The following is a 120,907-nucleotide window of genomic DNA, read 5'->3' as shown; positions in this document are numbered from 1 at the left end:
GTGCTCGGCGGCCCCGTGGCCGGAAGTGCCTGCTAGGGGCCCGCGGCGGCGGCGGCGGCGGTGGTGCCGGGGCTCAGTGCCGGGGCAGCCGCGGCGGGGGGGCGAGGGCGGCGGCGACGTGCTCGCCCCGGGCGCGGCCTGTGGCCCGAGGGGGAGCTGACGTCGCGGGGGCGGGGGGTGCAGGGTGATTGGGTGAGGCGGCGGCGGCCTCTCCGCTGCCCCCTGTCCCGGTAGGTGGGCGGGAGTGGGAAGGGGCGAGAGGCCTTTCCGAGCCGCCCGAGGGAAAATCCCCGTGCAGGCTCCCCGGTTCTGCTTCCCGGTGAGCTGGGGGCGGGGGCTCTGTCGTGATAAGTTCTTGCTGTTTTAAACCTGGCAGTTCTCCGGAGGCAGAAGGTGGCTGCGGCTGGGCTGCTGCGGCGTGTGCGGAAGGCCCGAGGCCGCCCTGTTAATCCCACTCGTGTATAAAAGTAAATGGGATTCATAAAATCTAACGCACCAGTCCTGTGACCATAGCCTTTGAATGCACTGTGATCGTCATGCAGGCGTGCGCTTGTAAGGGATGCTGTTATGTGTTTGTTACTAATGAGCGCCTGTCTCCTGATGGAGACTGAGGGCCAGGAAAGATGGTGGTACAGTTTGAGAAAAATACTCCATATAAACAGTAATGAAAATTAAGATGATTGATGAGAAGACACAAACAGCTTCACGTGGGAACCAATATCACTCTAGAAAGATGCTCGGATTTGTATGCGTCTCTTTCTACTTTGAGACATACTACTTAACCCTTCTTTTTTTTTTTTTCTCAAACATCAGTGATTGGAATGATTTCATATAGGGAGAAAAAACTGTATTTCCATTAGAGGCTTAAGGTTCAGCCAGAGCCATTAGTCTGCTGTTCAGATACTTTCCGAAAGCTGTCAGAAAAGGAGCTCATTACTGGGGTTGCATTTCTTATTGTGCTGTTGTTCCCTTTGCATTGTCACGTCTTCATTTTAGGTACGGCCTAAGGTGTCAGCCTGCTTTCCAGGCAAGTCCAGTTCTGCTTCCTGGTTGACCTGTTTCATGTTTCTGAACCTAACTGGGAATTTTTGAGTGGCAGATGTGTTTCTGGCTTTTTGAAGCTTGTTTGTCCTCTGTTTGAGTCTTTTGCTTAAATGCTTGCCCCATGCAGTGCTTTAAGCTTTCTAGTGTTTTGCTTGGGCCTTCTGCTGTTATAGATTGGCTTTTGCTCTGTGTGTTGTTTGAGGGTTTTTTTTGAACTGCAAAGCTTCAAAACAAACTTACCTTAGTAGGATGCCCATAGCTTTGGTCTGTCTAGAAGGAAGAAGATTATTTGCTGGTTTCTCACAATGGCCATGTAGTCAAAAATGACCAAATCCAAACCAAAACGCCACATGTCAATACCAAAGAGGTACACGGATTTTTTTATAGGACTGTCAGAATCCATTTGTAAATGTTGCAGAGCCTGGTCAGTCTAGTCAGAAATGAGTAATAATTTCAATGAATATTCTTATTTCTGTTGGTGACTTGAGACCTTCAAGCAATAGAAATGAGCCTACAATAGCATGTAATAGCACAAAATGCAAGATACTGCATGTATGGATTAATAAGTATTTGTTGTATAAATCCAGGAACCCTCCAGAAGACTAAAGCGAAAAATACTTGGGTTTATTAGTCAACGATGAAAGGAAGCTGCCAATTTTATGCGGTTGTGTAAAAACAAATGTGACTGTGGTGTGCACACAGTCAAGTTTCTGGGTGACTAGTGAGACATGACTGTGTTCAGTTCTGATAAAACATGTCCAGGGAAGAGGAACTTGTACAGAAATACACCCAGGAAGGTTACTGGAAAAGAGCAGAGCTTATCTACAAGAGTACACTAGGAATATTTGTCTGATTAACCTAGGAGAAGCAAATGTGGAGGAGGGTTATAAGTAACCAGTAAGCCAGGGTAGAGTCAAGCGAGTAGGCGTTTAAGGTAATGAACAGTATTGATAGAAGAGCATGGATCTAAACTGAATATAGTCTAGATAGAAAACTAAGAGCTGTCTCGGAGGACTGAGGGTTTCACCTTCTGTTAAGAACAGTGAAAGATGAAAATGTCTAACAGGCTTTAAAATGTATTGCGCTTCAGAACAGGAAGATGATGTGCGATCATACAAAATAGATTTAAGTGATGTGTGTTGAAGGGAGGAGATGTGGGCCTCTCTTCTTACTCATCCCGAGACTGGAACAATCTCATGATGTTCAGTACTTCTCAGAAAGAAGCTGCTGGTTCATGATGAGGATGATGATCAGAGCGATGGTTCAGAAAGCGGTAACAGGAATGTTCCCACTGAAAAGATTTACACCAGCTGTTCAGTCTCATAGATTGCTGAGTTTGAGGGGCAGCAAAGCGTTTTGTCACTTAATAATGACAGTGAGATGATGTGTGCAGGGACTAAAGAAACACGTACAAAACTGAAATATCGAGGGACAGTATATATAGCATGGAGGATGGAAAAGAAAAGGCAGGATGGTCAACTGAAGGAGATGCTGGGTACCTAGAATGGATGACTTCGCAAGGATCTCAGCCACTTCACTTGGAGGCTGAACACCTTACCATTGCCCTGTTTTTCTAGCCTTCACCTTTGATTTTGATTCATCTGGGGAGAACAACAGCATTGAAAATTCAGCTAATAAGCACTGGAGGCTCAGCCCTAAAAACAAATACAGTATCAGTTATGTGGAGTTATTTATAGTGAGGTGGAGAACATGGGGCCATTTAGGTGCTGCCAGTCCTTTTATGCACGTTGCTTATACTTTTGCTGTTCCCTACCAAAGGGGGGGTGGGGGGGATGAAGTAAATTTTGGGAAGAGAAACTTCCTGCCACAAAAGATTGAACTAGGCAAGGCTTGCCAGGCAAATATCTTAGCCCACAGCATACTTTCCCAGCATGACTTCCTTTGCAGCTTCTCACAGGAGACTCGGGAGTCTTCTGGTACTTCTGTGCTCTACAGCTGGGTTTTCACTGGCTTCCTAGGATTTAGAAACTTCAGTTTTATTGCTCACTTCTCAAGTCTTTTTATGTCTTATATTGAACTACCTTATTTCAAACTTCAGCAGCCTGTGGCTAACCGTAATGTCTTATGATAGTCTGGAGCTTCTCAATAAATACTGAATTTATATTTTATGCAGAAACTAATGTACTCTTTCATAATTTTCTGCTAGCTGTTGTAGCCTCTGACTACACATTAGGGTATGTATATGAAAAAGGCACAAGGCTTCTAACGTCTATTTTCATTCCAAAGCCAGCGTTTGCTAATTCTTCAATAGTAATGGTGTCAGTGGCAGGATATAAACTGAAACAATATGAAAAATGGGGAAATCCATAGCCCCCTCCTTCTGAGAGCTGATGATGGTCTCCTGACACCGAAGCGCAAGAGAATGTATGAAATAGAGCCTGTCTACCCTTCCGCTGTATATTTGTTTTCCGTGGCCAAGCGCTCTTTTGAGTGCATATTAGTAGAACAACCGTGATTTCCTGTCCTTGTTTACTGTTATATTTTTAAATTCAAGCTGGCAATGCAGTTCTGTCATCACATGGATTGCTCCTAACCATGTGTCATTACAGTATTTTCGGAAGTGTAGCCAGTGTTAAGTGTTATGGATTGAGACTATGTTTAGTCTTTAATATTTCTTGCTAAATTAATTGTCTTATTAGAATTGTCCATAAAGTTGTTACCAAATGCAGGATGCAACTAATTGGAGCAAAAGGTGGCTGACTTCTCTTACCCTGTCCTTAGCATTTTCAGGTGATCACGCTGTTAATTTCCCTTTCACTCAGCAGTAATATTGTCCCTTTTTTTCACTGACTGCAAAATTGTAGGTGATTGACATTTTGTTCATGAAAACAGCAGCTTCCTAGAGGAGAGCAGGAACCACCTGAGTGTACTTGTAAAGCAAAAGGAGGTTGGACCTCCTCTGTCCCCTTTGGCAGCAGTTGAGTGGCAGCTCTGATCGCCCAAGAGCCCAACCGGTGACAGCAAGCACTGTCTCCAGCCTGGTGGAGGGCGTGGAGTGGGATTTAACTTACTGCAGTGGAAGAGCGTGTTATAGAAGGTAGGTTTCATTAACTTCACTGCTTGTAGGCCAGTTTGGGTTTGTTGGGGTTTTTTGTTTTGTTCTTAAGGAAATGTAAGCACTTGGTTTTGAAGGTATAGTAGGTGTGCTTTTGTAGTGGTGAAGCCTAGTGTGAGCTCTGAGTGAGATGACTTTTGTGTCTGTGTTAAGCCTTACTGAAGTCAGGGGTGCTCTGTGCAAAGATGAGATAGCCTCTCTCCGTAGACCTCATTGTAAGATCAGAGTCAAAATTTGCAGTGATGAATTGCAGTCATCAGTGTCTGCACTGGTTGGGGTTAACAGTTCTCTAAGTGCAGGGAGTTGCCCTTGTACCATCCCAGGCTTAGCACCCTAAGCTGGTAAACTAGGGTGCCCAGGGGCTGAAGCTCAGCTGATCCACCGAGTGAGGTAAGCGTGACAGTGATCAGCATTGCCATGCTTTAATTCTGGTACCTGGTTTTGGGAAGACAATTCACAAAGCTGAGGTAAGCACTAGGAGATTCTTGGCAAAACTGAGACTTTAGCACTTGGATTCCCAGCAGTCAAGCATGCTGAGCAGGGAGATCTAAAACCAGCTGATCAGAAATGTTGTGTGGGCAGCTCTTTTCTCCTCAGTTTAAATTGCTTATAGCCTTCATTTAAGCATATTTAGAGTTACGGAGCCAAAATCTGAAATGGTCTCTAGCACTGTCTGTGACTCCATAGGGGTGTAAGCAGACCCTGCCTGCTTGCTCTGTTAGCTCCCCCACTCTGCCCAGACCCACATCACCTTTCTCCCTCTTACACCCGTGCTGGTGCTGACTGTCCCTGTGCTGGGCCAGTTCAGCTCGCTAAATTTGTAGAAAGCGAATTCAGACTAGAAATGCAAATTGTTTTATAATTGCTAGCTGCCGGTGACTCAGCCATGAAAGAGGAACAGAGTTAACACGGTCCTCAGTCTGAAACAGTTTAAACCCCCACCTATTGCTTCCCAAGAGACTGTTTTGTGTTGTGAAGGAAAACAAACTAGATTCCATTCCAGCAGAATGAGATTCAATTAATTAATTTTACCTTACAACTAGAGAGGACAACAAGTGTGAACACAATTACTGTGGCTCCACCAATAGATACTCATTAAGTTGGCGTACCTGCCACTTTCAATTGTGTGCTCCAGTGCCCAAGGTTTGGGGTTTTTTTTGTTGTTTTGTTTTGTTGGTTTTTTGTTTGTTTTTGGGTTTTTTTTACAGATTGAAAGAGATTAAGACAACAGCAGTAGGCATACCAATGTCTCCTCTCAGTTATAATTTAATTTTCTAACCAGAAAAGAGCATTAAGGCTTCGGTCCTGTGGGTTTATTTCAGAGGATGGCCAGTTTGGTAGCTCTGCAAATCGGGATAGCTTTCTGTTGTTATAATCTCATTAATGTTCTTTTCTGACATTGCAGATTAACCGTACAAAGGAAGGGGATCACTTGTCGAGGGGTAGGGCTGATGTTTTTTTAACTACTGTATGCAGTCAGATAGCCGTCCCTGTCATGTAATAAGGTCGTTGTGTTTAATTGAAGATGGTAGTTAAATTTAAAAAGAGTAATTGCTCCTGGCCCCTCTTTTTATTAAGAGTGAAAATTTGATCAAACCATTCCCCAAAGCATCAAGAAATCTAAGTGAAAATATTACAATTTAGCTTGTGACCTGATTTTTATTGTTTTTAGTGGAGTTTTGGTGGACTTCTGCTGATGTATTATGGCATTTCACAACCAAGTTTTCTTGGTTCCCAGAAAAGCAAACAGGAAACCTTGGTGGTGTTATTAATTTTAATGAAAAGCTTCCATTGCATATCTTAAGTTTTGTAAGAAATATTCATCTGCCGATAAAGTTAAGTTAAATAGCTGTCATTCAGATGTAGGTTCAAAACAGGGGAAGTCAGTTTCAGGATATAAAAAACCACAGTAAAATAAACTAAAAACAGCTAATTTATTATTCCATTTGACTCTTTCTTTCTCCTTATGATGTTCAAAAATAAACCAATTCAATTGCAAGACTTAAGAGAAAGTGAAGATAATGATAGTCTGTTCTTATTAAGGTACAGAAGTCTTGCAATATCTGTCAGAAGTCACATAGCCATTTTTTTCCCTGAGTCAGACTTGAAAGGAGATAAGTTTAACTCCTCCTTTTTAATAACCAGAGTGTAAGCATCAGGGACTTGTTTTTCACAAGCATTAGATTTCATAGGCGTCAATAAAAATTTAATATTACAGTTCCAATAGTATTTTCTTTTTATATGGTTATTTTGAACAAAATATTCAGAACTGAATTAAATCGTAAAATACCTTAATTGCTGTGAGTTACACTGTAAATTTCCAATACACATTTCACATATATGCATTTTCTTAAAAGGGGCATTATATAATCTTCATCTCGTGTAATCATGTCATAACTTAGATCAGTTCAATTCAGTACATGTCCTAAAACTGAGTAGGTCATTTTGGTGCATGTCTGAATAGGTGTTTGTTCTGGATGTTTGGATTTACATCATCTGTTCTAGGCAGTGAACCTGGTTGCTCCACAGGGTATTCAGACTAAACAGCGAAAGACCCCTGAAAGGTCCCTGAAGAGAGGCAGGTTTTAAGGGCAGACCATAGCTTTTTAAGGGGACTGGCCACTGCCTGGGGGACATGAGTTTCCCCCGAAAAAGACTCAGCAGTCAGTTTGTCAGCAAATGCTGACCCCGTCTCCATACGCAAATAGCTGGACAAGTGTGCCCAGCTCAAGCATGGGCCTGCTCTCCCTCCCTCAGTGTATGTGCAGATGTAGATAGGAGGTAATTTGGGGATATGGGTGTGGAGAGGCAGGTCTCACCTGTAGAGTAACTTGTCTCTTTCTACCTGAAGGTCTTCTTCTGGAGTTCCCACTTCTGGGAGCTTGTTGACCCCAACCTCTAATTAGCAGAACATGAAGTTTTAACCAAATGCTTCAGAATTCTGAGTTTTATATGTGATCTTTGTCAACATAGGAGTGCTAACCGCTGGCCTTCAAAGATAAACATTAAAGGCCTGAAAATCATGAGGGTTTGTGTCCCAACACTGACTACTGGATTTGCCTTTTAGCCTTTAGATATTGTTGCTTCTTTTTGCTGCTTCCTCATACATTAAACGTTTGGGGTTTTTTAACAGAAGATAGGAGTCTCATGTTCTTGATTCCAGTAGCTGGTGCTTTAAGAAGACCCAATATCATAAATTTGTGATAAAATTGGAAGTTTTGGCAACAGTGACTATGGATGGAGTAAAAATAGCTCAGTAATCATTCTGAGCCTGGAGAAAAGATTCATGCAAGGGAAAACCAAAATGGAGCTGAGTTTGTGAGGTGTATGAAGCTCTCATACTCTTCTTAAGACCTAAAGTGCTGTACATAAATGCAACCCTGTGACTACTGCTTTCGAGCAAACTTTCAGAGCTGTGTTATAGTGGGAGGCCTATCCTACACGCGCAAGAGATGCATATGCTACTTTAAAGAAGAACCACAGTTGAGGAAAATCATACGAAGAATTAGCTCCAGCCTCTCTTTGCATTTCCTCTTGGGACTTCAGTGAGGGCTAATATACTTGCAGGTAGATTGTTGCAAAATAATTTGGGAGCAACTCTGAACACACCAAACAAATCCATAAATTACATTTTCCAGAATTATTCAGGAGCTTTCATATAGATCTGGTCCCACTGCACAGAGCTGAACTTTATCAGGATAGCTTTTCTGGGGCAGATTCTAAAAAGATTTCCCTATGGGTTTGGAGTGATTGTAGTGGGCATATTAGATGACTGATGAATCTGCCAGAACTGCTCCGTGACAGTCTTCTCCAGGTGGTCAGTGTCTGCTAGTTTCTCTCTTCTTTCTGGTTCTCCCGTCATCTTCCAAGTCAATGTTTTTCTCACTCTTGGATCTCTTTTCCAGTTACTCAGCAATGGGGGAAAAATACATAACATTTTGTATTTACTTAAGGAAAGGTTTGGATGCAGCAGTGCAGCAAGGGTGTTATCTCTTGGTTGGTTTTTTTTCATGGTGTCATAATTCTTGGTTCCACACTTGCTGCAAACTTCTCTTCCTCATGTGGCTTCTTCTTGGCTTCCTTCTCTTTTTAATGTAGTGTCCTCACACCTCCTTTTCCCCAAGGCCATGCTTTCATGGTATGTTAGCTCTGACAGGGAAACTAGATGACCAAATTCCTACTCTCCCCTCTAGCTACTCACCCATACTATCCCCCAGTGGTCTCTCATCCAGTTAGCACAGAGCCTTTGGGCTCCAACACACCATTGTTCCTCCTTTTTCAGTCACTGCCTGCAGGGCTGTTGCTGCAGTTTGAGGAGTTGTAGGAAGGAAATAAGCGCTATTCTGGCTTTTAATTGCAATTGTACATATGTGATTGGTACTTTCTACCTCCTGGTACAAAACCCCCACCAACGCTTTGATTAGAAGTTCAGCATTTGCAAATTCTTTGGCTGTATCACATCCTGATATCCCAGCCCTATAAACATTCACTGATTGGTGTAGCTCCTGGTTTCTGAAATTGCCCATGAAGGGGGTTACTTCCACCCCTACAGAGGGACAGCACTGAAGCATCTTACTCAGAAATGTCAAGATCACTGCCATGAGCAGCTACAACTGAAACATACTCTTTAAAGCCACAGACAAAATAGGCTGATGAGTGGATTTCAAGAGATCACGTGGGTCACGCTTTCCTGTGAGGCAGTTTGAGTGCATCAGGGTCAATCCTGATGGACATCTGCACAGCCGCTTCCTAAAGACCTCGTGCAGTGGAGGTGCCACGACAGCCCTAAGCAACCTATTCCCGTGTGATGCTATGTGCACTGTATTAGTCTGAGGTTCAACTTGAATCTCCCTTTCTGTAGTTTAACCCTGTTACAACTTGTCCAGTTCACTCAGGTCGGGAAGCTGCGTGTCCCCTTTTCAGCAGACTTCTAGGAACCTCAATAAAATCAGGTTTTCCCTTGGTCTTCTCCAGGATAAAAGTGCCACGGGCAATACTGTCTAGACCTCTGATCGAATTTGCATCTTCACTGGAGGTTTTTCTGACTAGAGCATCCTTTTCCTGAAGCAGAGCATCCCAGACTGGACACAGTACATCAGCTGAGGCCTTCCCAGAGCTGAGCAGGTAGGACTCACTTACTGCCTTGGCAGGGTAGGTTTCTGTTTGTACCTACTGGTATAACTTGGAAGTTCTCTTTACAGCAAAACCATGATAGAGTTGATTCGTGTTAAGCTTGTGATCTGTAATTAACCTCTTCCACCCAGCTCCTTCATGAAGAACTTTTGCTCAGCTAGTTGCATCTCATCTTGGTTTTGTGAAGCTGATTATTCTTATCTAAGTGCAGTACCTTGCACTTGTCTTCACTGATTTACATCATGGTTTTCATACTATTTTTTCCCAGTTTGTCAAGACAATTTTAATTCTAATTTTGTCCTCCAGTGTACTTGCAGGTCCTTCTCGGCTTTGTATTGTCCTCAGATCTAATAAGCATCATCTGTTCCAACAGATGTAATACACCAATAAGTGACTGTTTGCTGGATTGTTCCCTAATCCAGTAAGTATTTATTATCTTTACTGTTATTACATAAGAAACTAGATTTTAGCACGTTCAGCAGTGGTTTGTATTGGATACAGCTTAGAGATATCTGCTCTGGGACCACAAAAGTGATGGCAGTGCAGAGTACAGAGACCTGAGCCAGGTAGCATAGCTAGCACATAAATACTCGCTAAACTTGAAATAGTAATTAGTAGTATAATTTGCACTGCTCCATGTAATTCTGTAGGTAGTGGTTGGTTTGTTTTTTTCCCTGAGAAGCTCATACCTGCAAAAACTTCCTGCCTGTTTAGGTATGGCTGCACCATTGATCATGCCCCCACTGAAAAAAATTTGTCATTTAGGTAAAAATTGTGATGGCTCAGCATTTTCATGGAGTGGAACATAATTCACCTCAACAGCCGTATCCCATCCAGGCAGCTGTTAGTAAAATATAATTGTTTAATAAAAACCCCTAATTAATAATACATGTCACCATATAACTTTCTTTTATTTTCTTTTGCTTCCTAAAATTTGCATCGCTGTGTCATCAAATGTGCTCTTGCATCAAAGCTACCAATTGCTTACAACTCAAATTCTTGATTTGCATCCACTCGAAGGAAAGAAGATCCTCAAAGAGTCCAGAATTGTGTTTACTGCTGCCTTTGGATAAAGATGCAAGATTCCGGTGTAAATACACAGAGGCCACAGAGGCCTATGGGAGCCCTGTGGGAGACCCGCCCAGAGTCTGAAGACGTGGGACTATGATACTCAGACCCCTGCACTCGCTCCAAATCTGCTGGTTTGGGGCCTGGAGCCAGGCAGTGGTGCTTGTGCCGTGCTCAGGGAGTAAGCGGGTTTGCGAAGGTCTGGTGCCACACGGGCATGGTGTTCTTCGGTCGGCTTCCCACTGGTCCAGGTGCCCATCAGCGCTCCTCACCCTGGTGGAACGCAAGGACACCTGAAGGCAGGGGCAAGTCTGCAGGCAGTATCTGCTGAAGGCTGCTCAGCGTATCTGTTGCTGTCATTCCTTTTAAGTTAAAAACATTTTAATGGGCCATTCTCAGTAGTTTCAGCTGGGAAGGCATCAGATAATATGCAGGCAGCAGATAACCTGGAGGGCACGTAAGTATCCAGGGAGGAATCATGGAAAGTGGTGGTCCAGAGAGACATCGTCACGCGTGTAGTGTGCAGCAAATGAGATCTGCTTGTTGGACGAGAGCTGGCAGTAAATTAGTGCAAATTTGAGCTGGGAGAGCCCATTGTAGGCGACATTTCTTTCCACACAGCCCTGGTGTAGAGGGGTCTCCTCCAGCACCACCCTGTGGCTTTTGGCCTTCAGTGCCTAAGTCACCTGTGAAGGTGGTTCAGGAGCCCCTAAGTCATTCAGGTGTTTGAAAAACGTTATCTTATATAGCTTTTCAGCTACAGTCTCTAATGGGGTAGAGCAGGGAATTTGTGTCCCTGAAGTAATTTAAAAGTTGTTTGGAACAAACCCCAGAAAATAACCATTTAGGTTTTCCAAAAGAAGAAATAGCTGCAGTTGAACGTGAGAGGAAGAGAAACCAAGCCAGCAGTAGCTCCAGATCAGCCACGAACAAATGTGCTACGTGTCAGATGGTGATGTATCCAGAAGAGCACTACACCTATATGTCTCCACTGCGGTGTAGGTATGGCTGCAGTTCATATTAGGGCTAACTGTACCTGTGGGGACCGTGGCGATGCAGCCTAGTGTGTGTGTATCGGGGTGGGGGGGGAATAAATGTGTGTCTCCCTGCTCCCCACAGGGCTGTTCTCAGTGGGTACTGGAGCTCTATCTTGTCTGAAGGTGAGGTGGGTGTGTATGTATGTTAGCTGTGGTTATATCTGTAACCAGTGTGCTGGCATGTTTTAGAGAAAACACATCTCTCTCAGGTAACCTTGTATTTTTTCTTTACGCAGAGGGAGGTACAAGCAGCAAAAGTTACTGGTCACTGTGGCCCTGAAATGTTCTCTTAACCATTCAAATCAGCCACCACATGTCTAGTTAAGGAGTAGCTTTCCATAAAATACTCTTACAAGCAAAGTTTTGAAATTATTAAAAGCATGCTGGAAAAAAATTGGTGCTGTATTTTTAAAAGTGATAATTCAATTTGCATATATTATCTAAGTATCTGGGTGTGTATACATGTAAGTATAGTGTGTGTGTGCACGCTCTTGTGTGTGTGCAGACTGGCTCAGACCCCAACGAGTTTTATTTAAACCCCATCATAATCAAGAATTTTATAAAGAGTGGTTAATTCTTGCCTGTTTGAGCAGAAAACAATATTTTAATAGTAATAGAATACATTTTAATAAAATTAATAGTAATTAAATTCATTAAGAATACTATTTTAATAATAATAAATTAGATAGCTGTCCAGATAAAAATTATGATAATATAGTTAACACACACACAAAAAGCCCTATTTGCAAAGAAAAGACAAAGCAGTGTCTTTTCGTTAAACAGACTCTTCACAACTCTCTTTGAACTTTTTTATTTCGTTTATTTTGGTATTTTAGCTAGTGCCTAAGAAATGGATTGTTTCTGATGCTGATATATTGTTACACAGAGCCATTTGATTAGAGGAAGAAACATCTATTTAACAACATGTAAAGGAAATTACAGAGCAAGAACAGTCTTAGCTGCAGCATTTTCCATGGCCTTGAAAACCTTCAGCCAGACTCTCCGCTGCTATAAATTGGCATAAACTGCAATATCTTAAAGCTGCATTGGTTTATGTGACCTGAGGAGATGACCTCTGGGATTTGCAGGACCACTGTATAAATACCAGAGCTTTCAACCTGCCAGTGTCGGAATAAATAATGCTTTTGGTCCAGTCCTGGCTCCGTGCTTACATGTCGCTCCTTGATTTAAGTAGCATCGTGTGAAGCAGCAAAGGGGAGAAGGGAGCCTTCAGCAGCTCTGCATTTCTCCCCAGCAAAATCCCCGCCGGGGTGTTGCCATTTTTGTCTTGCAGATGAGGAAACTGATGAAGAGAGAGGTTGTCTCCTCACTGCTGTGCTAAAAAATGCACTTTTTTGTAACCAAAAGAGGCAGTGGCAGAGCTTTCCAGTACTATGTGAGGGGCAAACCCTTCTGGGGAACCTCTGGCAGGATGAGAAAACTTTGTTCCTCCAGGCGCCTCACTTGCCACTGGAGTGATACAGAAGTAGGCGGAGGAAAGAGGAACGACAGCAGCAATGTTCATGTCCTCCAGAGGCTAAAACTGAAGGGGTGAGGTGCTGCTCTTGCAGTGCAGCAGCACTCACCTTGCACCCACACAGATGCTTCATACGTGTGACAGCAAAAGAAACTAAATGGTAGGTCCCCACCAGCTCTACCTGTGCAGTCACGCCCATCTGCAGTGGGTGGGTAGATGGGCACACAGGGACAAAAGTGGGCAAGCCAAATGGTTAGGAATGTAAATGCCTGAGGAATGGGATTTTTTAATAATTTTATTTTTCCCCTGAGATAAAAGAGGCAGTGATGAACCCGAACCTTGGGAGCTGAGGACTGGCAAAACTAATCCAAGCTTTATCCAGAGGAAAAAGGCAGCAGTCTGTGAGGTGCCAGGGTGCTAGTGGCAGCGGTGCACGGAGTAATTGCTCCCCGTGGCAGGTGCAGCAAGTTTGCTGTACCAGCAGGCAAAGCTAGCGGCTACTACCATCGTAGACCTCCAGCTATTTTCATTTCATGAGAAGAAACGCAAAGTTTGCCCCTAAATGGGTACAAAATGCTCTAAAAGGGTCTTGGGCTTTTCCTGTCATGGGAAAGATGCGGTGATCCAAGCCCTGTGTCTTGTGCCCATGCAGGGAAGGCGTGTGAAGGGATGCCGGGAAGGGCTGAAGAGCTTTTGCAGCGGGGCTTGGTTGGAGCTGGGTGAACAGCTGAAGACGTGAGCTTGTGTCACTAGCATTAAGTTAGCGGGACAGTTGGAGGGTTGAGGGCCTAAGGCACACAAATCCAGCCAGGTCTCTCTTCTGAAGGGGCAGGAGCTTTGGCAGCGCCTTGGCTGCCAGTGTCAGTAGCGGAGCAGATGCCATCAATAGCCAAGGCAAGTTCAGGGCAGAAACAGGCAGGTGCACTGCCGGCAAGCCTTGTCTCGCTTCAGCTGCCTCCAAGGTCTGTAGGTCCCCCATGGGAGCTAATCAACCTCCCAGGCCCCCAGCCTTCTTAATTTTAATGATTTAAAAATAGCCTCAGGCTCCATAAGGGGCTGCAGCTGAGGAGACTCCCTCATAACCGGGCTGGCTGAACAGGCCCTGTAAAACCCACTCGCCCCCCACCAGGTCCCCTGCAAGGGTGTTTTCCAAGGATGGTAGAAATAGACATTTCTACATTTCTGTCTTTGCATGTACTCCGATTCCCCTGTGTTTTGCAAGAAGGAAACGTGGCAGAAAGGGATGGCTCCAGGGCAGCCAGCACTGGCATCCACCAGAGATTTGGCAGAAGAAATCCCAACAAGGAGAAGCCAATAGGACTTACTGCAGAGGCCACAGACTTTCCTTCTTCATACTTACTAGCTTCTCAGAGGGGTCCTGCTACTCCTGACGCCAAAGTTTAGGGGACTTTGGGTTTTATTTTGAACGGTGATACCATTTCACATGTGCAGGAACAGGATAGCTGGTGAGGCCATTGGGATTCTGCCACGGGGATGTGCTGGACTGCTCAGGATGAAGACACGTCCCCCAGGCTATGCCTCTGAGTCCTCTCCTCTGGGCCCCCCTGTTGCCTCCAGCTCTGCCAGGAGGCTGTAGGATGTTCCTATAGTAACTCTAGTAATCTGGCTGGTGGACAAAGCTGTTCTCTTTTACTCAGGCACTTGAGGAGACCTTCTATGGCTTGTTCACAGCCGACCTGGTTATCCATGTGCTGATTGCCACAAACAGGCACCTTGGGATCCTGAAAAAAATCATTATGCTAAAAAAGATGAGATGCTTGCTTCCATTTCCAACAGCCAGGGCACTTTTCACTGCAGAGCAGCTACCCACAGCTCTGCAGAGCTTATCCTAATACCCTGGTCAAGTTACCTAGCCCAAGTTTACTCCTTTCAGCTGTGCCTCCAGCTCCAGTAATAAGTTTCTAATCCCAGCAAAGCCCAGCTGCTGCAGGTCTTGCTGCTGAGGAGCCCCACCACAAACTCTGGCTGGTTCAATGGTCATCAGCCCCAGTAATGGGAGCTCCTGACAGCACGACGCTGCAGCACGCATTTCTAGATAAAATTCACGTTGGGACATATTTCCATCACTGAGCAAACTAAATCCAAGTTCTACGAATACTACATCTTATCAGGGCTGTTTTCTTTATCTGTTTTATTGCAAATTGGCTCAAGTGTATGGACTCCTGGAGCACGAAGCCACATCCAGCTACGTCTTAGAAATAAGCTAAAAAATAAAGGAGAGGCAGCTGTTTCTCTCTGCAGTATTCATGAGGTAATAATAGTAACAATAAAGGGAAGTAAAATAGAGCAGTTTCATTGTGATATTTTTGAAAAAGTAGGGATTCAATTGAATATAAAATCATCATTGATTTTAGGCACTTTGATGGACTAACGTTTGATTCTAATGGAGTCATTTTCTGAGCAGAGCAGAAAGAAAGCTGTGTCAAGAGGAAACAACTCTCATTTTGTATGGAGAGGTACTGCTGAGTAACACTGCCGGAGTCCTTTATTTAAATAGGAATTACATGGCACAGGAAACTTGGATTTGAAAGCGGTTCCTCTGATAATTACTCCTGAAGAGGAATGTATCTGCTGCATTCACGAAAGCCTGAAGGCTGGTCTCGTATCACAGAGGATCATATGCTTTATGGCTAAAACTAAAGCAAAGGGAGAGGAAACAAACAAGAAAGGACATAAAACTCCCAAATGCCAGGTACAAAAGAAAGTCCTTTCCACCAAGAAGTGGTGAAACGTCTTTTAGAGTGAACATCTGTTGTGGACAGAGGTGAGAGGCAAATAAGAGAAGAATTATGCCGTGCTTGGTTTCCAATTGAAAAGGAATTCCTACTGGCTCTTCACCGTACGATGTCCCGTCACTACTCTCTCTACACCTTTTGCTTTCTGTTGGGTTTCCAGCATACCTGTGAGCCCTCATCAAAAGCTTTCCTGTGGACAGCATTCACTGTGAAAGACCAGAAAATTTCTCTGGCCAAATAATTGTAAGCAGAGAGCTGCTTCTGCTGCTGAAGCGGGGTTTGTTTGCAGTCAGCGTGGATTGCAGCCTGCCCTCTCCATCCTCTCCCTGACTTTAAACGTTGGACAGAGCAGGGGAGGCACTGCCTGCATGAAAGCTGGATCCTCTCCAGGAAGGTTTAGACCACTCTACCTTCCATGCAAAGCAAATCCGTAATTAAATGATGCTTTAAATGCTCAGGCTGTTGTGGTTTCCCGCTTTAGTTATGAAAATGAAGACCATCTGGTCAGTCCCACTGGAAGCGACTCACACAGGCTTTCCTAAGCTTGCAAGGAACTTCTCTGCATGGTCAAGAGCAGTGCGGCTCCGAAGTTGGATCCAAGGGTCTCCTAAGAAAGGCCAGCAGAATCAAGTGGGTGAAGATAAAAGCCTCTGCGCACAGATTAAAACAGGATTGGCTAATACTTCTCGTAAGTAGCAAAAGGACATTTTCTCCCTGAAGTTTCTCTAAGCACTAAAGGATTTGTATTAATGTGCATGTGTAACGGTGGGGAAAGGTATTTGATTACTGCAGAACAGGCCACTTTTACTTACAAATCATCTCCTCATCTTTCAGGCAGCATGCTCAATCTGTGCTGGCAAGTGAAATCCATTCATTGCAACTAATGGGCCTAAATGACCCGTTAAAGTGCTGCGATGGTGCAATGACCAAAACGTGCTCCTCAACCACATGACGGTAAAAAAGCCTACGTCATTTCTAGAATGAAAGGAAGAAAAGAGAAACAAGATGCTTTTAAAAAACAACCACCCTTGGACAAAAATAAAGGCACAGAAGCTGGCAGGTGGCATGGGGTTCCCGTGGTGCACATATGCTCAGAAGAGAAGCTGAGGTGAAAGCTGGAGCAAGAAGGATCTCACTCTCTGGGGGCAGGAACAGCGATGCACAGCACCTCGATGTGTGCCCCAGCTGACAGAGGAGGGGGGGTCTCTCTAGGCATCTTTGTAGGCAGCTGGCCTGGGAAGGCTCCAGAAGAGGCAATCCTGCCTAGAAGTTGAATGTTGTTGCCCTCTGGCAAAGTCTCGGTTGTTTTCTCTCCATTTGCTTATACAGGAAGCCTGGGGCTGAATGCAAAAGGCCTGAATTTTGTGTGATAAAAGCATACTTCTGTTCTGCCTGCACACAGAAAAGGACGCTCAGAAGAAAACTATTATCGCCACTGTTTAGGCAATCCATATAAATACTGTGCTACATCTGGCAAATAGAGTGGCTGCAAGTAAGAAAGTGTGGAGTTGGCTGACTGTGTAATTTGGTTTCATTTGCCTTACAGGCTGTCTATATGGAATCAGAGAATGGTTTGGGTTGGAAGTGACCTTTAAAGGTCATCTAGTCCAACCCCCCTGCAATGAGCAGGGACATCTTCAACTAGATCAGGTTGCTCAGAGCCCCGTCCAACCTGACCTTGAATGTTTCCAGGGATGGGGCATCTACCACCTCTCTGGGCAATCTGTTCCAGCCTTTCACCACCCTCATTGTAAAAAATTCCTTCCTTGTATCTAGTCTGAATCTGTCCTCTTTTAGTTTAAAACCATTACCCCTTGTCCTATCGTAAGGCCCTATTAAAAATTCTGTCCCCATCTTTCTTATAAGCCCCCTTTAAGTATTGAAAGGCTGCAATAAGGTCTCCCCAGAGCCTTCTCTTCTCCAGGCTGAACAGCCCCAACTCTCTCAGTCTTTCCTCATAGGAGAGGTGTTCCATCCCTCCGATCATTTTTGTAGCCCTCCTCTGGACCCACTCCAACAGGTCCATGTCCTTCTTATGTTGGGGGATCCAGAGCTGGACACAGTACTCCAGGCGGGGTCTCACCAGAGAAGAGTAGAGGGGCAGAATCACCTCCCTTGACCTGCTGATCACACTTCTTTTGATGCAGCCCAGGATATGGTTGGCTTTCTGGGCTGCGAGTGCACATTGCCGGCTCACATCCAGCTTTTCAACCAGCAGTATCCCCAAGTCCTTCTCTGCAGGGCTGCTCTCAATCTCTTCATCCCCCAGCCTGTATTGATACCAGGGGTTGCCCCGACCCAGGTGCAGGACCTTGCACTTGGCCTTGTTGAACCTCATGAGGTTCACATGGGCCCACTTCTCAAGCTTGTCCAGGTCCCTCTGAATGGCATCCCTTCTCTCAGACATGTCAACTGCACCACTCAGCTTGGTGTCATCTGCAAATATGCTGAAGGGTGCACTTGATTCCACTGTCTATGTTGTTGATGAAGATACTAAACAATACTGGTCCCAATACAGATCCCTAAGGGACATGACTTGTCACTGATCTCCCTCCGGACATTGAGATGTTAACCACTATTCTCTGGATGCGACCATCCAACCAATCCCTTATCCACTGAACAGTCCATCTCGCTCTAATTTAGAGAGAAGGATGTGGGGGATCGTGTCAAAGGCCTTACAGAAGTCCAGGTAGATGACATCAGTAGCTCTTCCCTTGTTCACTGATGTAGTTACTCCATCATAGAAGACCAGTAGGTTGGTCAGGCAAGACTTGCGCTTGGTGAAGTCATGCTGACTGTCTCCAGTCACCTCCCTGTCTTCCATGTGCCTTAGCATAGCTTCTAGGAGGATCTGTATGTTGTTATAAATTCTTTTTTAGATTGTACTTCATAAAGCAGATTTGAAATACTGAGTAAGTTCTGTGAAGAATAAGAGGAACTGATCTAGATGACAATCAAGCACATCTGAAATGTGTGTTTAAAGATGACTGAAGCAAACTTGAAAGATAAGTAGCCTGGCCCTTAAAAGCTACAAAGGATGCGTGATCAATCTAACAAGTGAGTTGGGGAAAAAGAACACCAAACAAAAATCCCCATACATACCTGTAACTCCAAATAAAATTGGACTTCAAGTTCAGCCTCTCCGATCATCCAATTAAAAGGAATAAAATGAAAAGTCCACAGGCCACAGAGGAGTTGCCAGTGTGCTTCTACTGCAGCCCATAAGCACTTACCATGGACTCTGAGACGACAGCAGAGGAATGGGCAGTGCTCAGGGACTTCTCCAGCGATTGGTCTTGGAAAGTTCACACTCATGGAGGAAGGCACTGATTCTCTATTAGAAGAGTTCAACCTCATTTATTTCCTCTGGCATGGGTATAAAGTAATCACTTTTAAGGTCAATAGAAAGGGAAAATGCTTTCTATCACATCCTGTAGTTACAAAGCCTACTGAAATCTGCTCAAGGCTGACCACTTTTTTTCTATGTGAGTCCTCATTTACTTGTCCTTGCTTATGTAGCTTTCCTTTTGAGCATGTTTGGCTTGAGGAAGGACACAGAACAGGACTCTTGCCTTTCACCATTTATCTTAAACCTGGAAATGAAAGTGTAGGCTCTACCTAATGCCTGTCCAAGGACAGCTTGTTACCAAGCCTTACATACAGAGAAATTAAAGCAACGTAACAACATTGGCTAGAGTAGGGTACAACTGTTTCACATGAAACATTTAAACAGAATGATTTATTTCTATACAGGGACAGTCCATCCCATTGTAATTGCATTCAGACTAAGTTGTACTGATAACATCACACCTTCATTGGCATAATAATCATTGAATAAAGCCCATGTGAAGATTAAGCCTGAAGAAATTATATTACATGCCTAAGGGTTACCATATTTCTTTATTCCTCCCTATAATGTGGTAAGAGATAAGAACATCTTGAGATCACCAAATCTGTAAAATTTCGTGTTGTCAATTTTCATTACTTTCTCAGGCATTTTGTGAGCTGCTCTTTAACTTTACCTCCATGAGCACATGAGCATGTTAGGTGACATGAAAAACACTTCTAGGCATCATGGTAGAAGAGAAAAAGCTTAAATATGCAAGCTGAATGTACTCCAAATACCTACAGAGAACAACAGGGTTTTTAACTATCAAACCATTTAAGCCAGTCTCATGATTTTGTGCTTTCTTGTGCATGATGGTATTTTAAAATCCATCAAAACCATTGTTAGGATTGACAGTCCCTTCTGAAAACAGGTGGGATTCATTGACTGAACTCATCTGAGGTGTTGCAGAGTATCTGAAACACCTGCTGACTGGGTGGCAGACTTGAGTTAAGATACCCATCCAGACCTGTGCTCTTCCATAGCAGCAGGTAGGCCAAGTGGGTACCCTGCAGTGCCCCGAATGATACTTGACAGCTACAGAGAGAAAGCTGGATCCCACCCTAACAGCTTTCCAAGTGTGAAAAACTTGCTTGCTTGCAGTCCTGAGCTGTGGTGTCAGCTACCAACTTCAGCGTCTCTGAATGTGCTCTGTTGGCATTCAGAGTGGTGACTACAACCATAAAACAAGGAAATAAAAGCATTTCCTCCCTCTACCCCTCCGTGAAAAGGAGAGGCATTCATGGCAAATGTAAACACAGCTCAGGTTTAGCGTAGGCACGCACCTGCGTGACCATCCCTGGAGGCTGTTCCTACAAGGTGAACCTTCCACCACTGTGGTCACCCTCGTCACCGCCACATCCCGGCATCTATTTGGTCCAGTGACCGTCTGAGGAACCACCCACCATGCAGGCTACACCCTGACTGTTTTGTGACAATTAGACTAAGGAGGACACTTACCAGAATTTGTTTTCCTTAAAAGTAGTATCCAAATTCAGCTCTTTGAAGATGAGAGGAGCAGGGCGTCTTTCCTGTAGTGATTTTCCTAAATCATAAAGCTAAGTGTATTTTCCTCACTCTGTAAGAAGCTTTGGTGGAAATAATGCAACTGCAGCACAACATTGCATAAGCAGCTCACACCAGTATCTTCCTTTCACATTTCTTAGTGTTTTTTTTCCCCTGCTACAGAAGAAGGCATTTTCATATAATAAAACATGTAATTTTCTACAATTTCTATGGTTTCTATAATTATAGAATTAGAAGAATAAGAATTTAGAAGACATTTCCGTAATTTATTAATTCACAGATAATCTAACTAGGTATTCTATACCCATCACTATTTGCTCGAATATATTACATACCAGCAATAGTAACTCCTTTAATGCAACAGCTGAGATGGTATTGCCCTCACACCCACCCCCACTCCAGCAATAAAAATCATCTTGACCCATGCAAAAAGCCTCCAGAACTGTCAATTATATGACATTAAAAGGCAGGTTACTCGACAAAAGGCTTGGCAAGAGAAACGATTGCAGGCATAAAGAGCATGGTATACATATGATCAGATGCCAAGAAAGGTTTTTGGCAATTCCAGGCAAGGCATTTTTTTGGGTCCCATGAATTCATGCAATAAATGACACTAGCAGAATGCTCAATGCCCAGACTGTCAAGCAGCCTTGCCCACAAGTCCTTTTTTCCATCATAACCCACAGTATAGAAATCTTCAGTTGTTCCTAGGCTCTTTTCTGGGGTGAAACAAGTCCTCCTGAAACAAAACCCAGCTGGTGTTTCGGTAACTTGCTCAACAGACACTCCCAAAATGCAGCGTGGACAAGGCTGAACCAGTTTTGGCTTCCTTTGCTGTATACCAACATGCAAAGCTATCCCAGCAGGCTCTGATCCCTCAAATGTCACATCCCCTTTTGTTTCATGCTATTAATTCCAGTGGGCTGCAAAAAACCCCAGCCCTCAGATGACTTCAGACTTTTCAATTGAAGACCAAGCAAAACTTACTGAAAATAATAATTATGCCTTATGGTCACAGCTACACCATGTGGGGCCAGAGGAGATACATCACCAAACGCTGCCAGTGTGGACCTGGCCGGTCCGCTCTAGAGAAGGCTGATGTTGAGCAATGCGATGCTGCCGCTGCTCCTGGCCCGGGACGAAGGACTGCTCCCTGCCAGGGAGCAGACTTCGGCACCACCGCTATGGCCACTGTGTGTCCGTGAGGACGTGTGTGGTGGGGGAAACACCAGAGGTTCCTAAAGCCTCTTCTCCAGAAGCATCTTGCTTCATTTTGGAAACACTGACATTTTCTGAAGGAGGTACGCTCCGCACACAGAGTCATACAAAGATCGCTGGTTTGGTGCGGATCCTGAAAGCTCGTGGCTCCCATGAGTGCTTCTCCACTGCCAAAAAAAGTGCCAAACTGGACAAGAAACAAAGCAGTTTTTAGACAGGACAATCAGTATGTCATGACCCTTCTTGGCAGCTGACAACTGTCCAAGAAGTCACTACAGGGTAGGGTTTGACATAAGAAAGTGTGAACAGACAGGGTTTCCGCTCGTGAATCACTAGGAGTTGTATTTGAATCATTTACTGCTTCTGCTCTACAATGCCCTTGCAGCCCTCTAACGCTGCAGTCCTTCCCTGTCCCTGCAAGTCATCCCCGTATCTCCTCTCCATCCCACATGCTTGCTCTCAGCAGGCTTCTGGCTCAGTACGTTTGTGATGCATCCAAATTGACTGGTTGACCTGGTGGTTTTCCACATCACTTGTGACCTTGGGCTCCTTTCAAACCAGCCCCGTGCTGATGCAATGTATACAACTTTATGACACAAACTCTTCTCGATTCTGCAGGAATTTTATTTCCTTTCTTTAAAGCATTTAAAAAAATAGGCCAGAGAAGATCGTGTGAAGAAACCATGGAGCTGCAAGCCAGAGGTTTTAATCCCTCCTCTGTCACTAGCTTGCTGTGTGATCTCTGCCCTTGCACAGGCAACTCCTCTCTGACGCTGCTCTCTCCAGAGGAACTAGTAGATAACGGGGATTACTTGTTGGTGTAATACTCTCTGAGATGTCGGTAAGAAAAGAGGATGCAGAGGATGCTCTGGCGAAAAAAATCCCCCAATGGTGAAGCATCTGCGAGCCACGCTGCTGAGATAACCACTGCCTGCCTGCACCCCGGCAGCACGGGCAGGCAGGAAGGGCACGAAATGACCATTTGGGGCGAAAGCCGTGCAGCGCGGCCTCTTCAGCACGCCGTCTACAGCAGAAGAGTACGTGCTTCCTGATACAGCATCTGCGTGCGTCCCGAGCCAGGGGATCGCACTTAAGGATTTGTTACTTCAACATGCAATAAAGGGGAAAAAAATAGAATAGAATGAAATAAAATAATACACTTTTTAAGGACTCCTCCAATTTCTTTTGACTGTTTTTGTTACCCCAGGTCCCTCTTCCCAGAGCCGCGCCACAAGAAAGGATGGCCCTGACTCCGCTCTCATTTTAAAATGCTTCTTTTTATTTCAGTGGTTGTACATTGGGTGAATGAATTTAACGTCACAACAGAAATAGAATGGCTATTTAACAGACCACTAGTAGTTATATGCTGAAAAAGAGTGAATGGAGGGGTTTCTTTTAACTGTTACCGAAATATTCATTGTACGCGTTGTCAGTTATGCTGGATGAGAGAGGCAAACAAAAAGGTATTTTGGTGAGGTGCTGTATCCTTTGAAGAAAATAAACACTGAGACTTCTCAAGTAACTTGAAACCGTGTCCCAGCTACAGTATTCACTGTCTCGGTGTTGGCCCATCTCATGGTTCTTTTAGGGGGGTTTATTCGTTGTGGTTTTTTTTTTTTTTAATTAAACAAAGCATTTAAAATTTAATCATTTTCATTAGACTTTTTTTTAAAATATAAACAAAGTTTTGGCAAATAATATTTATACAGAAAAATAGTTTTAGATCTTCCCAAATTTTGAAATAGTCTATAAAATTACTTTATAAATAAATAAAATGCAGAATCTGTTGTACACATATTTGCACATCTCTGTAATTGCCTCCTTATTGTTAGCATAGGTTTGTACTTGTACAGTTTTCAGGAATATTACAAAGTCATAAAGTCGGAAAGTGGATCTCTTATTAAAAATACATTTTCTCTTTTTGTCTGTCAGTTTATCTGGATGAAAGACCTGATGTATCTGAAGCTTCATCATCCATGGGCAAAAAATAGTAGTATTGGATTAATTGTAAAAAACATAGAATAACAGTTATTTTGAAACATAAAAAGTTCACACAAAACAATGTCTTGAAGAGTTATCTACATAAAATATTTAAACAACATGGATAATTTACCATTTAGTATTATACAATAAGCTACCCAAATGCCTAAATTAACTATTATAAAAAAATAAAAACAACTTTGACAGATATAGGCAAGTTGCAGTGTCAACTACCTAGTTATAATGACTGAGAAAGTCTACAAATATTAGTGTTTTAATAGTATATAATGGTGATACCTTAACTGCTAAAATAACAAGTTAAGATACATTATTTTCCCACAAATTAAAACTAACGCAACGTTACAAGCACTATGTTAATTTTACAATCGAATCGTGATTATTTTTTTCTTGCGGATGATCAAATCTCCAGCTTTATATATAAATAGATAGTAATTAGACATCGGACAAACAAGATTTAGCCTGGAAAGTAATTTCCTAGACAAATAATTATATGGTTAGTGCCTTCAGTCGTTCAGAACAGGCAGTGCTGCCAAAGTTTAAAATAGTTTACAATCAATCTGAAGAGGTTAAGTTAAAATACTGCAATCACTAATAATGTCCACATAGAAAACTTATGCTGCAAACAATTATACATAATATCCACTTATAACAGCTGTCTTGTTTTTTTAAACAATAATTTAAAAACTATGTCATTTATGTGATACATGTGCAACATATAAAATGTGAAATATGAAATATTTGGTACAATAGTGCTTGAAACAAATCTCAAATCAAACATGAAATTTTAATTATACATATATAATTACCTTGTAAATCAACAAAGTATTTAAAAAAGTAAACAACATTAAAATCTGCTTCATCCATATATATGTATGTATGTATATATAATATGTATATAATTGTATTAAAGATATCTTCATACTTTTGTGACATAAAATATGTTTTTAAAGAAAAACAATTAAAAGAACTATTTTTTTCCTCCACTCTAATCTGGTTACAATCTTATAATCCAATTAAAAAAATGCAAATACATTAATGATTTATTAAACTGAATCTCACTCTACATTCTTAGTGTTCAGTTAATAGCCTAGATTAAAGTCACCTATGAAGTTTCAGTGACTCAACTGAATTTTAATTAAATTAGAGTATCATACAAATCTCTTCATCTACAGCCTTCTTTTTTTGCCCTTTCTTTTGTTAGTTTGGTCTTTTTTTGTTTGTTTGTTTGTTTGATTTTACACTTCTAGAAGTTACTTCTTAACAGCTTGGATCTTTTTGGTAACCTGACTATGAGTTTGAAAGATTTTTCGCTTCCGGTGAGATTTGACTGTTGGCATCAGGCTCACTTTCATCAAGTCTGATGTGACAAAATTTAGGCACTTTTGCAAAGTCTCTTTTAAAAACATTATAAATATACTTGCAAAATAATATTCTCAAGACTTTGTTCTTTTGGGGATTGAAAGGGGTATGAAGTTCATACTGTGCAAAATTTTTAAATTTTCTTCTGCTATTCTGCTATGGTTCAAATGCAACTTCTCCATACAAGTCAAACACCAACCATGTGCATCTAAAGAATTTGTGCTTTACTTTGGACTTCTGGCTGAAAATATTCAGATTGGCAGGGTGATGTGCAGGACACAGGGCTGCGTTTCACTTCCTCTGTCTTGGAATCAACTCGCTAGGGGAGCAAAACCAAGATTTTTTTTTTTTAACTGAGAAGAATAACCCCAATCGTAGTTCGGGTGAAAATTAAACCTGCAACCGGGATAAGTTTTAGCCGATACAACTTAAATTATTGCTGAGCTCGAAAGATTCATAAACACTGAATCTCACGAGACTAACTGAACTGGACCATTTCCGTTAGGTATAGTTATGGAGAAAAGACAATATTTGCAAGAATTAAACTATGCTTAGAAAATCTTTAAAACTAAATGTTACCCTTTATGTCTTGAAACATCACAGCTGGTATCAGGTAGTTAACTATTTTAGGTTGGAGTATAGTAAGCATACCATATTTAATATTCATATATGACATAGCAGCACTAGCTTTTTCGAGTTTGTGATTTGTCCGTAAGAACAAATTCTTGACTTAGCATGCAGTTTGTGGCAACTCTAGAGAGGAGGAGACGGGGTAGTATGTACAGTAGCCGTGCTTGGCCGTCCGCAGGGAGGCTTCGTGACACTCCGTTCCGCTCCTGCCGGCTATTTCAGGATTATCTGTTAAAAGAAAGGAAAGCGTGATCACGCTTTTAGGTGATGCGGGGAGAGCAGTTTGCCCAGACGGCTGGCGCTGGACTAACTAAGCTTGGGCATAGCTCATACGGGACAGGATCCCGTACTGGACAGCATCCCGTATCTTCATGCTGCCTGGGAGGCGTTTGCATTTCACAAACCTGGTCGTCCTCCTCCCACACACATGTCCTCACGTGTGTGAGGACACGCAGAGGGGGTATTTTATGTGTCAAAATACTGGAGATGGCACTGAAGCCACAAAGGAAGGGCCCGGCTGGAGGTGGGGTGCACACCCTCAGCACCCCGGCTGTCAGTGGAGGGGAAAGCAGCCCTGCGCCTCCCGAGTAAACTCGGAAGCGCATCGGTGCCTGGTGCGATTCTCCAGGTCCCACCCTGCTCCCACAAAGTCAGGAACGACCACGGGAAACGGTGGAGGCAGGGCCCCTTGCCACTAACAAGAAAAAAAATGTACTGGGCTGGGTGTTTTCAAGAAGCTAAAGTGTCTTTTCAGTGCACTTTCAGCAGCTGCTTATTACCTAAAAAAAAAAAAAAATCTGCAGGTCAGCAAACTTGAGAGGTTTTTCACGCTGCCTTACGTCAGGAGATCCAGGGGGGATGATCATAACGGTATCTCTGTGCGCCTAGCTAGCCACTAACCTTGCTGCTTTACCTCCACAATGTCTCCAACTGAGGGCGAAGCAACCATTTTTAGACGCAAACTCTTGCGCTTCCAATACTGCAAGGGTTAAATGCACAATGTGCCCAGCAACTGACTCAACCTGCTCACAGTATTGGAAAACAGTCCAGATTTCCATCACCTGCCTGAAATGGCTGTCAGTGAAAGTGATGTCAAAAGCCAGGGGTGCGATGTTTTATCACGTCATTGCTGATCTGTGCTCTAGATGTAAGCACAAGTCAAGGAATCAGAGTGCATCGCCCGCTCTTCCTGTTTAATTTGGCACTCGACGTATTTTTAAGCTGTATCTGTAGGTGGTATGCAAGACAGTCAGGACAGCACTTTGACCTACTTGTGTATTACGAAGCTAGACCACTGTTTAATGCAATATTTATTTTAAAAGGGAAAAAAAGGTGTTTTGAAAATAACTTCGGCAACATACTACCTCTGACATACAGATTACCAAAAAGAAACACGCTCGCCTCTGCATGGAAGACACTTGTTCTAGTTCCCTGCCCAGTCACATTTTAACACACCTGCAGCCACTGCATGAAGCCTGCTATGAAACTAGGGAGGATTGCTTTGTTCTAGGTACAGCATGGTGTGGCATGCCATCAAGACTCCTAACTACTACAGACAACTGCCTAGAGACCTCAGCTCAACAAAAATATTGCCAATGAGATGAAGCATTTGCAGGAGCGATGTAAATGTTGTCACACCTGAGAGTCGCCCTCCTCTCTCGTGGAAGAGGAGGGGAAGAGCCCGGTTCTAGAGAGAGGCAGGATATGCAAAACCTCTGAACCCCAGTTCCTACAGCACTGACAACTTGTCCCTTCTGCTTGAGCTTGAAGGGACCTGCTCTGCCTGACCGACACACCAGGAGTGACAACTCCCATTCCTCTGGGAAGCAAGCGACTGTCTCCATTGCTATTTGCTCTCTGTACACAACTACCACCTCCCTGACCCCACCTAACTTGCCAGCATGCCAAAAAGTCATCTTTGATTACCATCAGCACTGAAAATCTGGTGACACGCGAGGCCCCATTGTAATGACACTGTACAAACACCTGCTGCTCCAAAGGGCTTAACATCTAAATCCATCATACATACAACAAGGACATATATTTTTAATGAACTTCCACCCATTGTGAGTTTGTTAGCTTATCGCCTATCTTCTGTTTCCTATTGAAATAACAAAAGAAATACCTTTGCTGGAATAATAAAGCCCTGCCTGTGATAGCCCTGGTCCATCTACAGCACAGTGATTTGACAGTACGTACAAAGAACGCAGCCATGCTGAAAATAAGAAGTGACCGAGATTATTAGCACTGATATTTTTAGCATGTTACAACCCAACATGTCAATGTAATTAATAAAGCAGCTTTAGCTATACTGGGTTAGCCATAATCACACAAGTGTATTTAAAAGATCCTAAGGTCTGATTTAATGGGACACAACCTGAAATCTACTCAGTGTAAAAAAACTGCAGCTGCCTACATCGTCTGCCAACTTTTGAGGGGATAAACTCGCATTTTCCTATAGCTTTTTTCTCCCTGTACAGGGAGACAGATCACTGCCCCTTACGCCAAGATGTCCTAAAAGGTCAAACAGCCCCACAATACTAATGCTCCTAATTCCTCCAAAATGTGCGACAGAGGAGGCAGAAGGCCTAATCTCAGGCTGTGTGTCTCAGGAAAAGGGTAGGACTATCCCTGGCGCTTTGATTAACCCAAGTGCAACTCACCCTGCTGCGTGGCAGGCAGGACGGAGGAGCCCTGGGCAGTGTGAAAGAGCAGGGACCCCATCTCTGCTCTGCTCTGGTGAGTGGCAGAGGCCAGGTAAGGACTTCCACCCCCCCATCCCTATTCCTGCCGTTTCTCCCCTCCTCTCAAAACTCAGGAAGCAGCAAAGACAATGTAAACACTTTCCTTTTGTGTGTGAGCACATCCTGTTTACGTGGCTGTGGGTGCAGGAGGAGCAGCTGGAGCTCTCCCCACCATGCTTCTCCTGCCACCAGCAGCTACGGAGCCGGCTTGCTCCCACCGCATCGTCCTCGCCACGCTGCTGCTTGTGCAGGGGATGTAACTAGGGCATGTTGCACCCCGGCTATTTCTAGTACACGTAGGAGTCCTCCTAGGAAAAAAACCCTCAAGTTTCTCCTTCAGAACAAGCTTCTCCAGCGCAGAGATGCAGAGATACATTTTTTTTTTAACCTTAGCCACAAAGTGTAAAATGTATCCTGTAGTCTCTAATTATATGTTCACACCCTATTTCTCAAAAGATATCACAACTCTGCCATAGCTACATACACATGTAGCAGCTTCTGCAACTGTTTTTTTTTCACTGTGTCTGACAGAGAAACACAAAATGCGAAACTACTTTACATGGAAAACACACTGTGAACCTCTTCTGTTTAATCTACAAACAAAGTAATAAACTGTAATGGAAGACAGAGGCTATCTTAAGTCTGCATCGCTGCTAATTGCTCCATCGCTTGCATGCTGAAAAAGGAAAAGCTGTACAGAACATTCTGACCATGGAACATCCCTGCAAACAACTACTGCAGAGTCTCCGCTCCCTCGTTACTTGTAAATAGGTCCAACAACCTTCATGTTTGCTACTGTTTGAAGAATTACATCTCAAATGTACATATATATGACTCGTCATATTCGCAGTGATACTATTATATCATTATACTTCACAGCAACTTGATATAATGTATTGACACTTTTACCATAGTATATATAAGCATAAAAAACCTGAAATATAAAGACTACACAATGAGTGTGTGTGCATATACGTATGTGCAAGGGTCTACAGGTCAAGAATGGGAAAGCATTTTCTCATGGTCTGTATGGATAAGATCCACAGGTGTGGATACAGACGCGCCAGAAAACATACTTTTGCTTCTGCAGTAAGAGATCTAGTAAGAACACTATTTCTAACACAAGCAGAATGGCCTGGCACTTACAGTCTGGGGTAGTAATGCACAGAAGATTTAAGAACAGCAAAGGGCATTTTTTGGAGGCAGTCACAGACATAGGGTGCTCTCTCCCTCGTCTTCTAACTTGGTACCTGTTTGAACTGCCAGAAAGCTGGCTGCCCTTTAGACTAAAATCACTAAAATTGTGCCAATGTTAGTTACTAGACCTCACTGAAACTGCAAATACATAGAGTGAACCTAAATTTCTGCAAACTACTTTCTAACCACCAAGGAACATTTGCTCTTCCAAATTTTCCAGCTCTTTAGAGGTGGCATTTTCAGCTCCCAAATGCCAAGACTTTCTCTTTTCTATCAGAGCACGGCTCTTTCAGACCTTTACCTTCAGGACCTCTAAATGACCACAGTGATTATTTAAGCCCCCTGTGAAACACAGAACATCCCTAAATTCATCCAGGGTTGCGATACAGTTCTGCAGTGTCATCCATGGGAATGACCACCAAGAGAGATGTTACTGCCAGTGGGTTTCAGCCTCTCTCCGAACTACCAACGCATGGTAGGCAGCAGACAAATCGACATCACCTTGGGTTTTCCTCAGACCCAGCAAAGATGGCTGCGACTGGTTATTGTCTCAAGACTTAAAAAGTACAATTAAGAATCTCTTTTAAATTAAGGTGGAAATTCCACCTTTGTGAACTCTTTTCTGACACCCAGGTTACTATATGCACTGCTTTACTTGACACCGTTCACAGAATTAACCAAATTACCTAGAGTCATGACTGGGTACTACGAATTTCAAGAATACCACTTGGCTTGAGATCTTCTGTTTTGAAGCTACAACTCATGAAGCTTCTTTATTCCCTGTGTCTTAAATTCTGGTTCTAGTTGCAGATTTATTATTCTACATTGTGAAGCACTTAACCCTTCAAAAATGAACTCATACATAGTAAACATTTTAGACTGCTCAGCTTTTCATTTTAAGAGCAATGTAGTAATAGGAATTTCTTGTAGACAAGAGTCATCTCAGATGATTTCAGACACATACGCCTCAGCTGGTCACCCTATTTTACATCTTCCTAGCCTACCTCAGGCAACTTATTTTAGCATGAGACAGATTAGCACCTCATGATGCTTTTTTCCCCACCACCAAATATAAAAGTTTGTGGCAAACAGTTCACACTGAGGTATTTTACTTTTAGACACCTGTGTCAGGGCAGATGAATCCTACCACAGTGACATTTTCATGTTTTTCACACAAGCAGCAGACTGGTCAGATATGTCTAGGGTATACATTAAAAACAACAGATATTTTCAGCCAGCCGACTCATATCAGACTGTCTCATAACTTCTCCCGCTTTCTAAAAATAAAACTAACACTAAGTATTTTTTCCCTTTGACATGGAACCCAAGACTATTTGTATTTCTCCATGCCTTTGGGAAATGCCTCCATCTCTTTATTTTTCATTTTCTCTTAGAATGCTCTTTTGTGGCATGCGCCTTGTTCTTTTTCTTCAAAATAAATCAGTCTCTTTTTTTAATCAAAAGTGGAAAAGGATGAGTAAATATTCAGACATTTATTGAGAGTAATCACTATTTTATCAGTTATGCTTGGTCTTACTTAATTTTTACACAGCCTTACAGATGGACTTTTTCACCTCCTATTTCTCCATGGCTTCAGCAGCAGCACCTCCATGGAGCACCAACCTGAGCTTTCCAATCCCCCACCCCAGGACTCCCACCGACACTCCCATAAGGGATGGGATTTGCCCCTGTCCTCAACTGGCCAGCAACTGAGCTGGCTCCAACTCTCTCTTGCATTAAAAGCAGCCTGCCTGCTGCCAGCGCTCAGGGTGGAAAGGTGCTGGGGTATACACGCCTCATCTGTCCCACCCTAGCTGTTGTCCTGCCCCCTTTTCCTGGTCCTGGCACTAGCTGCAATCCCCTGCTGGAAGCCCCTTCCTGACCTACTGTCTGCACTACATTGCAGGTCTGTCACTGCCAAGAGCCTCCATTCCTTGTCTCTACCGAACACATTTGCACATTCGTGCACCCATCAAACCTCAGGCCTGCCTCCACTCATTTACCCCTTTCCACTTTCAAAATTCATGGTCACCAGTTTGCACTCCTGTAAAACAAGTGTCAAACTAGCATCCTTCTATAGGGTCATCTGCAAACACTGAAAAGAAAAAAACCCAAATAAACATATCCCCAAACAAAACCTAAAGGAACTACTAATAGGGTCGGAGGCACCTGCTGAAAGCAATTTGTTACCCCTGCAATCACTGCTGAACACTTCATCACTTTTCGCAAACACACTGAGCTTCACCCTGCGTCGCTGGCTTCCTTCCTTTGCTACTCCTCCTCTCTTGATGACCAGAAACCTCATTCTCATTTCCAGCATATTATGATTTAATGTATATGTGCTTCAGTTTTCTCACTAACCATGCACCTCTCCTCAATTCAGGGGTGAAGGAGGATTTTTATCTTACTGCCTCTCCATTAACCCAATGCATCCCCATACATGCTCATCAATAAGGTGACCTCTGGTTTGTATATGAAGGGTGAGATGTCTAGGCCTCTAGGCCACAGATGATCTCCTTGGTTGTCTGCCCATACAGTGACTAATATAGGGGGCATCAAGTGTATCCTGAGGGGTGGATGTCCTATTTCACAGAATCACTAAGGTTGGAAAAGACCTGTAAGATCATCAAGTCCAACCATCAACCCAACACCACCATGCCCCCTAAATCATGTCCCACAATGCCACGTCCACACGTTCCTTGAACACCTCCAGGGAGGGTGACTCCGCCACCTCCCTGGGCAGCCTGTTCCAATGCTTCACCACTCTCTCAGTAAAGACATTTTTCCTAATATCCAGCCTGAACCTCTCCTGGCACAACTTGAGGCCATTTCCTCTTGTCCTTTCACTCGTCACTTGGGAGAAGAGGCCAACACCCACCTCTCTGCAACCCCCTTTCAGGTAGTTGTAGAGAGCCATGAGGTCTCCCCTCAGCCTCCTCTTCTCCACACTGAACAACCCCAGCTCCCTCAGCCGCTCCTCATAAGACTTGTGCTCCAGACCCCTCACCAGCTTCGTCGCCCTTCTCTGGACACCCTCCAGCACCTCAGTGTCCTTCTTGTAGTGAGGGGCCCAAAACTGAACACAGGATTCGAGGTGCGGCCTCACCAGCACCGAGTACAGGGGCACGATCACCTCCCTGCTCCTGCTGGCCACACTGTTTCTGATAGAGGCCAGGATGCCGTTGGCCTTCTTGGCCACCTGGGCACACTGCTGGCTCATATTCAGCCGGCTGTCGATCAACACCCCCAGGTCCTTTTCTGTGGGGTAGCTTTCCAGCCACTCTTCCCCAAGCCTGTAGCATTGCATGGGGTTGTTGTGACCCAAGGGCAGGACCCGGCACTTGGCCTTGTTGAAACTCATACAACTGGCCTGGGCCCATCCATCCAGCCTGTCCAGATCCCTCTGCAGAGCCTTCCTACCCTCCAGCAGATCAACACTCCCACCCAACTTGGTGTCATCTGCAAACTTGCTGAGGGTGCACTCGATCCCCTCATCCAGATCATGACAAATATATTAAACAAGACCGGCCCCAAAACTGAGCCCTGGGGGACTCCGCTTGTGACCGGCCGCCAGCTGGATTTAACTCCATTCACCACAACTCTCTGGGCTCGGCCGTCCAGCCAGTTTTTTACCCAGCAAAGAGCTGCCAGCTTCTCCAGGAGAATACTGTGGGGAACAGTGTCAAAGGCTTTGCTGAAGTCCAGGTAGACAACATCAACAGCCTTTCCCTCACCCACTAGGCAGGTCACCTGGTCATAGAAGGAGGACAGGTTGGCCAAGCAGGACCTGCCTTTCATGAACCTGTGCTGGCTGGGCCTGATCCCTTGGTTGTCCTGCATATGCCCTGTGAGCGCCCTCAAGATGAACCTCTCCATAATCTTCCCCGGCACCGAGGTCAGGCTGACAGGCCTGTAGTTCCCCAGATCCTCCTTCCAGCCCTTCTTGTAGATGGGCATCACATTGGCAATCCTCCAGTCGTCTGGGACCTCCCCCGTTAACCAGGACTGTTGATAAATGATGGAGAGTGGCTTGGCAAGCTCCTCCACCAGCTCCCTCAGCACCCTTGGGTGGATGCCATCAGGCCCCATAGACTTGTGAGTGTCCAGGTGGCATAGCAGGTCATTAACTGCTTCCTCCTGGATCATGGGGAGTTTATTTTGCTCTCCATTTGCTTGGCTTTCTCACAGCCCATCCCCTGACGTGGTAATTCTGGTGCCCTGCTCCATCCTCTCTTTTCTTCCCTAAGTCTGAGTGCCCCCCGTTCTGCCTGTCCTGTATGTTGATAACACATCTCTGGATATGGCTGAGGGTCAGATGTCCATGCTGAAGTGGACACATCTGCTATCACATTTTCATTCCATCAGGCACAAGCTGTTGGCCATCAGGGTGTCATAAAGCTGACGAAGACCTTGTCTGAATCCATCTCTTCACAATGACCTGAAGAAAAGATTAAGGCAGCTATGGGATCCCAAAGGGCTCAAGGGCTCAACACCATCATTCTTCTTAATATTCACAAGGTCCTGAAAGACAGTCAAAAGCCACTTGTGCTGACAACTCCTTAGCATGCTTCTGAGCTTCAATAGGTATTTACTCAAGTAATAATGTATAATATTTAAGTTCAACTTAATACGTATTTACTCACTCTGAAAAAACAGGACTAGTTGTTTTAAAAAATGAAAGCAATCTGGCTTTATTTATTCTTCTTTAAAGTAATAAATAATGCAGTAGTAAAAATTGATCATAACATACTCTAATGTATTCTACCAAAATCTATTTTTAACTAATCACATAGGCAGCAGAGGGACTACGTAGAAATGAGAAAACCACTGCTGTAATATTTTCGGAGCACCGGTACAGTGACTGTTTTGAACGGCCCCTCAATTTTACCTTTCAGCAGGTCTGAGCTACTGCAATCATCTGTGTTTTTCACTTCCTACTTTCAGGTAATTTTCTTTCTCTTCTTGAATTTTAGAAACTGCCAGAATAGGCTTATGCAGAGGAACTGAGAGCACAAAGGAGTGAAAGGCCAAGCACAAGGTGTGCATTACCTATGAAAACACCCGTATTCCTCTTAGAGGGGTGCTACTTCTCCAAACCAACATTTTCTTAGGTGTCTTCACCTAGCTTTTTTTTTTTCCTTCTAACAAAACCTGCTTTATATTTTCCTCTTACACATCATACATGCCCAAATCATGCAAGATGAGGCTGCCATTACACATACGGCATTCCTTTTAGGCGAACCCTGCTACTGCACGCAGAGCACGGCTAGCACTTCGCAGGTTCCCCAGCAGTAACCACCACTCTGAAACCCCTCCTCTACCAAAACCTGGCGCTCCAGTTCAGCCTCCTTTCCAAACAAGAGACAGTCCACTGCAACATCCAGAACTTAACTCAGACACAGAAAGGTAACAAATCTGTGTTCATCAAGGTTGCTCATCAGACACCACACTTATAACACTTGTGTCAGTTTTATAAAACTCACTATACTTAACAACTTCTCTGGGGAAATCTTAATGTTCCTGACTTTTGACTGCTTACCGCTTCCTTAATTTTCTTCTTATCTCAATATTCTCTTGTAACAGACATACATACTATTGTGTGTCACTGCAGATAATATTGCGCCAAAAATGAAGTCAGTCAAAGTTAACAAATCTCTGCCTCAACCTGAAAGTCCCGACAGATACAACAAACAAATAAATAAATAGATGTTTCCACTGCAGTTATGTGGGCAGCCTCCTGCATGCTCAAAGCCAAAGACTGGCATTTCTGGTGGGCAATAAATCATACGCTGAGATAAAAACATGATATTCGTTTAATTCAAGGGAAAATAGCTGGAGCAGCTAGAGATGTCCAGATGCAATTATTTCAAAGAGCAGAATCCCAAACAAGTACATCTGGAGCTCTGCACTGCACTGTGTTGTTAAAATTTTATGATGGAAAAAACCAGACTCACATGAGCTGTGTGTACGTGCTAAGCACAATGAAACAAACTCGTATTTCCCCAAATGCCTACAAAATGAGTTGACCTCAGAAAAATTTTCCTATGTTTAAATAATAAATATATGCCCCAAAAGACTTTTACTCAACTTGTCGAAGTATCATTTGTTGAATAATTGAAAGCAAGAACACAAAAGGAAGTTATCATCTCAAACATAAATACATTTTTTTTAATTGCAATGATATGAAAGCTAAAACAGCCTATAACAGGAAACTATGTCTTGATTTTTGTTATATACAAGAAATTAAGTGTTTGCCTTTGCTTACTGCTCGTGTTATGTGATACTGCCATCTAGCAGGCTATCAGAGGAAGGCAGGTTTCAGTCTTTCTCTACAAGGGTGGGGGTGTGTGAGGGGGGAATTTCTAAAAATCCAAAACAGAGATTTTTCATTTCTTCTTACTGGCTTCTCACATATGAGCATATGATCTAAAAGTCTGTATGCAAGCCTGCCAGAAGTCTTCATCATCTGCACAGAAACAGCACTCTGTCTTAAGAGACCAAAAAATGTTATTTAAGCAAGTCTTTGTTTTACTTTTAAGTTTTCATGAGTCTTAAAATTCCTTTAAATTTTCCAGGGTAATGTTTTGGCTTTGCTTCTTTGCTTCCTTACAGTTTAAGAAAACAAAGTTTTGCCACATATTTTGTAACGTCAGGTGTTTCAAGGCAATTCAAAGGGCTTGACACTGCTTGAGATTTGTTGTGGGCTTTAAGATTGGAAACTCTCACTTCTTGAGCCTGCAAACTGTTAATTCGGAAAGTTACAGACAGCTACTTACATGTAACTCAGTGTCTTCAGACAAGATAACTTGATTGAATTGAGGCTTGTGATTCTTGGGTGTCTAGCATGAAAAGAGGCAGCAAGTGGTTTACGTTTGTTTGCCCTTCCTACCGTGACAAGCTATTGCTATTAAAATACCTTCTCCAGAAAAATAACTCCGTGATCAAGGATCATTTAGGTTCACTTTTCCAGCCTGGTGCAGGTACAAGGCGAGATGTCCAGTCCTGTATCCCAGATGTCAAGGTTTGCCGGTACCTCTAATGGAGCAGCATGGCACCATACATGGGCTCGCTAGATGCCCAACACTGTTCTGCCCAAGGCTCGCTCCCTGCAAGCATCCCCTCTGATAATGTGTCTGAGAAAGGAACCTATTCTTCTATCTCCTTTGTTGGAATTTTTCATTCAAATCACCTTTTCTGTTGTTAGAACAGAATTTTCTATAGGAGTATTTAACGTGGGACTTTATGGAATTTCTAGACCAAAACTTTCAGTCAAAAAAAAGACAAAAATTGTTCAGATACTTACTATTCACAACAGAAGTGCTTTCCTACTTGTTCCCCCATTCCTTTACAAACTGCAATTAAAGTTTTTCAAATCACTAACAAGAATTTTGCATAGGCTCTTATTTGTAATGTTGTTGTATACTGGCACTAAAGATGTAAATAACATTTGTTTCCCCTTCCCACCTTCCTTCTCAAAAGCTTGCTTTCGAACAACAAAAAGGGCTGTTTCCTAGTACCTTCCAGATTTTTCACAGAATCACAGAATAACAGAAACACCAGGGTTGGAAAAGACCTGTAAGATCATCAAGTCCAACCATCAACCCAACACCACCATGCCCATTAAACCATGTCCCACAATGCCTTGTCCACACATTCCTTAATGCCTCCAGTGATGGTGACTCCACTACTTCCCTGGGCAGCTTATTCCAGTGTTTCACTACTCTCTCCATAAAGAAATTTTTCCTAATATCCAGCCTGAACCTCCCCTGGCGCAACTTGAGGCCATTTCCTCTCGTTCTATCACTCGTCACTTGGGAGAAGAGGCCAACACCCACCTCTCTGCAACCCCCTTTCAGGTAATTGTAGAGAGCGATGAAGTCTCCCCTCAGCCTCCTCTTCTGCAGACTAAAAATTTCAATTCATCTTCTCAGTATATTTGCTACTCTTCTCCCCATTTACAAGTTCTGCAGGTTTCCACAAGGAGGAAAGGGAACACGAGACAGAAAAAGCCTTGTCACTCCTCAGCAGTGCTGATGGCAGCCCTCCGCCCTGCCAGAAGGCTTCCCAGGTTAGATGGGTAGACTGGAGAGGAAGGCCTTTTTGGGGACACCAGGGAGTATTTGCAAGAGGGAGAAACTGGCGCTTCTGCTTTACGCAGAAGGAGAAATTAGCTTGAGTAGGTGCCACATGACATTTCGGTCTAAGGGGAATCTGCCTCCTCTGGGAGTGGCGGCTGCCTTTGCGGGCACCTTGGCAAGGAGAGGTGCTCTGTTGCTGCATGTCCCGGCTCCCCTCCCTCCCAAGGGAGCTGCCATGCGCGGTGTCGCAAATCCCCACTGAACATTTGGCATGTTTGTATTTTATGCTATCTTAACTACTCTCTTAATTCTGGGGCAAATATTCTAATTTTTCTTTTGTTTGTGGCACTCGAATGTAACATAACTATTTCTATTTTCACTTCATTGTATTTTTACAGATTTTGACAAAACTGAAGGCTACTGAATGATTTCATAATTAATATCTGCATAATTGCCACCTAATTTAGTGCGAACGCTGATGCATAATTTAAAACAGCTGTGCTTGACAATCACAAGCCTTAGCACGAGCCAGCCTGTTGATCTTGTATTTCTTTTCAGAGATGGCCTACAAGTATTTCATTTTTCTACTGGATCTGCCTTTTAATTTTTCCTTCTTGGTTAAAGGTCATATAACCGGTAGAATAATGTTGTCACTAAATAACATCTTTAAGCAGCATTCTCTGTAATGCTATTTTTATACTGTCAGACTCCGGCACATTTTCATTGCTGCAGAAAATAAAGCCATGTACTGTTCTGTACTGATGTGAGCGAGACTATTTTCTTCAAAATAATCTGGAATTTGGTAATTGCCCTGCAATAACCAAGAACTAAGGAAGCACCCACTGCGCCTGAGGACACAGATTAAGACACAGAAATGCTGGTGTCTAACCTCCCATCGCAGTCAATGGGGTGATACAACTGAGCCAGTGCACCAACAGAGCCTGGAGATCACTTCATATGATCACCCACTGCAGGCTCAGGTCACTTCTCACCAGACTTTTAGTACCATTTGGACTAAGGTCTCCTGCCTGTCGTCCAGCTGCCAGTTCACAAGCGTGCAGATTTGTCTGTAGATCCTGAATTGCATCTGTCAAGCTTGTCAAAATGCCTTGGATAACCTAGACAAGCAAGGTCATCTTAGGACAATCTTAAACACCAGCAGACACAAGTTTAGGCAACTGAACCAAGCCCTGCGTGACTTTTGAAGGGTGAGCCAGACTATTCTCCAGACTTCACCTGACTGTGCTGATAACCTTACAGTCTACAGTGGGCCCTTAAATTTCTAGCTTGCACGTATACACCCATACTCAGACACCAACACTTAGGTGTCTTAATTTCAGACTAAGTTCTAACCTTTTAATCCATGTAGGACTCACAGGACTCACCAATGCATATAGGTAAATGAAGTAAGGCTTTCTACTTAGAAATTTAAAGCCCCCCAAAACAGGTGTTGGCATTATTCAAAACTGAAATTCAGTCCCAAAATTCAGAATACCACCTCTCCCAAATAATGTTAGGATAGATCATCCTCTGTGAAATCTTACAGCTACCTGTGAGCGAAGCTGAGCAGGTAACAGTTTCCTTGCTTGCTCGAATACTGCTAGTCCACTAGCTACAGGAGTAATAATTAAAAGCTTTGTTAAAGATCTCTGAAGTATATATTTACACACAATTACCGTATTAATATTTTAAATAAGATGTTTTACATACCTCTGCCTGCACGTATGCACTAGAGGGAGCTAGGACCAAACCCTCCGTATACGTGCCTTAATGTTGCTTCTCACCATCATTTCACACTTTTTGGAACTTTACTGGTTTCATCCTCCAGGAAAACATTGTCAGCATCCCCAAAGAACAAATGAACGCGAGTTCGTTAAGGATCTAACCCTGAAGCAAGGTTAAGCAGCTGCGGCTTCCAGCCTCACTCTGGTGGGAATGGCTAGAGCAGTTGTGAAGGAGGTAAGAGGAAAAGGGGAAAGACCTCTCACCTCTGACCGGTCATGCTCCCAACCTCCTCACATACCTTTGGAAGTCCACCTGCCTTTCACTGGAAATCCCAAGCTAAGTCCCCCCTCCATCCCCTCTCATCACAGCCTGGCAGCTAGAGTAAGTGGAGATACCCCCTCACAAGATGTCTACACTCAGTGAATGGCAACACCATCAGCTCTTCTATCAACTGAGTCAGTTTTTAATCAGGATTTGTAAAACAGGGTTTGCTAAAGCACTTTTGCTCCATCCCATTTTCATTGCACTAAGCCAAAGTGATTCTCCTCCCCTCCGAAGTACACTGCAAGAAAATTATTTTGGTTTTAAAACCTAACTTTCATAAGTCAGGAAAAGCAAGAGACTTCCATTTTTTCATATATTCTTAACCGGTGTCACCCTGCACGGATGTACTACAGTATAGCGTTTAACCCTACACAATCTTCTCACGTGCCTCGTGCCGTACATTGAACACAGAGCGCGTAGAGTTGCTAGCCAAGCATGATTGACTGTGTGTGTGCCAACGCAGGCACATTTTGAGCTGTTACTCATGTTATTTTCAGAAAGAAAGGGCATACAGAAGACATAAGACATAGTTCATCTTTTTTCAAAAAGCAAGCTGACAGCACATACTGAATAATTTACTGGACCCAAACGAGTTGTTAGGTTTTTTTAGCCACCAGCTGAGACTCTGTAACTTTTGGGATGTTGATTTTTCCATCCACTGGTGCTTCGAGGACACCGAGATCATCACACTCAACCCAAGGAAGTCCAGTAATCTTTTCCCAGGCCAGAATAGGAGCCAGATGATACTGAGCTAAATGATTAAGCCCTGCTACAACTTTCTTTTCATGCCTGGCATTGTGAGGAGAAGCTGTGGGAGCTGAAATGGGATGGGCTGAAGGCTGCAGGTTGATTAAAAAAGTGTGATAGAGACACTTGAAAGAGGAAACAGTATCCCACAGATATGTAAAGCAGTGTGGCACAGACCAGGAAAGGAAATTTTATCTAGATGGGAATAAAAAGTCCCTTTCTGAAACATGCAGGAGAGTTTAAATCCATACAAGAGGACATGAACAAAGTACGTTATGACCATGAAAAAAGTCTTAACCCAAGTTAATTACCTGTTCCTTCTGTGTTTCTTGGTCTAAAGAAATACTGAGAGTTAGGACCACAGAGTTACTATGGGGCCTTTCCCTGTGTTGTAGCTTTGTCTCCAACTCTTAAGAGGCTGTAACTAAACAGCAAACTTGGGGATCTGCCTCTTATAAAGAAGAAGTAACTACTACTACTACTTTCCGTACTTTCAAATGCACAGTTTTTTACAGCAGCTTTTAAAGATTTGCAATGACTAAAACAAAGACAGGAGTGAGGAGAAAAAGACAGTGATGGCACATGCTACAGAAGCCAACGAGAAAAGCTGCTGGGGTGGGACTCATCTCCACATGCAGTGGTGCAGAGCTTTGGTTATGCACCTACGCTCCTTCCACAGGCCAGAGAAAGAGGCAGGACCCTCCAGGGCAATTTATCTTGCCCTAGCATGGACTTCTAGAAAAGCAGATGAACTGGATGCCAAACTTCCAAATGGCTGAAGTTAAACAAGTAGAAACTCATCCCCGTGTTAAACCATCCTTTAATTTCAGCATGGAGTTATATGTATACACACACACACAAATATATGCAACTAAATAAATACCAACAGACACTTTTTACAACTCCTGTTAAATTTAAAATGCTCTAATTCTCCAATGCAAACAAAATCTGTACTGGGAAAGGAGGGGCTCTGCCTGCTATCCTGCTAGATGAGAAAGTGCATTAAGGCACACCTATGTCTCCCCACTGGCACTAGCTACTCATGTGAAAGTATTCCCATGATCTCAAAAAAAAAAAAAAAAAAAAAAAAAAAGAAAGACTGCTTACTGGTCCCTTTGTAGGTGTACATGTATTTATTCTACTTCAGCCACAGTCAACCCCTCTGGTGCTCAGCAGCATGGGTGGCGGAACTGCCCCACCTGATCCCCTCCCCAAACCGCCCCGTTTTCTCATAGTCCCTTGACATCTTCAAGTTCCTCTGTCATTACTTTGGGATCACAAAACTACACTGGATACCACCAATTTTCTGCTGCAGACACTGTTCCGGGAAGGACAGTGAAATGCACCATTTGCCTGCTGCACTTTCCTCCTCATCCCAAGCCTTTTTTCATTAAAACAAGCTAGCTCTCAGAAAAGAATACACAAAATGACAACCCTCTTCTGATGAAAATGCTAGAAGCACAAACACCACGATGTTGGCAAACAAGCCTTTCAAAAAACAGAAGACAGACTGGTTTGTGTTTCTTTAAGAAAGTAGGGTGTATTTCAGAGGTAGTATATTTCTCCTAAATTATTATAAATAAACTCTTGCAGCAAATTCTATTTTCCCATGGGATACTTAAATAGTTTTGGGACCAACAGTAAAAAAAAAAAAAAATAGTATCTGCTGGTATAACATTATTAAGCAAAACATTTTCACTGATTTCTTTGTAATTCCTTGGCAGGTGGAGGGCAATGAATCAATGGGTAAGCGTTTCTGCTAGGTCTGCAACAGCTTGTCGGTCTGGCCAGGAGCAACACAAGGACAGGTGACGGGGACATAGCCCTTTGCTTTGCTTGGTGAGCAAATCTGCTTGCTTCCTCCTCAGTCTGACCTCTCAAAACCTGAGGGTAAAACAGCTCTCAGGTGGAAGTGCCTGAGCGTGGCCCCGAAGCAACAGAAAAGCCAGAGCGACCCAACTGCTGTGCAAACCCCTCTCCTGGCAGATGGCGGGCGCATTGGGGTGGGAATCTCTACAGCCCCAACGGAGGAGTCAAAGCTACACACTCTGAGCTGCAACAGATACGTCTTCCCTGGGAATCAGGACGAGGGGGAAACCCTACCAAAATGAAAACTGCCATTAACGTAATAAACTGCAGGAAAAAAGGAGAAAGTATCATCTTTCCTAGCCTGCCTCTGCCAATAACCTCCGGGGCTCTTTGTAACAAGGTCCTTCCTCAGAGAAATATAAATCCCAGGTTAAAGATACACCTCCAAACAAAGCAGGCATAGTCATAAACACCTTGAGTGCTGTTTTGATCGCTAGCATTTACAGAAAACATTCAATTTTGTTTCTCTCTTTTTTTTTTCAGCTACCTTGTCCCACTTGTGATTTTAGACAACTTCCATGCTTACAAATTAGTCACTTCCACACACCGCATGGAGAAGGCTACATTAACACACCTGAATGTTTGAAACCTGTGATGATCTTCCTTTTGAACTTAGGAGTTAATAATAGACTTTTGTAAGTAGTCCAGTACTACGGTGATTCTAACTCCAGCTGGGTTAATTACACAGTAATTAGGTACAAACATTGCAACACAAAACACAGCTACATCATTATTTGCAACAAATGTTAACTCTAAATAAGTGCAACCTGTCCCACAAACACTTGCTATAAACGACTTAAAAAGAAAAGTAAAATTTGATGGGGTAAACACAGAAAAAAAAAAAAATTCTCTGGGAGAATTTTTTTTGTTAAAAAAAAATTAAAATAAAAATCTCAGCACTCATTTAGAGTTCGGGATCTTGTGAAAGAAAGCTTTAAAAGGAGCAAACCTGATTTGCTGTGGCTGTTGCGGCGAAGGGAACACTTGTTGCAGGAGTTGTTGCTGCAGAGACAGTGGCGGCCGTAGCGTTGTGCATCATGGGTACTTTCAGGAGGGGAACCATGGAAGCAATGAACAGGAGGGTGCAGCATTATGGTAAGAGAAGTGGTATTTTTGGCATGGTGAATATCAAGAGCGGCAAGCCATCGTCATGGGTTAAACCGGCAGATGGCATGCAATCACAGTGCAAAGCGAGAAAGCGTGGCGGAGAAATAAAAAAAAGGGAAAATAGCTTATTACAAGTACAATTAAAGGAAGGTTGTCAACACAATCGGCGATTCCCAGAAAAAAGAGCAAGGACCACTGAAAATGCGGGCGTTATCTCTAAGAGGAGGAATACTTGTGCAAACGAGGTGTCTACCAAATAGCCCGTTACCTGAGAATTGTTACATGGGCAATTTGTTTTCCCCCAGTATCAATATAAAGCACTCCAAAGTAAAATTCTAGTAAAAAAAAAAAATACAGTGGTTTGTACTGGGAAGGAAACTGATAAATGTTTATCTTAATTTTTAAATACAATTAAAAAGTGAATTATTTTCATGTATCTTCATTTTGAAGTAAGCCAGATACTCGCTGTCTTTCCTTTATAATCCAATTTATGCATTTTTTTCCTACTAGCACTGCATAACTGTTAGACTTTATCAGAGTTAAATTACCATCTGCTTTGAGGCAAAAAGCAGGAGAAGGATGATAGTAATTTTCCCGATTTAAATACTACTTTGTTTGATCTAAAAAAGCAAGGTCAATTTTGTGAAACTTGCTGCTTTTGCTCATTTTAAGAATGAATTTTAATCAGCATCTCCATGGGAGAATTATTATCTTGATGTTTTAAAGGCTTGATATTTTAACTGCTTATTTGAGTAGTCTTACAAAAAAAAAAGTCACTGTGATAGGCCTATAGAATGGAAGAAAAATTACTTTTCTGTCTTAGAGGCTGTTGCACTGGACTTCCATTTTGCATGCCCAAAATATTAATTCCAAGCTGCAAATATATTTAAAGGAGGAGTGAGATTCAAATCATGGGTTTCAACAGAACTTCTGTGGATCAAAGCAGGCATTTCTGGGAAACGCTGATAAAACTTTCTAACACACAGCAAAAAGGAGAAATAGGCACACCACTATGAAACTTTAAAACACTGATGAAATTTGCTGGCTTTTTCCAGTATTTTATGATTTTATAGTACTAGACAATATAAAATATAAAGAGAAATAAAACTTTGAAAACTGAAAAGCAGACTGGAATTCATGGTATTATGCTTTTGCAGTGTAGTTGTTATAGCAGGTGATATCACATCTAAACTGCGGCTTTCATCTACAAATCTAAACACTCTGTAAAGTCAACCATAAGGACAAGCGAACCTTTAATTCTAGTCATTGTCTACATCTTGCCTAGGATTTTTGAAACAAGTGAATATGCATCATATACATTATAAAAAGAGATCAATAAAGAAATTTGGAACCTACCAATACTGGTAGCGGGTGTCATGCACAAAACTGACCCTGCGTGTCATGCAATGATAGGTGAAAAAAGTGGATAAAGGGAAGAAACAGGTTAGCCATTTAGAGTTAACATTCAAAGTGAGATTCAAGCATAACCACAGAGAAGTTAGTTAAATGAAACTATAAGGTCATTCATAGTTTTGCTTTACCACAAAAAAGGTGATTATGTTCTTACTAAACTCCTACCTGAGTATACTGCGTGACTTTTGGCATGTTTCTGTGTATATACAAGATAATTCATAAATTTTTTTATTTAGTACTTTCATCCTTTCACTTAGTACTTTTGCAGCAACAGTTATTTTGTTTATAGAAACATCTTTGGTTAAATATCACATTATTTGGGAATTTTAGAACTCATTGCATAATTCAGACAGCTCAATGTTGCGCAGATCAGCATTCACCAACTTTTTGATGTGCAGCAGAGAAAGAAGTCAAAGTGGAATTAGCAGATACTGTTCTGCGGGGGCTTTGCCAAATTTAATGTACTTGTTCTTAACACAACACCTGAGGTGGAGAAGTGCTTCTGACCAAAGAAAATGCTACTGTGACAGTTCCCCAAGCTAAACACCGCCAAGCGTGTTATGTTCCAGCAAAAGGCTCCCAGCGCACCTCAAAGATGCTCTGGAAGGACTGCTCACCTGCCATGCAGTTTAGGTTTGGTGCCTAGTCCACCTTTAACCGAGGTTGGAAGACCAAATAAAAAAAAAGAATAGCATATTTGCAGTACAGGGCATATAGCAAGCTGGTGAAGGTGAGCAGGTAAGGAGACTAGTCCCAGGTACATGCATATTTGATATAAAGTCAAATATGCTTCCTGTATTCCTGCTTAATTACTACAGCAGCCCCTTATCAGAACACCGCAGTAGCAGTGTAACTATGAATGACCTTACCCAAGAACAGTCCCCGGAGAATACACAAAGTTCCTCCTCTAGAGGCTACAGAAACACTAACAAACAGCAATGGGAAGAGAGAAAAGATCTGTTGTTTTTAAGATCATTCACCAAACAATAAGGAGAAGGTGACAAAGCAATCAAACTGATGTAAAACAAACAAAGTGCAGAACTTTGGAGGTAAGCCATGCTAAGTCAAGCCCCACACCTTTTATTAGGGGAGCAAGTGGTTAAGAAAGCAGAGAAGTTATATAAAACAATAAAGTTTTATATATATTCCAGCAGCAAAACTTGTCTTAAAATTTAACTTAACACACACACACACACAAGGAACACATTTGAAAATTATACCAGTTCAGAAAATATCACATAATCACTTAAAATCCAACAGATAATGTCATGCATTGCTCCTTAGACCTGGGTGGTGTGACAGTCCTTACACCCACCAAATCCAACCTTCCCAGGAAATGTGGCAGTATCAGACATAGCATCTTTAATGAAAAGCTCATGACACTCACTCATATAGAGGGGGTTCCCCTTTCCTAACCTCCTCCCATACCCCACTCCTCTCTCTAACATCCTTTCTAGGTGCTGATGGTGTGCACAAAGAGCAGGAGGTTCAGCTCCGTGAGAAAGGTTTTACACTCTGGACCTGGGCTCCATCTGCTATGGCATCCCTCTGTTTCTTCTTTTTTCGTGCACTTGTTTTGGGGCTTGCCAACAACCTGGCCCTTAAGGTTTGGTTCCAAGATCCACCCTTCCTACCATCAGAAATTTGTAAGATAAAACTATAATTACAACCATTACTTGGAAAGAGGGATGGACAATAAAAAGCACAAAGAACGAGCTACTTAAGGAAGCATGAGCACTCCAAAAGTCTGGAAAATCTCCAAATGCTATTTCACTGAAAAAGGTTTAAACTACTGCATTTTCCATAGTTAATTTTAAATCCTTGGCAATTGCAAATAATAGTGATAAGCCCCGAAAGAGAGTGCTTAAGAGAAGGAATAATGCATATCATACTGCAAATTCTCAGGGTTACAACGTAAAATAAATTTGTGGAAATTTCTGTATGTTTGTAAACACAGGGCAGTCTTCCATTCATGTCCAAATAGGCAGTCTCACAATTTATTTTTTTCAAACACTCCTATAAGTGTCAGTATGTTTTCTGCCACAGATACTCTGGTGCACCAACGTGCTAAAAATACGGCATGCTATAACTTACTATCATAAATACAGGGGCAGGCTCCAAGGTTGTTACTCAGGCCTTATAGCAAAATTCCATGAAGTCAAAGCCATCTGTGTTTGTTTTTATCTTTAAAAACATATGGGAATGCTGATAGATTGGGAAATTATCGCGTGTTGCGTTTTGTTCCCTGTTTGACCGACATTATTTCTAGAAACTAAAATAAGATCACTGAGATATCAAGCGCACGTGGTTTTAAACGATTCTGGAAGTTCACACTTGATAGCGTTCTGATACTAAAGTATGCAATTTGTTAATTACAAATGATATCACAGAATTCACTGGGCAGGATAGCTACCTTTGGGAAGCTTGGAGTGGGGGTGACTGACATAATTTAGAGGGTTATGTTGTTATTGTTCACACGACTACCTAGCACACTCCTTCTTTCGCAGTGTTAAAGAGAAGCCCTGCCACCAGCCACGGTGCAGTTCAAGACATCTCTGAATGCTCTGATTTTTACAGAGTTCCGAGCACTGAAATGCAAATTACATTCACTCGTCTTCAGATCACCCCTATGAAGAATTATAACCCTAGCTATTAGCTGCAAATGCTAGGAAAAGCTCTGGTGGTGTTCCAAAATGAAAACCACGAAAATGCATCTGATGCCTCAAAGCCCTTTAGTGCAGCCGTGGGGAGGAGTGTGTTTTGCCAGTGCTTCCACGCAGATATCAACTGGAAGGTTATGGCCCATGCTCCCCTTCTCGCTCCGCTCGTGTGCGGCTGGGGTAATCCTCCCGGCTGCAAAACAGCACCCGAGGGAGCAGGAGAACATGCCTCGGCCACGGCACACTTCCCGTGGCATCTCTGAAGCGTGATGCTTTTCCCAGCATTTTTGCTAGCGGAACTTTGCCCTCTCATCTCCTAGGAGAGCGCTGGCAGATGAAAGTCAAAATACAGCCAATTTAAGGTAGGAAAAATGGGGCAAACTCTGGACAATGATGAACGAGGCTATGAATGTGAAAAGCAGCCTAACGGCTTGTTGGATTTTCTGCTTGAATTCTCGTACCTTGCAGGTGGAATTAAAATAACACATAGGTATCTGTGCAGTCTTCACCTCAAGTAGGGCAGGGAGCATAATAAAACCTTCTGTTAAGTGCAACTGCCTGACACGAAGGCTACCTAGGAACACAAAATGGGTTCAACGTGGGTGCCACATACCTGTTGGGATAAATGCTGCGTGTTGCTGCAACTGAGCATTGGCAAGAGCCTGTTGATAGTGCAAGACGCTGGGATTGAAAACGGCACTGGCACCATTGCTTTTTTCAAGTGCTTGTCTCTTTGGTAAAGGGTGAAGAACACCGGGAGGAAAGGCCTGTAAATAAGAAAGCTAGTTAAAATGGCGTCATTTTTAAGACGTTGTCTGTAACATATACATAAATACAAAAACTTGTTATTTTTTTAAGCGGCTAAAGATGCCTCGCCATGCATATTAACTCAAAGCACAGCAATGTAAAATGAGTGAAATTTTGTTATTGACAGCAAAAGCATGGTACTATTAACCTAAAACTGTAGCAGCACAACTACTGAAAAGAAAGGCCTTTAAAGCAACGAAAATGGCATTGCCTTTACATAGGTTTTCAAATATTATAGGGAGAAAAAACCACTTGTGTTTCATTGCCAAGTATTTTCTTTTTTTAATTTAAATATCGTTTCCTATTATTATACAGATTAATGGATTACGTTAAGCGTTTTCAATTACAGAAGCAGTTTTATCTCAATTCGACTTTTCATGAGAGGATATTTAAAAAAATGAAACCATGTTAGGAACCAAACTAAATCGTCTGCGTTTATTACGTATGAGAATGAGATGGATAAATAGAGTTTCCAGTAAATTAACGAGTATGTGAAATCATTTCCGGTTGATGTTCAAAAGTAAAGCGATACAAATTTCATTAGTTGCTTCTCTGAAAAACAAAAAAGCTACATGCAAAGCAAAAGGTGAAAGGTCAAAGTACCAGGTCTACAGTTGCTTCGAGAGGTCGCTTCATTGCTTTGGCAGTCGACTGAGTCTTTTAATAACAGGCAGCGAGCACATGATGGCAGTGGGCCAATGGGATTCAAGCGAATTAACATACAGGTAAACAGCAAGCAGAGGTGCATCATGGGAACGGCATTGCATTTGTGGATAGGTGAGAAGGAAAAAAATATTCTGAATGCAATATACAACATACAAAACACTAGGCATGCACAACAACAAAAATGTCTTCTAAAGAAATGAATATTACATTTCGAATTAGTACCGAAGCAAAAATGCATCTACTATACCTTAGTTAAAAGCATATAAGAGAGTAAAATATAGATGTTTGAAATTCAGGAAAGTTGAGTAAAACAGCAGCTTGCAGACACTATTAAGCATCGTATAAACACTTCACAGAGATGCAGAGAGTTTTAAGGATACGCCTATAAGAATTCCTGATAAGTTAGTTAAGTCACATTTTAAAGCGGAAAAGTCCATTGGGAAGGCTACGTTTTCAAATACAAAGCACGAGTGAAAGTTGTAATGCATCACAAATGCTACTAATATCAGTGCTTGCAAGGTGAGGGTCTTTTAATTAGGAGAAGCGTGTCAGTCAATAGAGTTGGGTACAAAATGAGAGGGGTTCTCATGTTCCAATGCAAAGCAGAATAAGTAAGACGGCTAGTTACACTAACTTATCATTAATTCCTTTTTTTTCCCCTACAGCTGGGTCATTTTTGCAGATTTTTTTTTTTTCCTTGTAACTTACCACATTACATTGAAAGGGAAAAAAGTCTTTCAGAATTTAAAACACATTTTCTAAATTTTTCTACAACCCTCAGTACTAGCTTCAGGAGCAGGGAGTAAAAATACTGCTCTCGGTTCATAAGCAAACATTAACGTATGAGTTATGATACTAGTCGACCGTTATTAATTTTTTTAAAAATAAAATATTTAGGCATAGTACATAGCATATACATTTATGTATACTTCCATAATAAGATCAAACTTATGGCTGACGTGATGGCATTCTGTAAAAAGTCTTCTCGTATAAAATATTACTTCCACGTTTTACAGTGTAAATTATTCTTACAAACCTTTAGAAAGGAAAGGAAGATTTACTTAGAAATCAGGATCTTTATTTTTGTTTTTTAAACACAGGCTGATATTTAGCTCTTTTCAGGATATGCAGATTATGCCTATCTTGACATCAGTATGTGGAAATAGGGAACAAAAGTGGGGGGGGAAAAAAGAGGACGAGGCACAAAATGTCTACAAACAGCTTATGGTTGCAAGATTAGCTAGTGCCAACAGGGTATTTTGCAGGATAGCCCTCGCTTTGCCTATTCCTCATTCCTGGCTTTGTTGCACCTAAGTTGCATGAGGCTTCCCAACTCCCTCCCCATCTGTCCTTCAGCGCTTTTCTGGATTACATACCCTGATCTACAGGATCTGCTCATCTGTCTGGGTCCGAGACTCAGACATAAAAAGAAACACCTGGTGCAAAGTGAGGCTCTGGAGAGCCTTCTTACATCTAAGCAGGGTGCTGTGCAGCTCATGTGTGGTATCCCCCATGAGCACCCCCACGGGGGACATCACTCCGTCTGCATGCGGCACGGTCTCAGACTCACTCTGCATCCAAGACGGTTGGAAGTCTACACAGAGGCAAAGCATTACGACTGAATTCAGCATTATGTGATGATGAAGTCCACGAATTCAAATCAACATCATTAAGAGTAAAGCATTTCAGTTAATTACATTTATTATCCAAATGCAGATCTTATCTGATCTCGTTCGTTAACTTACTATCTCTGTGTTCATGATTGCCTTTTTCCACTTCTCCACGCTCTTCTTAACCTCACCTCCCTGTTTTGAAGCTTTTTGCTGGCCTTCCCCTCATCTTCCACAGCAAGTTCAGTCTCACAGTTTTCCCAACCTGAAGGCTTTGACTTGATCTGTTTCTAGATCTACTCATCAACCCTGTTTCCACAGTCTCCCCCTCTTTTCAGGCTTTCAGTCTGATTGTCCATTTTTCTCTCCCACATTCATCTTTTCTTTCATTTTGTCCCGATAGTAAAACCTCCTTTGCCCCCTTTCTGTTCCATCAGGTAATCTCCTGCTCAACATTTGATCTCCTACATAACTAACAACAACAAAAAAGCAATAGCTACAGACTCGAGAGGAAGAGGCTATGTAAAAGAAATAAAGATAGTAATAAAAATGATCAAACGTACCGAGGCATAGTATCTGTCTGCCATATGTCACACTGGTATGCTGTATGATCTCCTGGAACACGAGCAAGGTCCACACAGCGGAGGCCTGCACAGATGTGCAAGGAGCTCCTGACTAAACTCAAACGCAAGAAGGGAAGCACGCAAGAGGTGGAAGCAGGGACGGATGCCCCAGGAGGAACAGGGACACAGTCTGAGCATGCAGGGATAGGTTAGGAGAGCCAATGACCACCTGGAGTTCAAACTGGCAAGGAATGTGAAGGACAAGAAGAAGGGCTTCTCCAAGTATGTCAGCAGCAAAAGGAAGCCTAGCGAAAACGTGGGCCCGCTACTGAATGGGGCAGGTGACCTGGTGACACAGGACATGGAAAAGGCTGAGGTACTGAACGTCTTCTCCACCTCAGTCTTTGTTGGTAAGACTGGCCTTCAGGGCAGTGGGAGACCAGTGGGAAAGTCTGAAGTGAGGAATATTTACCCTCAGAGGAGGAGGATCAGGCTAGGGAACATTTAAACAAACTGGATGTACACAAACCCATAGGAGCTGACAGGATGAGTGATGGGTGCTGAGGGAGCTGGCCAATGTCACTGCAAGGCCACTCAATTATCTTTGAAAAGTCACTGCGATTGGGCGAAGTTCCCGAAGACTGCAAGAAAGTCAATGACACTCACATCTTCAAAAGGGCAGGAAGAAGGCTGAGGAATGACAGGTTGGTCAACCTTACCTCGGTCCCTGGGAAAGCGATCAAGCAAATCCTCCAGAATACCATCTCCAAACACATGAAAGCCAAGAAGGTGATGGGGAGTAGTCAGCATAGATTTATGAAAGGCAAATTGTGCTTAACCAACCTGACAGCCTTCTATGATGAGACTGGCTTGGTGGGTGAAGGGAGTGCAACAGATGTTGTTTCTCTTGACTTCAAAAAGGTTTTCAACACTGTCTCCCATTTCATCCTCATAGACAAGCTTACTTAGTTATGGGCTAAATAGGAAACAGTGAGGTGGACTGAAAATTGGCACAACTGCCAGGTCCAAAGTGTTGTGATCAGCAACACAATGTCCAGCTGGAGGCCAGTCACTAGCGGTGTAAAAGTCAGAGGAGTGATTGATACACAAGATAGATGTGCTGCAACTCAGAGGGACCTGGAAAGGGTGGAAAAATGGGCACAGAGGAACATCACTAAGTTCAACAAAGGGAAATACCAAGCCCCACACCTGCGGATGAACACCACCAGGCACCAGTAGATGCTGGGGGCCACCCAGCTGGAAAGCAGCTTGGCAGGAAAGGACCTAGAGGTCCTGGTGGACACCAAGTTGAACATGAGCCAGCAATGCACCCTCATAGCAAAGGCAGCCGACAGCATCCTGGGCTGCATTAGGAAGAGCATCACCAGCAGGTCGAAGGAGAGGATCCCTCCCCTCTGCTCAGCACTGGTGAGGCTGAATATGGAGCACTATGCCCACGTCCCCAGTACAAAACATGGACATACCAGAAAACAGTCCCATAAAGGGCCTCAAAGATGATGAAGGGACTGGAGCACCTCTCATAGGAGGAAAGGTTGAGAGAGCTAGGACTGTTCAGCCTAGAGAAGAGAAGATGCAGGGGGATCACATCAATGTATATAAATACCTGATGGGGGAGTAAAAATGGAACCAGACTCTTCTCAGCGGTGGCCTGGGATAGGACAAGACGCAATAGGAACAAATTTAAATATAAGAAATTCCATTTAAATGTAAGTTTTTGGTTTTGTTTTTACTGCAAGCATTATTTAACCATAGATTGTCAAGAAAAGCTGTGGAGTCTCCATCCTTGGAAACTTTCAAAAGCCACCTAGGCATGTCCTGGGCAATCTGCTCTAGCTCACCCTGCTTGAGCAGGGGGGTTGGACTGGACGATCCCCAGAGGTCCTTTCCAACACCAACTATGAATTCACATTTTAATTTAGGCTGTACATTCTTCAGTGACTTTTTATACTCTCTGATGCACCACATGAATATTTGGAGCTCCCCAAGTACAATGATAGATGACACTGCCTTCTAATGCACTTCACATTTAAGCTGTCTACAGCCTCTTTTACAGTGTCTTTCCCCTTCCTTTTTACTTCAAATGATGGGGTCACCTAAGATACCTGAGTAAAAATTCCTAAACTTCAACGTACAGAAATACAGACAGGGCATTTTCTGCAAGATCCCAAGCTGCAGAATTCATTGACCTTCAATGGTCTTACAATCTTTGCCTATAGTGCTCTAACCCTATCCACAATGTTCACCTATACAAGCACCCTCTGGACCAGAGCAATGCAGCCAGCTCCCCAGCCAGGAAGAAAAAACTGTTGGACACAATTCCAACCTGGGAACAACCTGCAAGTGAACCCTACAGGTAAGCATTTGTATTTCTGCCTTACTTTTGCTCTCTAGATCCAACTGAGTATTCTTGGTCATTGTTGGGTGGCTTTGCAGGCATGTGCCTTTTCTACCACATTTTTGTTGCTATTGCCATTCCGGTGATTTTTCATTCACTCTATCCGATTGTTTCAAATCTATATTAAACAAAAAAATATTTGGACTGTAAAGAATCTTTTCTGTTTGGTAGTCTAAATATGCCATTAAAATATTTTGTACATATTTGTCTGCAAAAAGTTACCCTGAATTACAGGTCCCTGCCGTCTTCTCCCGTGACATTAGAACACTAACATTTCAATTCTGTGTTTCCAAAGATGCTTCATCTTGCTCTGAGGCTAATGCAATTCCAATCACGCCTTATTTAAAAAAATCACAGGATACATATCCAACCATTACTGAAGCACAAAACTTTAATCCCCTCATCTCTCTCCTTTCTTCTTTAGTGTGTTGCCTAGAAATATTACGTTCTCTAAATGGACAATAAATATTGCACAACAGAAGATAGTTAGAATAGAAAAAAAACAATCTCCTTTGCTTTCATTTCCAGATGGTATTCAATTTCTGCAAGCACAGGGAAGTTTAACTAAAAATCACCCCGTCTGAAACAGAGACTGGGGATACTACAAAAGAAAGGATATTAAAGCTTAGGAAATGTTCTTCTGTTTGGAGGTTTACTTTCTTGCATAACTTAACCTTTGTCTCTCAAAAAGTCTGGTCTTTGCTAATTTGCTAAATACAATAGCTTGGGGTAGTTATATACTGTACTGTATTGTGTTTCTGGTAGGCTTTTTACCCAGAGAATAACTGTATTGTCTATAACTATTGTATGCACTGCCCACAAGTCCACAAACCACATCTGCTTAATTATTCGTCCACTGCCAGCAATGAGGACAATCATTCTCTGATTTGCTGCCAGCAATTTTGTCTCCCAAGTCAGATCCTGCATGCTTGATTTATTTAACTTCATCAATACCACTCTATTTAAATTTATCAACTTTCCTGGTAGCAACCCTAAGAGATACCCAATACTGGTAAATAGATGGGCTCACTTGTCTGAACAGTTTTCAGTAAGAGCTTAAAATACATGAAAATAGAAAGCCCTCAATCTCTTGTCTGCTGACTATAGTTACTACACTTTCTCTGAATGATTCCCATTTTAGTTTACTACTTTTAAACCCTGTTTTTCCAATAGAAAAAACTGTACCACAGAGAGATTCAAGTAACTTGTCCATGACAGTGGAAGAGGCACGAGAAAAGTCTAGGTGTAAGATTCAGGTAACCAAAATTCAAAAAGATACAGTCAACACTTTTTAGTCAGCAGGGATAGACGTGTATCTACAAAGGGCAGTTCTTTCTCATCCTCAGACAGGCACTAGTGGTAGATCAGGTGAATGTGCTGTTTTTTCTCCACTACCTACAAAGCAAGACCAAGGCGGCTGGGCTAGGCTCAGTTATCTAACTGTCTGACATCTAAGGTGGGGCAAGTTGAATCCTAATACAGATTGCTTTTCTACTACCTATCTCTGAGACAAAAGTTCTCTCTTTGCTTTTCTTCCCAATTTCCACATGTATATCTGCCATCAAAGAGCTAAAACAGCATATGTGCTCCTATTTTCCCAGAGGACATTGAAGCTTGTTGGCTTTATTTCTGCTCGGAAATACTAGGGGCAAATTTAACATGTAATCAAGGCAGAGAACAGAAGTGGTATAGAGTGTCATTTGCTTCACTGTCTTGGATAGAAATACAGCATTAAAATAAAGGCATAAAGAAAAAAGTGCTTCCTCCCATCAAGCAATAGTAATAATTTTACAAATTCTTATCTTTTACAAAAAAAAAAAAAAAAAAAGAAAAGAAAAAAAAGAGGCAAAAGAGAAAAGAAAGTATAAGCAAACAGCATTAAATTGAAGCAAAATAGGCATCAAAGAGCTTCTGTCAAAAAAAGGCAGCCATATATGCCAGCACTTACCATCACAGTCGCAGCTGCCGCAGCTGCCTGGGCTGCCACCGCAGCCTGGTTGGCTTGGTGTTGCGCCGCTTTGATTTTGGCCTGCAAATGTGCAGGAGGGTGAAAATACTTGCATTTCTCCCTCATGCAACGACCTTTTATGTAATCCATACACACGGTTACGGTGTTGTCGTTTGTGTCAATCATTGTGCTGTCTGCTGGATGCGCAAAGCGGCAATCAGTCTCTCCACGCGCACAGTTTCCCCGCTGGAACTCCCTGCACACCTACGTGCAAAACAACACGCGTTGCAGGGGAAGAGCTCGGTGCAACGCGAAAGGGCAGGGAGAGCCCCGTGCCCCCAAAAGACAGACCTACCCTCTTCCCTGGTTAGTTCAAGTTTTTCAGCAAATTCAATTTAATAAACCCTTCACCTTCTTCTGGGAGAGGGAAATGCATCTATTTTCCCCTTACGTGCTTGGCTCCTCAGGTAGCTCTGTGGTACGGCAGCTAAATGAACCTGACATGCAACAGAAGCATTCCCAAATGCCCTTCCTTTTTCCTGTCCAGAAAACATCTGGGAAGGACACTTACAGAAGTAACTGTCCCTGCAAAACTAGCTGGGAATCACAAAACATTCAGTCCCTTTCTGACTACACTTTATATTCTTGCAGCTTCACTGGTAGGGAAGGAGTTCCTCTTGCTGAGACCCGAGGAAGATATGCATCAGATGCACTGTATCTTTTATAGAGTCCGCAAACAAAAGGGAGCACACACACCCCCCCGCCAAAAAATAATTTTCAAAAACGGGCAGAACGAACACGCTGATTTTCCTAAGAAGAAACGTGCTTTAGATACTACTGCTCAGGCTTTTGGGAAAGGACATTCATTTCTGCAAGAGCCATTTGGCCTTCTCGTGTACTTGGATTAGAGATTCCCCTGAGCCCAGCCATGCAGAGATCCATCAATACCAGGGAGGCTCTGCACGTAGCTGGGGACTTGCCCCTTCAGCCTGCTGCAGGGTTGGTAACATTCGACATCTCCATTTGTAGCTCAAGGCTGAAGGGCTATACAATTCCCCTAATGTCGATCTGTAAGGCTATAAAATTCCCCTAATATCAATGCATAAAAACCGGGACAGAATTAATACTGCAATAAAAATGTGCTTGTTAGATATTTCATCAAGGCATACCTTTACAGGCATGTATACTTGAGGTATTTTGGAGGAGATGAACTTTACGAAAGATGAAAATTCATGTTGATGTCTGTGTGTTAAATTTGAGCGAAGGCACTACCTTAAATATAACAGAGTTTAATTACCACTGGCTGTAAGTGTAGAAATCCTGCCTGGTTACAAGGTCTTTATTTGTAGCAACTAAATTTAAGCATCATTTCTCAAACAATAGAGTTTTTCCCTCCAAGATCTTTCACACAGCCTACCAGAGGATTGTATTTCTAGTCACGGCGGTGTCTACAGTACCTCCAGTTTATCAGTCCTGAGGAGTTTCTGGGTAGCAGTTGAACCGGGGACTGAAACCGGTGGACTTCCAGGAACAATGACAGGCGGTGTGGGTAGGATCTCAGTCGGGACTAAGCCAACTCCCGGTGTTACTGGCGTTAGGTAAGGAGCAAAGCTAATAGCCGTGTTCGTTCCTATTGTGGGACCCACTGGAAATGTGGGCTGCAAAATGAAAACACAGACCAAGATGAAGAAAAACAACCCCTTAATCAAGAGCTTATTAGTTGTCTTCTCCACATTCTTTCTGGCGCCGATTCATTTTCTTAATCAAAAAATGTCAAACAGCTGGCAAAACATACAGCATACTCTCTTCTTTTAATCACGTAACACATTCCATCAGCATACTAAGAACCACACTTTGTAGCTCTATTATTGGAAAAGAGGCTGCCGATGCAGAGGAAGTCACGTGAATCTCTATGGAGGTCCAGCTTACATTGCAGGCTTATTTACACATCTAAAACTAGAAATAACAGAGACTTTATTGCTTTTTTTCTCAATACCTGTTTTCCTTGGGAAAACAGGCTATTTTTCAAAGTACCAGATTTCATAGGTGAAGCGTTGTTAACTGTATTAAAGCCATATTTCTAATAAGAATATATATAATAAGCTCTTTGGCATGTAACTTCCATCTGTGTGCATGCTGCATTTTGCCACCTCCTGCAATTATATGTTACTATGGCTCACACATCGAAAAACCTCACCTTTGCGAATGTTTGTGTGCTCAGCTGTCACCAGTGGCAAGCAGAATAAATATTATAATCTCAGCTGGACACAATATTTAGAAAGGGATTATTCAGGCTTAGCTAGAGTTCATCTTACAAAAAAAATTTGATTGGAAGGAACGATACGGGTCTAAAAATCTGTTTCATGCCTTCCTACAGTGAGTCAGTGAAGTCATGACCAGAAGAAAGAGCACTTGTGTGATGCTAAAACGCAGCCCTACCAAGGCAGAATGGTGGGTTTGTTACCACCAGCTCCGTGGGGGGTGGAGGCAGAAAACCACCACGGTCAGACCACGGTCAGACCTGGAAAGTGCTTTAGTTCTGCACAGCTGACATTTACCCCAGAGAGTGAAGCTATAATTATAAATGAGCAAAATGTATGCAGAAAAACAGGACAGGCCTCAGATTAGCTTTGTCAGAAATTAAGTTCCCAAATAAGCCGGCAGCTAGAAATGAACCACGCAACAGCAGAACTCTAGGGAAAGACTTAAAAACACTTAACGAAGGAGAAGGGTCTTTCTCATCAAGGTGGCCTGCATAGCCTGTGTTGGAGAAGGGAAGCCAGCCACACACAGTATGTAGAAAATACGCAAGAGAAAGCATAGGAGCTAGAAGGTTTTTTCTTTTTTTTTTTTTTGTCTTCAGAACCAATTACTAAATTATAAATGAATGTGAGTTAGTACCAAGAAGATACTCTGAGGAGCAGATTAGCCACGATACCCAGCTGTACAGAAATAGCATCTACCTACCCTAGAGTTAAAAGCGAATAATATGCTCTGTTTTTATCAGAGATCAAAACTGCTTGATATCAAACAGCACAGTTTATAAGTCAAGTGCGAGCTAAATTCTTTAGAGAATAATAATGAACATTTATATGGAACAACAGTTCAACTATGTTGGGGACAACATGTGTTATGTAAAATATAAAGTAACAGCTTTGTATCACATAATTTTAAGAATAAATCCACATGTCAAATGACTTCTATGGAATTTTCTTTCACTTTTTATCCATTATTCAAGGCTGAGTCATCTTAATCTGGCAATTTATGTGAGACAGAGAAATAAAACCCGGCACTTTTATCACAGCAATCGGTACAGAAGGCATTACGTCAATGAAATTGTAAAGTTCAAATGATGAAATGGGTAAGTAGAAAAAAGTATAATTCTGCCACTTCAATTTTTCTCATAACACTACGAGGTGGAATCTATTACTTCATGAAAACTTTTTCTGGTGAAAACTCAAGCAGTAGAAAACCAGGAAATATCAAAACACATTATGCCAATATACCAAGATACATTTTGATGAACGTGTACCAGAAATTCAGGGACTCCTGACACCCAATTCTTGCTCATGCCTTCCCACCTTACAACAGATGTTTCAAGTGTGAAAACGCATCTGAAAAAAGGCATCTGGGGTGAGCATCCTGTGACCAAATACAGGTATCTTCCTCTGAGAGGCTTACACTTGGCTCCTGTGATAGCCCGTGGAAAGACAAAGACACTTAGAATCCAAATCATTTAATCCGAATGCAGACGTCTGAAACAAGCCAAGCGAATGGTAATTAGAAGTGCCTATTTCTTTGGATAAACTATAAATGGACTTAGGAAGCCCAGCGCAGAAGTTGATGCCAACACTCCAGATGCCTCAAGTTAGAGAAAGAAATCCCACTCCAGTGGGATGCCTTACACTAGGCATTCAAATTGAGAAAACATCATTAGCAGCCGTGTGTGAAAAGTTTAATTCAGGTTACTTGCCTAACCATGCTTTGGAGGTCTGGTACCATGAGGAGCTCAACCGCAAAGGCAGCCCAGAGCAACTGATCATTTTAATGTCTAGCCAAAGATGCTGCTCATGCGTGCAAGACCCTACGTTTATGTCACCTTCTGGATTTGAAGTGTCCCACGTACCACAGACATTACCTTAAGACAAAACGCTGAGATTGTAAAGTGCATGCACCACCAATTCTCTGTCTTATTCTGGGACACTTCAGATTTCAAGAGAGTAAGAAAATGCTACCCGGAATTACATTAACCTTTGTTCCTGGTACTGGGATTAAATACTATTGAAAGCCACTGAAACCCAGAGGCTCCTGAGAGGGGAATTTTGCATTCTTACTTGAATAGCTTACTAGCAAATTATTATTACACAAATTTTCACCTCCAGAAGGATTACAGGTAAAAAACCTTGCAAATCTAGACAAAACCTGGCATGAACTGAATGAAAAAAAAACAAGAGAGAAAGAAAAAAAGCAAATGAGTCTGGGATAAGAAAAAATAAATATCAAATCTAGAGCAACACTCCATTATATCTTCATATGCAAATACAAATGATCATATCTCTAGCACCTCGGCAATTCCTTAAGTCAACAGATGGGGACTATTTTCATTGATACCAATTTAGAGAACTTTTGCAGGTCAATATAGTCTTCAACTTTACTTACCAATAACACCATCAGAGAAATATACTTACCACTGGCTGTAGCGGTGTCCCTGGAAACATGAACTGCATTTGCTGGGCAAGCATTGCTGCTGCAGTTTTTTGTTGGATTAAGTTGTTCCTACCATTGATTTCCAGTTGAGTTTTTAAATGTGTTGGTGGATGAAGGTATTTGCAGTTCTCCCTTGTACAACGACCCTGGAAAAAGAAGTCACGCTAATTGGTCTGCTGCTTTTGATGATAGTTTAATACCTTTGAGCAAATATTACATCATAAACTTAGCAAGAACTAAATGAAAATACAGGGTGTTTCCTGGGAACTATGTAGCAAGCAGGGAGGAGCTGATGGCCTTGAGCTCTGCCTCAGTCCACTACCTCTGATTGATCATTAAGGCTATTAGCCACAAAAAAGGGAGAGAAAGACTTTGAAACAGCATTTTCATTGTTAAGTACAGATCACTGCTATACAATTAATACTCTGAGTATTATCCAGACTGCCTGAACTGCCTCTCATGGTACCTTGGCTAGAGTATCTGCTGTTACCATAACACAAATGTTTTTATAAATGACATTACATTATGAATAACAAATTTAAAACTTCTTTCGAGAAATGCAGCTTTTAAGCACATTATATTAAAAAATAATTGTGTGTTCATGGCAGCGAGGATCTAGAGTGGCCACCCTCTGCTTGTGTTCGCTCATACGCTCACCCTTATCCCAGCTCACTGTCTTCTAGCTTCCTGTTTTTATTGCATCAGTGCAACTTTGAACTATTTCTATTCAAGTATAAAAGAACAGAAGTCAAGCTGGCACTTTCACAGCCTAAACTCAGAAGCAGTGCTTGGAGCTAAATCTGAAGGTACACAGCAAAAGGAGAGCTCCCGATCAACCTGAAAGCAGGAATTTTTGGACAGTTATGAGACAATAGGAGACAATAAAAACATGGGTGGGCAGCCACCTCTGAGGTGTCCTGTGTTGGAGGAGATGGACATGGAGCACACCTCTACAAGCAGTGCATGCTGACCAAAATGTCTGAAGAGCAGCATAAGACGCACTGATACGTTTTTCCCCAGAAAGGGAAATCGTAGGGTGCACCAGCAGGTTGTGCAGCTGCAGGGCAGGACCTGCTGAGATCAGAAGCTCCTCGATGACACAGCTCACAAACAGCCATAAAGTTTTAAAAGCTGTGACCAGAGGACCTAGAGCATTAGTCAAACTGCATTTGACACACTCAACTTGTAGAAGATAAGTTTCCAAATTGAGATGTTTTTAAAAAGTGCTTTTTAAACTTTCCATTCACTGGTATAAGGACTTTACAATTCATAACCAAGCAGGAATATCCTCCTACAGCCAAGAAAACGTTAAGATCCCTATGCAAGAACATCACACAGTACACACGTATGCTGACTCTGTGTATGCATACGTGTGCACACACACTGCTACAAAACTTTCAATACGCTTTGAATGTCCCAGAACAACAGTGTTAATGTTATACTTTTTACCCAGACACCAAAACACTGCTGATTCTGCCTCTAATCTGCTGTAAGGATGTAATAACTACCTACACAGGAGTAAGTTAAACATGTCCAGGAAGGTTCTCCTGCACCGAGGCCAATCGGAATGCAAACAGCTATTTCCACACTATTAAACTATTGTGAACAGCCCTTTCCTGACCTGCACCTGGCCACTGCTCGGGAGTATGCTAAACGGCAGAGGCCAGAAGAGTTCAAGAAAGCTAAAAATTTAAGAAAAATAATGGTCTCGGCACTCAGGAATACTTCTTGGTGCTGTTTTAACCTGATAGTACAGATGCAGGCATTTTCAGGACATTGTGCCTTCTTTCTGACTTCTGTTGTGCAAGTCACTAATTCTGTCTGGCTTAATGAAGCACACAAAAGGAACATTACTTCGTCAGCTGGCATGAGCAGAAACAGAGTAGTCATGATTTGATGGACGGAGAAGGCGGCTGGCTCTTCCATTCGGGGGGAATAAAGCCTTCATAATGTTAAAACGGAGCATGCTCAACACAGGCAATGAGTATACATACACTTTTGTGTTGGCTGATGATACATTTTTAACTGAGACCTATTTAACCTTAATCTATTTTGTATATGAATGGCTCATACAGCAAATCTGAAAATGAAAACAGCAAAATCAAATCAAACAACTCTACCCGATGGAAATATCTACCTATGGAAACAAAAGTGCTTCTCAAATAAGGATTGAGAGTAACTCCCAACTACAGCGGCTTTTGAAGTGCCTTAAGCCTGAAGAGTGCCTTCAGCCAGCCCTCCACTCTTACCTCTGAAAGCACACGGCTACTGTATACCATCACTTCAAGCTCTGCAAAGCAACCCACAATGCACAAGAGATTGGTTATTTCAGAAAACTTTCCAAAATAATCCAACTATACAAAAATGCACTGTCCTCTCTAAACTAATTCATGTCTGTGCCTCATTTACTAGCTTTTTGAGCTCCTGGTTAGCAATGAACGTACTATAAAAGAATTGTGTGGCCCCGTCACGCTACTATAGTAAAGTGCTGTAAACAGATCAAGCCTTGTTGAAATGAAATGACCCAAAATAAACCGCAGTGGAATGAGCACTGAAAATAGTGAGCAGATTAATCCAGCCCTAGCTACCAAAATTAAATAAATTCTGAGGCCAGCTTTCACTTCTTGAACCTACAATGGTTGGGGAAAAATGCCTACAAGCAACTTTTCGTTCTTTTTTAACAAATGCTCCATGTCCCTGTGAAGTCCTGATGAGAATAGCTTCAGAGAGGAAACCAGGTGGATTCCCAACTACCGATCAATGCAGGAACAAAAAATCAAACTTGTGGTACCATCTCAGCCAAATGGGATCCTGGATTTTTTTGTTTACTAAAAAGTCAAATATGAAGTCCAGCTGAGACAATAGCACATATCAACCAAACAGAACAGACAATTGTACCGAACATGCAAAAGCATTCAACATGCTGGGTCAACATCTACAATAACAGCTCACTTTGGATTCTTACAAAAAGTTACTATCCTAGCAGGCCACCTCGTAACAAATACAGAGACAAAACTGAATTCTTTAACTTTAGGATGCATCAGCATCAAGCCTCTGGAGCAAGGCTTGGTTCATCACAGCTCTTAAAACCACAGCAGTTAAGGAGCTGCTCCATAGACATTCAGTCCTCCCAGCACATGGCAGCACAAACTCTGTCAGCAGGATGAGGCAGGCAGCAAGGAAAATAATTGCTTCATACAACTTTTAACCTGCTCCCACATATGAGTCAGAGTCCTGAAAATGAGGGCACAGACAGATTGGTTTGAAACTTGGTCCTTAGAAACTCCTGTCACCCGTGAAGAGGTTATCAACAAGCACATCATAAGCTGTTGTCCACTTCCCATGCAAGTTCACCCCCCAAAAAATAATAATTTTCAATGAGCTGTCTCCTTATCTGCAATGGATAGTATCAACAAACAGACGTCAGATTAAATTCCCACCACTTTGTTACTCCCCTCATTCTGCAATGATGGTACCTACCTCTGACCTTTCATTTCTCTGCCTTCGGCCTCTACAGCTAGCCTAGCCTGATGTGTAGGGCCACATTTCAGGAGGGTAACAGAAAGTTTTAGCAGAAAAACTACTTCTCTACTCGTACTTATCCAGACTGGGAACATGCTGTGGCTTACATTGGGGGTGCGCCACAGGCTTCGTTCCAGTAAAGAAGTGGGAGAGGGAAAGGGTGGACCAAGGAGCTGGGAACTCCAGTGCCCACCACCCAGACGCAACAATGAGAGGCTCCACTTCTGCAGGGGCAGTGGTCTTGGGAGCTGCTACCTGACTGGTTTATTAGCAACAACACATCCCTTAACGAGCCATGTCACAGCACTGACTTTTTTAAAAAAAAAATCAATAGATTTCCCTATTAAGAACAATAGGTAGCTTGCCTAAAATCAACGGCACACCCTGTAGCTGTGCATATTAACATACTAAGAACCCATTTCCTGCCTACAAGTTGTATGGCCACGTCTGTGTCTTGAATATTTTATAAATCCACAGCTTTCTTCCGTATTTTACTATTGCTCTAATAGTAACAACAACAATAATAATTCATCCAGGCCCAGGCTGGGAATTGCTTATGCATAATAATGAGTTATGTTTTACTTACTAAAATTACCTTTATCTTTCACAAAAATAAGATCTTTGAATTAAAAAAAAAAAGGCAAAAAAAATGTTTCTTTTATCTCTTAAGCCAGGAATCAACTAATACATCCACAATCATTTCACTCAGGTACTGAATTCTGCTTTTAAGACGGGGGTCAATACATATTCTTAGCATGCTTATCATAAAAGTTCCACTAATAAATGTAACAGCTCCAATCTATACAGTCAATCCAAAACTGCTCTAAGACACTTTTCTGTAGCACAACATGGTGGGGTTTTTTTGGCAAAAGGAGAGGCTAATTGAGGTTCGAGGGGACCTCGAGAGGTCCCCAGTCCAACCTGCTCAGAGCAGGCTGCTCTTACAGGAGGAGCATCACCATGCAACATTGTCATGTTGTCTTCTGTTAGTGTGCCTGTCTCAAGTTTGAACCCTGAGGGTTACATGTTAGGTATACCATGTATATGTAAACCATACCAGCTAAATTAAGATTCCCTCTGCACTTCACCTCATACTTGGGGAAGGCAGCAGCCACGGTTACCTGCCATCCTATCAAAGCAGCAGTGTTATCCATCATCGAACCAATCAAATTATTTGTATTTTCCTTAAATAGTTGACAGGGGGAAAGTCCAGCTTGAAGCTGAGCATACAAATCCAAAGTTAATCGAGGCGATTTATTGATACTGTTAGTGGGAAATACCAGAGCATGCCTCACCCACCTCACAGCATAGCCTAACATCTGACATGGGACACCCCGTCACCTTTAAAAGACAGGTTATCTGATGAAGAGCAGAAACAGGGAGGCTTGCTTCCTCACAGACGTCCATCCCTTGTTCCTAACCTCTCTTCCCAGGGTATTTCCAGCTCCCCCCCACCCCCCCCCCATTCTCCCTAAACTCCCAGTTTCCTCCTGTACCCCACCTCCCTCCTTCCTCCTCCCCCAGAATACATACCCTCCCACCTCTCCTAACTATAGATCAGGAAACAACTCACACGATAAATATAACCTGCTCAAGCCGTGCATGTCCTGATGGGCCAGCCAAAATGGGCACGTGGCTGGCGGACCACACTCGGGAGCGGCTCAGCGCACTCGCTAGCCTTTTCCTTAACGGGGTAGTAATTTGGATCTCTCTTCTACCCAGACACTAATTTTTGCATAACCAGTAAGAACTTTGTGACATGTCTTTGAGAGGTCTGCTTCTAGCTACTTCGCTTGAAATTGGTGACGGTGTTCGAAAGTTATTAGGGTGCAAGGATGATGCTGGCAAAAATAGGGATCATGCAATTATGCAAAACCTGTTTCCTTAAGAAAACAAGCTAAAACTAACAAGTGCAGATGAAATTGTATGATCTCTCAGGATTAAATATGCAGTCTTATGGAAGAAAAAAAAAGTACGACTTCCAAGACATGAATGGTTTTAGAAGGCATCTGAGCAACTGGCTCTACAAGGGCAAAAAATTTTCTGGTTTCCAGCTAAACACTGTGATCCAAACATTTGCTGGAGTTAGAAAAGACACACACACACAAAATTTTTTTTAAAAGAGTAATAATCACCTGATGCCACAATCACCTCTCCTACTGGAAAAAAAATTTGCTATTTTCTGTATCATGCAGCTTCAGCAAACTTGCACGTGCTTATAAAGATCAGATTACATACATTTTAATAAACTAATGCACTTGCAACTGTGGGCATGCTGGTTAGCTAGATATCACCTGCTTGATATTGATATTAGATACCTGAAGATATTACATACTGTTCAAGCCTTGGCAGAGCAAGATCTAACAGCACAGGCCACTGTCCGGGGCGGTGGCAGCACACAGCAAGAATAGCCACAGAGACAGCAGCGTCAGCAGCTGGGGAGGGACCTAAGCCGTAAATACTCCTCTGGAAGAGTTTCTGACAAGAGCAGAAACTGCTTCTACTCCTTTGGGATTTCTCCTCGGCAGCCCCTCCGCAAATTCTGGTTGGGAACATGTGTGGCCTCACCCAATCAATTTAACAATTTCACCGTTGCATAAATCAGGAACTTTTCAGTTCCAATAATCCTGGGCTCCCTGGGGCTAAAAATAGACCCAGTCAACAGGAGGGCAGGATATTTTGAGATACTTAAGCTTCTGCTCCTGTCCATAGACAGCCACACTAACTCCACCACCCCAAAACATCCAGTTCAAATGTTATTTTTCAAACGCAGAAATACCAAAAAGGAAAAAAAAAATCTAAAGAAAACACTGACTGTGTATTCATATGCAGAGAGGGATGATTCCTTTTGTTCTACAGGACTTGCATTTACGCATTTCCCTATATATTCTAGTACATGAGAGCTCAATCACCAACAGCACTTTCAACACTCAAGGAAAACCACTAGACTTCAGTTTGGACTGGGTTAAAAAGTATTTTCCATCTAGCATCATGTGGGAACTCAATTTTCCTATGCAGGTCTATCTGCTTCCTAACGTCTCTCAAAGTAAAAAACCAGATACCACACCTCCATTAAAGTATTCCCTTTGCACTTGCTGTAAATATGTACCACCTCATACACTCTGTAGGACTACACATGCCTGTAGAGTTAAGCATATGTGCAAGGATTTCGGGGATTTAGTTAAGCCTTAAGAATGACTAGTCATAGATTTTTAAAAATGTAACAGCATTTTATTTCTTCCTTAAGGTATACAAAAAAGCTTCAAACATTTTTTGAATTTTGCATAATTTCACTTCTAGAGTATGTTGACTTGCAAATATACATGCTTATGAAAACAAGATTCCTTTAGCCTAAGTAGAATCATATCTAATTTTATAGAAAGAAATGGAGATCAGAATAAGATCCCTTATCTTGAAAATGAGACATACTTAAACTGTTTGAGAAGAAGAAAAATAATTTTAAAAAGGACCAAACTGTACTAGTAACAGAAATACTAAGCTTTTGATGGAGGGTTCAAATGCCTCAAAGTTCACTTGTTGCCATACACCTTACCAGCACAAAGACCTAAAGGAAAAAATGTATTTCAAAAAGCCACAAGCATCTTTTATATTACGCTTGAAATATTTCAGCTGTTGGATCTGTTTTCCTGGAAAAAACCCAAAAAACCAAACCAAAACCACCAACAAAAACAACTTAGAAACTTTGCTGAGAAACTAATTCTGTATTTCTAAAGCCATCTTGCAAGTCCGCCCACCAAAGTTAGTGAGTGTGCATACATATTTATATGCACCTACAGACTTCCGTTTCAAGAAAAAGTAGGAGGCAAATTCACTTTCTTACTTTAAAGTAGGAAAGGAAAAGAAGGCAAAAAATTCTCAGGTGACTTCAGCTTGATTCAGTTTCCAGCAAGCTAAGAAAACCCATTAGCTGCTCTTCTAATGATTTCAATTATTTGTAAGAAACTAAAAGCTGGTAAAATAAAAATGATCATTTTATGAATAAAGTTAGAGAACAAGAACTGCCTGTAACCAACAGAAAAAATAGAAAAAATATTGAAGAAAAAATGGAAGTCTTACAAAAAGATGGAATGTCTAAACGATATAAGAGTCTTAACACTAAAGACTAAATAGGAGATATTTATTTAAATGGAAAAAGACAAAATGTTCAACTGAAGAGCACATTTGCAATGCACAAAGAGCTCCGAGTCTCTCAAGATGCTCTTTCAAACAAATGTTGAGAAGGATGGCTATAGAGAATGGTTTAATAATTTGCCTTGCAATATCAAGGGAAGTGTACTCAATATTAAATTGCTCAGAAGAGAAAGAACTCAAGCAGATATTGCAGACGCCAAAAAAAAAAAAAGACACTTATGAAATTGTAAGTCGTTTGACAAACATCCTCGAGATTACTCTAACAAATAAGACAAAGAAAATTCAGACAAACAAACAACAGTTTAAACTAATATCAATTTATTTTATTTCTGTTTACTGCCTTGAAAATAATTTGAGAATAATAGGCAAATAAAGATTATTTCTTCCCCAATTACATAGCTCCTTTTCTTTTTCTTTTCCCATTTCACCCCCTCACTGGCACTCAAAATCTAAACCAGTTATTTTTATCTTAGCTTCATGTTTGGCTACCAGCATCAGTCAGTACACCACAAGCAACTGTGGACAACCCTTGAAATAAATCTTCACTCTAATGCACCCAAGCAAGTTTCATGGAACAAGAGGCAGCCAACTCATAGTACAGGGGAAGACCCCTATGGAATGAACATAAAGAAAGCAGAGGGAAGTGTGACCTCATTTAGTTAAAATTCCTCAAATGTGTAATTTCTATTACATGGGTGGTGAGACTCTTCACAGCATGTGAAGTCGCCTTGTGCAGGGCTCTAACAAACATACAGCTCCTCCCGTGGAATGACTAGATGCAGCCTGCCATGCGACTCAAGATGGGATGCAGTAGCAGAGCGGCTATTTAAGCCCTCCAAGTCTGTCCATTTGGAGAATTCAACGTATTCACAGATCCCTGCATTAAAGAAAAAAATGTCTAAAACCTTTATGGAGTCTCACAATACAGCATTACACACAGTTAACTGATGGCTGGGCAGCTTTAAAGCACCCGCTCATCACAAGGGTGGAGTGTTTTCATGGAAGACAGAAAAGAGCTGTGTAAATTGCAGGTGGGACCACACGGTAACCTAAGGCAAAATGGATTTTTTGCTGGTAAACAACATACTCCACCATTAAGTTTAACTTGACTGAACTGTGAAAGAAGAAGAAAAGAGCTTGGAAAGAGGCAATTTTCTTCAACAAAAATAGCCATTCCAGAAGTAATGGAAGTAAAGGAAGGTAAGTTGTTTGACTGCAGGTCAGCTGGCAAGAGAAAAGGCAACAACGGTGTAGCAGAAGAACAGCAGAAGACAAAGCAAGAAGATGGGCATGGCATGGTGCCGCTTCCTGACATGCCTCTTTCCTCACCTCCTTTACAATTCCCATAAAAGCCTTCAAGCAAACATATGCTGACTTTAATGCAAGCTTGCTCACACGAACAGGACTAAGATTAAACTCCCTTGGTTTGGGAACACCACTTTGCAGTGAAAAGGTAGGCAAACATAACTGCTGAAGTGACAGTCACGGCCTGAGACACCTTATTTCTCTTTCCGTGGCCTATGAAGGAAAGCCACCACATCTCAGCACACGGACTACACCCTCCAACGTGCACACCACACCTCCTTCACGGTAACCAGGCTAGAAAAGAGCGAGCGAGTAGTGAGGACAGGTCTTTGCTGTTGCAATGCCCGTGAGCCCAAAGGGTGAGCAGCCCAGCAAGGACCAGGCAATGGGCTGGTATGCTGACAACAGTTCCCTCAACAATGCAGCCGGAATCTTAACGTGCCTCAGAAAAAGCTATAAAACCAGCTATACGGCATCAAAAAGGAGCAGGAGACATGCCTTGGCAGTGAGGAGCCTGGCTGACTGGATCAGAAGGAAATGGGAGGAGAGTGCTGTAAAACCGACATTAGCCTCCCACAGCAAGTCACCTGCCCAAGGGGGCCTTGAGAAGATGCTTCATTTGAGAGTTGCAGTGAATCAAAAGAGATTTGGAAAAGGCCCGTTATTTGGAAGAGTCCCCCATATGGAAAAGGTCATCAGCACCATGTAGTAAGTCCCTTACGTACCAAGGGACCCCACTGGTATGCTATGGAGAAGGGCAGACCTAACATACCGGGAGCCAAGCGACGACCTTGGCCACCAGTGTGTCACAGCCCCCAGCTCCCAAGCTGGATGTCCAGCAGCCATGAACTGCTACAGGGGTGACCTGATCTGCCATCGGCAAGTCCCTCTGCCGCTCCTTGCGGGGATGCTTTCACCCTGGCCAGGCCACCCCGCACCCATGTGTGTGCCGAACAACGTGCCGGCGCTCCCAGTGCAGCTGGGGTTTGCTGGGCCTCTTCCCTCTCGGGGATTTCACACTTTCTTGGCCAATCACTTTACAAATAAAAGGAAAAAACAAGGGCCGAGTTAAATACACAGATTGCTGAGGACACCTTACATAATTGCAGAGGTGAAAAGTACACCGTCTTGTCCCTCTGCAGAGGAGCAGTGTTTACCCACCGTCAATGGCAGCACTGGAACTGCATCTGCGTTATTAATAAATCATCGGCTTTGCTCCCAGGATGAGCCAGCGAGGGCTGGAGTCTGACACCAGCTCTCAACTCACTGGAAAGTTGCTGAAAATACCCAGAAACTTCTCAGTGTTTTAGAAACTCCATGTATTTGGAACTGCATTAAAAACTACAAATTAAAGAAAAAACTCCTAAAAATGAAAATATATTTGCATTTCCAAAGAAGAATCACACGTAAAATCCCCCATACTATCTATAAGCACACGAGAAGCGGCAAACAAATTATCGAGATGAAAAGACACCATATCACTATGGGACCACCTACAGAGAGCAACCAAGTGTGCCCGTCCTGAAAAGTAAAAGATAAGCAGGCACCTTTCCTAGCCTTTTCTATACCCAGTCCATGCTCCTCCTCTTCTGGGAACTGGTTCCTTAACATCAGTGATACATTTCAGTTTCTATCTTTTCTTGCAGTCCAACACACCTTGGATTTCCCTCTTCAGGGAACAGGGAAACCAACATTACTAGGAGGGGCAGTGAGACCCCTGTCCTGAAGCAGCAGGACACGAGAGTTATCAGTGAGAAACACCCAGAGAATGAACAAACTAGATCAGCTTAAAAAAAAAAAACCAAACAAAAAACCCAAAAAAAACGGGGGGAGGAGGGCAGCAAGAGGTCCAGAAATTCAAGCAAGAGGAAAGAACGAAGCCCTGGCATCCCAATAACCCAAAACCCCCCGTTTTCTTTTTGCTGAAGGGCTATTTGTCCCCCTCCACATGGTATTAGGAAGCTTCCAGAAGATCTAGCAAAAATAGCAAGAAGTATAATGCAGTTACATTTATCTTAAATGGTAGCTTACAGAATTAGGCAGCTAAATCACAGTTATGAGAAAAGATAAGACACATTAGGATATCTTATTACCTTCCTTGAATGCTATATTCATCTAAGTACTAGAATATGTGATTGTGGTCTTGAGAGTGCTTATACCTTCTCAATACTGTGTTGAAGGAGCAGATAATTATTCTCTTCCTTAAGACAGATTCAGCGCCGACCAAATAAAATTCTAGGTTAATCTCAAATTAAAATACTGCCTCTAGGTTTTCCAAGGCATATATCCATGACTTTCAGGGGAATGCACACACTAGACTCCCTACCATTTATTATACTGCAATGACATTGTCTGTGGTCCGATGTTCACGGCACCCGTCTTCATCAGTGTCGTCAGCAGATGTGGTGATACCAACCTCAATTACATGACCGTATCTGGTATTTTACACAGCCTTCATTCCCAGGCAGCAAACAGGCAGTCAAATAGTATTTTTTTTAACCCTGACAGTCAGTGGGTAGTAGTACTCTAACGCACATTCATTTATCTCCTGGCCTGAATGCAAGATACTCACTTCCTTTTGGGTCTATCCATAGGGCTGGCTCTACAGAATCACATTAGGAACGGCTCCATTAAAATTATTAATGGATTTCTCAGTCTTCTTGTGAGACTAGACAGCATTACTCCCACTCTACATGGAATAAACTGAGACCAAATATGGTTAAAGTGCTGAGAAGTGCCTGCAGTTTTTGGCTGCAGATCTCTGCCTTCCTTCCACTTCGCTGTTGCATCTGCATGGCGCATGCAGGTGCTCCACTAGACTCCTAGTGCTCTTGGGTTTTGGGAGTCCAACCACCTAAGCGCTAGCAGTGAAGATGCCAGTTTTGGAGACTTGCTCGCCGGTCTCCGGAGGAGCAATGAATGCCTGATCAGGAGGCCACCTCCTGCCAACTCTGCCACAGCCTGCCTCACTTGCTGCACCAGCACCCTTTGGATGGAGACCTGACACCCTCCACATGCCATCCCCTCTCCAGAAAGCTGTCTGTGACATGCACCCACTGAGGCAGAGGAAAATACAAGGCTGGAAGAGAGCACGTACTAACGTTACCTGGACAGCACATCTCCAACACGTTTTCCTCAACTCTTGGCTCCCACCCAGTTCACCTGGGTGAACTCCCACCTTGTCCCAGCTCTCCTCTTCCTCTCCTCACCTTTGGCATTGCCTCTTCGCTGCTCCTGGCACCAGCACCTGACACCAGACGGAGCAAGCACAGAGACAGCTGCGCTTGGTCCTTGGTCTGAAGCAAGCTCAGCGCACACGGAGCCTGTCTGATCTGCACGCCAGCCTGCGCACGGCCTCTGCTAGGCATGCATAGATGGCAAGTTTTCACACTTACAAAATGACCAAATTTGGGTGAAATTTCACAAAAATAGCATAAGGCAAATTACTGATATCAGAGACCCTTCTGCTGCTAGATCTCGAGGTTCAGTTGTAAACAATGAGAAATCAGATTTATCATTGAACCTGTTTTAAGAAACACTTAAGAAGGAAAAACAAGGTATTTGCATCTCAGCTGTTTCTCAAAAATAGTTGAAGTGTTTCACGAAACTTTAAATAAACACTCTGAGTCAGTCACTCATATGTTTCAGCCCAGATAATTGCATTTTGAGAGACTTGCAAACCACAGAAAAGGAGGATATTATTTGGAAAGTGGTGGGCAAGATTAAATCCAGGTGATGATGATGGCACACTGTTGAGAATAGAACACTCATGTGTGCCTCATCAACACAACTGACCAAAGGCTAATGACTGCAGGAACTCCAAGCACTTCTGGAGAAATAAAAGCATTGAAACACAATGACAGTAAACAAAACATTCAGTAACATGTTAAAAATGAAATCTGCTGGACCGTTTGTCCAGAAATACTTTAATACAAGTAGTCATTACACATCCCAGCTGATGCACTCCACAGACAGACTAAAGAGTTACCAAACAGCATTTTGGAGAATATAATGGCTATAAGCATGTAAACGTCATTTCAAAGCAAACTCTTTGTTATATTTCAAATTGCATCGAAAGGGATCACGTACTAGCGTACCACATCTTTCCAGTGTCACACCAAAGCCCAAATGATCTATGCAGAAAGAAAAAAGTCATGACCATTTGACTTGAACAAGGACTTCTCCGATTTGTTTTCTTCAACATTTTGAAGATGATACCTTCCCACTCTACCTCTTAGCAGGTAAAAGAAGTTCATCAAGTATTGACAGGCTATTACGAGATATGCTATAGAACATGCAAAGCCACTTGGATAAAGGAACCACCTTTGTGACTTGTTCTTCCTTCCCCTTAAAGTTTCTACAAGAGACAAGCAGGTTCCCCTGCAACAGTGACAAACTGACTGCTTTCAGTGTCTATCTCCTGGAAGCCTTCACAGCTTTGGCACCACTCTCATTTGTTTTTCAGGAGAAATACTGTTCTCCAAAGAGGAACCAAAGGACCATATAATTTATTACTTTCCTTTGTGGGTAAAGTGTTTTCACTGCCTGCACCTTATCTGTGCAGCAGTCACAAGACGAAGATTCCCACCAAACATCTTTTTGTCAAATGCTTCCCTTTGTTTGGGTGCCAAGGAGGAAGAGGCAGGATGCTGTCAGAAGCCGAGGGCACAGCCAAGGCTTCCGTCCCTGCTTTTTATGCCAAACTGGCAACAACAACCGAATGAGAAACTCTAGGTGAAGACTACACCACCTGCGGTTGACAGACCTTCTCCCTCTCTGCTCCCAAGCAGGAGTGGAGAGAACAGAAGCGCTGGGAACTTTCCTCTCTGGAGCAGGAAGGAGAAGACCACAACCACCAAGTCTTCAAAACTGCACACAGAATTTGAGAAGGTATCCGGCTCACCATCTGGCCTGGTGGCATGGCTGAGCCATGTCTTCATCGTTCCCGGGAGAATCGTTCATCACACCTACATTGCAGGACTTTGGTTTAAATATTCTTTATAAATGTCATAAGGCTGGAGAACATATTAAGCTAAAACTCCGCAAACCAAAACAAAGTTTTATGGAAGAAAAAAAATGCATAATGATCTCATGCTTTTCACAAGAGTGGTTTTTCACAGCCAGGAACCATGAAGTACTTGTTTCTATTTTTTATTTTTATTTGTCTGATACACACATCATAAAGTGATTAAAATTGCCGTGGTACATCAAATGCGATCTGAAGGACATTCAAGTTAAAACGTAGTATGGTATGAAACTTTAATCATAATTGAAACAATCATGATTCAGATTTTTCAAACAGCCTTTGTAATTGCAGACAGTCTGGAAAAGAAGTGTTTACACGGCCAAATCAGTGTTTTTTCCCATCCTGCTGCTTTTCAGTGAAGAAAAATTGTGATGGATGAGTACCATTCATCAGGAGAAATAGTCAAAATATGAGATCACTAACCAGCATCTAGACATGGTTTAACCAACTCCCTTGTTTAATCATTGGGGATTCAGTGTCTGATGGAAAGAGGGCAGGAGGGAGTTTAGACGATTCCATGTATTTAACACTAAAATATTAAAAACATTCTAAAATGTTTTAACTATTTTAACCAGCCTGTAGTACCCAGCAACATTTATCATGGGTTTCCAGCACAGCAGAGAGAAGGACTCTCTTAACCAACAGTGGCATATGTAGCGCTAAGAGCTATTTTGCCATGTTAGAAAGACAAAGACTAGAGTTAGGCTTTCTTTGTTAAATGTAATGCAAAATCATGCCCAAAAGATACAGCTCCTGATACAAGCTGTCATTTACCTCCTACCACTCACTTCACAAGGCAACCTACAAAATATCACTCTTCAGGCTATTAAATCTCTACGCTATACTACTTAGTAAATAAATAGAACAACGAAAGCGAAAAGAAAGATCTACTTCCAAAGATGTTTCCATATCTTGAGGCCAGTCTTGGGGGCACATAAGCTCTCTGTAGGGGCAAGTATCAGGGTATCCACAAACACAGTACGGAAACCTAAAACTCATTAGGAATCCTCTGGAAGACCTCTGAGCCAGATGGAACATCTTCATACAAGGGCAAAGCTCTGACCCCAGGCATTGTCAGATCACAAGCACACAGATAAAAGATGCAGGAGGTTGGAAGGACTGCACTCATTTCCCCTCAGCCGTAGGCAAGCCATACACTCCAGGATATGTGGATTATATATAGGCAGACCAACCACATACAAGAAGTGAGGCTTTTATAAGGGTACCTCTATACCTCTGAAGACATAGCCTCTGATGGAGAGATTGCTTTGGAGATGAGTTAAACATGAACGCACCCCAAGCACGTTGTTATTAGCTTTACAGTTATTTAGTTCCATTTGTTTTCGTAGATTTTTAGATACCTTAAAAACAGACTGATGAGAAACATCTTGCCTTCCTACAGCAGATCATGTGGAATATAGTAAATAATCTCAATATTCCTTGGCAAGTAACTTCAGTAGAAAGGAAGAAACTGCCAATGGGGAAAACGTCTTCTAATGAATTTTAAATCAACATTAAGACTACAGCAGTGCTGTTAACATTTTTAAAGAAAACTGTCTCCTGCAGTAGATGTCACCAGGCTTTTTATTTATTTTACTTTACCATCCCACACTGAAAGCCCAGTGTTTCATCAGCAAGTATTTATCTGAGTCCTTCTCAGCAATGGTAGTCCCAGTCGCAAAGTTCCAGTGAATAAAGAATGCCAAATTAGCTTTAAATGTCAACTCTGCTCTGAGAAGAAGAAACACAGAGAATTTTGAAGGTATCAAGGCCTCAATAGCAAGTTCATCATATGTACAACCACCCACCATACTGTAGACCACACTTCATTAGTTTTCCCATGCTATAATCCTGAGAACAATGAAACAGAGAGACAGCAAAAGGATGGGGATGCGTGCCTGAAGGATTCCCTTGGCTGGCTGTATTTAACACATAAAGTGTTCAGTTTTAACTAGTTAAGGAACTTTTGATTAGCATATCATAGCAAAACCAAAGAAAAGGTAAGAGCTATGAAAAACCTTTTCAAACATCAAACAGAAATGAAACAAGCTTATAAACAGAGTTGCCTGCAAGCAAACAATTTCTGGAATGTACTGGGGGAAGCAAAGGAGAATCCCACAACAAAGGAGACTGCAAAAGCCAACCCAGTTTAACAAGTGGAATTACCAGTTTGGAGGCTACAGGGAAACAATGCAAAAATACCAGCAAGTCTGACACAAAGAACTTTTCTCAGCATTTAACAAAAACCTCAACATAAAGGACAACATAAAGGCCAATCACTAGGTAATTAAATATGACTCTTTGGAAATACAAAGCCTTACACAGAGTTGTTAACTACTCATGGAGTACTAGAATTAATGAGGAACTGACGGTCTCTCAGAGTAAAGCTGAACAATTTCAGATACATCTGATCACAGTTGGAAAACGTTACGCTATTTGAGTACCAGACAACAAAATATATATCATCAAACAGCTGTCTGCCAATTTATCATGTACTTCTTGCAGACACACAAAGAGCTGATAACCTATGAAGACCTCTAAAATGCTACTCTAATGCTTTAAATCTACCTTTTATGCTTGCTGTTAAAAACAAACTCACACACACAAAAGACCCTAGATGTACAATGAAGTATTTTGCAGATCTCTCTGACTGCAGCTAAAAGGACGATGCCAACCCTGCTGTGATGGAAACATGATGGCTACCACTGCTCTCCAACACTCGAAAAAACCCACAGACCCCCTAAAGCTGTAGGGGAGTACGCGTAATTGAGCATTCGCCAGTCTGGGAATGAGAGACTCATTTTGCGACATTTCTCCGTGCCCGTGCATGCCCCAAGCAGGCACAATGGCTAATGGGTCCAAGCAGCGAGCCGTCTACAGAGGCCAGTGGAGTCCCTCAGCTGTTGGGCACCACGCTGCACTCCACAGCAAAATTCAATGCCCCCAGTTCCCATTGCCTCTTCCCACATGGACAGAGAGATTATCTAGGATGGCTCTGAGTCGCTGTACTGGGAGGTGTGGGATTGCTGGTGCTGTCTAAAAGCCAATGCCCATCTTCGAGGACCCAGCAGAAAAGACAGCAAAGAACCCTATCCAACCCAACCCCCCTCACCTTAGCACTGGCAGATCCCACAAAACATGGCGTGGGCCAGCCTGAGCTTGTGTATTCAAATAATTAGCTATACATAAGCACCTATTTAATAGTCTTCAGATAAACATCATCTTCCGTTTGGAAAGGTAACTTGTATACAAAACAAACTGCATCCGGTCTTCTCTTTTGCTCATGTTCATGAATAGATTAGGGGCTAACACTAATATTCCTACATCTTTTTAGCTTCCCTATAGGTAGAAAAAATAAATTCATATTCCAGAAGTTTAAATTTTTCTTTGTTGAAACCTAAAATGAAAATACATGTTGGCATTCCTTAAAATGAAAGTGCTTCAAGGACAGTGGAGTCAGATAAAAATATATTGCCTGTTGGCTAGTTCACCATCACCGGAGAAGTGAAAACTGCTATTCCAAGCACTGCAGCCATGAAGTATTTAGGACAGATACTCAGCCAACTTTAACTCCTGAGCAACAAGTCAACAAAGCCCAGTATCTGTAAATGCTCTGACAATTTATAACATAAAAATAAGGATCAAGGTTTTAAAAATTCCTAGCTCCTTTTAAAAACATTAAAAAAGAACATACAGGTAGAAAGTGAAGGCATCAAATGATAAAATTTCAAAAAACAGTAAGTGAAAAAGACTAATCTTGGGAGAAATAATTAAATCCGTTCAAAGTGCACTTAATTACAAAATCAGTTCTGATGATTAAATGGGTAAAAGTACAGTGAAAGTAAAGTCCAACTTTGACGTCCAAATGTAGAAATTGGTTGGAAATTCTATGAACACAAACCTTAATCCCAGGAAAACTTTCACCTTTACATATGGCCACGTAAACCAGGTAAAATTAATGCCCAGGAATCTTAAAAGACCTCACTCCATTGTAAGACCATCTTCATTAGTCCAGTGTCATTAATAACAGTATTTCTATGATTCCCAGCCATGTCTGGGCTCACTACAGCATACCACAAACCTGTTATTGACTTCAGTGGTATATGAATTAGGAATACAAAAAAATGAACATTATAAGGCAATAGAGCTCACATTTCTATGTCTGCTTCTTTAAAAAAAAAACCCACTAACTTTTTATTGTTCTACATATTAAAAGGAAAAAATATTTAAGGATCAAAATTAATGTTAAAACACAGAAGTTTCAAAAAGAAGGTGTGAAAGGTTGTAGTTGTGGGCCCTTAAAGTTTTCCTAAACTGAGTATTTAATAAAACATTTTCTCAAAACTGTAGATGGTAAGCATTACGGAATTTGGAAACCCCCCCAGTTCTCTCCTATTCCCCTTCCCAAGCAGTGACAACAACAGCTACCAAGTCTCGGGCAGATCTTGTTCCCCTCTGGCACCCATTTTTTCCCCTCCAGTGTGCAAGCTGGGGTAGCTCCCCTCTTTCCCTGCTGTTGGGGTCTCCGCCTCTTCTCCTCCTCAAACATCCAGGCTTTCTGCAAGTTGCACACTTCACTGCGGCACACACTTACTGCCTCTGCACTCAGCAGAACGTTACAATGAGGAACACTTTTGTAATTACTTAGATGAGCTGTTGTACACCTCTGAATTTGTCTTCATATTCTCAAGAGCAAACTGCAGACTCTGCTTCTCAAGAGCCACTGCAGCTGCATGCAAGTAAATAAATAAAAATCACTTTTTCTGACAAATGATTCAGCATTTAAGAAAATAAAAACAGCTGTACTGTGTTAGACCAAGGTCCATCCAGCCCAGTATCCTATTTCCAAAAGCAGTCAGCAGCAGATGCCTAGGGACTAGTATAAGAACAAGGAAACCATTTAATGATATATATTGAAAATATTTTTCACATATCCTTGATGGAAAACAGAGATGGAATTTTGACAGAAGAGGGAAAAAAAGCAAAAGAAAACAAAGAGTCCAATACACACACCCTTTGCAAAAGCATGAAACATTCCTTTCAAAATAAAAAGAGAACTGAGGAGAAGATAAATCTTAGATTTCCTTCGTTTTGGTTTTTTTTTTTTTTTTAAAGAAGCCCGCAGGAGCAAGAAAAAACCAGAATCTCACTTCTTGTTCACAGAAACAGTGTAAGCACATATTGGTGCACATCATTGGCCAGATAATTTTTAAGAACCCTTGACTATGAGTATCAATGGCTTTTCTCTTGTGAAAGGGTCCTCACGGCAACTGACAGGTAGGGATTCATGTCATGATATCACAGCTGAGATAATTTAAATTAATGGATTTATAAATACAGCTTCAAAAAGTATATACCTCAGACAGAGGGAAAGCCTTAATTCCCCTGGTAGGTGAACAACCATTAAGGCAGCACAACGGAAACAGGCAAAACAGGCTGCACTTAGAAAAGGTACAGAAAATGTGGGGACAGTGAAGTGCCCCATGACATCAACTGGAGGTTTACGACTAGCTTAGCTGGACATGGGATCAGTCCCAGGAGAAGTCATCCATGGGGACACAGGCTGCAGGGGCTATAAAGTCACAGATGCAGAAACCAACTGTTTTGATTACACTGTTAAGCTTTCTATCTCCAGGACACCACATCGGTGCTTTTCAGAAGCTCCAGATAAGCTAATGAAATGTGCCAATGACTCAAGCTCATTTGGCAATGGGAAGAGAGAAGAATCAGGGAATGACGGAAGATGATGACCTTAAAATCCGGAGAACAAGAACCAGTATGAAAGAACAAAGTATTTCTAGACCGCGACATGAGCCCCACATATCAGTACAGACACAGTTAGGAAGTTGTTCAGCTATAACCTGGGGATGGAGCTGGCCGTGGCAGATAACATCATGGATGCTTTGATCAAGCACTGACTGACGGTGGAGACACCACTGTGACAAACTGTGGAAAAGACAATTACAGCCCCAAGGATGTGTCAAACAAGGATTGTCTAGGAAAGTCAGCAAACTGCTGTGGCAAGGCTGCTTCTTTCGCGGCGAATCTCTACTTGCAATGCTGTGCGTGCTTCTGGTCACCAACATCCAAATAAGATGGATTTGGCCTGGAGCAGGCACGGGTGAGGGCTGCCAGAGTGACTCAAGGAAAAGAAACAGAGCGTGGTGCGGTTTTTTGGCTGAGTAAAACAAAGGCTGAGAAGGGGTATGTCTGCTTCCAGAGAATGTCCCAGGAGAAGTTGGAGCAGCAGGGAGGGGTGGTGGGAAGGGGCAACGTGGTTGCTTCAGCTGCAAAGTAACAGTGGCATTCAGCTGAAAGGAGGTAAACTGGCAATGAATAAATCCTACACTTGGGTCACCAGAACCCCATGCAATGCTACAGGCTTGGGGACGACTGGCTGGAAAGCTGCCCAGCGGAAAAGGACCTGGGGGTGTTGATTGACAGCCGGCTGAAGATGAGCCAGCAGTGTGCCCAGGTGGCCAAGAAGGCCAACGGCATCCTGGCCTGTATCAGAAATGGTGTGGCCAGCAGGAGCAGGGAGGTGATCGTGCCCCTGTACGCAGCACTGGTGAAGCTGCACCTCTACTACTGTGTTCAGTTTTGGGCCCCTCACTACAAGAAGGACATTGAGGTGCTGGAGGGTGTCCAGAGAAGGGCGACGAAGGTGGTGAGGGGTCTGGAGCACAAGTCTTGTGAGGAGCGGCTGAGGGAGCTGGGGTTGTTCAGCCTGGAGAAGAGGAGGCTGAGGGGAGACCTTATCGCTCTCTATAACTACCTGAAAGGGGGCTGTGGTGTGGTGGGTGTTGGTCTCTTCTCCCAAGTGACTAGTGACAGGACAAGAGGAAATGGCCTCAAGTTGTGCCAGGGGAGGTTTAGATTGGATATTAGGGAAAATTTCTTCACTGAAAGGGTTGTCAAGCATTGGAACAGGCTGCCCAGGGAGGTGGTTGAGTCACCGTCCCTGGAGGTATTTAAAAGACTGTGTGGATGAGGCGCTGAGGGACATGGTTTAGTGGTGGACTTAGCAGAGTTAGGTTTACAGTTGGACTTGATGATCTTGAAGTTCTTTTCCAACCTAAATGATTCTATGATTTATGAAATTCATGCTGGAAGTGAGGAGAATGCACATGAGAAGTGAAACTATAGGAAAGTCTTCTGATGGAAGCAGAAAAAAAAACCCTTCCAAAAAAACCCACCCACGTTTAGCCTGGAGATTAGTAAATAACTTCAGCGAGGAGGTGATGTAGCTGCCCATGATAAAAAACAGCATGGAAGTCTCTGACTTCCACAGCTCCCTCAAAGCTATCTTTTTAACCTGCCATTAATAAAATAGGTATCTGCTAATGTACTGGAATGGCATCAGGCATTCAGAAGTCCTTGCTCAATATAGCACTAATAAGCAAAGCACTTGAGTGGGCTCAGGTCCTCCTACCTCAGCAAAGCACTAAGCTTAAAACACTGCAGCGGGATGCTTAAAGGAAAACCTTTGCTGAGCAGCAGGTGAGGCAAAGGATATATGTAAAAAAATAGATATCATATATATATATATGATACGTATTAAAAAATAAAGAAACAATCAATGTCACCGGATTTTTCAGTCTCCAGTTTCACACCAAAGAGCTGCATTACCGGTAAAAATTAAAAAGGCAAGGAAAGAGTGTGGTCAAATGTTACCGTATACCTTTCAAGGGTCAGTTTTGATGACTGGAGAAAACCCTAACAAAAGCGCATGCTTTCCCACTCAGAAGTTAACAGAGAAGATTACATTAAGCTTCAGCAGACACCCTAGCATGAAAGCAAAAATACTGTGTGCTTGGTAGGTTTTGAGAATCACTGGCATGCCTTAGTTTTAAAAAAGCTGGAAACGAAGTCTCACTCCCTGCGGGAACAGACATTAGTCTCTTCCAGTGCAAATCAGCGCTTGTAACCCACTCTCTGCAAAGCCTTCAGCATAGCACAGGGCTGTGAGTGCAGCTGCGAGGCACCTAGGAGACGTCCCTCACTCCACCGACTTCTCATGCAACCTGCCTACACTTTGGGGAGCCCAATTTAAACACCTGGGCCAACAGCTCAAAAGGGAGAGACACAGCTTTAGGTACTACATCCAGGGGACTTAATGACCTGTTTTTCCCCTGAGCATTGGATTCCAACTTACACTTCAACCACCAAGCTGCTAGAGAAAGACAAAGGTCCCTCTGTAATTTTGGGTATGAATCTCCTCTCTGAATTGCAGAAGCAATCTACGGTGCTCTTAATTTCTCTTAATTCTACTGCTTCACCCTAATCTACCAGTTTTTGGGGTGTCAGGAACCCGCAGGCAAATTGCCACTGCACTGCAGGAGTGATTCTACGTCCAATGCGTTCTGGGTCAACCCATGTTAGTGCACAGCTCAAGCTAAATATTCCACATCTCTCTATGTGTATGTGATCTATGCATTCATGGACTCATAGGTGAATAATAAGTTGTGTTACAGATGCAGCCTCTTCCAGATGTTTTACAATGCTATTGTTTTTGACGAGTGAGTATTGACAGGCATACTCTATATTTCCAACACACTCTATAATTATCTATAAATATGACCCAAAGAACGGCTTGTGAGCACCAAAGTTTGTCTGTTTTTTTTCCCAGCTATGTTAGCAGGTCTAATAGAAAGTATTCTCTCTCCTTACTAACCTTGAACAGCTTATTAATTTCTCCTACTTCTAAAAGAAAAAGAGAGGATAAGTAAAAAAAAAAAGTAATAACCAAGAGTTACATCCCTTTCACAAAGGAGAAAACAAAGGGACAGAGATGTTAAACAATTTGCTTCAAATAACACAGCACATCATGACAAAAGCCACCATTTAAATAAACATCTTCCAATATCCAAGGTTATCCATTTGTTATCCAGCAGAGGTTTGCTACAACATGAGTGGTTACTATGACTTGTAAACTGAAGACTTACTATTTCAGCTCAAAACAGGCAGATACTAGTATTTTGCAAGCAGAGGTGTGCTTAAATACACATAAAAAGATTGATATCATCTGATTTACCACTTACTAATTTTAAGATTGGTACAAGAGAAAACCATACCCGTAGCAGATCTATAACTAAGAAAAGATTTACAAATACTGTAAGTATTAAACAGATTTTTAAGAGGTCTGCACTGCATCATCAGACAAATCCAGCCTTATTAAAAAAAATAGAAAAAAATTACCACATTTTTGAAATTGTAATTAAATAACATTTAAGCATGTCCCTTCCACATTCTTTTGGGAAGAGAAATCATGTTATATTTACTATATTTATATTGATAAATTATGGTTATCTATTTAAACTGGGGTCTTAACTGCACGCAGTATGCACATAAGAAATGCAAAGTCAAAAAAATATCAAACTAATCAATTTTATTAACAATCCTGCAGATACCATATCAGAAAGTTTTAGCCCTCCCTTCAGATCACTTAAGGTTTTTTTCATTTTTCTTTGTCCACAGTCACATAGCAAATTTTTATTCTGTATGATAATGCTGGTCTCCAAACCAGTCTGAATTAAACAGCCAACCCATACTCTTTGTACCTGCTGGTTTTTATCATCATACCAGGAAACAGTGAGTTTAGAGAGAAGGTTGCTTCATGTTATGTGCAACAGCAGTACATATTTCTGCCTGCAGCTTTCCCCTTTCTATGTGCCTGCTTCATTCTTACAAACGTCACTGAAAAAACAGCATAGCATTTTCCACACTGTGTTGTCCTCTCTGTGGTCTCCTCCTGGCATCGGCAGCGATGCAGGGCACTTGTGTCTACTACTGGGCTCTGCTACCTCACCAGCATTGCCTTCTCTTCCTTTGGGCTGCTCTAGTCGCGTCTCATTTCAAGCGATAAAGCAGTCTAAGATCACAAGCATGCTGGGATCAACAAAACCTGTTGGGTATTATCAGTTAATTAACTTCTGTTGAACTGAACCAAAAACCAATTTGCCACCATTTCTTTATGGCATCTAAAGAAGCTACAAATTTATTAACTTATTGCACTACTCTTCCATTTGATCTTTCCACACCTATATCAATAAGTAAACCCACTAAACAGAATTTGGCCATGTATACAGATATGTGTTGAATTAATTGACCTTCACTTGCCACTTAATTAGCCAGTGATAACATTTCTCATTTCAAATAAAAAACTTGCTGGCTACTTTCACACCCCTGATTCTCACGTGCATCCCTGAGATTCACAGCTGCTTTATAGCAAATCAAAGTACACCAAGATACAATTGGCACAGATCACAGAGGATCTTTTTGCAACATCCAGGACTGAAAGGCAAATAACTAATTAGAAAGAACAGCCTTATTCAATTACCTAATAATAAACTCCCTTGCTCATTAAACACATTACATACATTGTAACAGCTGGCATGCTGAAATATCTGATAAAGGAAAACCTGCCTATAGTATTGTTGGTGCTTTAGGGAAAGCTTGCTTAATCTGTTTTTTTAATAGTAGTACTTGTTTAAAAGATCATCTATGGATGGAACAGTTGAGGACTTAATTAGACTGCAAAAATATCAAATCTGGGGGAAGGAAGAAAGTGCAAGCATCTCTTAGGCCAGCCTTGAGTAATGCCGAAGACCAGCTTACTCCTGCACCGGCATATAGGAAGAGTCTTGTGGGCTGCTGCCCTGAAAACAAAATGAGATGCTAAGAGCTCAGGACAAAATGGCATATGGTTCTTACTTAAACTGTAGTCCCGTCTGCTTCCAGGACAGATTTTAGGGTTTTTTTTCATCAAGTGGCTGTCTAAAGAAAAAATGCCTCAAGAAACCTAGCAGAGCAGCAGAGGTAGTAACTGCAAACTCCCTCCTTCCAGATGAGCTCTAACCACATGCTCTAGAGAGTTACACCATCTCTTGCTCCCTCTTACTATCTTTTTTAATTTCTGTGGGGTTTTCTGTACAACAGCCAGCTTCAGTGAGGGGTGTCACCTTCCCCGCCTATCATCCAGGATCTTTTCATTGCCTTGCACACCCATCTAAAGTAAGACCTAAACCTGCATTCCTAATGGAAATTTCCTTCTCCCTGAAGAAAAAGAAAGAAAGGTAAATACCAATGACACGGTAAGATAAATCTGCTATTTGAAAAGGTCGAAAAAGGAAAATATCATGAAAACTATGCTTAACAAGCAAGCAGAGGCTATAGGCAAGAGGCAATGACTGGAAGCAGTCCTCTGCAGCAGCTCTGTTCAGTACAAAGACCGCTACTATCATTAAACGGGTAGTGCTGCAAGCACTGGCACAAATGAAGGCAGGAGCTTTACACATTTGATTGCAAATCCCCAAACCCAGCTTCCTTGTGGTTAACTGAGTTTCAAGGATCTCCTCTTGCCCGCACTGAGAACCTCTTCTTTCATTTGGGAGGGCTTATAGGTCTCTCCCTCTTTCTCCACCCTACTATCCGGCTTCCTATTTTTACAAAACTTGTAAGAACTTAATTATCCTTGAGACTATGATGTCTTTGTCAAACTTGGCTGAAACTGGCCAGTGGGTTCACAAGTTAGTAGGGGAGGAAGGAAAGCAAGGCAGCCTGACTGTATAAGCCTCATCTCCTCAAGAATCCAGGCTAAAAATAATTATAGCCAGAAGGTTCAACTAAAGAAAGAGAACCGTAGACTTTTCCTGCACTTCCAACACAAACCGGTTCATGCATACTAATCAGCTAATGCTTCTCTCACTGAAGTAATGAGAGTTTTGCACCAAATTGATATTTGTATTTATTTATACTGTCACAGGCTGGAACTTCGACGGCATCAACGTGTTCAGCAGGAAGCACAAAATCACGTTCATACCAATATCATAATTTACAGATGCTCACAGTTATGTCCTCCGTAGCTACATCCACACACCTCGCTCTCTGCACATGCAAACCCCATGCCTCCATTTTTAGTAACACTGACATATATTGTATGACCAGTGCTATGAAGCACACAGGTAAGGCAAAACGCGTTTGGGGAGTAGCCTGCATTTTCATGACATTCATTATTACCCACTACCTTAAGAAAATCACCATTAAGATATGCTTTGAAAAGCAAGTATTTTTTCCCATTTTGTATCTGAAACCAACTACATGCATGTTTGATGGCACTTGACATATGTTCACATCTGCAAATGAAGTAATGGAGAATTATACTTCAGGGGAACGGGATTTCTTTGTTGTAACTTTCATGTTTTTTCAAATGCATAGACCATATTCTGGTTAATTTCTAGCTTTAAAATCTTCATGACAAGGTAGTTATGGTTGCTATTCAACTTAAATTTGCAAAAGGTTGCCCATCTTTTTATTTTTAAATAGACTGAGTTCACTATCATAACATCCCGTGTACCTAGAAAGATTTTCTTTCTTGTCATAGATAGCAAAAGATGAGCCCAGTTACATGGGTCACAACTATTTCAAATTAATGAGTTTACATTAGCTGTTAGCATTACTAATGGTGAACTATAAAGTACATGCTGAAAACGTTCATCCCCTTACTGTTCTCCACAAGGGCATTCTTCTGCTACAGAAGACAGTTTCGTCTGGGTTTGGCCTATACCCCAGCTTTCCTCTCAGCTAGGTCTTCACTGTGGCAAATACATCGTCCACCTTTTTACTCAAAGCAGCTGACGTCAGAGTCTCCAGTTAGTACAAGAGCTAATGCTGCCTCCCGAGAAGGGCTTCACTCTGTTGCCATAGAGAAGTCAGCAGGACCATTTGGAGCACGCTGGGACATCCTGGACCTCTGCATGATGCCAGCAGATATGACACACTCCTCTGATACGTCACTGGAAAGCCATCAAGAGCACTATAGGGCATCTCAAATAGTATCAGATGCCTCTGTTTAGGCAACTGCATCAAGCCCAAAGACTCAGGTCCTATCCACAGCAAACAAATACGTATTAATTTTAAAGTGATGGTCTAATCTAGAAAGTCATCTTAGGAAAAGAAGCATTATACGTCTCTTGATTTTCGCATGTTACATCTAGCTTAAAAAGTTGGCTTTTGTTGAGTTTTAGCTGGCTAGGCGTGAGGGCTAGGGCCCTGTTTGACAACAGCCAGTGGGGCTTGGTCTAGTGTCTGACATGCTGGATTTTAGTTTTTGGCTCACTGTGAATGACAGAGAAGATCCCAGCAGCTCAGTTAGCTTCTGAATCACAGCTGAGCTGTTCTTACAGCCACCATGTTATCTTCAAAGGTGCCACCAGGCTGACACTCGGTAAGTTCCTCTCCTAACAATACGTAAGTTGGTACAGGAACCTGTTCAGTCAGAGGTATAGCTTCACTGCGGAGTGCTCAAGGCCCAAACTGAATTTCAAACAAAAGTAAATAAATTAGGTTTTCACAGTGTTTAAAAGGTGTTTGACCTATGGGACATGCAGATGAGGTGGCAGCAGCACACCTGATGGGCTGCTAGCCCTGGCCATCCATGCATCTGCCACGACACTGCGCACCATAGATCCCCCCTTGTTCAAGCCAAACACACTCGGAAGGAAGCAAGAGCTGAGAACTTGTAATGCCTCATGAAAAAGGATACATCTATGCTGTGGTGACTGCACCAGGTCTTCTCTCAGTCAGGAGCGTGGCACCGCACAGTGCCGTGTTGTGGAGCAATGCGTGAGCCCGCAGGGTTACAGCTGCCCACAGAGAGCAGGACGGCTCCATTGGCCCCTTGAGCCGTCAAGTGCACACAAGGGTGTTGCACCACAGCTGCTACCTCACTCATACTTTTCCACGCTGTTTTCTACTGATTGTCTACTTCTTTCTTTTTACTCCTCAGTGATTTGTCTTTCCAAGCATTGGGACTATCTGACTTTTGGGACATTGTTCACAACACCTTGCCATACAGCTCATGGACAAAGCAGATGAGAAGACAGTTTCTTTTCCCCATTATTAATTTCTTCTTTGTTGTAGTCAGGTCCTTGCAGGAATCTAATCCTGGATAGCACAGCATGCCCACAGCCACCAGAAACACATCAATGTGGAAGAAAACAGATGCTTATGATTTCCTCTTGAATTTCAGTTGTGGGACAGGTACCATACACCTCACAGCAGGCTTTCAACGATATGTTCCAACATCTCTAAAACCACAACAGCTTTCCCTTCATTGCAATGGGTTTCTAATACATTCCACCTCCTCAAAAACAAGGCGCCAGTCTTCGTATGAGGAGATACGAGTTGGAAGAGGGGTATGGTTGTCGAACAGACTTGCAAATAAACTCCCCAATTCTTGTTGTGTTTGTTTTTTTAGATTTAAAATATCTTTCCAGCGCTGGGGATGACCTGCACTAATAGAAACATGGGTCTTGTCTCTGCTAGGCTTTTACATCAGGAAGCTCCCTGCATCTGAACACAACCCTGCCTTTTGTATTGATGATGCAGTTGAAGTACAACAGCTTGGGAAGAACAGCTGACGCCTGAGCTGAGAGAAAGCTACATACACAGGGCCAAGGGCAAAAAAAGAGCCTGGAATGAAAGAGGAACCACCTGCCAGAAAAATAAAGGAGTAGGTGGGGAGACCTGGAGAGAGCAAGCCTGTGGGAACAGTGACCTGAGTTAATAGGGAGCGTGGGGGAGGAGTGGGCAGCGAGCAATTGCTCTTGTGTTCAAAATCCTAGTGATGGGATGAGTCAGAGACTCTGATTGAATTTTGCCTTCACTACACCCACAGACTGGTTATTATAAAGCTTAGGGGAGCACGGATTGGTGCAGCAACAAAAACTACACAGTGAATCAATGGGTAGATGAAGCACCCCCAAGTGCCTGAAAATCTGAAGAACATCTGCCAAACACCATGCCCTTTCACACACTATTTCCTGCAGCTCTGACTAGTCTGCCTAGCTGTTCTCCTTGGTGTAATCAGACTTAGACTGATAACCGAGCGGCAGCTGCATCTGAGATGAAGGGGTATGGCAGACTACCTAGGAATGCTCTTCGTGAGTCTCCGCTGGGGCTTCTGGAAGCAGCAAGCTCCAGAAGTTAACTCAACCCAGCAAGACCACTGCCCAGGAACTACTACATAACTCTTTTAGTCCCTCAAGACAACACGATTCAGTGAACGAGAAGATATGTTTTATTACATCCTTCAGTTACTGTTCTTTAACTGCTTTTTCTTTCATGCATTTCTGCTCCTGGTGCTCATCCTCTTACCCAGGCCAGGGGCCAGGCAACCTGCTCAGCAAGTTCTATCATATCGAAAATGATAGTGAAAACTGCCAGTAAACACCCACTTGCTTACATCGGACAGTGGTAACGGGCCAAAGGGGGCACAAGCTGTTCCGACAGGTCTCCCGCTTGTGAAAGGCACCTACTCTGATCACCGAGAGGCTTTGCCACTGAACTGTGTGGCTGGGAAGAGTGGCTTCTCATGCCTTCAGAGGGAAAGAGGGTCTGGATAGCTCAGTGATCAAGTGTCCAACCGGGCTCTCCCTTGAGGATGTAACTTACATCAAGTTAAAACAAGGTGCGCAGGTTTAAAATCCGAAAGGCCAGGTGGTGACAGGGGATAGTAGTGACAGTCAGGACAGCTTCGTGCTCTCAGTGTTGCTGCTGAAAGAGTCAAACAAGGAAACAAAACAGAGCCCAAAGGAGACGCCCAGCTTTTCTAACAGCCTACATAATGAACTTCAACTGGTTTAACGTCTCTGCTTTTCTCAGTTTCAGTCTGAGGGCAGAGACAGTAGAAGCAGGTTAGGACTTGCCCCTCTGCTGCAGGGGCCAGCCCTCGGCTCAGCCCTGGCAGCCTGCCGGGGGCTTCTGCCCCTGCAAGCTCCCGCGGGCTAAACACCCCCCGGGTGGCGGGGCTGAGCTGCGCCTCTGGACTTCGCTCCGAAACAGATAAGAAATGTTCCTCTCAAAAGAGGGACAAATCCTAGCAAACTGCACAGCCCATTCTGCAGTGAGCAAATGTCCATGACTTTTTTTTTTAATTTATTTTTAAAAGAGCTAAATACCATGTAACACAACAGTTATAGGCTTATTTCAGTTTTGTTTGACTCTCTCCTAACCATTTTGAGCCAAGCTCATGGATCTTTAAGGGTGTCCACCCAGCAGTTCAGCTGGTTGGTTTTTAACCCTACCTTTAGTTAAGCCAGAAGAGCTGGCATGGAGACAGCTACGTGAGTAGATGGGAGGGAGGCAAACATGAAAAAGGAATTGTTAAAGGAACTTGTGCATGCTGGGAGGACAACAGCAGAACATAAATAAAACCAGATTTTTTTGCAGAAAACACATAAGAACAGGTGATTGACAACACAGGTAATACTAAGCGTCCCTAAACTCAGAGATAAGGGTGGGGGTGTCTTCAGAAAGAGATTCTCCTTTCTTAAACCCCACTGAATCTCAATTTATGCTAGATGTTGCTGCCTAAATTCAAAGTTTCATCTTACATTTAATACAGTTCTTCCTCTTCCTTTGGATCAACTCAAACAAGTTGCACGGCTGCATGATCACTTGAACAGAGATAAAAAAGGGGAGCTAGCTGTGATAGGACACAGGACTGGATGTAACCATCTCTTTTTACCAGCAGCTCACAGTTGCACAGGTTGGGTATAAGGTGAAATATAGTCTCAGGAAATAGGATGGCATAATTTCATGCAGCATCTGATGCCTTGCACTTCATTCTGAGCCAAAAAATTCCCATAGCCTTAAAAAGCAGGGCCTTCAGGAATTATACTTGTCCTGGGAACAGTATTTTCACAGAGTGGATTTAAAACCATGAGTCTTCTCTCATGAAAATTCCTTTGAACTCACCGGGAAGAAACATGCCCCTTCCAGAGAAAGGTCAGTGGAAAAAACCCACCCAGATTCATCCTTACGACAATTCACAGGAGATTCTCTCCTGCTTTTCCAGTAACAAGAACTGGGGGTATCCATGAGATGAGGAGGTTTGAAATGAACAACAGAAGTTGGTTTCCAAGCTGTACATAATGAAGTTGTGGAAGTCCTCGCTGTGGCATGCTGTCGGTGCTGAAGGTGTACACAGTTCAAAAAAGCAGCAGGACAAATCCAGGGGAAAGATGGTCACTGAGAGCTATTAAGTACAACCATATCATGCCTGGTTCTCAATGTCATAAGCAGCACAGCACTAGGAGCTAGGAGAGCACTCCAGGAAGCCATTGCATGTTTGCACACCACATCCTTAATATCCACTGCTGGCCACTACTGGGTCAGCGGGCTAAACGGGGCTTTGGTCTGACCCATGGTGGCCACTGCTATTCTGAATACAGAGGGAGCCTACAGAGTTAATTCTCAGTCATCTAAAACCGGCCTTGATTGACACTTTCTCTTCACACCCACACTTCGTAGCAACTCAGACACACAAAAGCTTCTGCAAAGCTGTGTTCTCAGACTACCTGTAGTTTATTGGACTTTTTACAAAAAAAAAAAAAAACCCAAAAAACCAAAAAACAGAGGTGGGTGAAAAAGAAAGGATGTGACCAAACTTGTTGCTCTGCAGGAAGAGTGAGATCTGGATTCTGCATCCGGCACCCTAACAGTTTCAGCCTGCAACTTCCACATCTCCAGAGCCCACAACTACTGAAAAGGGCAGCCTGTGCCCCCCCATTCCGCTGAAATTGGGTCACTGTGCAGCAAAGCAGGCAAAATTCATGGGCCCAGAAGGAATAAGCCACTCTGTTGCCCAGGAGAAATGAGTTTGCCCATTTCAGTCATACTTCCCCACCAGCTGTAGGCACAGCCCTTGAACTCACCTTGTCTTTGAACAGTGTCACACCACATAACTGGGTGATGGGCAGAAATTCAGCCAGCTAGGACACTACAAACACCTATTTAAATGCTTTCTACTAGAGACAAAACTAACCAATCCCCTCTGCATATGGTGCTCATCTACAGTCTGTCCAGACTGCTTCACCTGCCAAGTGCAAGCAGGCATCACCTACTTCAAAGCGTGAGATGCTCCCGAGTCCTTGACATTTGTAAAACAAAAGAATCACAGGAAGGAAGGCCAATGACTACCTACTGCATCCCAACTCAGAGCTCACTCTCTTAGAAACAGCCTGCTCACTTTACAAAGACTTTTTTTTCCTTTTTCTAAATAAAGCTGAGGCCATCTTAAATAGATTCATTGCAGTTCCAGATATTTCAACAAAGTGGATGTTCCTAAAATTTCTTTTTTTTCCTGGAACACTTTTAACTTGGTAAACAGGTCTCTGTGTACAGCTTTCAATTACCTTTTATTCTGTGGTGCCAAATGAGACCAGATAAGCATACTCTTAAAAGGCTTTCATGAAAATGCAAATGAACAGTTCACACTAGTCTGCCGGCTCAATAAATAGAACAGTTCAAAATGTTTAGACACTAGTAAATAGATAAAAAAATACAGAAAAAGCCATCTGTAGCCCTAAAGAAGCTTTCATTTTCTTGTTACCACCATAAAACTTGCAATGACAGTATCTTCAAGACACCTCCTCTGTTATCTGTATTAGCTTAGACAACATATCCTTCTAGCAGCTGACCTGAAGAAAGAGTATAAATCTGAGTCGAGAAATAACACCAGAATTTAAAACCCAGACTTGCCTGCAAACATGAGAGTTAATTCCCAGCAAAATGCACACGCTCGTATTTTCTTACCTGCCAAGCTTTTCCCCTCTCCCCCTCCTAGATGTCACCATTCATTTTAATGTTGTTTTTTTATTCCAGCTCAAATACAGCAAAGTGTTGCCTGTTCTTGTCCCCAAACATTGTATTATACATTAGCATTCCTTTGAAAGGATTTTGTTCTTTACTACTAGCAGGACAAGAAAGCCTTGAAAACAGGTTTGCTTACAGTGTCCAACTTGGAGGGATCTAAATGTGATATATTAAGTGTTACATATCCAGGTTCTTCACTTTTAAATTAAGCTACTTGAACCCAGTGAGAAGTATGAAAATATAAACAGAGCAGTTCCTGAAATTTAAACTTCACAGCTAGGCAGGCCTCTTCACAGACCCTTCCCACTGCACAAACACTGCAGCATCCAAAGGCTTCGGGAGAGTTTAAGGCAGCAGACGAGGCTCTGGCTCTGGCAGTGCTTCCTCAGCATTCTCCATCTTCCGGCCCACCGGCAGGGCTCTGGGCCTCACCACGGAAGTACCCCTTCATCCGCCTCAGGCAAAGTCTAATCTAACCAGATTAGCTCGGAGACACTTTCATCCTCATGTTAAGCTTCACTGAGGCCACTCGCCCGGTACAGTTTTGGGTGTGCCCATGCGGCCACACCAGCTGGCCGAGTCACCGGGGGCTTCTGCTGGAGGGAACCCCATCGCTGGAGGTGACGTTACGACCAGCTAACAGGCACGTGCCTGGCCAACTGCTGCACCCATCATCCATCGGGTGCACAGGAATGACCCGCCTACACTCTCATAACACCCCAAAAACGCTCTGTTGAGAACAGACCAGGCTCTGTCCTTCACCAAAGAGCAAGAAACAAACGCTGAGCCACACCTCAGAAGACCATGCGGCAGAACCTGGCTTGAAAACAGCAAGTTTCTGGCCTGAATCTGAACCAGGCTCATTAGTCTTCAGCTATTTCTGTCTAGCCTGGAGCATCTCGCAGATGAAGGATATTCAGAGCCCAGACAATCTTCAACAGTGAGTATTCTGGATCCTCAAAACTGTCATCAGTCCAATGGGTTGCTGTTGCAACTTTCGCTGGGTTTAAAGTCAAGTATTGCAAGGACAGGTATTCAGAGCCAAAAATCCCTTTTGAGTTAAAAGCAAACAGCATCCGTTACATTCTGTTGACCTTTTACTTGGAACCAACAGACCTACAAATACACTTCTTTAATACAGGAAAATTTGGATTCTGATGCAATCGTGTCACTCCAGAAGCCTAGCCTAAGGCCACAGCACTATCACCGGCAGGAGTGACCCAGTGCTCTCGGGTGCCACACTGCTTCTCTCCCTTCTATCAGCAGCAACTACGACAACCACCCAGGTTTAACCACAATCAATTTCCCAACCTGGTGCACCGCACAATTACAAAGACAGTGGTGGGAGCACAAAGGAGGACATGGCACAGCCTGGAGGCAGGTGTCCCTGGCTGGGATTATGTCCTTCATTCTGAACGCCAGCTTTTGCTAGCTTAGAACAACCCTGAGGTTACGGGCAAGTCAGCGTGAAGATGCTTCTGGTCACACAATCACAGGATGGTTGAAGCTGGAAGGGTCGTCTAGACATCATCTGGTCCAACCCCCTGCTCAAGCTGGGCTACCTAGAGCCGACTGTCTGAGGTCCATGGCTTTTGAATATCTCCGAGGATGGAGACTCCACAACCTCCCCGGGCAGCCTGTGCCAGGGCTCAGTCACCCGCACAGTGACAAAGTGTTTCCTGATGTTCAGAGGGAACCTCCTGTGTTTCAGGTTGTGCCCATTGCCTCTGGTCCTGTCACTGGGCACCACTGAGAAGAGCCTGGCTCCCTCCTCTTTGCACCCTCCCTTCAGGTATTTATATACATTGATGAGATCCCCCTGAGCCTTCTCTGCTCCAGGCTGAACAGTCCCAGATCTCTCAGCTTCTCCTCATAGGAGAGATGCTCCAGACCCTTCATCATCTTTGTGGCCCTTTGCTGGACTCTCTCCCATAGCTCCATACTAGTGCTTTGGCAGTCTGATCCAGCCGGCAGATACTGATACCATGCTCCCTCATCTACCCTGGAAATCTGGAAAGGTGGCAGCATGCAGGAGAGCGCATGTCCCGTCCCAAAACAGGGGCTCTTTTGATCAATCAGCATGTAAAGGAGATCCTGTCTCACAGTGCTATATCTTGTGTTTGACTCACTTCTTAGGGAGCACCTGTAATTACCAGGCACCACCTAAACGTAACACATACCTCAATCTGAGACTAAAAAAAAAAAAATTTATCTGTCTTCTCTGGGTAGGAAGATGTTTATTCAAAGAGACTCAATATACTGGCTACCGTTTATTTTTATAGCAGGTACACCAAACCAGACAGTTAAAAACATTAACTTTCCAAAGCTCTACATGTTATGTAAATAAAGTCTAAATGATTGCCTGCACTGAAGTGTGGTTCGCTGTTCAGCAAGGAAAACAGCTCTTGGGTTTTTTTTAATTAAATTCTGATTTTATCTATAATTCTAGACTGTTCTGTTTGTTTATTTACATGAAAAGTTATCCTGCTTGTTGAGTGCCAAAGCCTTATTCTGAAACTGTATGATTAACACCGGTATTTCTGAAAGCTACACATCAAATAGATTTATGTGACTGATGACATAAGTCCCTCAACTGGCAGTATAAGCAAACTGAGCTAACCAGGCACATTCTTGCCATACATACAGCGATTTACAAACACTTTTCTGAGTAATGGAGATAATGGCTGCAAGGACACCAGTTGATACAGCCAAGAGCCATGCACTTGTGATGATCCCTAACAGCTTTTTACGCACTGCGGGGTCAGGCAGCACACCGAAACGCACGGCTCCGACTCATGCTCAGCGGCAAGGAGCTGCAACTGAAGACATCGCCGTCCCGTTATCGGATCTCCCTCTGCCTGCAGCAGGGTTGGTGGGAAGAAACCTGTACACCTCCACCTCCGCTGCTTCAGGCTGCAATCTGGATGCTTGGTATAAACCCACCTTTACCAGCAATTTAACTCAATAGACTCAACTAGAAAATGCACAAGACAGGAGGTCCAGGTGCATGGTCCCTTCTGCCAGCTGGGAAGAGGGTGATGACAGGCAGCGGGACAGAGCAGCACCGCTTCAGCTACCAGAGCCAGGCTGGAGCGAGCTGGTCCCTCGGAGCAGATGCCCTCCCACACCAGAACAAAATACGCCTGCTTGCTTTGACTACATTTCTTACATGGTTTTGGACTTCTCTCCACTGAGCAATGGTGCTGGTTGTCAGTAAGTTATCCACAGCAATTCCTCAGGATTTCTCTTCACAGTATTATTAGCCTAGGCTGTGACTCCAGTTTCGACTCGTGGGTGATAACCATCCCTGCATAAAAGTCTCCAGCTAGAATAGCTGGTACCTCTGCCGCAAGCACTCTATGCTGCCAGGGAGAGCGATGCTGTCCTTGGGCAGCGAGGACAGCCACATCACCGCTTTGGCCAGGGTGATGCAGCAGCAGCACCTCGTGCACTGCCAGCCCACTGCCCTGCCAGCCCAAGGGTGACCGAGCCCTGCTGCCTGCCTCCAGCCTCCCAGCCACAGCCCCAAGTCTTTACAGTAGTTAAAAACTGCATTTAAAAAAAACTTTTACCGGCTTGTTTTTCGTGAAAGCTTATTATTGCCCGTTTGCTGCAGACACTAGCTTCCCTGTTTAAAAAAAATAAATTATCCCATTGGCAGATAACCAATATACAAGAACATCTACAAAGAAGCTGTTACAGTTTATCGTGCAGTAATCCTTGGATTAAGGTCATTAATAGCACTCGATGACATACTGCCATGACTCCAGAGGTGCTGTTCTGGCTTGCAGGATATACAGAACACAACCCCCTCACAAACATTTCCGCTGAGTTACTTTCTTCTAAATCTCCAGAAGAAGAGCAGAAACAAGAAAACCCAGAAGAAAGATGCCTAGTACAGTATCTTGCATTGCACCAAAAAAACCTTATAATGAAAATAAAGTAACATTTTCAAACAACACTGAATTTTCTTCTCATTCACAACCGATGTTTTCGCAGCAAGAGTGTTCTTGGTGAGTAACCGAAATTTTGATCTACAGAGCTAAATTTAAAAAGCAAGACAAGACATTCTCCCATGCCCAGAAGACAAAGCCACAACTAAAACTTTCAAAATAAAGTCTGAAATACTCAATTTTGCCCTTTAATTATTTATACAAAATAAGCTTTTTCCTTCTGTTGACATGAGAACACAAATGTATCATCACAGGAAACTGTGTACTCCCCAAATCCCATGGGGTCATTAATCTTCTTTTATGCAGTACACGAAGTATTTTCACAGAACCTTTAAAATAGTTTTCTAAAGCTTACCTGATGTCATTAGGAAGTCAGAAGAAGCTGATGGCTTAACAACATAATTGCTAAATATCCTCCAAAGGAGAGAATCCCTTCATTCTGTTCTAAACTTACGCTATCTGCACTATCCATACATTTAATTATTAGTGCTATTAATTTATCTGAGAGTCCCCAATACCAAGCGTAAACAAGCCGTTGTGTCAAAATTGAAGTAATGGATAGAATTTTCTTAGTTCTGTCGATTTCAATGAAAGAACCTGCACTCTTTCCGTATGATTTGTTTCACTAGGACTCTGGTAATGGCCTAGTACTGTGCCACAATGTATTTTCATTTGCCATGAAACAGTAATTCATAAGATGTATTTGGGAGAATACAGTTGTCCCACCAGCTGTAAGCAATCCCGCATCCCACAGTCATATGCAACTTTTGTAAACAACATGTTGACACTGGAAAAGAAAATCCTTAGAAAGAAATCTTTTCAAAGCTTCAATAACTAAAAGTTATGACAAATAACATTTGTATTAATATACATCTTACCAAGAACGAATCACTTTCTGATTAACCTGGTATAGTTGTAACTCATCATTTCATATTTTACTTTCAGTACAATGTAGTAACATTTTCACTACACATGCAAATTTTTTTTTCTTACCTTTAAGGAATCAAAGCAGGCAATAACTCTTCCATTTTCAACCTGGCAACTTTTAGGTGGGTGTGCGAATTTGCATTCTTCATCAGAGCGTGAACAAGTTCCCCTCTGAAATTGCCTGCACACTTCTAATGTTAGCCATTTTGTATCTCTTACGGGAGCAACATTCAAAGCCATGATGAAAAGCTGATTTCAAATTTGTAAACTGCTGCCAAGTGAATTATGCTGAAGAAATTTCCAAAACTAATGACAAAAGGAGGGGAGAGAAAAAGAAAAAAAAACACAACAGAAATACAACCAGAAAAAAATAATTTCAACTCCAATTGAAAAGAAAGTTAAAAAAAGTGGGGGACAATTAACGATGTCCAACGCAGACAAAGCAGAATAAACAGAGAAGTTTATCAGCATGCAGTCACTCATCAATCATTAAGTCCCGCTTGTAGACTTTTGGCTGGGAAAAACCATGCTCAGTCGCATTTCTGTCTGTAAAACACGTGGGCTTGTTGATCGTATCACGGATGCACCAGTTCTAAGCCAAAGTCCTTCAATGCAATGGCACTCCTTGACAGACTAGCAGCTCTCTGACAGTTGCTTGCTGGTATCGATTACACAAGAAAAGCAATGCAGTCATTTGTTCATGTCCCAGGAATAATAATAATTCTTCCTCCTCTTTTTCTGCTTTCAGTTTCCCATCAACTAATTGGCAAATGGAGACAGCTGAGGTATCTTCCGCCAGGTGTAAGGTGAAGGCAATGTCTGGCTGGCAAAGACGGGATTTTGAGAACACAGGCGTAGCAGTCCTCCCTCATAAAAGTGACTTGACAAAGGCACTTTTTAAGTCACTGACCTGACAAAACAAATACAGTATCAGTTCATGTGCAACTCATCCAAATCAACATTACGAAACTTATCATCCCTTTTCATCAGATATTGTAAACATACTGCCAATGCTCACTTGTATTTCTTTTTTCCAAAAAAAAATCAGCCTCCTTCGTGAAGTTACACATGACAAGGGAATAACCAGTTGAAACACGTATTGCAGTAATATTCTAGGCAGCAATCCAAAAGTTGGGAATGATTTAAATAGATGAATGTGGCAGACACAATAATTAGGCATGCTGGTTGTGAAACAATTCAATGTAATGTGCTTAGTCTCCAAAACAATATACAAGAACCCGTTTCCATTAATTTATCATTTGGCCCTTTAGATTGTATTACTACATTATAAGCTGTTACTTGTTATTTGTTCTTCCTTAGAAATGAGGACTGTAGTATTTTGTTCAGATTTTTTGTCTCCCTCTGTTTCTCAAGAAAAAAAACAAAACAAAACAAAAAATTGTCATTCCAAAATTACAGGGAAAAAAACCCTTCCATATCTAGAAAATAGAGTTAGTTTCCCTGTTAAGCTAAAGGGTGTTTCATAAAGGCTTCATGAAAGGGCTCATCACAAACCCATCCTCCTCTAATGAGTTCTTTCTAATATGAAGCAGCCTTTATGCAAATTTTCCTTTGATTAAATTAGCTTTCATGTACCTTTAAAAATACACGGTTCAGCATCAAAATTTAAGACTTAAGTATGGAACTTAAGCTATTTGGGGACTATAAAATACCCTAGGTATTTTATAGATAAACAGAGGGTTAGATATTATAAATACTTTTTAATAAATGTCTGTATTTTATACGCAGATGGTGAAACCACAGACCTGATGTTTCCTGCTATTCAGCTTCAAAGGAACACAACCTTCACTTTGCAGATACCAGTCAGGAACAGATGATGGATTATTTTTGTGCAAGAATAAGGAAAGGGGGAAAGACTACAACAAGTGAGGTTTTAAAATGCATCAACAAAAATAGCTCTAAAAACACTGACAGCTTTTCCATGCCAGAATAATTACCATTCTGTGCTTGGATTCGTCTGATTTAATTGAAGTCAGTATTGTTAGTAATGCGAGTAAGAACTACTCACGCACAGTTTCAGAAACAGATCTCAGTTCTGACTTCAGGTCTTCACATCAAAAGGCTCTTCTATCACTCAGTAATGCTACCAGAAAGGGTTTTACTATGTGACTGGTTCCTACACCAAAATTTGCTACTGCTAGCATGAATAAAGGTAATGCAATGCTAATTGCTCTAAAATTCAGTTGCAAGTCCACCGTGCAATAAGATGGGTCTGGATGATACTTAGCTAGCTTTACCTGGTCATCAAGAATAATGAGTTGCAAAAGAATCAGTACATTTTTAAATAATTCTACACAATTATAGTATAGTGCAGTACATGAATTAAATATTCCTCAAATTAAACATTCCTCAAATTAAACATTCCATCGATGTTGTCCCACAGCATTGATGAAAAGTGAGGTTAAGCTGAAAACAGACAAAGAGGTGAGAAAATACTCATAACTAATGAAAAGGAAAGAGAGGGAGAAAGACAAGGAGAGCCTCTCCACAAGAGCTTGTTGAGCTGATAGCTTGTTGGGCTGATGATTTAGCTGGATAAATGTAAAAGGGGAGATATTCTCCCTAGAGCCACCCATTCCAATTCAGAAATGTCAGTAACGGTTTTCAGTAATAGATGTAGGAGACAGACAGAAATTTTGGGAAAAGGGTAAATGCACACTGCTGAAAGTCACAAGTAGTAATACTCTGCCGGGCTGCATACTACTAAAATTGACAAAGGCATTTCTCAAGTAGTAGGTGTTAAGACTGAAGAAAAACAGACATTGCACATGGTGGCAAAGCAAACAGCATGCAGTATATAAATGGCAGTAGCCATGGTTTTAAAAAAATGTGCACCACAGAATCACATATGAGTTTTGTGAGACTGCAGCAAGAATTAATACCAGAGAGCGTTTGAGGGGTAGAGGGTAGAAGGTGAGTGAAATACAGTGTCATCCTACTTCCTATCTTCTTACTACAGGAAAATTTTCTAAAGAAAGGGAAGAATGAAAAGTTTGTCTCAAAAATCCGTGTCTTGTCAAGAATAACGACACTATCTGATTTCTCAAGAGGCATTGAGTGCTTCAGCAGTTTCTCCTGATGCAGGCTTAGGAGAGAGAGAGCTGAGACCTTTCCGAAGGCCATCCCTTCAGCAGGAGGCAGGTGCAAACATGGTGAAGACAGAAAAATTTGGAGTGCTTCATTCCTACCCCTTACATGGCCTACACGTTCACGACCACATCCCAGGCAGCTTGCCATACCTCCTTTGCCCAGCACCTGCACCAGGAGGGTGAAGGAAGAGACGCCACCTGCAAAGCCTGAACGTGAGAGGGAAGCAATACAAGGAGAAGGGAGAGGAAAGAAACTGGGGAAAAAAAATTATGGGAGGAACCAAGGAAAGCAGAGTTCAAGATATGAGGAAAGAGCTCAAGAGAAGGAAAAAAATGGGAGTGGAAGGTAGGAAAGTGAAATGGCTGGTTGTGGAAGAGGAAGGAAGGGAGTGGCTTCATGGGAAATGAGGAAAAAATAAGATGGGGTTGGAAGAAAGATAGAGGGAGGATGTGAACACTGGGGGAAAGAAGGGCAAGAAGGAATTTTAGGAGGAAAGCAGAAGAGACTATGGTTACAGGGGGAAATCCAGCAGTTTGGTTAAACAGAGGGAAGTAAATGAGGGAAAAGAAACACGGGATTTACAGAAGAAAATGCAATAATAATAATCCTCAATAAAATGCCTCCCAGGCCACAGGCCATTACTAACATCACAGCCCACCCTGACCTTATGTATTGCAAAACCCACCCACATGGAGAATACCAGGGCCTCCAGCAAATGTGAACTCTGCTCTTCTTTCCACTACTTCTATTTGTGTCCCAACATATCAGCCAAAGTTAGCTGTCCTGTCAAAACCAACGAGATCTCACCAGCCTAGAGCCCTCAGCACCAACGGGGTCCCTTATCCAGGCAGAAGGTTTGCTTTTTGGTTTGCTTGGGCGTTTTGTTTAGTTGTTTTGTTGTTATCGTCATTAATGATCCCAACTCAAGCTTACACTCCCTACCGCAGCTAAACAAACTACCAAAACTTACACATTGACAACTGAGATGCAAAATGTTCTTACTGAAGCTGAAGAAAGCACTCAACATAATAAGTATAAAACAACTAATTTTGTCTGGTTTTTTACAACTATTGCTGTTTATTTTCGTCTCTCAACACACTTGGATCAATGGAATTGATCCAGAATACACATCTACAAATGCAGGTTTTTGTATGCTAAGTGAAATGAATTCATGGACATCTATTTGTAAAAACTATGTAGCTTTAGACCCCTCTTTTCAGATAAGCATCACTCCCCTTTTGCAGAAAGCTAGCAAGGCATGGAGGAGTAGGAGGCTTCTGACAATCTCATGTTCTCCTGAGAGAGCGGGAAAGAGTCTGTGTTTGGCTCCAGATATTCCTTCTGTTCTAAATCACAAAATCACTCCTCCTTTTCCAAGTAAGGAAAAAAAAAAAAAAAATCCTGGTAAAAAAAAAAAAGTCCTTTTAATTATTAAACAAGGCAAAGCACACAGGCGCTATGAGCCTCCAGAAAAGGTTCTCTTTCTGAGGAGCAGCAGCAGCCAGCTTCTTTGGGAGTTGCAAGTGAGCACAAAGCTCTGCCCTACTACAAATCAGCTGGATCTCTCAGCTGGAAAATAGGAGCTCTTGCTATATATACAAAATATGGGCTGTTCTGGTACAGTAGTTTTACTTATCAGATTATGTGGCAATAGATTATTTAGTATCTGTCTACTGGAGAAGCTGAGACTTGCAGGACATGTTGTATGCATGCTTCAGTAGATAACATGTATTAATGAGCGAAGACCTCATCTTCAAAAAGTCCACTCTGCAGGTGATGACTTCCAGTAAAGGAGCAGAGTCCTCTACATGGTCCCAACACAGATCTCTACTGGAACCACTAAGTTAACTCAAAGTTAAAACAGTTTTTCACTTTACTCTTAGAGAATTAAGCACTCTGTATTATTCACCACATTAAAACCTTCAGTAAGAAATGTCAAGACTGGGGCTCAGTTTGTTGCTCCTACTGTCAAAATATTTCTTCTATATATACACCAGAAACTCAATAATTAAAAAGTTAGAAAACCCTCAGTTGCACCTAAGAGGGATTACACAGTTTAAAGTATACAAACTCTTCTGCCCCAGCAAGCCAGAAGAGATGTGCTAAATATACTTAGCTTTACGAGTTTGATTATTTACAATGGTCTGTTTTAAAAATAAGAAATTAAAAAAAATATATAAAACCAAAGACTTACTATGCTGTGGAAGCAGGATGTTCCTCCTTTAGGGCACGAGCAGGGTAGAAACCTGTTGACTGTCAGAATAGATTGCTGCCCAAATTCTTTTATCCCACCTGAACCCAGGTGGGATAAAACTCACCTTCAGGACCTACCTACAGCCACCAAAATTGACCTGCTGGATACTCCAATGCCAAGAGAATGTCTTGAGAACTCAGTTTTCAAACCCAGCAATAGTTGCAATATATTTGCAACTCTTCAGAGAGAGACTGTTAGCTTAGCCAAACATGGGAACGCTTTCAAGAGGACCAAAGTCATATCTCTAATCCCAGGGAAATGGTACTGCCCAATTTTAAGCCCTTGACCCAAAGCAGGTTGCTGCTACAACTTTTATATGCTTACATGTAAAGACAAATTCATGTTACTTACTTCCAGAAAATCATGTCCATAGTCTTAAATTTGCTTCAGGAATCTTTTAACAAAGAAACAAAACAATGACCCTGAAGTAGACACCAGGCACAATGAATTTCAGGTTGAAATTTTAAGCTCTGGCTGGAAGTTGTAAGCAGTGGAAAGCGGGCTCTCTACCCTCAGACACAGTTAACTGTAACCATCACTGGCTTCACGCTCTACAACACAAGTTCACGAAACAGCAACGTCTTAACCACATCTTATCGTAGAATCATAGAATCGTAGAATCATTTAGGTTGGAAAAGACCTTTAAGATCATCGAGTCCAACTGTAAACCTAACCCTGCTAAGTCCACCACTAAACCATGTCCCTAAGCGCCTCATCCACACATCTTTTAAATACCTCCAGGGATGGTGACTCAACCACCTCCCTGGGCAGCCCGTTCCAATGTCTGACAAGCCCGTTCCAATGTCTGACAAACATCTTACCTTAACTCAGATTCTCATGATGTTCCTATTTGTCCAGGAGATAAACTAATCTATAAGAAATACTACTCCTGGTTTAGCCACTCCCTTCGGCCTGGACTTACTAGCTTCAAGTCAGTGATTTTACCTGGGACAGGCAATGTGGGACAAAATACAACCATGCCCAGATGTCCCAGGATATCCCATGACATCCAAACACAAGGATTAGCTAATGTGCCCCACTCTACAGATGCATCTTCAGACTACTGACAAGCATTTTGTTTCTTAAAAAAAGCTTCCGCTCCTTCAGCGGCTGACCACATTTGCAAAGGAAACGTGCTTTGCGGTTCACTTTGTTTATAGCCAAAACCTAGTGGAAAGATTCCCTGTATAAGTCTAATACATAGGGATCCTTCTATAACCAGATCAAGTTAAGTATCCTGAACATTCACAATGGAAATACGGATATTCAAAGACTGACAACTACTGAACCCTCACCCTTAAGGCCACGAAAAGGCATCCACATCCCACTAAGTTGTACCTCTTGTTTGCAGCTGCACAGCAGACTCCACTTTCAAAGCATTCAGGACACAGACACACATTTAGGAGACACTGGCAGATGCTCTACTCCAAAAGATGGTGGGACTTTGCTTCAGTTTTTCAACTAAACCTCACTGTTACATTCTTTCAAATGTCATTTTTTCCCCATTGTTTGTGCTTTAAATAGCATTCAAGGCCTCCAAACCGAAGAGAAGCTGCACACCAAAGGACTGCTGCAACCCCAAGAGCACACTCCAGCATTGCTTTCAATTCCAGCTACCTGCCATTTCCTTGACTCCCCCGTGCTGTTTTCTCTTGCCCTCTCCTCAGACTCCCTGGTTAAGGAAAGTGAGGCTGCAGCTTAATCCTAGGCTAAAGCAAGATCTGTTATGATCTGCCTCCCCAGGTGCAGAATAAAACCAACTCAGCAGCATAAAGCAACCTGCATCACGCGTGCTGGCCAACTCAAACAAGATGTGGCCACTGGCCCATGCCCCACACCTAACGGAGTAAAAAGCAGAGGAGGCATGACAGGGCATGACGGCACGGGCTGCAGCTCCACTCCCTCCCCGGCACCCCACCTGCAGCAGGTCTGGCTACTTGTTGCAGACTCCTGTAATTATGATGCTGTAACCCACAGGACATGCTCCCTGCCCCTGGAAAGCAAGGCTGACTCTCAGTCATCGCACACTAATTTAAGCCTCACCGTGCAAAATCCTCCGCTAACATAAGAGCATCTTATGTCAAAAGATGCTAACATGAATGGAAAAAAAAAAGTAATTTTACAGACAAATAATATGACAGTTGGCACGCCTGTTAATCACATTTGAATAAATTACACTCTTAAAGAGAGAACGTGCAAGAGATTTTTGTGTAGCGGATAGGCTTTTCTCACTCCATGAGGCCACCAGATTAGGAAACAGGACCAGAAAGTGATGCGATAGCACAGAGGTATCATTCATCAGTGACTACAAAGCCACCTTCATATTCTCCTCTTGAACCAATTTCATAGTACCATTTAGGTTGGAAAAGACCTTTAAGCTCATCAAGTCCAACCATAAACCTAACCCTGCTAAGTCCACCACTAAACCATGTCCCTAAGCGCCTCATCCACACGTCTTTTAAATACCTCCAGGGACGGTGACTCCACCACCTCCCTGGGCAGCCTGTTCCAGTGTCTCACCACCCTTTCAGTGAGGAAGTTTTTCCTAATATCCAGCCTAAACCTCCCCTGGCGCAACTTGAGGCCATTTCCTCTTGTCCTGTCACTCGTCACTTGGGAGAAGAGGCCAACACCCACCTCTCTGCAACCCCCTTTCAGGTAGTTGTAGAGAGCGATAAGGTCTCTCCTCAGCCTCCTCTTCTCCAGACTGAACAACCCCAGCTCCCTCAGCCGCTCCTCACAAGACTTGTGCTCCAGACCCCTCACCACCTTCGTCGCCCTTCTCTGGACACGCTCCAGCACCTCAATGTCCTTCTTGTAGTGAGGGGCCCAAAACTGAACACAGGACTCGAGGTGCGGCCTCACCAGCACCGAGTACAGGGGCACGATCACCTCCCTGCTCCTGCTGGCCACACTATTTCTGATACAGGCCAGGATGCCGTTGGCCTTCTTGGCCACCTGGGCACACTGCTGGCTCATCTTCAGCCGGCTGTCTATCAACACCCCCAGGTCCTTTTCCTCTGGGCAGCTTTCCAGCCACTCATCCCCAAGCCTGTAGCGTTGCCTGGGGTTGTTGTGGCCAAAGTGCAGGACCCGGCACTTGGCCTTGTTGAACCTCACACAATTGGCCTGGGCCCATCCATCCAGCCTGTCCAGATCCCTCTGCAGAGCCTTCCTACCCTCGAGCAGATCAACACTCCCGCCCAACCTGGTGTCATCTGCAAACTTGCTGAGGGAGCACTCAATCCCCTCATCCAGATCATCGATAAAGATATTAAACAAGACCAGACCCAAAACTGAGCCCTGGGGAACACCACTTGTGACCGGCCGCCAGCTGGATTTAACTCCATTCACCACAACTCTTCGGGCCCGGCCATCCAGCCAGATTTTACCCAGCAAAGAGTGCGCCCGTCCAAGTCATGAGCAGTCAGTTTCTCCAGGAGAATGCTGCGGGAATCAGTGTCAAAGGCTTTAATAAAGTCTAGGTAGACTAACATCTCATTCATGTTTTTGCTATGTAGCTTAATATTAGAATATCTATTAAGACTGGACAATGTACGTTAGAGTTTAGTAATGTCTTTGCATAGTTCAGTAAAATTACAGCATTAAAACCAGTATCAGGCACCTGACTTTTTTCCAAACTGTTGTGAAGTCACAAAAATAATACACCCTATATTCAAGAAGCAAGAGAAAACCAGACAAAATTCCATGAAAAGTCATCCATTCTTTGATGGCAAATAAGAATGGAAAACCTTTCTGCCACCGTAACATTTTTAAGAAAAAACATTCAATTACAGTAGAAAGTGATCAATGCATTTTCTTCCACGAATTTCAAAAGAAACTCGTGAACCTTTTTTTAATCATTTTGAAGGCTTTTTCCACTTTGTTAAGATGTTAAGCAGCTTCCATTTTGCATCGAGCAAACCAGTATTGCTCAAACAAGGAAGAAGCCAGAACTGCCCTATCAGAAGCAGCCCACTAGTTTGACCAGGTGGCCGGGAGCCAAAAATACTAAAATTCTAATCCCAGTTCCTGTATTAATTTGACCTGAACTCTGCTGAAGTCAAACATGTCCTGACTTACAAAAGAACTATTATTTATTTTATTTGCTTGACTTGGGGATAACTATTGCAACATCTCCCTTTGCCTGTTATACAACCAGAGATGATCACTTGTCCACTGTAATTCAGATGAACATGTTACCCAGAGTCGATCCTAACTACTTTAGTTAAGCCAACAGAAGTCCACGGACAGGTTAGAAAACGCCGGTCTGTTTTGTTTAAACTGAGCATGACCTCCAAGTATCAGTTTTGCTAAATGAGCCATATTCTCCTTGTCAAGATCACTAATGTGTCAGATTCAGGCTTTTTAGTATGTCCCATGCTATTTACAGTATGGCAATAAGATTCTTATTAGAACCTGCCGGTTGACTTTGAAGCTGGCTTTACAATGTAATAACGCTAATGTCCTTTGTCCCCAGGGAAGCAGGTGAGGAGGAAGGTGTACTGCCAATTGAGAAACAACAGGCACAGCCCAGGACCTTTGCAGTGATCCACTGTACTACTTTGCTAACGGACCATGAAATATTTCTGCTGAACTTTAAGCCTGTTGATGACTGGAGCCCACAAGAGTATTTTCTAACAAAGTGCTTCGAAGTCATGCTGATAAAACTAATGCTCATTATGCTTCAGTTAAAATGCAATTGCAGAAAACAGTTTTTCTTCTTCTAGCAAACTTTTTTTTTTATTTTCATCCCGCTCCACTGAACCTTCTCCTCCTCTCTTGATCTGTACCTTCTCTCACAGAAACAAGAAGTGTTTAAATTCCAGACTAAGTCCAAAGAAACCTGATTTTATCCTCTAGGTGTATGAATTCCATACACAAAATTCTGCTCCTGCCTTGACGAGAGGATGAAAGCAATTTCTGGTTTTGTGCCTCTGTGAGCAGAGTTAATCATCCCCAGCAGCAATGACGTTATCACTTGGCCTCTTGTGGACACAAATGTTTTGCTTTTGGCAGAGTGCACCATGTAATAGCTATTAATCAAACCCAATTCCCCAGGGAAGGGTACCCTAGTGCATTAGGAGCTTGTACTCACACCCAGCTGCAGACTTGCATTGTATTTATGGGTTTTTTTAGGACTGTAGAAGTATTTATAGAAAAGTGTGCTTTGGTACTGTGAAATTTTTATAGACTGTCATGGAGGGCACACGTGATCAAACGACTGTTCTCACCTGCCAAAGGACTGATAACATGCTGTTACACAGGAGCACAATTTAAAAGAGCTCAGGCTGTTGTTAATTTTCTATTTCCTCTACTCCGGTTTTGCACTAAGCCCAGAAGGCAGAACTCTTACAGAGGTATTTGTTAATGTGACAAACAGCATCCCTTTGCACTGAAAGACAAGGATAGGTCTGAATAAACCAAGGGCTCCATGTAAATTAAGATATGTTGAACTCGCAAGCTGAAAATATGTTTAAGAGCGTTAATGCCGACAGTGTTGTTAATAATATACTACAAATTACCCAGCTCAGGGAATTTGCATGGCACATCCAAACAAAGCTCCAGAGGTGAGTGCAGGAAGAGCGCTACTTAATGCTATTAACTCGGACCGCCTCTTAAGTGCTAAACCCATTCTGCTGAACAGATTCCCTGCACGAAATCCAAGCAGCATCGCTGTTCCAAGATAAAATACCTGCATTTCTGTGCTGTTTTCTCCATTTGCATTCTACCTGAGAACAGGATACCTAAGTACACAAGGATGAATTTAGCAGGTCAGCCAGAAAGTCCGTCTTGCCCAATATGCAGTCTCCAACCATGGCCAACACCAGTTGTCTACAGAAGAGTGCAAAACCAGGGCAGGCAGAGTGCAGTAATTTCCATGAATCTTCTCCCAGCAACCTGTAACTGATGTCTTTGTATTTAATAGGTCTCATTGGATTTTTTTTCCATGGATTTGCCCACTACCTTTTTGAACGCTGCTCTGTCAGAAGTGTCTTTCATCATCATGTGCACAGAAAGTATGATAGCGAGAGGGAGCCTGACTAGTTTTCACAATTGTTGACAAAAGCTTAGACTCTCAGGAGAGGAGTGTGGATATGGAAGGAAACACTTCAGTACTTTGGAGATTTACAAAAATTTGAGAACACAAAATGGAGCTGGGGAGTAAGACGACTGATTATAAAACCCCTTAAGTAAATCTATGTTGATCTATGTTGTTACTGGCTTTTATTACCCCTGAATGGGTTAAACTAGAAGGGAGAATGTACCCTTTTCTTCCACTGAAAGTGGAGCTTGGAGAAAAGCACTTCTAAAACCTATGAGAAGAGGAAGAAACACAAAGACCTATTCTTCTGCACCCCAACCTGCATCACCTATGAGCGTTCCCAGAAGCTATGCTTTCTTAGTGACCCAACGGAGAAGGAGGAACACGTAAGAGCGTGCCCAAAGGAGCCCAAGTGAGGCAGTCCCATCTGCCAGACCAGGAGCATTTCACAACCATCTCAAACACATTTTGGAAGCAGCAACTCATCACAATGGGAAAGCGCTTCCAACAGGGAAAAGAAAAAACCTCAATAGTGTCTTTAGTTCTCAGAGGGTTGCCCAAGCAAGCCTTCATCAGCGTCCATTTTATTGCAAGGATTCATTCCCTTTTCTCTCTTCATTAGCAGTGTGCACGTTACATGCAACAACAGTTTTATTTACTTCCAAGACCGAAGAAATACTCATGAAGCAGAACATATGCAAGTGCTTTACTTCTTACGTATCTCACAGGGACATACTGCAAAGCCAGATTAAGCATCTATATCAGAATACTTTATATCTTACAGCAGTTAAAAAGACGGAACAGCACCCTTACTTTAAAGTCACCTATGGACTAGCAGATTTTTATCAAGTACCTTTAAAGGCAATTTCTTTTTTTTTTTTAAATGATGTTTTTATGCTAACATGTGTTATATAAAACATTTGCTGTCCAGAAGATTAAATCTTCCACTAAAAGCCATTTTTCAAAGATCCTTCCCAGCCAAGGAGAAACCAGTAATGGTTTTTTTTGGCATGGTCCTGGAAAAAACCTAGTAGTATTCAACAGATTATTGGTCTCTTCTGAAGGCAGTTTGCCTTTTTGCGTTTTGAACAGAGAGATTGCTTCCTGCCTGATTATCTTTGGTCCTGCCAGGCAAATACAGAAAATATCTTATCAAGTTCAATGTGAAGATGACAGTAAAAGAGTTTTTCAAAATTTATGCTATTTATTCATAAAAAAAACCCCCACCCAAACAAAAACACCCCCATTTAAAACTTCAGAGGCTACCTGTGTTGTGTTTGACAATACGTAATGGAAATTTATTGTCCCTGGAATAAAATAAATTTGCATTTAGTGAACCACTATTCTGTTGTCAAATAGGTATCATGAGTTCAGAAAGAGAATGCTTTTCCTCTAAAATTGTTTTTGCAGCTGGTGGCAGAGAAACAAAGAGCTTTTCTCAGAGTACCTGCAAGTTCTGGTGAATTTCTGTTTTCCTGGAAATCTTGAAAACTTCTATTTAATCCTGAGGCAAATAATGGAGTTACAACTGGAAGGAGCACACAGTAACTGTCTGCAGATACTGACGAATGGAGCAAACATTTTTTTTTTCTGATCTCTAAGATGATGAATTTTGGGTTTGGTGTACAGTACTGCTACCGACCTTCCTTTTTGCTTGAGCACCGATTAAGAAGCACTGACCCAATAAAAATGGGTCATATCGATTTGTTGTTTTAATTTGTGTAACACAGCTCCCTCGGTCCAAAAAGCTCACCACCCATTGCCACTTGAAGAAAGTTACTTTTTAACCCAGTTTCATTTTAGAAAAACTTCTTTTTTTTAATAAGTAACAGGAGACAAAGCACTTCAAACAACGTACCAAGAGGATACACAGGAACAAACTCAGAAAGTTTATTAGCCTACAGTAAGGACATTGGATGAGTTCATACTAATTTTTCTGCCATGTGCATAGTTCAGTTGTCTACGACAGTAAAAGGGGACATAAACGACATTCAGATTTCTGGAAGGAAAAAAAAAAAAAAAATCACAAAGCAACAAGACTCTGCCAGTATCTTGTAAAAGCAATTTTAACATACAGAGCCTTCCTTTTCCTTTCTGCTGGCTTCAAAGTTGAAAAGGGAATGGATTCAGCCAGCAATTCTGACTGGTCAGGCAGCATTAGTCCAGTACTCCTAGGTCCCAGACCCAGGCATGTCCCTGCCTCAAATGAACAATTTTTACAATATTTAAATGACAAGTCCTCTCTATTTTAACTCAGCTATTTAATATGGAAAGAGAACAATAGGAAAAATTCTTTCCTACTCTCACTAGGTCTTGTTGAAAACTTTCCCGAAGGAAATTTGAGCATCTCAATGCCTCCCTTAAACTGAAAGATGAAAATTTTTAGGGAAAAAGTAGAATTATTTTAGGAATATTGAAAAAAATTCCACCTCAACACTTTATTTGCATATGACCGAATCACTTCATCGTAACTTAAATATTATCACAGATAAGCACACAGTTTTCAGGAATACATTGTAAATTAGGTTTCAATAGGGAAGTTGAAAAAGAGTTCTTCCATCCTACTGACACAAAGAATTGCAATATTTTTGCAGTGAAAACTGAATACACTTCCCAGAAATGCTTGACATAGCACTTTTTCAGACCTTTTTCTACTATCTCTGCTTACCTGTTACCGCAGAGATTTCTCTCTCCTGCTGGGGACAGCAGTACTGCTAAGCACAGCTCGGCATTCACCAGCGCTTCCAAAGTGATGGATATGCTTGTGACACGGAGTACAAGCAACTGGCTTTTGGCAAGAGAGAGTTTTCTGCTCACACTGCAGCGGAAAATTTGGACTGGTTAAAATAAGTCTCGACAGTTTTGTCCTTTTCAAAGGTTTAATTCATTTGTTGTACTTCAAGCTTAGTCCCAAATGGGTATTTAAAGCCACATTTTGTTTTGCGCTGTGCGATTCGTATAGCCTTGCACAACTTCTGTGTTAAATCATAATTCAAAACCTTCCTTTAGCCCTGCATAAATCTCACCTTGATAGACAGCACTACTTTTGAAAGATAATGTCAAATTTGCTGTGTTATGAAGTCAATAAATAACACAAAAAATATTTTGGATTTGGTCAAATAAGTAACATCAACAACAATATCCAGAGATAAAAAATTGTCCATTTATAAACATAAAAAGTGGACTGCTGCTGTTACGCTTACACACATTTCTATTCCAAAAAACAACTTTGCAAAAATGACTTAAGATATTTCTGTGTTGAATGTGCCTCATTTTAATGCAATATTTGTTTAGCTTGTAAATAAGAGATTTTCTATCTTCTAACCTCCAGCCTATGTACACACACTGGCCCCTGACACTTGATAGGACTTCTTTCCATTTCACAGAACATTTCCACAACAAAGCAGGTGAGACACAAAAATCAAACTAGACCAGAAGAAAACCCCAGACAAATTAACCAACTGTCTCTTTGTCAAAATTACACCCTCCAGCAATCCCCTGCACCTTTAGGGGCTGCAAAGTATACATTACCAATATTTGGCTTTCACAGAGATGCCCACTTTATTACAATGCATAGACTCTAGAAATCTTGAAAACCTACTTGAAAGGCCCTTCTCCATGTTTATCTCCCTGTCCATCATCTCAAATAGTAGTAACCATGGTACCACTTTAGAGCAACTGAAGAGAACTGCCTGACCACCACCAAAAAAAGCGGTACTATACTCTGAAAAGACAGAAAAGGGAGAGACTAAACCAATGCAGTGGTATTTTAGTTTTATGCTTTTAGGATTTCTTATGAACAAAGTTCACTCAATTTACCTACTAGGAGGGTTTAGGGTTTTTTTAAATTTAATTATTATGGTTCTGTAAAGCTGGATGGAAATCCACAATTTAAGGTTCCGGGTTTTTTCCGGCTTCATTATTGCCAAACATTCACCAGACGAGCAAGGTCCGCCAGGAAAATTTTAAAGGACAATCCTGCTGATGCACAAGGCACAACACAATCTAAATTTCGTAACTGCAGCACTAGAATCAATACAGGCACACAAATAAAAAAGTTTAGTATTTTTAAATCGGAAAAGTAGACACTCACCCACTGTTTCTAAAGTCCTGTTTCAGGGCAGTCATTTTTACCTTGCAGTGAAGCACTCCAAAGATGAACACCATCATCACATCTACCTTTCCCCTAAGTGAAGTTTGCTAACATTTTGGCACCTGGAGGCCAAGGGGATTGCGGTACAGGTGGTTATCTTTACTGAAGCAAACCGTTACTACTAAGTCTGTTTTAATTCCATTTCTCCCTGAGAAAAAGAACCCCACACCTATATTGATTCCTATAACATGAATCCTCAAGTTAAAGAACCCACTACACAATCTTACTGCAGCACCTCACCCATTTCACTGAAAGCCTGAAAATGTCAAGTGCACTTCATAAAGCCTTATCACCTACACGTATGTTTACAAGGAACTGTCAGTTTTTATTAAAGAGTACAATTCTGACAACTGTAGAGAAGAGCTATAAAATACAAATCCTAAAAGCTCAAAATTAAGCAAAATAAAAGCAAATGAAACATCTCACCTTTGTAAGCTGATGATTTTTTGTGGGACCTAGTTCTCATGATGACATGAGTCTTACAGATATTAAAAGACATTTAACTAAAAAGGGTAGCTAGAAGTGCTAGGCATCTGCAGATGGCATAAAAATTGAAGTCAGAGCAGAAATTTAGGGTCAACAAATTCTACAAAAGCCCCCAAACCAACCTAACTCAGATGGCTAAACATCATGCTTTTACTTCTAATAATCTGTTGTAATTTTCATAATGAAGTTTCCCAACAGAGTGGTCCTCCTCTGCTTTGCAACATAACCATAAACAATAAAAGACAGTTTGCAGTTAACATAAAATTTTTGCAGAGTCATACCTGAAGCCAACTGTGAAGAGTTACAAAAGGATTTCATAAGTACACCGGATAATAAAATAACATAAGAGTTTAACATAAAAATAGGCAAAAATCATGCAGATGAAGGGAAAACCAAAAAATAATAAACAGTACACACAAAACACCAGGTTCAAACAAGACACTACTACAGAGGAAAGATCCTGCGGACATCACGGGCAATTCGATGAAAACTTCAGCAAAATACTCAGCAGTTGATGGAGTATAAAGCAAGCAGAACACTTGGCAATATCGAAGGAAAGAAGAAAGGAATTACGCTACTATGTATAGTCATGGAGCACGTAACTATTGAGTGATAAATCAAGTTAGGATCCCCCCCCCATTTCAAAGAGATTACCACAGAGCTAGGAAAGAGGGAGAACAGCAACAGCACCATCACCACTACAGAAAGGCTTACGTATAGAAGAAGGCAGAAGAGGCAATGGCAAGACTTTTGACAACAGAAAGAATATGACATTCATACAGACTGATGATGAGGACCACTAAATTTTGACTAGGAGGCAGGGAACGGTCACTGAATTACCAGTCAGGAAGCCATACAACAGACTGTTATCTTTGCATATGGCAAACAGCTAGAGTGTGATGTTAAATGGCAAGTGATGTACTGAAGGTCAAAAATATGTACAAGTTTAAAACAAAAAGTTTTATTTTTATTATTTTAGTCATCATCAGAATCACCAATGGCTACTAAATTCAATGGCTGAGAAGGAAAGCCCTCCTCAGAAAGCCTCTCACCCCTGGCGACTAACAGCTAGAGTCATGTGCTAGTCAAGGCACATACTCCTGTCCTCAGCTTACCCTTTTGCCTTCTCCGCGTTGGGATGGCAGCTCCTTACAAGCAGCCTAGTCCTGCAGCCAGGGCTGGCTACGGATCCATAGGGACACGCTGATCCTCAAGCCCTCCCATGAGAAACTCAACACTTTCATCTCCTATTTCAAACAGATTTTGGCGATGGCGGACTCGTTCCACCTATCTTCAGGCACTCAAATGCGTCACTGGCGACCAAAAAGCACAATCTCCTTCATCATCCTGATGCCAAAGGGGAGACAGGCACCTCCAAAACACGATTCAGAACGTGAAGGCACAGCTTTATCTCCTGGGGCCACCAGGAAGCCACCAATCGAACCAGACAGACAGATGCCCACAAGGACCAGCAGATCACACAAGTGACTGTGCCACCTGCTGTGCACTCCAGAGGGATGATATACCGACTCGGGAAGGCAAAAAAACCTCACAGAAACACATATTTATTCTGAGGCCTCACTCCCATGCCCTTCACTGGTTGTGTCCTGCTCCTCAAGAGCCTTGGGAGAGAAGGGGGGACAGAGAAGGAGTGGGAAACCAGAGAGAGAGGAGGGGGACTGGATCCCTCATGTCCTACAAAAGTGTCCAACCACTTTCAGCTCCACAGGTGAGGTCCAGGTCCAGGAGATGGATTTAGTTCAAGGTATTGCTCTCCAGCTTCCCTCCTTGAGATGGACATTGTGGCTTCTTACCACTTAGGACTTTTTACACCAAGGATTAAGCTGCCAGATTGTCCCCCACTGGCGTTTCTACTTCAAAGAGCTGCTACTGTGGATACCAAAGCCTTTGAAAGTGGCCTCACCGCACAAAGTCGTAAGCATTAAATGAGGTCTTTAAAGAAAAAAAAAAAAGAAAAAAAAAGGCAGAAAAACCCCATTGGCTTTATAAAGACATCACTGCAGCCACTTTCAAAGCCTTTCATGCCTTCCCCACCGTGGCAAAGAAAATCTTAGGGGTTTTTTTGGCTTCCCCCCACCCCCTTAAAATTATGGCAATAAAGCAATCCAGCCCTAAAGCGTGTCCCAGAATTAGCAGAGGGGGACTAAAATACACAAGGGAACTGTAAAAAAAAAAAAAAGAAACAAGTGAAGAGAAAAGTTTTTCAACGCAAGCGCTAGAGCTCCAGGACAGCGGCGCGCCGTGCTGCCGGCGCATGTTCAGCATGCCAATAAGGACTGCAGCACCGCAATCCCTAGCACAAGCAGCCCACACACCGGCCTCCTCCTCCGCACCAGCCTCTCGCCAGCCGGAGGAGGTGCCCCAGGCCCCACCGCCTCTGGGCTGCGGGGCGAGGAGAGGAAGGTGGGAAAGCCAGCGTTGGTCTTCTCACGGCAGGCGGAGGCCATAGCCAGGGATGGTGTGCCACGGGTGAAAACAGCCGTCAGGGAAATCCCCTACGTGTTACCACAGCCTTTTAAATAAATAAATCATAAGGCAGCGCTGAAGTCCCAAATCATGAACGGGGCACAGAGGTACGCTCCTGCCAGCGACGGGGGGAAGGGATAGGCCTCCCCGTCCCGCCACAGGCACAGCCAGAGGTCTTTGCTGACAAACCAGTGCGGCTGTAGGATGGAAATATGTACAGAGCTGCTGATAACAGCACCGCAGACCGTCTGAAAAGTGGGAAGGAGTACCCAAAAAAGATAAAAGTGGACTAAAACTAGGCTTTGGTATCCTACAAAGCAGCCGCTTCCCCCACCTCGATGTTAGGACGAGTCTCCCGCAGAGAGCTGCCGGAGGAGAGCGTTAAGGCACAAACCCAGCACTGAAAATCCTCCTTCTGAGCACTTGAAAATAAATGGAAATCTTGCCACTTTGCAATTTAAGGTTAGTTTTAAACTACATTCAGTACACTGCCCATAATACCTATAAAGTGCAAAAATCGTGACAGATTCAGGAAATTGGGGGGGTGGGGTGTCAAGCCATTTGGTATACCTGAAGCATATATAACAGTGCATTTCGAAAAACAAACAAACAAAAAAACCCCACACCCCAAAAACACCCCCACATGAAAATCCTTAGAAACCCAGGAAAAAAAAAGTATTCAGCCTGGATAGCAGAGAACGCTAGAGGGTTAAAAAAAAAATATTATTTGCTAGGCCTTTCTCTTAAAAGTGGTAACACACAAAAAACATACTGAAAAGTTGCCTTCAGAATTCACAAAAATTAAAAAAAAAAAAAGGCATTTCTAACTGAGTTCTACCTTCCTTCCATAAAACTACAGAGAGAAAACATTTCTGTATTTTTCCTTACCTGTATTCTCTAATTCTGCCTATTGTGAGAAGCGCTGTACTCTCTGCAGGAAAGAAGATTTTACAGCACATGAACCTCCAGACCGACCTTGTCTCTATGAGTCCAGCAATGTGCAACACCCAGACCTTCCTGAAACACTGTTTATCATCCACTCAGAAACTGATAATAAATTATTGATCTAAAATAAAAAAAATTAATAGACTCTGATATGAACCATCTGTTCCTATTTCTTGATCCATTTCTTTACGCAACAACTGTACCACTAAATCCCTCCTACTGTCTTTATTAGCTATTGTTTTTGTATTGCAAAAAATAACAAAAGTGAAAAACCATATGTAATATACACACACACATAAATATATGTGTGTATGCATTTGTGGACATACATGTGGGTATAAGGGGGGGGGGAACAAAAAGAAAGAAAGAAAAAAAAAGTGTGAACATGTGCGTTTATCCCTTTTGTTTACAGCTGAGCTCTTCTAACTTGCAAAGTTTACAGTATCACAAGCCCACCAGGTCCTTTGCCAGACTTACGGCTTCAGGAATCCTACAGGTCTCCTGCAGAAGCAGCAAGCTGCACACTGGCAGTTCTCAACAGCTGTAGTAATCATCAGTAGCACAAAGAGTCCCCTACATAATTAGTATTTCTTTGTGTTAGTTACAAGGTTTTTGCATTTAATCTCCTGTTGGGTACGCTGTTCAACTTCCACAGCCCCCAAGTCTTCCTTTATTAGCGTGCCCAAAATACTGAACTAAGAACTTCACATCGCCAGCACTGTCAGAGAGAGAGCTCGGTGTTTTAACAGCCTTATTAAAAAAAGAATAATTAAAAAAAAAGGGAGATTAAGAAGTTGACAGATTCTAGAAAGGGGCTGCATGATTTCTTTCTCCTCACACACCCTCTACCCCAAATAGAGCTGAAAAGTTTGTTTTTAAAAGACGACTTTGGACTCCGTATATCAATATCCAACAACTGTTACTGCATTTGCTAATAATGTATAAGAAGATTAGTTTAATTAGTCAAGCAGTTAATACTACTATTATTTGAACTAGTTTTCAGCATTGACACCCTCTTGAAACGAGTTTTATTTTCCTCGGGCTATAATTTCAGCCTGTTTACAGACCAGTTACATAGCACTGGTTCACACTAGCTAACCATAACGCATTGTATTAAACATATCAAATGACCTTCACTATCAAAAGCTGGAAAATGGTTTTAAAAATAAAATATATAACAACAATTTCTAAAGCAAGTGATTTTATTCTCTTTTGATACAATTTTGTAACAGCCATATTCACAAAAAAGGGGAAAAAAATCATTGGGCTGTAAAACACCCCATGTTTCTTCCATGAAAGAGAAAAATATCCTCAAAGTGATAAATTTCTAGTAACATTAGAAAACAAGGTATCACTAATAGTTATTATGTGAAATTCAAATCTCAGCAATGTGACTAACTAATCATTTAGGAAATTAAAACCATATGTGAAATCATTAATGAAGAATTTCATTTGAACACTAAGTCTTTTTCTCATCTCTCAATACCACAAAAACTGAACATTTGACAGAGCTTTTTACAAATAAACACAGTACAGGTTATTCCTGACATACTTGTGAGCAACAGAGAAGAACATTCATTCACAGAAGAGATGAGTTACCAGACCTGAGTGCCTGAAATCCCACGTAACATTAAGAGCTGTTTTTCTTCCTCAGAAAAAAAAAAATTGTAGCACACGATTATCTCAGATTTCTATAAAACATACACTTATAAATGAAGAACTTGAACTCTGTGGTCAAACACTGTACTTCCAGACCTGTAACTCATTAAAAAATCCTACCTTAGGAAAAAGAAGAAACTAAATCTAAACAGAGTGATTATTCCTTGAAAACAGACAGACTGCACACAGTAAGACGTTACCGCACTAATAGCTCTAATGAAATCCACAGACCAATTAAGCAGAAAAGGTACTACTAAATGAAAAGAGGTACCAGAATCTGGTCCAAAATACTTTCATAACCAACTATTTACATAACAAATGTAAGTACAGAATATTTACTACCACCTCTACCCTCCAAGATGAAAGCCCACTTACCTATCCATATGAAGTAGTAGTATATATACACCTTGAGCAGGAAATACTTTTAAAAATCCTTTTGTCACTTGATTGCCTGTCAATAGTTTGATACAAACTGTTTGACTGAGTGATGAATGTGAATTTTCACTTTGGCAGTCAGGCATAAGGAGGATAATTCTATACGTTGCAATCTCCAAGGTATGAAAAACAGCCACTTAAATTATCTGAAAGTAAGAGACAGCCTCAAAACACAAGACTGAAAAGTCTTCTCTGAAAGCTGTGCATGAAAATGGTTTTATTTGCAAAAATTAAACAATTCAGCTCCCATTTTATAGCTTGAAAAAGATTATCTGACTTGCTTCTGATTATCAATCTTTGCCTCACATGCTTAACACACTCTGCACACAAACAACACATTTAAACATCAATAGTGATAGTTAAACATACATATCCATACCCCATGGATTTCTAATAATAATGCTCTATACCCTGACATGTGTTAGCAGAGTTTTAAATTCTCAGAAGACATGAGGTTGATTTTACTTAGAAGAGCGTAGTGTTTAAAAATAACCTGTTCATGAACTGAAGATGTGTCAACAACCTAGCTGCAGGTCTTCAGCAAGTATTTAGCCAGGGAACGGGCAAGTTGAATCAACCTCCTCTGAGCAAAGTCAGCTGTGAGAAGCCGGGAGGTGACATTGGGAGTTTTGAGCCCATGTCCTGTACTTCTCCTTGGAAAAGGGCAGGGATGGACAGTTGGTCTAGAAGGGCCTACTTAATGCAATACTTTTAAAACTAGTATAACTTGTTCCTAAGATGAAAAAAAAAAAAGCCAACTTGAAACTTTCCCCAAAATTACACCACTGAAAGCTTTTCTAGGCAGCAAAAGGTTCTTTTACCTAATTTCTTCTTTAAGAAATTGATCTTTAGTCTTCCTCAGCTCATACACTTAATTTTTCTATCAATCAACATCCTACTTGAATACAAGTATTTATATACAATGTTCATGGCTATTAGACCAGAAATAAGGTAACATTTTCTTTCTGTTTCACCGTTAGTCTTGGGAAAAAAAAAAGAAAAAAATTTTTAAAACCCTATGTTATATATTGTACATATAAATGATGCTGCTATAACACAATTGAAGACAGCATGTTAATTCAGGCTGCTAATTGGGTGGGATCCTGAAAGGTACTGAGCACCATCAATGCCTATGGCAGTCTAAGAAAGTTGAAGAGGCTTCAGCACGTCACAGGATGAGGCAATGTCCTCAGACCCCTCCTGCAATATGACAGTCAAGTTTGCTTCCAAACTAAGAAATAATAATTAACAACTCTAATTCTTCCAGAATTTTACAGACTTCTGCCTAAATAACCCTTTTCCTTCACGCCAGAGCATTTAACATAAGTCTTCTCCATTCCTTCATGAGGCTCCTCCTCAGCAAAAGTTGATGTGCTTCAGCGCAGTGAAATTATTGCTCTAAAAGCCAGCCTGCTCATTAAATTATTCTGCTAGCTGTGTGTTCTCTCATTAAAAATGTATAAAGATCAGACAATTGCAGCACATATTATCAACCTT

General features: G+C 42.3%; 1 protein-coding gene across 13 annotated transcripts; it reads right to left on the bottom strand.

Annotated features, from left to right (window-relative positions):
- Positions 1 to 24,588: 24,588 nt before the first annotated feature.
- MBNL2 (muscleblind like splicing regulator 2) lies at positions 24,589 to 98,718 on the bottom strand. 13 transcript variants are annotated; one of them, XM_059825468.1, is made up of 9 exons: positions 97,901 to 98,718; positions 60,274 to 60,438; positions 57,043 to 57,243; positions 55,586 to 55,849; positions 48,986 to 49,039; positions 48,189 to 48,342; positions 44,859 to 44,894; positions 43,345 to 43,439; positions 25,893 to 25,939 (listed from the first exon to the last, which is right to left on the bottom strand). In XM_059825468.1, the coding sequence occupies exons 1-9, from the start codon at positions 98,072 to 98,074 to the stop codon at positions 25,925 to 25,927; spliced, it is 1,158 nt and encodes a 385-aa protein (XP_059681451.1). In that variant the 5' UTR covers positions 98,075 to 98,718; the 3' UTR covers positions 25,893 to 25,924. The 13 variants fall into 13 exon arrangements, with proteins under 13 accessions (XP_059681433.1, XP_059681418.1, XP_059681424.1 ...); XM_059825450.1 differs by lacking the exon at positions 43,345 to 43,439 and having other exon boundaries at positions 24,589 to 25,939; XM_059825435.1 differs by lacking the exon at positions 44,859 to 44,894 and having other exon boundaries at positions 24,589 to 25,939; positions 48,251 to 48,342.
- Positions 98,719 to 120,907: the final 22,189 nt, after the last annotated feature.

The sequence above is a fragment of the Gavia stellata genome, chromosome 1, assembly GCF_030936135.1.
Source record: "Gavia stellata isolate bGavSte3 chromosome 1, bGavSte3.hap2, whole genome shotgun sequence".
Lineage (NCBI taxonomy): Eukaryota > Metazoa > Chordata > Aves > Gaviiformes > Gaviidae > Gavia > Gavia stellata.
The sequence above is the reverse complement of the archived record's forward strand: the minus strand, read 5'-3'. Positions and strand labels throughout refer to the sequence as shown.

Excerpts from the sequence above, each read along its gene's own strand:
- MBNL2 (XM_059825450.1), bottom strand. The coding sequence starts at position 98,074 with ATGGCTTTGAATGTTGCTCCCGTAAGAGATACAAAATGGCTAACATTA. Across the intron at positions 60,439-97,900 it reads CCTGCTTTGATTCCTTAAAG|GGTCGTTGTACAAGGGAGAA; the intron begins GTAAGAAAAAAA and ends TTCTTTTTCCAG. Across the intron at positions 49,040-55,585 it reads CGGCAGCTGCGACTGTGATG|ACTCAGTCGACTGCCAAAGC; the intron begins GTAAGTGCTGGC and ends TGTTATTAAAAG.